Raw genomic sequence first — 122,616 nt, 5'->3', positions numbered from 1 at the left:
AAATTTAATTTTTCATTTCTCCATGTCTGTGAATAGGAAAAAGTGAAGTGACTCCTGCAGGCAGATGTGCATATTGGAGACATCTTTATCATAGGGACAGTTGCCTAAAGAAGGAAGAGAATATTAGAGGCAAATGTTTAGTGGCTGTTTATTGCAGCAGTGACTATAGGCTTAGGGGAGGATGCTTTCCAGTTCGCCTGTGAGCTGGCATTGCTGCCTGCATGTTATTCACAAAGATTTGGGTGAAAACATTTGATGAAAACATCGGTGTGAAGCCACATTGGCTGTTAACCCCAGTTTATAAGACTGCCCTTTTGTATTTCCTGACAGACTCTTCTGTGATGTGTCATGCTTCAGCAGCCATGTCCAGTTGCACAGTGTCATGCCTGTATAATGTGATGTGATGTGATGATTGTGTCATGAAAGGATTTGCCAGAGTGTAATATGTCAGCTCTGAACTGGGAGTGGGGGGAACTGTTTGGGATACTGTAGTCTGCACATTGAAAAACAAAGACATTTTCCATTTATTGATTTGCTGCTTTTAGAAAATATTGGGATGGATGGTTTAATTTGTAAGTAATTTTCAGAAATGATACCTGTGACTTGTAGACTTTTGTAAGATTTTCATTGTCTGTTCTTACAAAATAAGCAATGACATTAAAGTGTCTTACTGAGAAGAAAGTGACTTGGCCCCATCACCCAGTAGATCAGTCCCTCGTGTATTCTGCTATTGATTTTTACAGTCCAGACCTTTATGGAGGTAAAACTGACCTGTGAACTTAGAGATAGATATCCCATAGACTGTCACTTAAAAGACAGAAAACACGACAGAGGGCAACAGCAGAGAGAGTAAGAGATGGGCAGTGAGCAATTTAGATTCTTCACATTTAGGACCTGTGTTGCTCCAGCTCATAAGTACACCTGAATAAAAAAAAAAAAAAAAGGTTTTGAAAGCATGCTTGTATTTCACTTCAGAATGAAAACCAAGATTCTTCAAGCATGGAGACAGGTTAGCTAGAAAATTACTAGTTGTGTGCCTTCCTGCAGCAAAACGGAGAATTTTTCATCCAAAAGGCTAAAATCTATAGCCACAAAATGTGGGGTTCTGTGGGACTAGTGGAAGAAGTGAGGCAATTTTGGAGATGTTCTTTGACCACTCTGAAAAATGTTATTTTATTAGCTATGGTTGGCTTATGTTCAGAAGTTCACTTTCTTGAAGGTGTTTTTACTTCTTGTGTTTTAAATGTACATTGCCTATCTTGGCAATTTGGATTTGTCTTTATTAGATGGTGGAGCTATTACAATTCAGTTTATTTTCAGCTTAACCTTCTATTTCTGCTCCAATAGGTTATAAATGGATAAAAAAATATGTATATGTAAAAATAAATTTTTATATATTCTTTTTCTGTAGGAATAGTATAGATTTGAAAGCTATGAAGCCTGATGTCACAGAAGGCCCATGTCCTAAGTGTGATCCGGGTGGTGTGAAGATGGACTTTGCAGTAAGAAATACATGCCTGTAAAAATCATAGAATCATAGAATGGTTTGGGTTGGAAGGGACCTTAAAGACCATCTAGTTCCAACCCCCCTGCCATGGGCAGGGACACCTTCCACTAGCCCAGGTTGCTCAAAGCCCCGTCCAACCTGGCCTTGAACACTGCCAGGGAGGGGGCAGCCACAGCTTCTCTGGGCAACCTGTGCCAGTGTCTCACCACCCTCACAGGAAAGAATTTCTTCCTTAGATCTAATCTGAATCTACCCTCTTTCAGTTTAAAACGGTTACCCCTCATCCTATTCCTACAATCCCTGATAGAGTCCCTCCCCACCTTTCCTGTAGCTCCCTTTAAGTACTGGGAGGCCGCTCTAAGGTCTCCCCGGAGCCTTCTCTTCTCCAGGCTGAACACCCCAACTCTCTCAGCCTGTCCTCACAGGGGAGGTGCTCCAGCCCCCTGATCATCTTCGTGGCCTCTTCTGGACCCACTCGAGCAAGTCCATGTCCTTCTTCTGTTGGGGGCCCCAGAGCTGGACACAGCACTGCAGGGGAGGTCTGATGAGAGAGGAGTAGAGGGGAGAATCCTGAGTGCTTTGCTCTGGGTTCTTCTGCATGAGCCTTGTTCCAGGATGTTGCCTTTGTAATCCTGGAGATGTAAGATTGCACAGATTGCATGAGCACACGTATACTACTGACGTGGTTGCGGGAACTTCTATTTCACACATTGGAAGGGCCAGCATGCAATTTACAATGCATTCAGCAACAACAGAAAAACCAGCAACTTATCTCTGTTTTAAGTCATTCAAAAGATAATGCCTGTGGTATATGAAACAGGGAGGCATCTGTCTTTCCTTTTTGCAACAGGTCTTTCCTTCAAAAAACTGTAGTTAGGTTATGATTAAGGTTCAAATATACAAGGATATTTTTAATATTAGTCGGTGAAGTAATCAAGAATTGACCTCACTGATGTCAATGGTAAAACTCCCACTGACTGTGCTGTAGTCAGGTTTTCATTCAATAAAAAGATAATAAAGAATCTGATTCATAATGAAGGGAGGAAAAGATGAATCAACCCAAGCTGTGTGGGTAGAGTTTTTCCTGTGTTATTAACTGTGCAGTGCCATCAAAACAACAAGGTCTGTTGTCCTTATCTGCTGTAGTGTTTATGGTTATTCTTTACTTATATACGACTAAACACAATTAGCCCTCATGTTATTCCTGCCAAAGCCTGTATTCCTGTCAATAGAAACTCTTGAGTGCTGAGTTTTTCTGAAAATCTCTTGATAATATTTTAACACAAGAAGTATTTTGAAATTATCTGGATTACAGATTTTTTTATGACATAAAGTTTGATTAGGTATTGTTTCTAGATGAATTTTTTGAAAAGAAATGTGCTTTTTAGTATGTATACTATATACATTAAAAATCTTTCTTTTTCTCCTGTGACAGCAAAGTGTAATGGTCAAAACTATTGTGAGAGCAAATAATATGACCATTTATACCTATAATTTCATTTGACATACTTTGGTGAATGAGCATACTAGAATGTCATAGCCCAGAAAGAATTTAGTGCAGTGTCCCTAATTATTATGTATTTGGGTTAATATTTGGAAAAAGTCTGATATAAACTATTCAATTAATTTTGTGTGTTTATTTCTGATGAATTAGATTATACATAGTGCTTTTCATATTTACCGTCAGTAACAGAAATTGTCAAACAACATGTTAAGTCACTTCTGTTTGGCCAGCCCTAAGTGGCTGTTATTTTCAGTACTAGACTTTTTTTTTTAATTAACATTTTAATTTGCATGTAATTTTCAGTCAAAACAGAGTCACTCAGATTTTTCTCTGTGTGGGTTATGCTTTTTTATTCGGTGCTTCTCATGGTCATTTGGGTTATCTTTATATAATAAATACGCATTGATGCGTTGTCTTAATTGAGCAGGGTACCAATATCCTGTTATTTCCCTACCTTTAAAGCTACCCAAACCCAGTCCTTGTACAATGTTATCTATATTAGCTGAGTTCTAAAGTTTGTTCTTTTGTTTTCTAATAGAATATCCTTTAAAGTGTAAGATTTGTTTGTACAGTCCTTAATGACTGTAACTGCACACACCTGAAGGCTGGGATTATGCAGACTGTTCAGGTACCATTATCCCATGACAGCCTTTTCTTTTGCCTGAGAAAATGTATCCAAGGTATTTCTAGCAAATTCCTTAAATGAAACTGGAGTATGTAAGGTTTGCATATTGAATGAAAAAAAAAATGCTTAAGATTTTTACTTCTCACTCTAACCAGCTGAAAAGATACACAGGTCTCTGTGTCCTGCAGTTCTTTGACTGCCCAGAGAAATAAACCTTTCAGTGAGTAGTTAACTTGGGGCACGGCACTTGGTCAAGGTGAGTATACTGCCTTGGTTGCCATGGCCAAAGTCTGCCCCTGTTCTAAGGTGGCAAGAACAGGGTGAACTTCATGTGCTCTTTTAATACTGTTTCCCATGAGGTCAATTGCCATTTCTTACTGGCAGTCTCTTTGGCTGCGGTCTGTGGAAACAGAATCTGGAAGATTAGGGAAGAATTAATGAACTAGCAGTTGCAAACACAAATTTGGAGTGATTAGAGCCCAAGATGGCTATGAGTTAGCATATTTCTTAAAAAGGTGCTAGTAAGACCCGTAACTGTAGTTTAGATACAGTGGTCCAAATTTGGTTTTACATGACTAGAAATAAAAGAAGGATTTAGTCACTTCTTTTGGTACCATCTTGTTGAATCTCTGACTTAATTTCCAAATTATTTCACATAAACTGATTATGCAGCTGCTGCTGGTTTCCATATTTCAGCAACTCTGAACATGGGGCCCTCAGGAGAGCATAAAAATAGATTTGGGGCTGTCTTGGCACCACCGGCTTTAGCTCTGCCTGACACTCGTCATAGCTAATTTGGCTGCAGAGCTCTTGGTTGGTGCTGTACAATCTGAAATTGATCCAGATCTTTGCTCTGTGTCTGTTCTTCCCTGTGAAGAACTTGAGGACGAATATTCAGTAATGACCACTGGAATGAAAATTGCCCGTAAGGAAGAGAGCAGACTTTATTCCGTAAATACAAATATTTCTGAAAGTTATAGTGTGGTAATACTAAAATTGCAAATGCTTGCATATCGAGATTTATGTATCACTAATGTTTTTTGCATTAACTTTTTGTCCTCTGAATTCTGGACGTTACAGAGCTTTGCACAAATTCTAACAAGCCCTTCTGTGCTGGAATGCATCAAGTAAATTGCCCGCAAATACAGCTAGACTTGTGCCGAGCTAAATGTGGGCACTGCAGTGAGTAATTGTTTCCAACTGGGATTACTGCACTTTCAGTAAATCTATAGACATGGGATGAAATATTTAAAATTTCTTGGCAGTTAAATATTTACTAGTGTGCCTCACTTTTGAGAAATAGGAAACCTCTGTGATTCATACCTCTCTATCATTGCAGTCAATGGGCACTGCTTTGTCATTAAGTTCAGTGAATGTGGGATTGAGAACAAATGAATGAATCAGAATACAAAAATTCTTTGCAATAGAGGAGACAAGAAGAATTGAATTTGTGATTGCTACACCTGTGGCCATGGAAATGGATCAATGCTATGTTCATTAATGAAACAATGGTATTAAATGTTATCTCTTTGGATCACTTTTTTTTTTTCAAGCTAGTACAATGCCATTTTTATGAACATAACTTCCACTATTTTTTTGTAATTAGAGCAGAAAAGCACTGCATAAGTCATATAAAAAAATAACAATTATTGTAATTACTTTCACTTATGAAAGTTGACAAGTTACTGTAGCAGAATAATATTTTAAAATGCATAGGTTTTCCTAAGTTGTGTGAAAATTATACGAGCTGTGATATTTTTAGTACTCCACAACATGAATGCATAAAAACATTTTTGTTCATTTGTTCTAAGATGATCTGTGAATAATGATAGATTCATAAAAGCTGATTACATTGAACTCCCAAAGCAACTGGTTGGCTGAGTTAGTAACTGAAAAATCAACACAATCTGTCTATAAATGATTCTGACAAAGTGAATACAAATTTAAGTATAAATAAATACTTATTCTTCTATTCAAATAGGTTTTAAAACTGGTTTAATCTTCAGAGCGCCTCCCCAGACATGAACAAACCAAAGAATATGCTGTCATGGGAAAAAGTGCTATAATGAAGGATATTTGAACACTGATAGCTGTAAATGCATATGCCAATCTGGCTATCATGGGAATTTCTGTGGTATGTGTACGGCATTACCCTGAACTCTCAAATCTCTACAAGATCAAAGTACTTTTCTGTTAGCTACTTTTAATTTAGAATTTGTGACCCTGCTGGTTCTGTCTACCAGCTCAACTGCTTTCTGTTTAAGGGAATTCATAAACGGGTAATGTATAAATATAGAGAAACACATGCATAAATTGTTTTTTATTATTCTTCCCCCCCACCAGCCCCTTTGGAACATCTGTTTACTTTTGAGATTTCCCAGACTAAAGAACTCTGTACAAAAATAATATATTTAGGAAATCACATAATTCTGATTTTAGGTAGGTACCATTTTGTAACATTCCCGTTCACCTGCCTACTATTTCAGATACTGGTGGATATTATCTTAAGTTGTTCTATTGCAATTTTTTTTTCAATTTCCTTATTTCTGTTAAAATAATATTTTCATTAATTTAGTTGGCTTCTCTATCTGGCACCTTCATTTCCCACTCAATTAAAGGAATAACTGGAATGTTTTGACAGCCATGTAAATATTCTGGGAAGGGATGACATCTCGGGGCAGTAGTGCATGCAACCGTGCTGCTGTTGCCCTTAAGGATAAATAAACAAATGTCAGCTCAGGGGAGTACCATTGATCTCATGTGAGAGGTTGATGCATATGAAAGAGGATCTCAGATGACTTCTACCTTCAGAAAAAGGAAAGTGCAAGGGCAGGAATTTTCTCACATTTTCCTTGACTTTGTCTTTCAATTTTTGACAAATATTTTACTGCCTCTGTTTGTCATTCTATTTACATATGATGTTGTATTATAACAATGTGTACAGTTACATAGTCCAGGTCTTAAACTGTGTGAAGAATTTCTCAAAAATCTCATGAAAGCTTTGTGAAAACTAGTACCTATGCTCTCTTAAAACGGTTTTGGTCCTCTAAATCTACTCTACTTAGTAGTATCCTCATACTCTTTTTTTTTTTTTTTTTTAAATTTTTTCCTCTCCAGACACACTTATAGACTATGTGTGTATGAATCCACAGAGCTGCTGTCTTGTTCATTCAGCTCCTTTCTTATGGTGTGGTTCTTACACAATTGTTGCAGTGATTTTTCCCTTCACATTCTTCAGCTCATTTACCACACGCTCTTCTTTTATTTACATGCTTTGGTCAGAATGTTCAACTGGCATCCATAGCTCCGCTGCACAGACTGAGTCATAGTTAAAGGATATATTGGATTACGGAGTTTTCTTTGTGCAAAAGAAAATCTGACTTTTCATGGGTTTAAGATCCATTGAAGGTTGAAGCAGATTTGATTCTTCTGCAAATCTCTACCATTAATTTTGTTCCATGGTTTTTGCTTATCCTCTTTTTTTTTTTTTGTTTTCTTCATCTCTTTCAGTAATGTGGTCTGAATTAGCATGCTCATTTGTCAAAATGTTATTTGGTTTTATATTAATCAGATAGAGTTAACTTGCATGCTTCAGACAGCTTTTACTTCTTAGAGATTTTTGTACACTGTTCAATACTAGAAAATAGCTCAAGCAGCAAGGAACAGAGATGAAGTCATTACACCTTCACGGCAGCTATAATTTCCTATCTGCAGCTACTAGCCCACCATCCCTGATGACATGCTTCCAGTTTTTGTTTGGGACACTGAGTGTTTATACAATAAATACCTATTATTGCCCTTGCTGCTAACAGTTGGTAGAATCACTGAGGTGCCAGAGCAACAGTGTTTGTTTATTGAGTGTGACACAGCAAAGAGAGCAGAGCTTTTCGTATGGTGGAAACATACCTCATGACTTAGTAGCGATGTACTTGACATGTCCCATATCCCTTTCATGGTAAGGATTGGCACACAGTCTGCATAATGATCTGACATTCACATGTGAGCACGTTGGTATTTCTGTTTCCTGGTGCTTTAAACTTGCTTTGACTTTTAGTGAAATTAGCTGAAAAGGTTATTGTCCTGATGAACCAATACATTGTCATCCTTATGTCCTTGTTAATACAATACGGTGAGTCTGGCTGTATTATCCCTGTGAAAAATAAGGAGAATTTTGTAAGCGAGCTCATGCGTTCCTTTACATCCTTTCTCATTCTTCCTGTGGAACAGCCTCACTGATCCATAGTTCCAAATTTTTGCTGTGTTTTCTGTCTATGCATGTGAAGAAGAGCTTTGCAATCATTTGGGAAATAACCTGTAATTTCTTTTTTATGGACCCAAAGTCACTGTGCTATGAATATGTATTGAGAACTTAGAGAAAAAATGTGGAACGATTGTTAGTAGTAATGATTTTAGCTGATTCCAAGGACACTCTCAGACCGTAAAATCATTAGGACTTTTAAAACTGTGTGGAGTATTGCAGTGAATAAGAAGTGCGATGCTTTGTGCAGAACGGGTTTAACAGAAATTTATACTCAAAAAACATGCCACTGGAACTTTAAAAATATAACTGTAGTAGACAAATAAGGAAAATGAAGCCATAAATCAGTGTTAGCGACAACCCCTGGGACAAGTGGAACACAAGTTACATTCTCTAGGACCAAATAAAGCCTCTAAGGAGGTGTCTGGGCCAAATTTTAATGAAAAAGAGTAATGCATTAGTAACACAATAAGTAGTAGAAAAAAAATTTAAAAATATTTAATTGTCAATGAAACATGACAAGCCTGGTTATCCCTACCCTTTGTTGTGCTTTTCCTGCTGAACTGGTCATTGTATGCAAGTAAAATGACAGTCTATGATAAGTATACTGGATAGTATAGACTATAACTATATTTTGTTTACAGTGGAATTGCTGCAGTGCTCAAAGTCCAGTTCAGAACTGTACTGCGGGTATTGCAGTGATTTTTACCCCAGTGCTTGCAGGTGGCACTGGCAGAGCGCCAGCTCTGACTTGCTGCACCATTCCTCAAACGTCAGCTTGCTGAATGTCATGCTCTGGCTCATTTATATCAGTCTTAAGTCTTTGCACAAGTTTTCCAGTCATAAGACATGTGGATGGAAGATGTCTCTAAAAATTATTAGTGTTCCCAGCCAATGGGCAATGTTACACCAGAGAGCATTTTCTAGGCTGGCAGTGGGAACACTACAGGGTAGCGTGACAGGGGAGCTGCTCTGCAGCCTCTCCATCTGCGTTGCCGTTGTGTCCAGCCCTTCTCCACACAGTACAAAAGCCAATCACTGAACTCATTCGAAGGTGTCTTGTTCAGTCCTAATTATATGTTTTGCTTTTCCATGTATGCTCATTTTTAGATATGCCTGTTTGCATGCAACACGTTATTTAATTTCTATTCTTTTTCTTTCTTTTTTTTTAAAAAAACATAATTGGAGGCTGGAAGCACATTGCTGAGCAACCTCATGTGGCTATTTTCATCTGCTCTGATAACAGTATGCATACTGAGCAAAGAAAATATTTGTTCTCTCCCTAGGAGATAGTTTTAATGCACATTCATTGTGTTCATCCTGTGACTTACGGGAGCTTTCATCTTTCTAATACCAATCTGTTTGATCTCCTACTTAAATTCTGAAATAAGTCTGTAGTAATTCATGCAGCTAGTGTATGTTTGGCTAAGAATGTATTGATAGTTTGTTTCATTTTCTTCTGTAGGAAAGAAGTAATATAGACAATGCCAGGCCTTACTGAGCCCATCATTTTTGTGAATTTCTGGATGTGAAGGCGAATCTGGAAACATGTTCATACACCTGAAATGTGATTCAGCCTTAGCATTGTTCTTCTATCATTTACAGCAGAAGAGACTCACTTCTGAGTTACTTTAGCCCTCATCTACCCAAGATTTTGTATATGAAGTAGAACAGTAAATCCTTTAATGACTCCAGCTACCAGAGAGAGTAAGCCCCTAACATAACCAAAGCATAAAAGGATTTATGATAAACTAAATTAAATCATCCAAACTCGGCTCATCAATAGACATGAAGGAATGGGCAGAAGAGAGAAATCAATTTAGCATCTTAGTAGATCAGGGGCCTCACTATCGTCTTGCAGTGATTTTCTAGTACGTAGATAATAAAAACTAGCATCACCACAGTTTAAATCAATCCAAATACGGTTATTAAATGATAAAGTCACTGGGGAGGTAGGAGGTGTGGTGTAGTGTTGAAATAGCCTTTTACTGTGCAGTGACAAGTGAAATAAATTTGTGGGAACTCATTGTTTGCGCTTTTTCTCTTTCAGGTGTCCAGAATGACTTGCTGTCCAGTGGAGCTTAACGATTTTGATAAGGAACCTGGATAAAATTCCTCATATTATTTCTGTAAGAATTAGAAATGAAGACAATTCTAATCCTCTCCCATAATTATGCTACATGTTTCAAAACTTTGATTTCAATAACACTGTTAAATGAAAATGAGACCTAATTTACTTAATGGAGCAGGTTATGCAGACCTTCAGCTTTGCTAAGAGAGCTAAGTTAAAAGTATAAAAAAAAATTAAGATGCAATTAATGCTGCCTTGATAGTAGTTACAAAGACAACTAAACCCTTTCAAGAGAGAATGATTATATTTTATTTTTCAAGCAATTACCCTAATGTAATTGCTACTCATAATCTGGCCTGCTTGATACAAATTCAGGATTTCATTGAACATTCAGAGTGTCACAGAGGAATATCACAGCTTTGCACTCTCTTTGGAAGAATGCCTATACATGGGTGATCTTATTATAGTATTTCTCCATCAAACAATTTGGATTCACTTTCCTGTAATACCAAGTTGCTTATATTTATTCCCCTCGCATTTCATAAAATGAATGTGAATTACAACGGGGTTTTTTCAGCTCTTCATAGAATACATGAATAACAAATTCCTAAAGAAGAGTAAGGAAAATAGTTCACTGTGAAGTTTAGTAATGATCTATAATGGATCAAGATGGGAATAGCATTAAAGTTGGTGCAGCAAAGTACCCTTGAGAATTTTCTTCCCTTTTGGGGAGAGTGTAGTTGTCACTAAATGTAAACCTTATTAAATCCAGCCAGATAGTGTTATATGGTGGTGCAATATGAACCCTTGTAAAAATAAAGCTAGCAATAAACTATGTGAGGTTGAGACAAATAATGCATGTTATCACACCTAATGTTTTCTAACCAACTTTAATGCCAGGTTTCAAAAAAGAAAAGTGATAATTTAAATATATGGGATTGCAGGCTTGCTTATCTACACAACTCTGTACTACCTTTGCATTGAAACCAATTTATGCTGAAAAAATGATAAATGCATAGAAAGAACTTGTGGAACAGGTAAAATTATAGTCTTAGTTTAAAGAAATCTCAACCAAATTAATCCAAAGAGAGAGATGCTTATAAAAGAAGCATAAGCTTTTATGAGTTACAAAAATTAGATATAGAGGGAACTGATGTGGAAAATATAAGAAAATTATATGTAGTCTGACTAAACCAGAGATTACTTGCATGGGCAGGATAAGGTTCCAAGTTATTTTAACATTTTTACTACTAATATTGATGAAATCTATCACCTCTTTGTGAACATTGCTGTATCATTTCATGATGTCTTCCTCTTTTTACTGCATATTTTTTAAAATAACTTGTAATATCCTTTGATTACACTCAGTAGAACTTTATCAGAACTTTATTTTGGTGGTGTTGCATGACTTTTTTTGTGATCCAATTCTGTCAAAAGCATTAAAATGAATGAACGTGCCTATAGGTCCAGCATATATAATGTACAACTTCTACTAATGAAATTTCCTAGAGCCATCTCCGTATCACATGTTCTGAAATGGGATATGAAGGCTTGACACTTAGCTGGCAACACTAGTTTAGCTTGGTGCAATTCTTTTAAAGTGATTTTGAAATGATCTGCAAATCATTCTGAAGTAGAACACCTAGAATGGGTTCTGCTTGTTATGTTTTCAAGGTAGTTTGTGTGGATGTTGAATATTATCATGAATTCCCCTATGCCAGTAGATGCTGGAACATATGTATATGTAATTTCATGTATAATTTTCTAGTTTTTACATATATTTCTATGAACATAAAAGTGTGTGACTGAAAATCAGGACTCAGAATTTTAAGTTAGTCTTACATGAACACCAAAGTATAAGAATAATTCTAAATTGAGTGGGTTTTATCTTAACAACAAGTTAGTGGCACGGATAGAATCTGCTAAAAAAGAATGTGCATCTGTTGCTTTGCTTTCAGTCCTATATGGTCTACTGTTTCAGTGAGATGCAAGGATATTATTTAATGGAAATGAGAGATGCACTTTACTCATAATTATCATAAAAAGGGTTAATGCGGAATGTAGAGGTGACTAGATACATTATTTTATTACAATAATAGACTCACTGAAGAAAAACTCTTTTATGACACATTCCATTATTGCTGTTACAGACCCGTAATTTGAAGACTACTGCTCAAAAACCCAGACGAAATGATTTTACAATCATGGGCCCATTAAAGGTTTAAGAATTGTCTGGTTAGATTAGGAAGAATTTAGTTGTGGAAAGTGTTGTGTGATTTATTATGCTACTTAAAAAGCGCACAGACACATGTAGTTGTAAAGCAGGCTGCAGAACAGCCAGGTCACCTCCGTGCTGCATGCGGGGCCTTCTCACCTACGGGTAAACTTCATTTGTATTGATCCGCTTATTATTTCTGCATCTTTAGCACAGTAGAAGTATTTATTTTAACATGCAGTTCTCTCATCCCAAGTAGACAGGACGTGATACTATTGATCCTCAGGCCAATCGTCCATTAGGCATCCATTAAGATCCAGAGTGATAGACAAATGTGAATTACAATTATTATAATTCCATCAAAGGGCTGCTAAGATAAGGCACCAGCCTGTAGCTCAGCAAGGATAAGGATCACCTGAACCCCTGAGATATTACTGTAGCCACACTTTATATTGTTGAAATAAAAAGGCCTAAAGCAATATCTCAGTGTGCTGAGAGATGTCCTTTAGTGAACCGTGGTGTTTCCAGGCATTAAAGCCCTTAGCCCTCTGTTTCACCACTCTGCCAGTTTTTCACTATCAAATAAGAATCAGCAAAAGGGAACCTGAGTCTGTTCTTCAACTTTAATGTGCTTTCTAGCTCCAATGCGATCTGCTTCCCGTAGACACTCCAGAAAGCGTCTGTCATCACTGTTGCCCTGAAATAGTATCAGCCTGGCCTGGTATTTTCTCATCCTCTTCTGCCTTTTCTTTCTTATCTGGTGTTTCCTTTCCCATGTTATAATTTGGTCTTTTTCTCTATTTCCCTGGCCAAATCTGACTCTCAAACTTTCTGCTGAGTGAATTAATTTTAAACAAGATATGGTGCCATGAGCGTAGCTCTGTGGAATGGTTTTATTTTAGACACATCTGAAAGTATTTATTTAACTGAGCAGTGTGTTTAAAATTGCACTCTTGAGCTTATGGGCAAACGAGGATCATAGTTCTAATTAATATTTTTAAACTGCATGGCACCCCAGGCAAATTAAGTATGTGTTGTGGCTTAACCCCCACCAGCAACTAAGCACCACACAGCCACTTGCTCACTCCCTCCCGGTGGGATGGGGGAGAGAATCAGGAAGGTGAAAGTGAGAAAACTCAGACAGTTTAATAGGTAAAGCAAAAGCTGCATGTGCAACCAAAGCAAAACAAGGAATTCATTCAGCGCTTCCCATCAGTGGGCAGGTGCTCAGCCATCCCCAGGACAGCTGGGCTCCGTCGCATGTAACAGTGACTTGGGAAGACAAATGCCATCCCTCCGAACGTCCCCCCCTTCCTCCTCCTTCCCCCAGCTGTATGTGCTGAGCAGGACGCCCTGTGGGCTGGGACGTCCCTTGGTCAGTTGGGGTCGGCTGTCCTGGCTGTGTCCCCTCCCAACTTCTTGTGCACCCCCAGCCACTCACTGGTGGGGTGGTGAGAGGAGCAGAAAAGGCCTCAAGTCTCTGTAAGCGCTGCACCTCTGCATTATCAACACTGTTTTCACCACAAATCCAAACCAGCCTGTACTAGCCACTGTGAAGAAAATCAACTCTATTCCAGCCAAAACCAGCACAGTATGCTTTTCTCTCATATTTTAACCATACAAACAAATGTTTAGAATTGTGCAGCTGTTTTCCTTGATGGAGCACGCATAATTAACAAATACCTGAAATATCTGTCCAAATGCGTACCTGGGTGTGCATCAAATGGGCCTTTGGTATGAGAGCCCTGATGATGTATGTACACAACTGGGCAAGTTACCTGTCATGGGCTTGGGAAACCCAGCTCCCCCCACAGCCACTTGTGTCCCTCCCCACATCCACTTTTGTAATTACACAAGCTTATTAACATTCTTGAATGTGCTTATTTTTAACCTGGTTTTGGGCGGTACCTGATCTAAACCTGACTCTTAGATGACAATCAGAAGTTTGACACAGCACAAAGCTTTCAATATATCATAGCAACTGTCATTTATACTGTTGCATCTCTTTAGTGAGAATCTTACTCATGGTGTACATGCTGCTAAAAGGTGATGTTCACTGTTAGCAGATGCCTCAGCTTTACCTCAGCATCCCAGTTCCTTTTACTGCTGTCTCTTTTCTTATTTTCCCCTTTTGATACAATCACTCCACCAGGTCTAGTCAGAGTGAAGAGCTGAGCCTGGGCCCATCGACAACAGAATAACTGAGTCCCTGGTTTTGTAACTGAATTGAACCTACCGCAGCTCGCCCTGGAGGGTGTGAGAGTTCGGGGGTGTGTGTCATTAGCACAGTTAGACCTTGATGTTGGATGGAAACCCCTGAAGTATGAATTTTACGTGGGAATTGCATCCCTTTCAAGGGAAACTGGGTACAATAACGTATGTTATTGATTGTTTCGTGATGTTGATTTTACCGATCGATATTTAATTTAGCTATCAGAGAGTTTCTGTTGTAAATACGCACAGACTGCACGTCTGGTATCTCTCGTGTGATACAGCCGCAGAATACAAAGATGCAATTTTTTTAAAGCATGTAGGTAAATTTTTATAGTGAAATGCAGCAAGACTTCCTTTTGCCCTAGAGGATTAAACTGTGCCCTGTAGCACAGCACTCATTTCTGTAGTTTAAGAAAAGGTGCTGTCATGGAGTTTTGTACTGTTGTTGGTGTCTGTAGCTGAATTAAACGGCTGCTCAGTGGGCTGCAGCGCTTGTGTCAGAGCAGTGTGGCAGCGCCATCGGGGCTTCGCTGCTTGGAAGAGAGAAGCTGTGCCTCCAACAGAGGAGCTGGTACAATGAGAAGTTCAGGAAACACGTGAGGTAGAACATGAGATAGAGAGGGTATCTTTCATCGTTCACCATTTTGCTATTCTACTCGTGAAGTTCCCAGTTAACTTTGTCGTCTCGCCGCTTGTTGTAAACACGTGAGACTGTTCGTTTTCAGTGGAACAGGATGGTTTTCCGTCGCTTGTATTGATCCAAATTGTGTTGACTTGCTGCGGATCCGTAACCCTGCTGGTATCGCCAGATTCCTTCAGGTTCACACCCCGCAGGGCCTGGAGGGATCCGGGTCCCATCCCTTGGGCCGCGTGACCCGCAGCCTGCTTTGAGGGCAGCGGAGAGCTCCGGGGACCAGCCGAGCTGCAAGGAGGCTCCTCTCCCTGTGCACGTTACCTCTGACGGCCCCTTCTGAACCTTCAAGGCGTTCGCTGTGGCGGGCCGCGGAGGAGGCAGCCCCGGCCGCCGCTTCCCGGAGCCCCCGCTGCCGCCCACGGCCCCGCGGCGCAGCTTCGGCGCCAGCCCTGCCCGCAGAGGACGCAGCGGCTCGGCCGGGCCCGGGCGGCTCCCCCGGCCCGGCGGCGGCCGGGGGGCAGCTCCGCCCGCCCCCGCGCCGCTTCCCCCGGCAGGGGGGGCCGGCGGGCCGCGGCGGCGCTGGGCGCGGCCTCCCGCCATGGGGCCGCGGGCTGCCCGCAGCCCGCCCGGCGGTGGGGCAGCCCCCTGCGGGGCGCTGCGCCGCCGGCCCCGAGCCCGGCGTCGCTGCCGGGGCGCGCCATGGCGGAGGGGGCCGGGGCGAGGCGGGAGCGGGGCGCCCGGTGCCTGACAGGAAGCCCGGCGCTGCGGCGGGCGGGCTCGGCCCTCGCCTGCCCTTCCGCCCCGGGCCGCGCTCCGCCTGCGCCGCCCGCCGGCTCGCGGCGGCCCCTCAGGTGTGCGCGGAGCGGCGGGGCGCGGAGCGGCGCGGAGCGGGGCGGCGCTCCCCTCGCCCTCCGGCCTGGCCGCCGCAGCTGCACGGCGGGCCTGTCACGTGGGGCGGCGGAGCGGCGGCGGAGCGGCGGCGGCGCTGCGGTCTGTCCTCCTCCACCTGCCCCGGGGCGGGCAGCGCGGGCCGGCCATGGGGCTGCGGCGGCGGCGGCAGGCGCCCGCGCCACTCCCGGCCCCCCGGCCTGCGGGGGCACCGCAGGCTGGCCGCGCCGCCGGCTCCCGCGGCTCGGCGTAGAGGCCAGGCGGGCGCGGAGCTGCCGTGGTTCCCCCCCGCGCTGAAGGGCAGGCGGCGGCGACCCGCCATGGAGAAGGCGGCGGCGGAGCTCCGGCAGGGCGCGCTGGCGCCGCTCACCGCCATCTGCCTGGGTGAGTGCCGGCCCCGCCGCTGCCGCGCGGCCGGGCATGTCCGGGCACGGCGGGGCGGGGGGCGGCGCGGGCACCTGCGGCGGGGCTGCTGGGCCCCCTCGTCCGCTGCGGGAAGTTACCGGGGCGGGGGAGCGGGACAGGACGACGACGCACCAAACCGGGCCGGCGGATAGGCCCCCCCTCCTCCCCGCCCGTGCCGTCTCCGCTTTCTAACAGGGCGGGGGGCGGCGCGGCCGCGGGTCCCTCAGGGCGCCCTCCCGGGTCGCCGTGCCCGGCCGCTCCCCGGCGGCGGCGGGGCTGAGCGGAGTTCTGCCCGCTCCCTGCGGAAACCAGCGTTTTGTCCTTCGCCTTGAAGCCGCTACGGTAACCCCGCATAGCGTTTAGGGAAAAAAAAAAAAAAAAAAGTTTAGACATGACCGGTGCCTTCTCCAGACTTTTAACTCTTGTGCGGCGCGGTGCGGGCAGCGGCTCCCGGGGCGGTTACGAAACTGCCCGCGGTGCCGCCTTGCCTGCCCGGCGCTCGGTCGCGTTTCTCGCCTGCCTGTCACTTCTCTGAGTGGCAGGGTGGAAAAACATTCCCCCCCCCCACCCCCCCACCCTGCCGTTTCTCTGCCATATTCTGCTCTCCTCCCTCCCTTCTGCTTGAAGCAATTGCTCTCCGCTCTGCTTCGCAGCAGGTGTTAAGTTATGGCAACGTGATGAAGCGTATTACTGGTTTCCAGTCTGTCAGCCCTTTCTGTCAGGGAAGATGTTTTTTGTCAGGGAGAAGCGTTGACGCCTGTGACTAGAATGAGCGAGCGAAAGGCCCTGTGTATTTAACAGGGGCACGTAGAAATTGGGAGTTATTAAAGCTGACTGCTCCGTTCCTGCGTGCTGCCGAAAGATTCTGGTGGAGCAGCGTCGTCAGAAGCACTGTGTGCAGCTGAGCGGTGCCGGGGCTGCTCTGAACTCTCCTGACAGTTGTTTGGTAAACTGCTACAGCTCCTCCAAGTAGCATGTACTGAAACCGCAGCTATTTGCTAATAAAGTGGATCAGAGTTCATTTTTAATAATCCCAAATCACAGTGTTCATTACATAAATGATCAGAAATGGGTATCTGGCCAGACTGCTCGTTCTATTTTTGTAAAAGTGTTTTTTTAACATCAGTGCTGCCTAGAAAAATGTAGGAAGTTGAAGTTTAAAAGCTGCTCTGGTTACTTCAAATGTATCTATTTTAATTAACGGAAGTGCAATGTAAAAAGCTATCTAAACTACAAACCAGTTTGAACATCCGTTCTAGCTAGTACAACTTTTTTTTGCGGAGACTTAAAGGGATGTCAGAGATGTGCACAGCATGAGGATAATGTCTGCTGCGCTGTTTATTTAAAGTTAGAGAAGGATACAAGTTTCCACCGCATCTCTGAATTTCTTGGGTATTTTTTTTGTGGCTCAGTCAGACCTTCGTTAAAGCTTTTAACAGAAATAGCATGGTGGTTATTAAAATGACTAATAAGATAATAGAAGATTAAGTAAACTCCAGAGTTTTAAGAGAGAACTCCTCTTGTATTTAGCTGTGGGTAATGCCAGGCTGAAAGTTTAGTAGATTTCTGCTTTCTATGACTTCTAGAATTTCACTGTCTGGCTCTTCTTATCAGTGGGAATGTCTTATTCCTATTCCTTGAACAACTGACAGTAGTGGAAGTTGGGAAACACAGGAGGTGGGAAGCTTGTAAGGTATTCTGCTTCAGTGAACCCATAAGAATATAATGCTGCTGCTTTAACTATTTTTCGATTTTACTTCCTGCTTGTCTGTCCTTTTGATCTCATTTTTGTTTCTTGCTTCTTGCCATTCTTTTCTTTTACTTTTTGTTTTTCTGTAGGCTATAGGAGGTGTTCGGTGTCTGTATCAATTCACTGCCACTGACCATTGCTGTATGTGACCTCATCTGTAAACTGCTGCTCCAAAGAATTGAACTGGGTTTGTTGCAACTGCTTTTTCACGAGGCCATTTTGTTTCTCATTCTTGAGAAATTCTGGAGGCCATAGAAAGTTATCAAATAGGAAGTAATCAAAACAGCGAGGCTGATGTCTCTCCTTCTGGCTGTGGGAAAAGCCTGGTAGCTGTCATTTGGTTCAGAGGTACCAAGATGTAAATTTCCCTTTTGATCCAAATAACTACTTTCCCAGCTGAAAACCTCACCCTCAGATTTATTTAGCAATCCAAATGAATGGCACGGTAAAGTTTCCTACATGGAGTTCAAGCCAACTGAACTGCTTCTGTTTTTTCTGGCTTTCCCATAACTCTGCCCTACAGTTAAGAAAAAGAGCGTCTAGAAAACTTTCTAATATATCTCTAGTCTCTCACCTATTTTTATTTTGACAAGATTTTGGTTTGATAAGAGACAAGGAGACCATCAGGGAATGGCTGTTCTTTCTTTAGGTCCTCTGACACTTTTGAGAGCTGAGTGCTTCAGAAAATGCTGGTTTACAGTGCTCTTGTGTCTTGGTTTGACAGTCTTGAGTGAGACTGAGAGTGAGGAGAACAGATACTGGAAATCGTAAGCTTACTCAGTCACTGGGGAAAGTACCTGATGTGAAACTTAGACTTTATTTTAAAGAACTGTTCTTGACTGCTGACTTAGTGTGAAAGAGTTTGAAAATGAGAGCAAAGGACTTGCAACAGCAGCCAATAGATGTTTTGCATTTGCAGAGGTAAAAGAGCATTTTTGGGGGTTGTCTTTCTTAGGTATCTGCCAGGGCTGATGTGCAAAGCTCCCTATAACTGTCCTTCTGGTAGCAAACTAGGGCTGTCTCCTTAACAGTCCTCAGAAGAAAGTAAAGTGTCTCAGAGTCAGCTAATTCCACTCTGTCACGCCCCTTGTCCTCATGCTACTTATTTCCATTTAAAGGGCACAGGGGCCCCTCATCAGCCATGCGAGGGAACCCCTGCTTGGGAGCTCGTCTTCTGTTATGGCCATCGTGAAGATTTGGGTAGGAAATGGGAAGAAAGATTGTAGAATTGTAGTACAGACCCGAACATTTCCATACAGCCCACTTTCAAACACTCCCTTCAGTTGTGGTGATAATAGTTATGCAGAGTATATTCATGTACTTTCTTTGGAGCAAAACAAAATATTTTAATTTTAATGAAATTACATTTGTGACTTAATCACTGGTTAATTTCTTCTCAGTCTTTATGACTATATTACTATGGTTACAGGAATAGTGGTGCTTTAATACAGTGTGAGAAAATGTTGTGTCGCCGTTATTTCTGTGATCCAGGGTTTGTCACAAACGGACGTGCTGCTCTGTCACAGAGCGAGAGTTAACGGAGCTGAGCTGTTTCCTGGTACAGGATGGTAGTGTTGCTCCTAGGTGTGCTTACTGACCTATTGGAGCAAGCTGGTGCCATGAAACAGGGGAAATAATTACATGTCATGTGTTGTTATCGTATAACAAATGTTACATTAATTATGTAATAAAATCAGTGCTGTTAAGGTCCTTTGAACATCGTGTTAATGCTGATTAACACAAATCTGCAGCTCAGGCCTGCTTCTTCTCAAGCCACAGCGTACGTATGCTGACATTTAGATGCACTTCTTCCCTTGTGCGTTACTAAAAGCTCAATCCTGCAGCCCCTCGGAAGGAGCTAGAAGTCCCTGCCCTTGCGGTAGTACCCTGAAGTCCTCTGTGACGGGTGACACCAGGAGCAGTCGTTCTCTCTGGTTTGTGGGGCCTGGCCTCAGCCTGAGGTCTGTAGCAGTCTGTGCGCCTGCCGAAATGGCTGTCTGCATTTAGCTCTTGGGGCTCTGGCTTCAGGAGGGAGAAAGTCCAAGTTGTGGACATCCAGGCCTAAGTCAGGAAAGGACTGCTTCAGGCACCTGGCCTGCTGCAGTTCGGTGATAGTTCAGATCCACCACTGACTGAAAACTGACTGGGCTCAAACTGGCAAGCTAAGGGATCATTTTTAGCTTTTCTATTTCCACCCCTTCAGTTCTAGGTATATTTTTCCTCTTGTGCTGATTTAAGTTATACCAGAAGGTGGTCAGGGCAAGGGTCATTGTTTTGTGATGTGTTTGGACGGTGTCTAAGACAATGGTGGCCCGCACTTGTACATGCTACTCTGAGACATAAATAGTGTTAATTGTCAGCAGCTTCCCAAGTGACTGTTGGGAACAGGGACAGTTTCTCTTCCTCTCTTCTCCTATTGTTCATTTTTTAATGATGTTTTTTACAAATGCTTGCCAACAGATTGACTATAAAAAGATTTAAGACTTAACACATGCAAAATAAAGCCAAAGTGAATGCTTGAGCTGGGATGTTGTAAATTAAGTTTTGGTAACCTTTTAAACCTTTCTAATTCATTTAAATATTTGTCATTTTATTAATAGGCTGTCTTTGTAGATTATAGAATACTGCTAAAATGAGAGCAGTTAGTGAAATATGCTGTAATTCTTAGAGAAGTGCCTTAAAGAATATATGGGGAGTCTGATATGATACTACATGTTAATGCTGACCTCTGGAGCAACGATGACAGGAGAAATTTTTTTTGGCAATAACTACTCTTACCAGATCACTCTAATGGTATATACTGTGAGAGGAGACTTCTGAGAAAGTGAAGAGTATTTGAAGACTAATTTGTAAGTCAGGTGTGTGTTGCAAGCACCGCCTCATCCTGTTTTGATTTTACCAGTGGACCTTTTTGAAAACTTCATTGCCTTTAATTAGTCAAGGTAATCATGTTAGCTTTAGCGGTTTATTTTCAAGGTGACATTTACCTGAGAGGAGCAAACTTTGCTTTATTCAGAGGGGACATATTTAAAGATAATAATCTTATTAGTTGCATTTAAGCAGGTAAAGTAACTAGCTGTGATGATGAATGTTTTAGTATAATTGTTGTTCTGTCTTCCCCAAATAAAAAAAAATGCTGCAGAAGGCAACTTAGAATAGATTGGCAGTTGTTTCTTTTGGTAGCATATTTGATAGATGCTAAACTGACATTGTGTTGAATTTTTTTATAGCTACAGTGAAGGATAGTAGTTGACTTGCCTGTGTAGATAAGCAAAGTTCTTGTTGGAAGTCTGCGGTGTATTTATATTAACACCCCAGCGAACACCTAGAAATGGTTAACAACTGGCTGACACCCCGTGCCACTGGAACCTGTATCAACATTATTTTTCTGTCTTTACACAGTGAATCTCTTCCTGACTGGGAAAATAGAAAGTGCTGTTACCTCATTAGGTAAGACATACTTTTCTTATTTGCATTTACTGTTCTTTTGAGTCGTTGCTGTCTTCCCCATGCCAAGAGATCTTTTAACAAAACAATATGACCTTTGTTTGAGAGAGAGTAACAATGACATTTTAGGAAGTTTAGGACTTCTAAGTCTTCCTGGGGTTATAGACTCCATCAGTGTCACTGTGCTAGGAAAAAACTGTAAGTTTGAGGCTAAGGTCATAGTATGTGCTGATATATTGAGGGGAAAACTCAGTGTTTAGGAAATGTGCCTGGGAATATCAAGCCAGGGACAGTGGCCTATACCCTGGGGAGCTAAAACAAGAATGTTAAAAATGCCTCGTGAATGTCAAAGTGTAAAGTCAACCAGAATTGCAACACTTGGTGTAATTTCCTTCTCTATAGCAGTACTGTGACTTACTGACGTTATGGGAACATTGCAGTCAGGGTCCTCTTTAGTGATAAGAGCCGTCTTGTGCCTGTCAATCCACAGTCATGTTGGCAGGCATACTTTATGCCCAAAGAGGTTGCAACCTAAATTAAAACAGAAAAACCAAATAAGGGAAACAGGAGGAAACAGAATGGGAAAACACAAAAATAATTCTAAGGCAGTGGGTTGATAAATGTGGGAGCTTGAGCGTTCAAGTCAACATGGGGGTTTGAGAGAAGGTTTAAATCAGTAAAAGGTAGTAATTTTATGATTAGATAACTTCCTTAAATTTAGCTTAGGGGAAGTGTGGATGAACCATATAGGACGTGTGTTGCTTGCAACACAGTATTTATGGTTTTTCATTAGAAGAAAGTCCAGAATGTCGTCTATGTCCTAGTCTGTTCTGCCTGTGTGGTTCTTTAGCTTTTCACGGGGTTTGCCATCCGTTTGCTGTATGGTATATGAGTTTACAAAGTGTAACTTGAGTAATTATGCTGGCCTAGACTGGTGATACTGCCTCGGTCTGAAGTATATAATGCTTCATCCAGTTGGCTCAGCTGCTTTCTAATGCTGTTCTTTTGCTAGAAAGAGAGAGTTGTAACATTTGGCTTTTATTCTTTCAAGTATTCTGAAAACCTCAGAGTACTGTAGCCTTCATGTTTTCTTGTCTTGATATAGTTTTGAGTTACTTTGTCTCCTGACAGCATGACTGGAGCTGGGGAGAAAAATGATCATAAAAGGTCATTGCAATAGTGTGATCCACGTGTAGCTTCTCTTACCTGTGCGTTGGAGGGTAACAGGTTAGGATAGTGCAGTTGTAAGGCAGATGATGTTCCTTAGGAGCCCTGATAAAAGTTGGGAGGAATGCTTGCTGTCCTAAAACACATCCTGACAAAGCAGCTTATTACAGTGTTGATCTCCATGATAAGGTGCAGTGTGGTTTCTTTTCAGAAAGCTAGTAATAGCAGAAATAATGAGTTCTGGAGAATGCAGGTCGAGTCACCATCTTGGCTGTATTGTACAACAACTTTAAGCCAGAAAAGCTGCTGCTGCTGACAGGGAGCAGACCTCCCCCTGAGCCCCCTTTTCCCAGGCTTGCCTTGAGCCAGTTCAGCCTGTTGATCCAGCGGAGTGCGAGCTCAGCTTTTGTCATATCAGTGAGTTGAACCCTTGGGCTGTGCCTTTGCTGGTTCTGATATCAGGGGCAGAAGCAGCCTGCTGGAGACTGGATAAAATGAAAAGGAGTCTTAAGTCCTTTTCTCTCCACAGGCATAAAGGATCTGCATTAAGCAATGTGTGCAAGCCCTCCTTCAGGGAGCATTTGGAGAACTTGGGGGGAGTTTCCTGCTGACGCTGAGATAGCTACTGAGGAAGGGTATATTGCCAAGCATTTGGTTTTCAGAGAAGGTTCCTTGTGGCAGGTGCAAACCATCCTTTATCCTGGAGCAGATGGTTGGGATGTGTCCCTTGGGGCTGGGGCAGACCCTGGGGCATTGCAGAAGAGTGTGAAACTGCAGGATTTATTTTCTACTGGGATTGTCTGAAAATTTATTCCTGCACAGTTTAGTGCCCCCAGCGCTGTCCTCTGGTGGAGCTTGACGTCTGTTCTGTTCTAGTTGCTTTTGCAAAAATAGGAGTAATATTATTCATGTAAAGTTTTGAAGTTTCCAAAACTTCTTGCAAGTATTTGTGGCATATTTAACTGGTAGGGGGAATCTTCTGCTGTTTATGGTAGAAGAAATCCATTTGATTATTACAGAAAGAGCCTCATTAAGATTTATGCCTGCTTGACAGAAACTTTCTGAACTCAAACCTCTTCTGGCATTTGTTTAAAGTTTTTTTTAATCTATGAAAGATTCATTATTGTCTGTCTTAAGAATTTATCCTTTTTAAAAGCACCATCTCAGTAAGATTTTTGGTGGGTTGGTTTGCCAATCCAGGGATTGGTATTCTGTAATATTTCTTCAGTAATTCTAAATGTGTAAAATGTAAGCCCTTTGGGACTTTTAGTAAATTGGGTTTTCACTTTTCTTCTGGGTTTGTGCAGAAAGGCTGCAGAAAAAGTTACAGGAGAATTGTTGAAAAAATGTTGTCACTGCTCTTCTTGTGTGTTGTTGTTGATGATGAGGCCTTCAGAATCCAGGACTGTACCTTTCTATTTAGAGACTTCCCTTTCCTTTAGATGTTTTGGCAATTTGAAAAGGCTTTTGTTTATTTTCCTTAAGGAATCACACTGTCTTGCTGAAGCCCAACTTAATAACACAATACTTATACATGTATGTGATTCTGCAAACTTCATGGCCAGGAGCTGAGGAGGGAAGTGGTGCCCCTTTATTGTCACCAAAACCCCAACAGTATGAAATTGTGCCCTTGGGTGGTTTTTGTTTTGTTGCCAGCACTGAAGGCTTTGTTTAGTAGAGACTTTTATTTCAAAATTTATATAGGTGAAAGAACAACTGCTAAAAGCAACGCTCAGATACTTCACCTTGTCTACTACACAGCAGTCAGTGCACAAAGAGTAAAGAGGCAGGTGACTGGTTAGGAGGGAGATCTAGTGATATATTGCAAATACCATAGTAATGAGCGTTGGTGGGAACTGAAAGGCATCAGAAGCATAAGGCAATTAAGTGAGGTTTGGATAAACACAATAGTACTTTTGGGGGGTGGATGGGTGTGTCTCCCCAGTTTGCTCCAATAGGTTTAGGGGACTGTGGACATATCCTTAAAATAGTGTAATTGTGTTTTGGCAATATGAACTCAGATTAGTGGTCCATTGAAATCAGGAGCCTTTGTAAGAGCAAAGCAGTTGTCCTTTTAATTTTGAGTAGGGCAAGTCTGAACTGCTTGTATGTCTGAGGAGTAAAGCCATGGGAAAATATTGAGCAACAATGACCATTGCCAGGTGAACTGCCCAAAATGGTATATAGTGTCAGTGCGGCCCTTACCTTCCTTATGTCCTTAGATTTTCACAGCTACAATTCTGTTAAAACAGGAAATCTTTTTCTTTTGTCCATTCTTCCTTCTGTGACCCACGTTTGTAGCAGATGTGCAGTGTTAATAAGAAAAAGTATTTTTTATTGAGAACCTGAACTGTCATGTTACATCAGATCAACTGCTTACAAATTAGGAAACTATACATCATTGCAAAAGAAAAAATGCTAGCAATGTTACTTCAAAGAAGCTGGCATGCTTCAAATAACAATTGCTCAGAATCTTTGTAAATACTTTCTAAAACTGAGAAACAAGTACTTGGGAGAGTAAAAGCTCTGCTTAACTGCACTGATGAATGTGCGGGTGGAAGTGCTCATGCGGAGTCATCAGCGTGTCAATGGGACTTCCTCAGAATGGAAAGTAAAATAAGCTTTGTGTGATTATGATTCTGTTCTCTGTTCTAATGCATATAATATGAATAAGGGATATTAATCCAGAACAGTGCTTGGTACAAGGGGAACAGAAATATTTGCAGAGCTGTTGCTTGGAAGCCTCTGGATAGTTCTGTCGGGTGTATTTGCTCTTTCTGCTTTGTGCATTCTATTTCCTTCCCATTGAGAAGTTTTAGTAATCTGACAGTTAAGAAATGCAGTCTTTCCGGCTCCTTTTATGTGGTTGCTAGCTCTAGCTAGGTCCTCTTATGCTGCTATGATACGTTGATGCAGTGACAAGCGTGTGGAGGAGCACATTTAAAGACCTAAACAAACTGAGAACTAGAGTTGAAAAGTCCTGTGGATCTTACATTTGCTTTTATAATTCTGTAATTGCATCTGCATCTCAGTATTTTGCCAGCATCTAGCGTGGAGCGTCTCTAGTTTCAAAAATGTGATAACAAAAATGTTCTTGTTTTTGGTAACTGCTTTACTGCAAAATATTTATTTGGAAAATAGACGTTTTAATGTATTTATGTATTCTGTATGGTTTTGTGGCCTTTGAAACTAGTAGGAGTTATATGCACATGTTTCAGTGGAATGCCCTGCTTGGAGAGTAAAAATGATGGCTTTTTACATGTTTTTGCCCCAGGTAAGTTACCTCAAGCTTTTTATATTCCTGTGGCTCTGACTTCAAAAGTGCTTACTGTGAACAAACAGAATAGCACCAGGCACAGATTTGCTGGTGGGGGGATGCTGGAGCCTGGCCCCAGCCCCAGCCAGGAGCTCGGCAGGCAGCCGTGCCACCTGACTTGATTGCAGTCAGGCACATCTTCACCCCATCCCTCCAGTGCAGCTAAATCTGATCCAGACTGTGAATTGAAAATGATGCATTTATGTGGCTGAATTTCAAGCAGTAGTATAAATCTGAGATTTATAAAATGGTATATTTGGACATGTATGCATATGAGGAAACTTGAGGTATAGGCGACCTTTTTTTTCCTTGCCACCTTTTTAAGCTACAAGAAAGTAAGCTTCTGTCAAAAATTGGAATATTTAGCTGCAGTCCACGAGTCATGCTCTAGATAGTCATTTGTTTTAAAAATAGTTTTAAAAATATTTTTGGAGAATGTTCAGAATAGCTATTGCGTTACACAGAATTTCCCCTCTTATAGTCTGCTGAGAGTACATTTTCCCATCAGAACAGCTTTCCCACTTGTCCTTGGAACATTTCACTTTCATTTTTGAATTGCTTAATTACAAATTATAAGTATTTGATGTAGCCTTAATTGGCCTGCTCTTTTTCATAGGAAGATCTGAAAGTGCTTTGAAAATATTGAGCTTTATTTAGCCCTGTTTGCTCCTTTCCCTGTCTGGAAAATTTCTCCTATCTATGGGAGTTCGGAAGGAATTTAGAGTATTTAGTAATGTTCAATAAAATATTTGAGTCCAGTTTACTTTTTTTTTCTTTTTTGTTGTTTTTTTTTTTTTTTTTAACCATTACAAACTCTTCAGGTCTGTCATATGGTTAGGAGAATAAACAACATGTCCAGGAACATGTTACAACAAAATGAGCTTCTAGGTATTTTACATTGAATATGGATCTTCTTCAGTCACTGGGTGAAATACCCTGGCTTTGGGAAACTGGTAAGAAGGAATTCTGTATTACGTCCTCTTGGCAGATCCATGCAGTAATATTGATTGTAGCCTTTGGTAGATTCATACAAGGTTATTGATTGGTCCTGCATTGAAATGCAGGTTATGCTTACCTACACTTAGAGTGGGTGTCTTAATTAATAACCAAGGCAGGGAAGAAAGCAGTAAAAGGATAAAATTGTTGACTCTCGTCTGTCTGCAATCCCCAGGAATTGATGAAAGCTCTTGTAGATAATGTGAATTGTTGATTAGGCAAAGCATTAACAATAATATTTTTTTCCCCCCTTATTAACAGCTCCTTGCAGTGGAAAACTGGAACAGCACACAGAGAGACGGGGAGTCATCTATAGTCCATCTTGGCCATTGAACTATCCTCCAGCTGTAAACTGCAGCTGGTTCATTAAAGGAGATAGTGGAGACATGATAACAATTAGGTATGGTTTGATATTCCATGGAGATAAAGGATTGCTTTACTGAAATGAAACAAAATGCGAGTTCTTATCTGATATACCAGTATGAGGCTGTCAGAGCTACTGAATGGTTGAAGGAAGCTGAAGTTGATTACACTGAAGCATGATTGCAGGTTGGGCACGTCTCTCATTTTAGAAGTGTTCCACTGTGTCTTGTTTCTGTAGGCTAGTTCTGACATCCATTATTACATATGCAAGTCACTTGTAGTCTCTTAATATCTTTATCTTCACAATACCTGAGAGAGATTTCATCCACCTTTGATAGATGAGGAGGTGGGAAACAGTGATATATTTACTCACATTAAATAGTCCCCCTTCCCTTCATTGCTTATAAATAGGAATAGGTGAAGGCTATAAAACCTGGAACAGCCTCAGTGGGATACATAAAATTCTTAGAGCAAAAATGGCTTTTTCTGTAATGTCTTGAAATGGTGCTGTGTTTAATTAACAGTTGAAGATAATCATGGCTTATTGCTACTTGTTAACCGAAAGACACATGCTTTTTGGCTTAATATTTATTTCTAACAGAATTAAATAATAGAATTTGTGGCACAATTTCCACTCATTCTATAAAAATACTATTCAGAAAAGGCTAGAATGTATTAGGAATGGCTTGTCAAGAATGTTTAGGCTATAATATCAGCATACTGTGAATGTGTTTAATTTCTCTGGGCTAATCATAGTATCCTTCTCAAACCAAGAAATTCTTATTTAAAAAAAAGAAAAAAAAAGCAAACCTGGGAAAGGGTTTTTTGTTTGGTTTTTAGTACTGTTGTATTTGACACCATCTGCTCATTCTTTGCTCAGCTGCTTAAAAGGACTGCAAACCTCTTCAACTGCAGATGCTCAGCAATTAAAAACAAATCTGCCACAGATGGAATAATAGGAGGGCTCCACCATCCATAGGTCAAAATACAAACTACTCATCAAAAGTAAGGAAGTAGATACCTGCCAGCATTTGAGATCCATAAATAGAAACACGCTTTTAAACCCCATTAAATTGTATTGGACTTGGGGAATTTGTTTCAAAGCAGAGATTGTTGGAAACTCTGAGGAAGCATACAAATGAGACACGGGACTTGGCTCTGGAGAATAGTGCTGCAATTTATGCTATGAAAACATCTCGGAGCTCCCGGTTAGAATTAGGGTTCTCTTCTGCAAGTATGACTGTAACAGAGGCTAAAGAAATGAAGGAAAGATGAGTGAACTGGTAATAATGTGTGTATACAGTTTAGATGTGTGCACAGCAATATGATTTGAAAGATTTCTTCTCAATGGGTTTGTTTTCTGTCACTGCCATATCCTGCCCTCCTATGCACATGCAAACAATGGGAGCTATGTGTTTACATCCTAGGGAGTAGTGTTGTGGTGTTACATTTCTGACTATAAATGTACTTGGAATGACTCACTCCAGTGTATAAAATGCAAAATGTTACAGCATCAGAAGGTTTCTTTAGAAGATTGTAGCCCTTGTAATGCCAAGGACGTAAAAGAAGCAGCTGACTTGCCTAGGCTAGCATGATACAGGCAAATTGGGAAAGAGGGTTGAAATACAAATGTTTTTTCCTCTTAACAGTTGGGTATGCTTCTTGTCCTAGCAGCATGCTGATAAGGGTATAAAAGAGTAGCTTTTTAAAATTTTCCTAGGAAAATCAAACATCTGGATTTTAAAAGGTTTAAAAAAACCCCCACCTCTTTTGTGTTATGTTACACTGAATATATTTCCTTTGATCTTGAATTCTCATTGACAGTAAGACAGCAATGTTATATAAGTATCATATTTGAGATACAGCAGGAGTCATCAAGGGATAAAATTGCAATTGAAAGTAGTTTTGATTTCTAAACCATTTGCAGCCAGTGGTCATTTTTTATAAACCTATATTCAGCAGCTTTCAATAGAACAGTGCCCAGATCTACACATGGATATAAGATGCTGCCTCCTGTGGGCATGTCCTTTAGAAGCTTTGTCTTAATATCTACCTTTCACGTGTGTGTATTGATTTTCTTCATATCCTCACATTTCTGTGATTATTGTTTTGCTTTATGGTTTACTGTTTAGAAATCCTTGGGGGAGACTTCACAAGAACAGGACATACATGTTCTTTGTGCTTATACCTCTCTGTTAATTGTGCATGTTTCAATACTTTCTTCCAAGTTTGTGTGCCTGAAGCAATGGTGCTGTTGAGACCTGGGAACAAGTGTGTAGATACTGTTTTCCAGGACTGTGTTGTGTCACTTTAGATTCAGGTAATCAGTCTGTTAGTTATTGTTTTGGAAACTACTTGATTTTTCCTCCCATTTTCTCTATTTTTATACCTATTTTCACAGAGGAATACATAAAAATCCTGTAAGATCAGATAAAGATGTCATATGGAGTGTCTTTGTACCATTCTTTACAGGCTTTATATGTGTATGTTTCCTTATATATGAGAAAAAGATCAAAATTGGTTTTGTTTAGCAGTTGCTGTTACCTGATGGTTGTAATTAACCTGATGTAGGCAGAGTATAAATTGCTTTTCATTATAAGAATTTATGGGACTGAGAGTAAAATGTTCTCTATGTTCAGAATTCAACGTAAGAGTATTGAAAACTGATCTACTTAGTGATGCACTCAGTAAGTCTCTTATTAATTGAGGTGGGGAGGGAGTGGATCACCTTCATTGGCTTTCACTTCAGTGATTCACGTCACCGGTGTTGAAAAAATATGTTTTCAGGTACCACCTGAGTTTCAATTTGAGTAAAACAGAGGCCTGTTCATGTAAAGGCTTCGTGGTCTGTAATTGTATGAAGAATTAAATGGACTGCTTCATAGTCCATTTACCAAACTCGCAGTGTTTCAGAACTTGACATTAATTGGAGAAAACTCATAATAGCCATTTATTTCACTCAGTTGCATGTGCTCAGCTTTTGAAAACACAGCCCCTGTGTCTCTTGCCTAAGGTTACACAGTGAGCTGGTGCTTGGGAGCTGGGAGTAGAATAGAGCTTTCCTGACTTCCAGGTCCTTGTGCTTCAGCGGTTAAGCAGAAGTTTTTAATGAGCCAATTAAGTCATCAGTTGTTCACAGTCTGCACTTGCTGTGAGAGGTTGGCAAATAAAAGTAACTTTTCTTGCTTAATTGGCTGGTCTGTTTTATTTTGGGACTGTGCTCTACTGATCTACCCATAATATTTATTCTCCATTTTTTTAATGAGTTTAGAGGGCCAAATTGGACTTTTATTTATTTTATTTATTTACTAATTACTTTCATTCAGATTTTACATCTGCTGGGCCTCTAACAGTTTACCCTTTTTTTTTGTTTGTTTTCCTCATCATCCCATGTTTGTCCTTTTCCAGTTATTAAGAATGCTTCTTTTTTTTTTTTTTGCTTTAATCTGTAGTTGCTCGTGCTTAAATTACTAAAAGGGTTGTAGGGAATTCCCTACATTATTTATAGAAGTACTTTTTTTTCCTAGCTGCTACTGCTTCTTTCAGTGCAGATGGCAAAAAGCTTAGCTCTGCTTAGCATTGGTTTTGCAGGTAGCACATTATTTTCATATTTTCAGAGTAAATGAGTATTTATGATAAGCTGGTTTAATGAAGTTCTTTCCAGCAACATAAGAATACTTGACAGTTAATAGGAAAATATCATTGTAGGCTACTGTTGTTTTACTTGAGTAATTTTACAGGCAAGATCTGATACATAGCTGATTCTGTGATTTTCTGTAAGCTCTGGGAATCCTGCTCAGTGTTGGAGGTAACCTTGTTTCAGTATCATACCACTGAAAGAAAAATCAGATGATTTTACCTATTTATGCAGAATCCTGTAAAAAAAGATCTAGTGCTGCATTTGTCAGTTCCTGTTGAGTTGTTCTGATCCTCAGAGTTTGAGTGCTTCCAGTGTTTAATAGACTGTTCTTGTACTTTTGTATAAAATTAGGGGATTTGTATAAAGTTAGGGGATTGAGCAACTGACATCATCTACCTGGACTTGTGCAAAGCATTTGACACTGTCCCACACGACATCCTTGTCTCTAGATTGGAGAGACAGGACTTTGATGGATGGAGCACTCAGTGGATAAGGAATTGGCTGGATGGTCGCACTCAAAGAGCTGTGGTCAATGGCTCGATGTCCAAGTGGAGAGCAGTGACAAGTGCCGCTCCTCAGGGGTCGGTGCTGGGACCTGTTTAACATCTTTGTAACAACGTGGACAGTGGGATCGAGTGCACCCTCAGCAAGTTCATGGACAACACCAAGCTGTGTGGTGCGGTCGACACACTGGAGGGAAGGGATGTGCCATCCAGAGGGACCTGGACAGGCCTGAGAGGTGGGTCTGTGCAAACCTCATGGGGTTCAACAAGGCCAAGTGCAAGGTCCTGCACATGGGTCGGGGCAATCCCAAGCACAAATCCAGGCTGGGTGAGGAGTGGATTGAGAGCAGCCCTAAGGAGAAGGACATGGGGGTATGAGTGGATGGAAAACTGACTGAGCCAGCAACATGCACTCGCAGCCCAGAAAGCCAACCCTGTCCTGGGCTGCATCAAGAGAAATGTGGCCAAGCAGGTCGAGGGAGGGGATTCTCCCCCTCTACTCCGCTCTCATCAGACCCCCCCTGCAGTGCTGTGTCCAGCTCTGGGGCCCCCAACAGAAGAAGGACATGGACCTGCTTGAGCAGGTCCAGAGGAGGCCACAAAGATGATGAGGGGGCTGCAGCACCTCCCCTGTGAGGACAGGCTGAGAGAGTTGGGGGTGTTCAGCCTGGAGAAGAGAAGGCTCCGGGGAGACCTTAGAGCGGCCTTCCAGTACTTCGAGGGGGCTACAGGAAAGGTGGGGAGGGACTCTTGGTCAGGGTATGTAGGGATAGGATGAGGGGTAACGGTTTTAAACTGAAAGAGGGTAGATTTAGATTAGATCTAAGGAAGAAATTTTTTACTGTGAGTGTGGTGGGGCACTGGAACAGGTTACCCAGAAAAGCTGTGGCTGCCCCCTCCCTGGCAGTGTTGAAGGCCAGGTTGGACGGGGCTTTGAGCAACCTGGTCTAGTGGAAGGTGTCCCTGCCCAGGGCAGGGGGATTGGAACTAGATGGTCTTTAAGGTCCTTCCCAAACCAAACCGTTCTATGATTATTTAAAGGAATTACCTGTGGAAGAGTCATTCCAAAAGCTAGATAACTGGAGTTAGTGCTTCTGAAAAGCATCTTTCAGAAGAAACAAACCCTGCAAAATTTGGTCCAGTAATTTTGATCTTTTACACCAGTCTCTCTTCCTGTATTGTGTTGGAGATCACAGGTAACTGTGGGAACAGCCTAAGGGACAAAGCATTTTAAAGGATGTTCTGTGTGTTAGTGATGGGTTCTGTACTTTGTTAATATTGCAGTTCTTAAGTGCTTGAAATACCAGTGATTGGCTCCTGCAGTATTGTGCCTGAATGTTCCTCCTCTCCCTGCCCTCTGAACTAGGGCTGTCTGCTCTGGTTGTGAAGAGGAAGAAAAGCCTGGAGGAAGGCAGTGTTCTTCCCTTTGTCATTGAGCACTGAGATGCCAGAGCGGAGGAGTGTTGCTTATAAGTGAAGCTTGTGGGTGAAGGAGGGTGTTTGCATCCCAAGGAGCAGCTGCAGTGCGGTGGGGAAGGCTGTAGTTGAGGGATGCAAGGGCTGGAGTTTAGTGCCACGGTGCACTGCTGCTTGCATGGTAGGATGGACCTCTGTGTCTGTATCCCACTCTTTCAGACATGTGCTTTGCTGGAGAGGGTTAGTGACTGAACCAACCCTTCTTTTGCTTTTCCTCCCAAACCCTGTGCTTCCCTCCCCAAGTACTCACTGATGCTCCATGAGATACGGGTGACGTTATCTGTTACCACTGTCTGATTCAGTACAACTTGATTTTGTTTCTTCTTTTAATCACAGAAAATGACGTGGGTTTTGGATACAAAGGGCCTTAGACCTCCCTCAAGAACTGTAACTACAGACTTCATTCAGAACTTTTCCAAAGACTGTAAGATGTTTGTACAGTTCTACAAGCAGTAGGAGCGCAAGACTTTGTCCATTTTTTCCACTGCATACTCTCAATCATTCAACCACTGGGCTAACCCTTTTCACAGAAAAATTTGCATTCCAGTTTGAGAAAGTTCAGTGGAATAAGTAAATGTCCCTGCGCTCTATTTTGTGGGTAGCAGGATTAAATTATTCTTCAGAAGACTGTAACAACAGCAGCGCTAGATCTAATTACAGATGATGAAAGAAGTGAAGTAGCAGAGGTTGAACACACTATTCAGGACTCTTAGGTAAAATACATTAGTGGGCTATTGAATGTCAGATTAGTATGGCAGAAACTTCTTACACAAAGCCTTGTTGTTCCAAATGCGTTATAAAGTGAAAACTAATTTTACAGATTTATACGTGTGCACATATGTATGCATGTTGTTTTGCATTTCTTTACAAAGGAGTGTTTTTTGTGCTGAAGTTGGTTGATGGCTTCTTCAAATATATCATGCTTTTGGTCTTGAGTAAAAGTCAATTTAAATGGGGCAAAATTTGTTTTCATTGGAGATGATATAACTTGAAAGGATGCTGGAGTGTAGTGACAATGCCTTAACCAAAGCAAATTTGTCTGTTAATTAGTTTACATGAGATAAAACATAATTGCTTTGACTGCTTTGGCCCTTAGAAGAAGAAATTTTATAACTGCTATGGTGTCTGTATAATACTTTACATCAGAACTAGAACATCTGTATTTCAGAGAAATTGTATTTATTCAGTGGTGTTTGAAACTCCTAGGCACCTGTGATTAAGATACTGTTTTTGAAGAAGAGTTCATTCTTATGTATATTCTGTATTGCCCTTTTTTGGATACCAAGGCATTTGTTTCGGTAGCTTGTGCATCCCTGAGAGGCATGGTGTTTTCAGGGAGGCTGTTAAAGATGATACTTCCTTGCAAGTCTGTTCTGCCTCATTACCCTTGTACTCAGTTTTGTGACTAAAGCTTGTGTTTCTTAGTGGAGAAGTATGGGATTCTGCTCTGCATCAATTTCAGATCCACAACTGACACTCAGGAAAATCAGTTATCCTCTGTGTGCCTGTGCTTCCACTTTGGAAGATGGGACTGAAGTTTCTTCCTTTTCCACACCATTTATAATAAACCAAAAAAGCCCTTTATTAGCAATGTACAATAATATATTCTCAAGGTGCAAGTAGAAGATATTGTTAATTATAAACAAATGCAGGTTTTCCAGAGGTATCGCTATCATCTGCAGAGGAGTTTTTAAACAAGGCATGTATATGTAGCTGACTTTTCTGTACTCTTCCTTTGTGTGAATCTTAAGTGTTAAACCCCCCCCCCCCCCCCCTACCCCCGAAAGAAATGCATTTTAATGCAAGGTGCAGACAGCTTATTATGTAGGCAAATTCTCCCCTGGGTGTGTGCAGCCTGTGTTGTGTAACAACACTGATGGGTGAATTATTTACCTGATAGACAAAAGTAGCTCTTTTCAGCAGAGTGGGGAAAGTGAGTGGCTGTGGGACTAGGCTTGAGTGCTGGGAACTTGGTAGGATAGGAGAACAAGTTGTTTAGCTCTTTAAGGTTGGTCCTGGTATATCTAAAATAACTATAAGAGATCAAAAGATTTAGTAAATGATCTTGTTTGTATTGCACAAGGAGAAGTTTTTCTAGTCATCCCCTGCCCCCTCCCTTCCCAGTTCTGAGTTTCCATTTCTTGATTCAGTGACTGTTCCGTTTTCTTAAAAATTTTTGTTGTTGGGCAGATAGATATTTCTAATACTTATCCTAGTCTTTATGACAAGAAAACCTTGCAAACAATCCTCCAAGTAGATGATAGAAACCCTTGTTGATGTCTGGTGCCAAAATGAGTTACAGAGAGCAAAACCAATGTGGTAGCTTAGTAATGCTGTCTCACGTATCTTGCAACAGACTAGACGTGGGTGCCCATAGTTTCACTGATGCTTTGTATAATTCCCCTTCATGCTGTAGTGCTCATTCGTACACTTTCGTGGTCATTAAAAAGTTATTTGCAGAGCACCGGGGACAGAGATACTCTTTAGTTTACCATTGCATGGCTGAATACTTAAACCTTTTCATTCTGAGTGCACAGTTGTCTAAAACTTCCTTGCAAAATATGCTGGTTTCAGAAGCTTGATGAGATCGCTTGTAGCAAAGAATTAGGTGCTGTGGGAATATTTCTTCCCAGCTGGAAGACACATAGAACATGGTGAGAGAAAAGTTAGAAAAGAGGAAGGACATATTTCTGGTTGGATTGTCCTTGCCTGCACATATGTTGTTGGACATCTCTTGATTTCCATTTTAACCTAACACTTCCAGTGCTCTCTTACTGCTCATTATCTTGATGATAATTTTTTTCTGGTGAGTTATGAAACCTATATATTTGGCAGAACCTACAGGTGTCTGTGTGTAGGGTGGATCTGCTTAAATCAGTTGGCTAGTTTATGTAGTTGCTGTTCTTTCCCTTTCACCTTTAAACGGCAAGATCTGGCAGGCGTTGACAGTCTTTTGTAAATACACAGTGATATCAGAAAATTAACTTTCCATTTATCTTTTTCAAAGAATTCATCTTTTATGTTTGTGAAAAATCCTTTGTGGAAGGAGGACTGTATTTTGTTGCAGCTTTTCAGCCTTTCTGAAACTTTTGTCTAGGTATTTGCATGCACAAACTTCTACCAAGTTAATTTTGTGTAGCTGAGTTATATGAAAGAGGACCAAAATTAATTTCTAAGTGTCGTGAACAATGTGCCCTTTCCTAATGACTGTGCTTCTCTGTGCAATGCTATTGTCATTGCAGATTACTGAATGCAAATGTAATCTGTTTCATCAGACTGAACAAATACACTATATGGTTCCTGAGTTACAGGTTATCTGGTTGTGTTCAGTGTTCTGCAAACAATTGGGGCACCTCTTTGCACTAGGTAAGATACTACTGAATAATCACTGAGCCTGGGTCAGCGGAAGGGCTGGAGGTTTGACTGTAAAAGGTTACAGGCTTGTTTGTGTTTGCATTCCCGGAAACAGAATATTTTAGTTAGACTTTAGGTTCCATTTCCACCCCTTGCAGTCCTCTTCTCCTCTTGCCCTCTCTCTGCATATCCATATCTTGAAGAGTTGTTTTTTGTCTCTTGCATTTATCCCTTTAGGGTTCTTTTTACTGCTCCCTATTGTTTTTTTTCCAAGACAGTAGTCTCCCCTCTCATCCCGTAGTTTAATAGCTTTTAAGGTTGAAAAAGACTGTTAAAATTAATCTACCTTCTGTATAATATATTCTGGAATTTTGCTTTTACTCATATCTGTATTTTAAGATGCAGTTTTGTTTAAGGACTCTGAGTAAAAGAATCATCATCCTTTCAGCTTTTGGAGCTACTTGGCATGCTGTTTATGCCTGTGAGATGCATGCTTTTCTGAATTGGGGGAATTTGAGTGCTTTGTTTATATGTACTCAATATACTGTAGGTGTATCGTTATCTTTGAATGTGATCTCTCTATGTCAGCACTACTTGGTGCAGAATGTCAACTGTTACAGTCTGTTTTTTCTTTGTTTGGCTTTGTTTTAGATCTATGTCCTCTTTGTAACGTGTGTTTTCTTTTGTTACTAACAGTTTTAAGAACTTCGATTTGGAAGACTCTCAGAAGTGTGCAGTAGACTGGTTGATGATTGGCCCCTCTTCTAAGAGGGAGGAGTACAAAGTGTGTGGATCTTCCATACCTCCGTCTTTCATCTCTGCAAGGGACCATGTTTGGATATATTTTCACTCAGATGCATCAAGCTCAGGACAGGCTCAGGGATTTCGCCTTTCTTATATTAGAGGTAAAACCTTACAGTTTTGTTGCCTTCACTTACGCTCTCTCTGGCAAAACTTTAAGACAGTAGTATTTTTTGTTGACAGGAGTCTTGGGCCAGTCTTGATGACTGTAAGGTGTTAGGATGGTAACACTGACACTATTTCCACTTGGCTTCTTAACAGTGTTCCTGAAGTGTACTGGCCTGACTGATTTTCTTGTGACATGCAGGGTAATAGACATTAAAAAGTGACATCAGATGGTTCCAGAAGTTCTGATACTGACGTTTTTCCTCCTTGCCCTCTTTCACAGGAAAGATAGGTCAGGCTGTATGCCAGTCAGATGAATTCCGTTGTGCAAATGGAAAGTGTATTCCCAGTACTTGGAAGTGTAATTCCATGGATGAGTGTGGTGATAACTCAGATGAGAGAAACTGCACTGTCCCTCCAACAGAGCCTCCGTCCAGCATCTGTCCCTCAGGAATGTTTCAGTGCAGTGCAGCCCACTCCACCAAGTGCTTGATGAACGAGCTGAGATGTAATTCAGTTAAGGATTGCAGTGATGGTTCAGATGAAGATAATTGTCCTGATCTTTCCTGTGGCAAAAGGCTGGGTAACTTTTATGGATCTTTTGCTTCCCCAGACTTATTCCGTGCTGATCACAGCAGATCAGACCTTCGTTGCACATGGTACGTGGACACACAAGATAATCGACATGTTCTGTTGCAGCTTGATTTGCAGTTAGGCTACAATGACTACGTAAAGGTGTATGATGGCATTGAAGAGAGAGGTGATAAATTAATGCAAACATTTTCATACCACAACAATAGGCATTCAGTGAGCGTGGAGTCATCAAAGGGCCAGCTCACTGTCTCCTATCATGCCCGCTCTAAGAGCACTGGCCATGGGTTCAATGCAACCTATCAGGTGAAAGGCTATTGCCTTCCTTGGGAACACCCTTGTGGAAGCGATGAGGAGTGTTTCACAGATAAGCAGCATTGTGATGGGTGGTGGCACTGTCCAAATGGTAAGGACGAGGAGAACTGTCCTGCTTGCCAGAAGAACGAATACCCATGTGAAGGAAACAGTGGGCTTTGTTACTCAATACTTGACCGCTGTAATAACCAAAAGAACTGCCCAGATGGCTCGGATGAAAAAAACTGCTTTACTTGCCAGCCAGGAAACTTCCATTGTGGTACAAATCTGTGCATCTTTGAGACTTGGCGCTGCGACGGCCAAGAAGACTGCCAGGATGGAAGTGATGAACATAACTGCCTGGTGATCGTTCCCAGGAAGGTCATCACAGCTGCACTGATCGGGAGTCTCGTGTGTGGCTTGCTGCTGGTGATAGCACTGGGTTGTGCATTTAAATTATATTCTCTGAGGACCAGGGAATACAGGTAAGCATCTTGCTTTTATGATGCTCTAATAGATGTGGTGGTTTTCTTCTTTTTGTTTAATGGAGAAAAAAAGTCCATTGTTAACCAGAGAATTTGCAAAATACTGTGAAATCAGTCCAAGGAATTTGATGACAATTAAATAGCAGTCAGTGCATTAGGTTTAGAGAAGAGTGTTTAAGATTTTGGAAACAGTGAGGGGAATGTCAGCTCTTCTGTGATATATGGGAAATATACATTTATTGTTCAGCCCGGCAGAACCTGTATCTAACTTAAATCAAAACTGTTTCAGCAGTTTCCTCTCCCACCTCCTCCTCCTGCAACAAACCCCTTGCACTACCAAAAACGGAATGCTGAACTGTTATCTTGAAGTCTTTGCTGAATCTGAACTGAATAACTCTCCCCCACCCTCCCCAAATACTGTCCTTCTCAGTTCTGCTAAAAGTGATGTCCTGCAGTGGTGGGGCCTGTTCTGAGCAGGAGTTTTTTACCTCCACTGTTCCCATCGGTGTGAGCTCTGCCCCTTTACCCTGGTCCTATATGCCTTGCTGTAGGGATAGTGTGTGTGTGTTTCTGTGTTTGGGCAAGTGTGGCTCTGCCCTTTGGGAGAGAGTCATAAGGGACTTTCTGAAGCCTGTCTCTTGTCATGTGCACCAGCTCTGTGCCGTGCTGCTGACACTGTTTGTGTTTTCAGCACAGTGTGCTTTACATTCTCTCCTGATCAAATCTGCATGATTAAGGAGCTGGAAACCAGCTGCCATGCTATGTTGGGAACTTCGGTGCCTTGCTTCTGGCAGGACAGCCAAAGATCTCTGCAGCTGCAAGCTGCCCCTGTTGTGTGATTGTTTCCAGTTCTTAATGTTGTATTTTCCAAAAATAACCTTGCTGACAAGTTACTGCTGTTACTGGCGTAAGCTGGCCTATTGAAAAAATTCAGTTGCTGCAGAGTCCAACCTGGGACTACACCAAAGAGTTTGCTGATTTGATTCACTGATGCATACCCTGTACTCTTATTCCTTTTGTTTATTTTAGCATCGTGAGCCTAGCTGAAGGTTTGTGGTTTTGTTGCTAGCGTGAAGCCCTCTGCAGTGCTTTTATACATTAATGTGAGGGAGGCAGGACAAACTGACTGTTATTTCTCTTGCATGTTTTCCCTCTGGTTCTATTTCCAGAGCATTTGAGACCCAGATGACGCGACTGGAGGCAGAGTTTGTGCGGCGGGAAGCTCCACCTTCCTATGGGCAGCTGATTGCACAAGGACTTATCCCCCCAGTTGAAGACTTCCCTGTGTACAATGCTTCACAAGTATGGAGACACGAGTGCCAAGGAACCTATCAGCAGCCAAACTACTATAAATTAGATAGAATGAATCTGGAACTGTATTCTTTTGGTAGCTGTGCTAATTATATGGCAGTCATATCAAAATGTGTATGTTTTACTTGGAGCTGAAGAACCACAGTTATGCATCTTTGTGCTGTGGGTAGTTTTGAACACATTAAATGTATTTGCTAGGGAACAGCAGCGAGACAAGCACATGCTGTTTTGCTGTACATCAAGATAGAATGGACAGGGACGGAGAGAAAGGTCAGAAAGTAAATAGGAAAAAGGCTTTTCAAGCTGAAACTGTAGTAAGGTGTCTCACAGTATTTTTTGGAAATTCTGTGATTATTTTTCATTTACAAATACATTACACTGGGAAGCCATTAAAGCGTCCTTCTATTTCATTGCTTAGTTCCCAAAAATCTCCTGTACTCTGTCAAAAGTATCCAACTGCGATACAGTTCCTAGTGTGATAAAGCACTTGCAGTTTGTTACTTGCGTGGAGAAGTAGTTTGCCTTGGCCTTTTTTCTCTACTGTTGTCATCAGCTTTTGAGGATTCTCTGCTATTGCTGATGATAGAGGACTTGATGGTCTGCAGTTTGGTCCTTCGGTGGTGATGTGATCGTGTGAGTGGAGCATCTTCCTCGGCAGACAAGTAGAGCTTAAATTTGGAAACACTCTAAGGGCGAGTCTTTTGGTACAGGCAGAGCTGTCTTTGGTATTCTTAAATAGCTCATTAGGAAATACGTGTTTAACAAGGAAGTGCAGGGATCAAGTCTGAGAATTCTGGTAAGGTGGGGATACTAGTGGAAAGAACAGGGTTTAGGAGAAGTCTTTTGAGTATGTGTGAACTCATGGTTTGTTACGTCTGTGTTACAGGCTTCTGTGCTGCAGAACATTCGAACAGCCATGAGGAGGCAGATGAGACGACACTCGTCAAGACGGAGCTCATCTCGGCGGCGCTTGGGCAGGCTCTGGAACAGACTCTTCCACAGACCTCGGGTGAGAGGACAGATCCCGCTCCTGACACCCGCCCGCACTTCACAGACTACCCTGGGTGATGGAATCATTAACCGTGCTGATGGGACTGTTCGGAGTCCTCCACCTTCTCCCGAAGGACCTGGTTTAGAGGCAAATGCCCATGGCCAAGCCAGGGGCATACAAGAAGCTGGATGCAGCAGTTTGCAGCCAGAGACTGAAATCACAGAGCCATCGCCTTCAAATGTCTTACCGAATACTTGCACAGCAGCACACGCAGAGCCTGAGGCTGGACACGCTGATAAATCTTCAGGTGCTGAGACCTCTGGCAGTGAGCTTAAGCAGTCCAGTAAAGTGGATTCAGGAAAAGCTTTCAGAGATCCTTTATCTGAAAGTGTTACAGAAACAATCCATGGAGGGTCAGCATCCAGAAGGACTGTCCCTGAGGACAGTAGTTTAAGTAGAAGTCATCCGCTGAGTGAAGAGCCATGTAGGTTACCCTTAAAAAAGTGGGAGTCTGCTTATCCAGACAGCCCTGTGCATGTTCATATCCAAGTGGATGGACAAAACCGATGTTGCCCTAACTCATACCGGGAGGAGCCTTTGGGTATTCATGCGGCTTGTTGCCATTCTGTGGAAGTGCCAATGTTAGAGTCCTCTACTCCCCTCTCTGAAATCAATACCAGTGATGATGAATCTTTACTGGTTTGCTAATAAAAAGTTTTGGTTTGGCCCTGTAAATTTTGTAACTTCATTGTTTATATGACAGTGCACTTTGATGATAGGTGGTATGTTTGTGCTCTCAGCTTTGTCTCTTAAAACCAGTGTCCTTTAATCCCGCAGGGAGTACAGTACAAGACTAAATGGGACAAGTTTTTGTCTTTGTTGCTATTCCTGAAACTCCACTGGGGTAGAAGTAGGCCAGTATGCGATGTCAGGGGCTAGGAGAGCAAGAATGTGTCACTGCAGTTTGGAGACATCTCCATCCTCTGGTATTTCTTCTGTGCAGTTATTCACTCTGCATTCAGGGAATTAATGTTTCTTTGCTTTTCAAGTGGTCTTACTGAAACTAGAGAGAGCTCTGTTGGAACCTGGGGCAGTCACCAGTCATTGTAACTATGAGTACTAAACTAGAAATAACGTTGTCTTTTTAAGAAATAACGTTGTCTTTTTAGACATCATAATTTAATCAAAGTTTAATAATTTTAGTTACAAATACTTAGAAGGAAATAAAATCCTTTGTAGCTTTGTCTTTGTAGAAATTGCTCACTTCCTTTGCTTCCTTTATAAATGTTTTGATGGCCATATGTAACTTGAAGCATTCACTAAAACCAAAGTTTCTGTATAGAATACCCAGAATGATACCAGGTGTCTTACCTGCTACAGCTTTGTAGTAAGAGATTAGCAGTGTTCAGTATAAGCAGAGTGGATTGAACCCCAGTTGCAGCAATATTTTTTTTGTGTAGTCATATGTTACATTCTCTTCATAGTGATGTTGTGAAGGTTGAAGAATTGTTTGCTTTCTCCCTACCCTGTTTTTCCCCTTCCTCCATCTGTTTTCAGGGATTTCTTTTATGATTATACCTCTTCGGGTGTGCCCTGAAGAATACTGAGGCTTCACAGCTCTCATTGGCTGCAGTAGGAAGCACTGAGCACTTGGTAACTGTCAGGATCAGACTTCTGTTTTATTCTGAAATAAAATCTGCTTCACAAGTGTGCTTGTAAATCTGCTGCCTAGGTGCAGATGTATAAATCAGGTTTTTTTTATTTTTAGAGAATGCTATTTTGTTTGCTTTTTTCTTTTAAGAACTGAAATAGGTCAGTGCCATTTTCAAAGCTGACACTCTGTGGATTGTACAACACTTAAATGTAAACTGGTGCCTTTTCGGTGTAATTAAAAGCAAGCAAGTTATTTACCTGGAAAAAGGGTAACATTGCTTAACCAGGAGTGACTCAGTGCAGAATGACAGAATGTTACTGTATGATAGCATGGCCCTGTTGCGGTGGTTGGGGTGTTGGCCGGGCTCTCCCTTGCTCTAACAAGAGCTTTGCTTAAATTTGCCTGTGACGCAGTGACAAACTAAAATGCTTTATATAGGAGTTAACAAGGAAGTTGGTGCTGTTGCTCTGTAAATACCCGAGTGCTCTGAAGCCTGTTTATTGCTGTAGGAATTCAAGTTGCCCAGAGTTATTGACTGAACTTGTAAAATTGAGGTGGACTTTGGCATCTGTGGACCTGGGCTCTGCTGTCCACAGGACCCTCCTGGCTGTAATGGTAAACGGGCTTTTGCAGTGAACAGTTAAGTTTACATCAAAGTGTCAAAGATGTTTTTCCTTTAAATGGGCTATATTTTCCCTTGGATCTTTTACTAGGACTCCCTTTCGGAGTGCCTTAAAAAGAACAAGGAATAGGACTTTGGCTTTACTGAAGTGTAGCATGGAAGAATTAAATTGAAGTAATATTTTTTTTTTTTCCTCTTCAGTTGCAAATTGGTTTCATGCTGTACATTCCAGAGACAGAAGACTCAAACTCCTTAAGGGCATTAATAGAAGGAAGGGCTTGTGGCAAAATGCGTAACAAGTGAGAGTCATGGTTACACAAAATAAATATTGCTTACTCGTTTTTTCCAAGTGCTTTTGTGATCAGAATGCATTTCATCAAAGGAAATGTATTTTCAAAAGAGATCTTGCTTTCATAGCATTTGTAAACATTTTAGGTACATTCCACCTTTGCAAGGCCATGTACTGTAGTCATTACACTGCCAGGGTTGTTTGCATCTAAGGCTACAGGTTTTAGTGGGGTTTTTTTGTCTAAAGGTAATTTTAAATACATCGAATTGTATGTGTAAAGTAGTTAATTATAATTGGGAGGAAGATTATATTTCAAGGTTAATATTGTGCAGGTATGAAGGACCTTAGAAATAAATGTGTACTTAATTCTGTTACAGAAATGTATTTCTATAATAAAATAATGTTGATCATACTATGCCTTAAACTATGGCTGCTGTAAGGCTCTTAAAGTCGAAATACATACTTCAGAATACTGCTGTATTTTGGGAACAACCCTGAACAGCTAACACTGTATTTTATTTTCAGATGTGTAACTTCACATAATTTCTTACATGTATCATACGTATTTTGTGTACTGATCCATTTGGTAATTCAGTGCAAATTTCATTCAGAAGGTTTTATTTTTAGAAACTTAAAAAAATCCAGGTTAATAAAAATTTGATGCTTGAAATGTACAGAAATTTTCACAGCCCTCACTGCTGGAATTTATAGCCTTGCATCAATGAGAGATACAAGCCTTGGTGCTCTTTGTAAGCCCCTAACTTTTGTATTCTGCAAGACAGTATTCTCTCCTGGTTCCCCTAGCTCATTCCTTGGAGGGAGGAGTCACAAATTTATTGTTAATTTTGCAGAAGAAATCTTTATGTCTGCGCTGTGAGCACAAACAAGTGTGTTGCAGTGTCCTGGAATGTCAATACCTGAAGAAAACACAAAGTCTGCCTTAGTGTATGTCTGCCTTTCCTTCAGCTCTTGTAAGCATTAAGCAGTGAATCAACCATCCTCAAAGACACTGTTCTGTTTCATCTAAGCTGCCTCCTTGTATTCAGAACTTCTTAAAATTAAAAAAAAAAAGGTGAAAAACTGCTACTATGCCAGACGTGAACAGGAAGATCTCATTGTTAGATTTCTTTGCTTAGTGGAAAATACCACTTTATACAACCTAAAGTTAATCAGCTAGTAAACTTGTTAAAAGTTTTCTTATTTTAATAAAGCTTTTCTGCACTCTTTAAAGATTTTTGTAGACAGAAGAGAAACTTTAAGATAGCTTTTTTTGGTTTTGTTTTAGTTTTAAAGATGCAGAACTCTCCTGTCCAAGCAGCCAAAAAACATCTCCCTAAAAAAATCTGAGTAGAGAAAACCTACACTGGTTTAAGAAGAATGGAAGCTCATAGGCAGCATTAAGGGAAGAGTGACCCCCTTATGTTTTCTCTTACTGTTATTAAAACATGGTGAATATTTGTTTGAAATTCTGGCACCTTCCAGCTTGTGTATGAATCTGTAACATCCCTTAAATGTACTTGTTTTCTTTTTCTGTTCTCTGCATTTTTATTTTTTTTTAATTTACGTGTTGTATATATTCATTTAGATATAACATTTTACTGTAACGTATGTACAGGTATATGGTTCAGGTATGGCATCATGGTTGCCAGTGTTTGCTGGTTCCTGGACAATGATACTAAGTAAGTAAGATGCTGGGCATCATCGTACTTTGCTCTTGCTTTGGATCTCTTAATTTTTAATAAAATTTCACATGCCCAGAGACTGTGGGTTTCTGACTGTCACTCTAACACCAAAGATCGAGGGTGCCTAAATTGTACTCCCACAGGCTTTGCTTGACTCTGACTCTGCATATGCCAACCTGTGGCTCAGTGTGTTGACATGAATATGAACGATGGGGTTTTTTGGTTCGGTTTTCTGTTTGGGTGGTTTTGGTTGCTTTTTTTTTATTACATGCTTTTTCTGGTAGCTGAAGCTGTGGAAATGCATCATTTTTTTAGATAGTACCTGTGAAATCTTACCACTAGCAATTGTATACAACTGCCTTTAAAATGCATGTATGTATATGCTCCAAATAACAAGAAGGAGCCCTGAAGTGTATGGCTCTTTAGGTGGTTAAAAAAAAATAATTTCCTGAAGTACAGCCTCTCATTCCTATCTCTGAGGGCAATGCTTGCTTTGGTGATGCTTCCCCGTCCCGTTCTGTGCTTTGGAGGGTACTGCTGGCTCTATCCTGCTGTTTTTCAGTAGAAGGTGGGGCCTGAATTATTTTGTGTTGACAGAGATTTACTCCACTTGCTTGGAAATCTTTGTGTGTATCGAAGAGAACTGGACAGACTTTGGTCATCCAGCTTTATCCATAGCTACGAAGGATGAGAGGGCACAGCTTGATGCAGAGGGATGATACCTCCTAACCTAGTAGAAAGAGTGTTTGCTTTGCTTCATCATGAAGTGCTGATTCAGCTGTGATGATAATGGCACAGGCAGTGATACTACAAACCATACCTTGGTGTAAGTGAGGCCGAATATAGCCCATAAAATGGAAATGGAGCAATAAATGATACCTGTGCACTTGCAGCAGAGTTTGTAGACAGCCTCTCCAGTGTAATAGATATGACAAACCAAGGAGCTAACTTGAAAAGCTTTGAGGGAATGATGTATTTTTTAATCAGACCTTTCTCTGAGAGGGAGAACTGCTTTTACTTATTTAGGATTTTTGGTCTTTGCAGGAAACTGATTTTTAATCTCGCAGGCAGGTGTTAGGATTTAAAGTCCAGTACAAATGGCTATGTACCTGTGACCTCTACTCCTAGGTAGCAAACCTCATCTCTTGTCACTCCGTTACCCTAGCAAACTGTTCAAGAAGCCATCCTCCCCTTCTCAGATTCTGGCTCTTGTGTTCTTGGCTAGAGGGATTAAATGGTGACCCAGGCTGATGTGAGTGGTAGAGGTTTATGTTTTATTCCCTTTTCATTCTTTGTTTCATGCCTTATGATGCTGTCTAGGTCTTCCTCCCTTCTATTGCTATCTCTTACCGTAGGACTTTTAAAACAAATTTATTTTTGGCCTCTCAGCATCTCTAGACCAGTTTCTAATCCTTTTCCTTGGATTTTCCTTTTTCGTATGTCCAAGCGCAGAAGCTTCTTGCTGAAGTTAGAGCACCAGTGAAAAGTGTCAAGGAACAAGGAGGGGAGGTTTAAACAAAGAAAGAGGCGTTTCTTATATTTTCCACTGGGGACAGAGGTGGTGATCCAGGCGGGTGCATCCTTCCAAGACAGGACACACCTGTCTGAGCTCTAAAGCTTTAGAAAATGATGAATTCCAGCAAGGTTTACCCTCGGTTTTGTTTTTTACATTTTAATTTATGACATGCACTTCAATATGTCTCTTAAAACTCCCCAACAGCTGAATAATTGCTAATTTCTTGTCATTCAGTGCTTGGTATGAAGGGGCTGGAAAGCAAATGGGTTTTGGTTTTGAGGTTTCAAGAATTCACAAGTAAGAGAGTGAAAAATGAGAAATACCTTGATGAAGGCCTCTGAAAACTAAGCGTGGGACAGCATGTTTGCTGGGGGTTGTTTGTTTGTTTGTTTTCCCCCCAAAGATGAGTCATTTTATTTAGCTTCAGCTCTTCGGCGTGGAGAGGCGTGTTTGCTTTCACAGCATTAGCTTGTTCACAGGAAGGAAACGGGAGTGGGCTTTGTCCTGGGCTTCCCAACCCACCACAGTTCCTCACCAGGCGATGGTGGTGCTCTTCTGGAGCCACCAGCTCTAGTCCCATGGTCAAAGTTGTGTTTTCAGAAATGATTGAGCATGGCTAATGAAATCTTGTCTGCGTATTTTTAGATAAATTTTTTTGTAAAGATGCTTCCAACTCAAATGTATTGTTAAATACACAGTGACTCATCAATCCTTTCTGAGTTGGATGAAAGCTCAGACCTAACACAGGTCTCTTACCTTGACCCTGCTGAGATCAAACTCTTCTGGTTTATGTACTAATGTGAACTGAAAACAACCAATTCCTTTATTAAGTTGGTGAAAACACTTGAGAGTGGCCCAACCAGCTGCAGCAACTCTGTCTTGTTCTCCCTGTGCTTCCCATGGGTGCCCGCCCAGCTCCTACTTCCTATTGAACATCGTCTTATTTGGGAGAGGGACTATCTTCCCACTCCCTGTTTTGCACAGCATGTAGCACAGTGACATAGTGATCTGTTGCTGCTTTTCTTGATAGTGTGATAATGCAGATAAGAATAATCCAATACATCTTTTATTGACTTTGCAGGCTGTAAAACTGACCTACAGGTGATACTCTTGTTAATACTTGTATTATCTTGTTTTCCCTCTGAAATTCGCTGAATGCCAGTGCTAAAAGAGTAAACAGCACAGAGGACTTTTTTGCATTGCGGCCTCTAATGCTTTATGCTACATAAATATAATATATAGTCTTATATAGTATTGCATTGCTTTTAAAGCTTTGTTCAAACTCTTTTCTTTTGGAAACAACTTGCTTTTCTGTATCAAGTATCACAGTGCTTGTCGTGTCAGCTGTCTCAGGGATTTTCTTTTTTTCAGTGGGCTTTAAAATACTAGCAATTATGTCTCCTTTGGGCCTGTTGCTTCATCTTTTGGAAAAATCACCCTTAGACAGGGTTGAGCATGTTGCTAAATTTCATTTAGCATATGAATTTCTTTCTAGTTCTGTCCCTTGATTTCTATGGTTAGAAATTGTACACATTAGGATATAACTTTTGCAAAGTCCTTTAAAAATATGTGATGTTGGGAGCGCAGATAAAGCTGTTCCTAAAAATGAAATGAGACATTGTGGAACACCTTTTGGGGACTGGTATGTTATTTGAAGATGAGCTCTACTAAACCATCCTGTTCTAAATTCAGCCTTCTGATTTAAGGCCAAATGCTGATTGTTTTAAAGCATGGCAGTATAATCAGGAAAAATTTGAGCCAAACCCAGTTAACACCTATGAGGCAATTGGTCCTTTAATTTTGCTTTTGATTTCCTTAAACAATAGCCAAGGAAAGCCTTGGTAACAGTTACAGCACATTATTATTATTATTATTATTATTATTATTATTATTATTATTATTATTATTGCTACTACTACCTTTCTAATTACCATACAGACTTGTTTTATCAAGAGCTGCAAAGTTTCTGTGCTGGCTGATTTCCATACCTTAATTATTTAAACAAACAAAAATAAAACCACACCAAAACTTAGCAGTTCTGAAAGCAATCATTATTGCTGGTGCTAGAATACATTTAGTTTGCCCACTAGATAATAATGTTATTGAAAAAAATTAATCTGTTGGAAATTATACCACAGAAAGCGGATTTTGAACTATGGAAAATGAGATTTAGCGATGAGAGCCTCTGACACGGATTAAGTACTTGAGTACTGCTTAGCCAGAATAAATAGGGGAGGTGTACTGTGAATTAAAAAAAAAAAAAGCAAGCTGAATATATATGATTTTCATTAGCAAACTTTATATATTCATAACATTATTTAAAATGTGGAATCTCTTTACAAGTGTGCATATGTACACACAAAACCACACCTTTCTCTAAATATATAATCTTATGATTAACAGCTTTATACAAAGAGAATAGTGTAAGTTGTGTTTCTTTCTAGTGTCTACCATCTGATCTGAAAGTCTGGAGAGAGATGGATAGATATTTAAAAATAAAAATACTTCTGAATAATGCATTGTGTTGGAAAGATATGTGCCTTGAGCTCGCTCCATATTTTGAGTCTATTCTTAAATTTTGTATAGAGTGTGGTACTTGATACACTAAGAGATTAATGAATCTTAATTTTTATACCAGGGCCTGTAACACATAGAAAGATACTTTTAAAATTAAATTCACGTGGCTGTTACCAAGGCTACTGAACGTGATAGTTTTTGTTTTCAAAAGTTGCAAAAGAATAGTAGTGATTCAAAATATTGCTCAGAGCTGTTTTTGTATTTTGCATTTTCAAAAGATTCTTTGGTGTGAAAGTGGCCATATTGCTACAGCAACAAACCTCTATATATTAATTAAATACATGAACTAGATATTTTTTTCTAATGTTTGCCACAAATAAAATATGCAAAACACCTTCTAAAGAGCATCTGATGTGAGAACGATTTAGGCTTGTAACTTGGCTGAACATAGTGGAAATGACGAATTTGTCTTTGAAGCAATGTGACATCACCTGATGCTTCAGTAAAAAGGAGGAACGTTGGGCTTTGTTGCCATGTCTCCCTCGAGTTCCCACTGCTGAGCCCACTGCAAACCCCTCCACATCCTCATCCTCCCCTGTCGGCACCCAGATCATGCTGAGCTTCGTGCAGCAGTTCCCGGGTGGTGCAATGAGCTCCAGAATCCCATCAGGGATACAGGAATCCAGCTCTGCCTTTGCAAAAATGCTTCAAAATTGAGATACTTGAGATTTTTATCGCTACTTCTGTACACTTCTTTTTTTTTGTGTCACCAAATGGTACCTGAACAGTCAGCAGACTGTTGGTTTTGTACCTTTTGCTCTGAGGTCCGCCCAGGCTGGTTAGTGTTCAGCAGGATGACCCTGTCCCTGGCGGGGCTGGCCGCGCTGGTGCTTGGCTGCTCAGGCGGACGCGCTGTGCTCTTGCAGGTACGTGGAGGGATGATCTTTTGGATTGTAACTGACACCTCGTGTTACGTGGGGATTCACCCCACCCAGGGACATCAATAGGAATTTTCTTGCTGAAATAGGTGTCCCAAGGTCTCCTTGTTTTCTCTTAATTTCTCCCCATTGATTTTGCATCAGGAACTGCCCTACTTTTGAAATGCCTAAATTTGTACATCTCTGATGGACCCTCATGGCTGCTAAAATCAGTATTCCAGAGCTGTATCTGTGCTGCTTTCCCCTGCTGAGCAATTATTATGCTGCCAGAAAAAAAAACAACCAGCACCTTATTTTATATTTTATTTTCTTTTTTTTCGCTCTCTCTTTTTTTTTTTTTTTTTTTTTTTTAGGGAAAAACTAGAAGCTACAGATGCCATAAAGGGTGTAGCTCATTTTATGGGCTTCACTGTTGGAGCTCTAAAAACATTTTTTTTTTCCAGAAAAACTTTTTTGCAAAAATCAACATGTAAACAAGAAGCCACTTCAGCCTCGCAGGCCACGTTGTTATTTCCTCGCGGTGGTCTCGCTCGCCAGTCGTCGAGAGCGGGCCGAGGGTGCCTGCTCCTCCTCGGCAACTCCCCCCTGAGGGTAGACCACAAAACACAGCTTCTGACCCCAGCACGTCATGGACTCTGTGAAGACCAAACGTGCGGGTGGTTAATGGGGATGCTCGAGCTCTTCTAAACAAAAGCGCGATGCTGGGGCGATGCAACGTGTAAACAAACGTGCATCTTCACAGCCGGGGCTGCCCGAGCCTGCTGCACAGCCCCCTCCAGCCCTTTTCATTTCCAGCTCAGCAATAAAATAGTATTTGCGAAGCAGAGGCAGGCCGAGATGGGGCAGCTTTAGGAGTGCCCACCCATAGCCCTTCCCCGGCCTCGGGCAGAGCTGCCCGGCACTGTGCAGGGCAGGCTGGCAGGGCTGGGCTGGGGTAGCTGCCAGCCCTCCTGGCACTGCGTCGGCCCTGTGGCAGCAGTGGGGACCGCTGGTCTTGAGGAGCTGCTGGCAGTGGGGCTCCGCCGCAGCCATGGAAACCCTCCAGTCAGAGCAAAGGGCGTCAGTGTGCTCATCTGAAAGTCCTCGCCTCAGAACAAACCAATTAAAAGCCAAACACAACCAAAACATGAAAGACTTATGTGCAATTTTAATTTTATGTGAGTGATAATGTAAAGCTTTCTTATCTTTTGAGTACGAAATAATTCATCATGCTGTGTGGGGCTTGTGCAGCAGGATGTGCTGGTGGCACAGTGGGAGGGAAGCAGGGCAAGGGGGAGGCAAAGCTCTTGGCCATTTTTTCCTCCTTTTGTGACAGCTCATTTAGCCTTCATGTGCTTAAAGTTGCACTCCTGTGTATCTGCCCTGGGACAGGCTGCTGTGGGCAAGCTGAGTGGATGGGGAGTTGCATAGGGGCACGAACGTTGGCAAACGTGCCCAGGAATGCCTAAAGGCAAGCACTCTCTGGCCACTTTGTACCCAGGGGCTGCCTGTGACCAAGAGTGGTGGTCAGGCTCACACGGGCAGTTCCCTGGTTGCTTTAGTGCCGATGTATCAGAGATTAGACAGATCCCATCAGACCCAAGCACAGCCAGCAGCCCTAGGAGTGCAGTGAGGCACCGCGGCGTTGGCTTACCTATTAGCCTATTTACACACTTTGGTTTATTTCTCCAGTAGATTCCAAGGAAAAACACTGGCACTCCAGTTAAAATGATAATGAGTCCAACTCCACAGACGACTGGCTCGGAGTATAAGCTGAAGATCAGCAGAAATGCCCAAAACGCCAGGTAAGTGATGGGGACGAGGAGGTTCACCTACCAGGAGAGAGCAGAGCAGAGCACAACTGTGCAGAGCAACAGCAGCAGCTGACTGGTGCCAGGGGGCTGCAGGCAGTTCTGCAGCTTCAGGACTCCCACCGTGGGTAATGCCCCCCTTCCTTCTGCCACTGTTGTCCTCTCTGCCCATCCCGGTAAAGTCACAAGGGGTGTCTGCCTGTGTATCCCATTTTTACACTAACGGCACTTTGGGATGTGATTTGGGACCTTGAAACATTAGCACTACGTCAAAAAATAAACCATTCTTCAAAATGGGAAAATGGAGGGCTTGGTGTGCCCATCCCATCCTTTGCATCACTATTGTAACCAAGAGATTTAGCTTTAACATTGTCACCTTGATAGGTCTGAAGATTTTGGGTTTCTTCCAGCGTAACACAATCAGACCTATAATTGTCACTCCGTAGCAGAGGTAGTTAATAAATGACACGTAGTTGATTAGTGTGTATGTGTCTCCAACAAGCATGATGATAAGAGTGGCCAAACACTGCAAAGAGAGAAGCATAGCTTTACTTGAGTCATTACTAGAAAAGGTAGCTTAAAACCGACAAAACCAAGCAAAAAACCCATTAAAGCAGTTAAACATTTGTTTATGGCCCCCACTGGGCACCTGCTGCCTCCTGTGGTTCGCTGCGTTAGCCCTGAGCTGGGCCGCTGGGGCTGAATGGGGATTTAGGGTTATTTGGGGCATGCTGAAGCCAGAGACCAGCAGGTCTGTTTATAAATACCCCAGGGTGCTGGCAGAGGTGGCTCTGCTGCCTGTGGCCAGGCAGGCAGGGCTGGGAGGAATGGCAGAGCCCTCCATTGCCCCACTCCACCCATTTCTGCTGTGTGTTTTAAAAGCTATTGAACCCTGTGGTGAGGACTTGAAAGGATTTCTTGCAGACTAACACGTTGTGGCCAGTGCACTACATTGTTGCAGGTGCCCTGTATATTATAAAGAATAAGAGCTTTGCCCTTTGCCCCCACCGGCCCACAGCTCATGCTGCAGATGACCGGCATCATTAATCTTTTGAGCATTACTTGTGTTTGGAAACTGGCAGATAGATGGTGGAAATTTCCACGTCTACGCTTGCTTGTTTGTACTGTATTTATGCATAACTCTGTAAAGCCAGGAGAGCTGGCTTGGGGGCCAGGGGTTGTTTCTCAGGTTCTACACCCCTGCATGTGGGTACCCCAGGAGCTGAGCCCCTGCCTGCACCATGTACCAGTCTTGTGAACGTTGTCTGCTGGTGGCCAGAGGCTGAGGGAAATGAAGTATCCAAATCTCTCCAGTGAGTGCTCAGCATTTTGGTCTGTGTTACTCCATGCTCTCTTTTTGCTTATGTCCCTTTTTCTTAATTAGCTCTTTCAATAGCAAAGTCCTTTTGGGAGGGAGGGCTTCTGCACCACCGGCACCAGGAATTAAGCACCACCACAATCAAATAACCCTCTGATCCCTTCGTTCCCCTGTTCAAAGCCTCACAGGCTTGTCAGGGGGATTTCAACACCTTGAGCAGTCTCACCACAAAATGGATTTAAAATAAGATAGTGTTTTATATCAGTGTTCCCTGCTTTCCTCTGACAGACACACAGTGTCGTACACACATACGACCCTCTCCTGCCACTAACGGGTTTTTCAGTGACGCTGCTTGGAGCAATGAGATTTCGTGCGTAGGTGACACTGATGTGTCAGATCTGCTCGCAGCGTGGGCGTGATCCCTGAGTGGTACGAAGCTGCAGAGGGGTGTGCTGCTCCCCCCGATCGCCTGGCCACAGTTGCATGGCAGAAGGGAGAGCCAGCCACTCCCCAGGGTCTTGCAAAAAAACCCCAGTCTGTTTATTTTACAGTTAGCTTGGCCCCTTGATTTTTGAAAGGATTAGTAAAAATACAGGTCTTGGAGGTGATGTTAAAAAGGCCTTTCTCCATGTACAAAGAAACCTTTCTCCATGCAAAGTGCTAGGTGTGATTCACTAGAAGAGAAAAAGCAACCTGATGTATTAATTAGGTTTGCCTGAAGTCTGACCCAGTTTGCTATTGTAGCTGCCTACACTGTATTATTTTTATATTTCTATTTGTTAAGAAATTAATATTTCCTAGCAGCATTTGATATACCCCAAGCTGCATTAAAACACCTTCAAATTATGAATTGATATGCAGTGCTGGTTCTGTGATTTGCACTGATTCAAGGGGAATGGTTTGAGCAGAGCGGGGGGCTGGCATACACCTGATGGGTAGGTCGGACAGCTTGGCTCAGGCAGCCCACTTGTGTTGGGGCTGTTTCACACAAAACAGCCTCTGAAACTCAGCGTGTTATTTCAGCTGATGTATTTTTACAGACAAAGGAGTTCTGCTTCATGGGCACCAGCAGAGCGCAGCTGCCTGGTGGGAGCCCATGGTGGGGCCAGCGCTCTCTGGCTGCCTGGGGCAGGGCAGGCTGTGGGCAATTTACACCGAAACCCTGCATGGACAACACACGAGATATTTGTGATGGAGTACTAAGCCCTGGTAATGCCATAAAGCCTCAGCTAGACACATATTTTGTCATAAAAGTGGAATGTGCAGGAGGCTTATTTGGTGAAATTTGGTCTGGGTGTATTGTGCCAGAATTGCTGTTAGAGCCAGGAGATGCATAAATGTGCACCTTCCTAGCGCATCTGGGGTCAAACCCTCGCTGTTTTGATATCAGTGGCAAATCTGCAGTTGGCAGCAGTTGATGCAGCTGGGATTTCAAGCAAATGCCCTTTAGGGAATTCCCTTGCTTGGGCCATGCAGCCGGGGAGGCAGCATCATGATTCATTTTCCTCTTTAATGTCTTCTGTGCTACAGTAAAACCCATTACATATTCTAGCTTCACTATTGGTAAAAGTGTATGAAGCTCTTTGTTTCAAATAGTAACTTCTGTAAGTCATTACTATCGTGGAAATTTATGTATATAAGAAGTGAGAGAAATCTTCTTGCAGGAGCACACCAGAAACATGACCAGCCCCAAACCTTCCCAACACTTGGCCCGTTGGTTTCTGATCTTTGCAGGTGACCTCTTGTCTGCTTGACATACCATTCAACAGATGTGTTATTCAGGGCTGCTGTAATCATTGTCCCTACTTAATTTTTTGGCCCACAAAAAAGCAATACTGGTCCTCAGAGCACTGCCCAATCATCCCTCATAAGACGTCTTGCTCGTTGAGAGTGAGTAACTTCAGGAGCACTTTGTCCTCTCCATGAGACCTACCATGTCTCTGGCTTTGGTGGCAGGATCTAAACCAGCCCTGCCCGAGTGTGATTAGCAGTGACCATGGGGATTTCCATATGTTTGTGGATAGCAGGCAAAATTGGTCAAAAGAGTCATCTTTTCTTAAATGAAGCATCTCTGTTTCAAAAGCCAGTCTCTATCTCTGCTGCGGGTAGTACAAGTGGTAATTGGCTTTAATTGCAGCTCACGTTACATATGAGGGAAACCCTCCAGGTGTCAAGGGTAGTTGGCAGTAGGAGGGATTATTTCTGAGGCTGAAATATTTCTGACTCCTCTCTGAGTCTGTCAGAGCTGCTCAGCCAGCACCCTCCAGCAGCACTCCAGGCCGACTCGCTTCTCCTCCTCTGGGGTGAAATGGCCTCTCAAGGATTTTTCCAGCTATCCTCTCCATGATACAGTATTTCTAAAAGCAGATTACAGGGTGACAGGGCAGGGTTGGTCAAACTTACGCAGACAAGCAGGGCAGGGATGGGTGTGCAGTGCTTGACGTGGATCATGGCAAGCAAACTTGGCAAGTGGCCTTCTCGGGCACCGGAGAAACATAACCTGGAAATAAGAATAGTAATGCTAAATCCACTGGGTGTACAACAGCCTCTTCAATATCTAGCTGTTTAATGTCTCTAATCTCAACTGCCCGCATTGGTCTTGCTGTGGAAGGGAGCTGCGCCCTGCGGCTGCTGGGCTGTGACTAGGGAGATGACTAGAGACTGCCTGCATAACCTGGCATAAGTTATTTAAACAAGGCCCTTCAGTACACAAGGCCTTTAATGGCTAATGTCATCTGTGAAATGACCTGCTCAGAGGTGCTGAATTACCTCTGAGAAGGAGGACCACAATCCGTCCAGTCCCTGTCTGCTGGCCAGCGTTGCCTCCTGGCCCAGGGTGGGATGAATACTGGAAGGTTGTGTGGTGATCAGCCATACACAGCCAAGGCATAAAAACCCTCATAGATAATTCCAGTGTCAAAAGGATTTTGGATAAGGTTTAACATGCCTTAAGATTTCACTTTTAAGTGCATAACCTATTACATATGCACTCAGATTTGTTGCATCTCATTATACTCAGGAAAGTGCTGAGATAAATAAATTTCCCAAGGTACTTAAGACTTGAGTCATTTCCTCAAAAAAAAAAATTATAACTTTTTAATTAAGTTCAGAGAGGTCAATTAATATAAATAGACTTTATAGACTACAATATAATAGACTTTACAGATTCTGTCCTCACTATCAGCAGTGTGCATGCAAAGCATCTTGCCTGAAAGGAGGTTTTCCAGCATGGGAATGAAAATGTCTGTAACTGGGAACAGCACCAGGCCCTAAAACTCCTTGTTGAGCAAAGCACAATTTAGCTTGTAGCTACTGGAACTTTACTGATGTAAAATGACTTTGGTTCCATGCTAAAGCCGTTTGGCTCTTACTGTGAGTTATTCCACATCTGCAGACACTTTCAGTAGCTCATAAGGATTATTTTGCAAGAGATTCCACGATTCAATATTACGTTTGCTGATTCAAAACAGAGTAATTCATAACTGAATGTATCCAATATGCCCAATGACGACCTCATGCTCTACAACAGCCAAAATGTCTAGCTAGCATTTCTTTAGCAAATGAAGTTAAAACAGCCCCTCCCCAAATGAGATAATGTTCATAAAATTGTACTCCATCTAACCTTGATGAGGTAAAAAGGTATCCATTTATTCCTCCAAATGTAGATAGGGCCACTGAGACTGGCATAACCCAGGAAAAATAGCCCAGTAACTTTTCACCAAATGTCTAAAGCAACAGAAGGCAGAGAAACTGAAATAAACTGCAAAGCACAGAACCAAAATCAAAGTGTATTTTAGACATCCAGGGAATGGTTTACTTACTACCGCCACAGCGTTGGAGGACAAGAGCTCTTGGGGTGACATGGCAGTGAAATATGCAATGTTGGTGAACGTATACACAAATGTCACCAATGGGATGGATATGAATATGGCACGAGGTAGGTTCCTAATAAAAGAATTAGGAGGGTAGATAAGAAATTACAGTCATGCACAGCAAGACCACAACAACCGTGTACGGCCTGGCGGAGGTCACCCAGCTGGGTGGGTTCATTGGCTGTTTCTCTGGAGGGAAGCCACGTCAGCTCTTTGACCCACTGCAGGTCGGAGAAGGCTAACAGTGCTATGAAATGCCATGTCTGCAGGGGAGATCCCCAGGGCAAAAGTATCATGTGCTCCCTTTGGGCTGTTGTTTGGGACTGAGGCAGTGTGTTGCTGAAAAATGAAATAGTCATTTCTCAAAAGCCTGGTGGTGGAATAAAATGCTTGTTTTGCTTTACTTTCATCTGCTCTGAAGGAACGGGATACTGTTGTCCAGGTGACTGCCTTGGCCCATCCCATACCATAAACCTGGTCTGGTCGTCTGGTCATACAACACTGTGGCAACTTAGAGTAGTACAGATGTACTTGACCCCTGATCCTTAGAGGTGGACACCTGAACCATTCTGTATACAACACAATAATGCATTTTTCTTTGTGTGTCAGATTTGGAAAAAGTTTTTAAAAAACGTATTTAACCTTTGCGATTTTGAACAGATTTAGTAAAAATGGGAAGTGTTTTTCATTATCCAAGTATTTTTTTATAGTTTAGTTTCCCCTCAGAGGCTGTAAAAATAATAGGGAAAAAGGCCATTCACTCCTTTTTCTCTTTATTTCTCAACTAAGGCCATATTTGCCTTATTTAAGTCATAACTTTTCATTATTCAGCTTTGAAATTGTGGCAGTCCATTAAAATGTTGATGTTTTATTGAGGGAACATATTACCACACTTTATTCCTGCCAAGATCACTGGACATGCACTTTGCTACTCACTAGTGTGAATGTGTGTGCAGAGCCGCTTGTAAGGCTGCAGCTTTAATTCATTCCCATCTAGGCTGTGTAATAGCTTAAATTTCTCCTTGTTTAATTGCTATGTGCATTGGATGCCCAGAAATAACTATTGCTCCGAGAGCTGCTCTTGGCATTTGTCATTCCACTTCATCAACTCAGAAATGTTGAAACATTTGAGCTTTGCTTTACTAAACTAAAATTCACTTTCCCTCCAGCTTTCCCAGCCTGCTTGTGATAAATAATTTCCAAGCCCCTTCCCATAGCCAGGACCAGCAGCAACCTGATGTCAGTTGCCCCAGCAGGCAGGTGCTCGCAGCCACAGTGGGGCAGGGAGCGCTGCCTTCACCGCACAACGGCTTTCTAAACTTCTCTTTCAGGTGTCTGTGGAAGATCCCCTTTGGGTGGAAAGGCAAAGTGACTTCCAGCATAATTCAACATTTTTCTAATAGAAGTGATTCTCCCTATAGATAATTGTGTGGTATTTCATCAATGGTTAATTTTCTGCTATAGAAGCACTGTATGATTGAATAGTGCCATAAAGATACTGCTTTATCTATAGGCTGGTTTGCCAGCCTTGTTAATGCCTTGTGCAATATATTTTTAATTTCAGCGTTTCTTTAACTTGCCTGCTATCCATTCTAAACAAAAAACCTCTCTCTCCTTTAGAAAGACCAGTCCCATAGACATGGAAGGACATCGCTGCAGCTTATTAAACGGATAATATTACCAGACGGCTCCAATGTTTCAGCACTTCAGGAAAATGTGGATGACGTGGAAATGGATACTTGCCTGCGGGGATCAACCAGTTCTTCTGTTACATAGTTCAAGAAGTTCCAGCCACTGAACGCAAATGACCCTTGAAGAAAAGCTAATGCTAAATGCCCCACGGATGGAGTCATCCAAAAATTGAATGCTTTGCTTGGTGTCAGCTCTTCGTAGTTTCCTGCACAGAGAGCGCAAGCAAGAGGTTAAGCCACCTCTACCTACCAGAGACACCAGAAAATAGGTAAACTTTTGCTTTTTATTCCTTATTCCTTATTGGATTTGGGACTTCAAGCTCTTCATGTCACCATGGGCTGGCATTGCACTTGCAGTGCTTTCTGTGGGGCGACGTCCTGGGGAGGCAGCTCAGGCTGTAGGCACCGGCAGCCCTCACTGCCATCTGTGCCGCAGCACTGGTGTCACCGCTGCCACTCAGGGGACCTTTTGCCAACCTGCACTGTCTGAGAGATGGCCCTTGTCGGGGTAAATTCCTACCTGTGCTTTATGCAGTTTTCTTTTACAAGAGTTTGGTGGTGTTTAGTACAAATACTGAAAAATAAATTGTCTATGGGAATGGAAGATTTGTCAAGATTGTGGGACTATTACCACTGAGAAAAAAAGTTTTCTGCTCTCTGTAAATTTCATATTTCATCTTCCTTTATATGACTCATCATATACAGGATAAAAACATTGTGAGTCTTTTGTGTTTTCTGTTTTCCATTAAGTTGGTGAATCAGTGAGACTTATTTTTAATCTTATAAGTGACTTTTTGTGGGAAACTGGACTAGTGCCCAGGGCAAGCCATTGCTTATTCATTTTACACCCAGAGCACTTCAAATTTAAGGAACATACAACAGATTAAAAAATTGCAGTAACTATTTCAAAACATCCTCAGCTGCTCTCCTTTATTCTATCAAAACCGACAAGGCGGGCCTGAAAGGGACTTGTTTAAGGGGAGATAGCTGATTTCTCTGTTATGCCTTCCTTTCCACAGCTGTGTGAATATACAGCCCCACAGCTCGGCTAAACCCAGCACTACTTCGGGCTGGTTTGTAAGGAGGAAACAGTGCAGTAAGTGGGAAAAATCAAATCTATCAACAGTACCATACCCGAGTTAGAGCTGTCTCACAGAGTACCTTTAAAGATCTGTATGAAGCCCACAATAATGATAAGGGCCAGGGCTAAGAGTTTTCCTGCTGTAAATATATCCTGAATGCGTGTTGCCCATCGAACGCTGGAGCTGTTCACCCAGGTCAGGAGGACTGGAGAGCGAAAGACTGAATTCAGTGAAATGAAATTATGTTTATTTAAGAACACACAGTCAAAGCATTGGAAAACACAGACTGACGTACATTTCTGTGGGGAGCTCTAGTGTGGCTGGGAGCGAGGGTGAGGAGGAGCGTTGACTCCCGGCTGCAGGGACATCCCTGGCAGCCAGCAGCCTTCCCCCCTCAGGCACTGCTGGTCAGGGCTCCCCTTAACTCTAGTAACTGTGCCTGAGTAGTGCTCAATGTGCAGGGATCGCTGCCTCCTCACAGAAATGGTGAATGTCTTCAGGCCCTGTAGCTCTGGTTTGCTTTTGCCGGCTCTGTAAGTAATTAATGCAGAGCTGTTGGCATGCTGCGCTTCCTACACGCTTGCATTTGTGAATGTAAAAGAAGACTAGGAGGGGCTCAAATGGTGGTGGGTAACCTGTGTCAGTGGGTAACCCGTGCTGGTGAGTAATCTGTGCTGGTGGATCACCTGTGCCAGGTGCCCATGGCTCTGCAAGGAGCACAGCACTGCCCCATCCCACAAACTCACTTGCTGCCACTCTCCCCGGGACTCGCAGGGATTTGGGCATCAATGTGCCCTGCTCCCGCCCACTGTGCTTGCTGTGGGCAAGTGGGAAGGGACTGAATATCCTGCACCTGTCACAGGGCCTGTCCTGGGACCTCTCTGCTTGCCTTTTGGGTTGTGGCCATGACCCTAGCCTGGCTGGAGCGACCCCTTGAGTGGTCCCATGTAAAACCGAGGCAAGCTTTGTGTGTGCGCGAGAAGCAAATACTCACGTAAACACACCATGGAGAGGATCCTGGAGGCATTATAGGGGGGGATACAGTTAGGGAAGACGGGCTGCAGGACATAGTTTGAGAATGTCAGCGCAATGACAGCCAGACTGGTCGGGTACATGATAAGCACCGCACTCCACAGCAGCAGAAACCTGAAAAGACAAGAAAAAGCACAAGAAAGCAGCGCTGGGAATGTGCTGGAGGAGGTAACGCATGCACACTGTGCAGTGCTTCAGGATGGCTCCCGAGGCATCAGGACTGAGCACCTTCATGCCGGTCACACCTAATAGTTACCTACTTGTGCCTCTCCTCATACCTTTTCCGACGTTCCTGGTGCAATCTGGATTTTAAATTAAACATTTTTAAGCAAAGCACAGTTTAGGGACATACAGAAGAGTGAGGATTATGCCCAGTGGGCATGCTTTGATTTAGCTCTGTATGTCAAAGTGAAAGCATCTCTGCAGCAGACAGCAGTCCCTACACTGAAGGGTTTCAGCAGAGCTCCCAGCTGTGGGCCAGCTGCACACTTGGGGCTGCTACCTGCTCCCTGCTGGTTATTGGGGGGTTTCTTGTCACCATTTGGGTTGGCTCCATGACCTGGGCAAGGGCAGTTTAGTGCTGCAGTAGCCTGCAATCACTCAGCTGGGGTTCACCCGGGCTGGTTGTCTGCCTCAGCTGCAGCTGAAGTACCCTTGCAAATATGAAGTGTGAGATATTTTGGTTTCTCACTCTGGGAAAAGGAAAAAAAAAACTTATCTTATAGAAGCAGCAGTGGATCTGGTTAGTATTTTAAAATATTTGAAGTATTATTATTTCTGTAGTAAGACGTAGTCATTGCATGCAAGTGAAATCCTTCTTGCCATGTATATACACACACAGATATATACACATTAATTCATTCATATACATGCACAAATGTAATATGCAGGGATGCCCAGCACAAAGGAGGATTGGAAATGATGTTTTCAAATAAGACACTATAATTTCTAGATTAAATGGGTTGCTCTTTTAAAGGCTGCTCCCTCCCAGCATGCTGCCTGCTGCCAGCCCTTCAATCTGGCACAGCTGGGGGAGTCCCTCCTGCTGCCATTTACCCGGAGGGAGGGAAGGAAGGAGTGTGTGCTGTTTGCTCCTTGGGCTGAGGTGGTGAGTGTCTTTCAGTCACATCCTTTACCTTGCCTTGTTGTTTCTGAGAAGTATGGGGCGATCTGATGCTTCCTTTTTCTTATTAACTACCAGAGAGTTTATTTGGTAAACTGGTATGATGTAAGAGCTGGTTACTGTCCCAAATAGCACTATTGTTTTTAAAACTCAGGTGTTTTTTCCTTTCTCGGTTTTGTTGTGTGAGTTTTTTAAATTTTTTTTTTTTTTAATTTCTAATGTCTTTCATCATGGTTCAGAGCAGTTTTGTCCAGTAACTGCTTTGTGCTATTTGGTGCTGTGGGTGGTGTACCCAGTTTGGGGTAGCTCTGCAGACCCTGCTTGCTGGGTGGGTTAACACAGCTGGTCCCTACTGAAGAATAAAAAGACTGCAGTAATAATTTGCTGATAGGTTTAGGATGCTGGCAGTGCTGAGCAAGGTCAAGTTCAGCCCTCCTTGCCCCTGCATGAGCCCCAGCTCTGTGTGCCTGACAGCACTGTCTGGGCTCAGGTAGAACCACACCCGTGGGGCCATGGGGTTTGGTGGGCAGAGACCACCAGCTCTTCCCTATCAATCACGTTTATATTAGCCCACAGAATTTATGTAGGCCAAGAACTGTTTGCAGCTACAACCATTCAGTAGGGAGAATGACTCTGAAAACAGTATTTCAAACAAAATTGGCCCTTGATTCTATGTTGTAATACAGAGTGCGTTACAGTTGATAGTGGGTAGAATACGGTTTAATGGGAATGTGAATAATTCAATAGATTTTTGACAGTCAATTTGTTTCATGCTGAATTGAAATACACACAGGACTGATAACAGAAATGAAAGTAAATGCAGAATTTTAGCAGAGGGTGGCAAAGTTGTACTGTCAAAAGGGAAGCTCAAACGAATGATGGCATTAAAATAAGAAGGAAGCTTGCCTAAGATGTAGGCCCACTTTTATCTTGTTCTTCCCAGCAAGTTTTAACCAAAGCCTGGTTCTGAGAAAGATATCCACACTCGTCACTCAGATCATGTTAATATCCTGAACATCCAGCTGTTGGGGCTGGGGCGGCACTGCTGAGCACTTGCTTTGCTCTGACAGTGCTGTCAGAGGCTGCCAGGGGCAGGTTCAGGAGGCCCAGCCAGCTGGGGATGGCTGTTCTCCAGTTAAATTTCTTGTGGGGGGGTGGTGTTTGCTTTGGCTGGCAGGCAGGAGTTAAGCCCAATATGATTACCCAACACTCTGAATCTTCTAGGAAGTTTTTGCTTTTAAAGCACCGCCTTTTTATCATCTGTTGTGTAGGAAGACTTAAGAGTACAATTTTCTTAGCAAAGAACAACTGTTCCAGATCAGCTGTAATTACTTTAAGTGACACAGGGCTGAAATTTCCTGCAGACATAACTGAGTTTCAGATGTCCTTGCTAGCACACTGCACACAATTTGACAAATTGAGGTGCAAGCCAAAGGGCTGGAGGTGCACTTTCTGCCCTGGGCAGTCATGTGGAGGAAACATAACCAGCGCTGGGAGCCCAAAGTCCAGCTGGAAGCAGGAAGATGTCATTGTGGTACACCTGGAGATACTTTGCCAGCCTCTCCAAATGAAAAGTGGGGGAATTACTGCCCTGAGGGATGAGTTGTGGCACTGGGGGTGTCAGGAGCTGATATCTGATATCTATCTGATAGATTTTCACGGTTACTCATTAATTTACAGCACTACAAGAACTTCTCTCTTTGCTGACTAAGAAGTGATCAGACCTTTAGAAACAGGCTCAAGACAGCTGAATGTAGAGAAAAAGGAAGATATAGCTTGTCTTGTGATTTTTTTTTTCTTTTTTTTCCCCCCCCCCGAGCATTGGCGTTTGCATGTGCTGATGGTGAAAGGGCTGGTAAAATAACCTCCCTGCCTGTATTCTGAGCAAACCATGGTTGTGTGTAACGAGTGTCCATAGCTACTAGCTGGATGGCCTCTGATGTGTTTTTGTTGTTGAATCTGATCCAAAGTCCATTGAAGTTAACAGCTATCTTCCCATCAATGTGCATTAGGTAATGTCTCTAATTAGATTCCTCTCCCCTCTCCCCCCCCTCCATTTTAGAAACATGGAATAAGTGACAACTTGTGGTGGGACATGTTGCTTTTGGGAAGGTGTGTGGCATTCGTGTGAAAGTGCCAGTCATCCCTGGATCAAAACTGATATTTTTTGCAGATATCTTTGCATACTAGTTTCCTCACCTGTGGAAAGAAATGAACAGCATGGTTTGATCTGGGTCTCTAATAGTCTAGTGGACTTGGTGAAATTGGTTCTCAAACATTTATTTGGGATGTGCCTGTACTCCAAGAGGATCTCATGTTAGATATAAAATATCATGGAGTCAAAGCAGCCTGTGAAACTAGAAAATTAGAGTGTACCCTACTTGTGTGTCATTAACAAAAGAAAACAGCAGTAGATGCTGTAGTACAGATCACCTTATCTGTAAGCTGAACCTGGTTTAAGAAAGTTGGAGCTAGTTTGAATATTATTAATATTATCCTACATTGCTGGAAGAATTATTGCCTTTGGAAACTTTAGATTTTTGCAGCAACAACAAAGAAGCATAGAAGTATATTTGAAGCATGTTTTACTTGCAGTTTGGAGTGACACTTATCAAAGCTTTGGTGAAGAGCTCTCTGCTGATTTCAGTACTATTGATTTTTAGTAAGGATGTATGTCCGGTCATCAGCTGCTGGTAAAGCACCTGTGTTAGTTGCAACATTATTGCTAAGTACTCAGAAGAAGCTGTATTTATCAGAAACACACTAGTGGGTTTTTCACGAAGCTGAATTTATTCATTGTCTTCTGCAAGAATACATATTAAGCCTATTATTTACTATTTTTGGTAATGTTCTTTTTATGACTTGTACAGACATGCAAGCCCATATAGGATGAGCTGTGCTCAGGTGGCTCCAGCAGCACGGGATGCAACACATTCCCTGCAGTTAGTGCGCTCATACACAAATGTTATTTAAAACTAAGATCATTTCTAGATGAAGATGAAAGTGGGAAGTCTGCTCTGTGGTACCAAACCAGAGCCCAGCGCAACAGAAGCCCTCCCTCGCCTCTTGTTTCTCCCCTGGCTGGAGCTGCCAGGAAGTGTCCCTTCTGCAGGGTCATCTCCAGCTGAGTTTTACCATCACCGCTGCTTTCAGCAGCATCTCATGCACTGTCCTTTAGCTGTACTCAGACTTGGAGCAGGGCTGCTGGTCTGCAGCCAGAGATTCTGCCCACTCAGGAGATGGCCCTGTCTTGCCTCTCTCTCTCTTATTCCATTCACCTTCTTACATCACACCTAGCAGTGTTACAATTTTTTTTTTTTAATTGATGCAACCAACTATCAATACTGCCAGGCACAGCAGCTGGGGCATGTAGTACTCCAGTGGCTGTTAACGATCAAATAGTACTTCTTTGTTCCTTATACCTGTGCAGGAAAACATAATAAACAGGGAAGATTTGGGGGGGCAGAGACAAGACAACAGAAGTGAAGAAGAAGAAATGTTTTGGTCTGGGTGGGTATGGCACGTGCTCCTATAATAAACATCTTCATGTGAATAGACGAAACCATCCAGATTTACCACTGGGAAAATCCTTTGGCAGATGCAGTAAAGCTCTGTGTGCTGAATATGATGTTCCTTGCTGCAGAATGATTAAATCAGAAGAGAAAATTGAACTTTTGGAGAAGCAGTGTTTTTTCCCTCAGGGGAGGCTCCCGAAGGGCTCCTTTCAGCTCAGAGCACTATGTGCAAGTGCCAGGGTGAATGGGCACTCCCAAAGTGGAAAACTGAAGGTGCTTGTGAGTATCCCCAAAGCTGGAGGCTTTAGGTGGTGGCTCAGCAAAGTGCAGCAGGGTGCAATTCCAGCTCAGCTTTACTGGAAAATATGACTGAACCCCCACCCCTTTTTACACCAAAACCTACCTGGAGGCTTCTTGCCTAAGGCAACCCTTTGTCACACTTACGAAACTGTTTATTTTTTTGGGAGAAAAGGTAAAGTCTCTTTGCAAAGCAAGAACGGAAGCACTGCTTCCCTTCATGCGACAAGGTTGTGCTTTTTGATACTGCTTGTGCATCACAAGCCTGGACACTGAGCGAGCTGCTGCCACAGCAGAGAGCTCCCTGCTTTGGGAACTGAGAGCATTGCTCTGTCCCCAGGTAAATGCTGGGTAGTGACCAATCAACGGGTGCGTGGTGCTTTCTGGTACCATGCAAATTCTCTGAACATGGCACATAGTGAGCTGAGGAACAAGTAAAGCCAGGTTTAGTTGTACCTGATTTCTAATTACTTTCTTTCTCTCACCTACAAAGCATAGTTATTTCAGTTTTGTGAAACTCTGGTGGTTTCTGGCTTCCCTCACAGTGATATTCCAGGGATAGCACTTGTGACCACTTGTGCAGTTTTACGCTCTTTCATTTTCACGGTCCTTGCTTGCAGACCCCATTCCTGGGAACAGGTGATGGAGGAAGCTGCTGACTGCCTGCTCTAGTGTCCCAGGGGAGCAGGGGCTTTGCCATGCAGCTCCTGCCCCCCATGAGAGAACAGACCTCAGTGAAGATGAGTTGAGATTTTGGTTAACCAAGCCGACGTTGTGTTACCTCAATCTGTGCTGCGGTGTCAGTGTAGCTTTCTATGCAAAGTGGGACAGTGTTCAGAGGAGCAATTCCTCTGACTGAAGAAACATGGACTTTCATGAGAATGGCTTAAGTCTGACAAGCATCAGAAAACTACCTTGTCACCTAGCATGTTTTCAGATGCTGGCTGTGCCCAGTGCCTGGGCAGTACTCAGCTGAGGCAGGCATGAGCAGGGGGACAGCCCATGGGACGGGGTGACAGCCTGCCCTCTTTACACCTCTGCTGATTTACTCTAGCTCAGCAGCCAGCTCAACTGTTACGAGATTGTTTTCCATCTCAAATGAGAAAGAATATGTTTTTCTTTTTTTCCTTCTTCTTTCTCTAGTTTGCAGTTATGGTGCTTATTTTTCCAAATAAAACACCAACACGTGGCTTGGCCTCTTTACTCACAAATGAGCAAGTTGCCCAGAAAGTTTCAGTGCTTCTTTAGTGAGCTGTGAGTACAGGCTGATGGTTTACTTTTTCTTGTTGAATACACAAAAAAAATATACAGTCAAATATAAATGATGACCTCTTCTCACTTGTCCCTTCCTCCCTTAGCCACGCTACTCTGTTAGTGGTATTTTCAAAGAGAAATAATTCCCTGAGTTTCCCCTCTCTTTGTATTTACAATACTTGTTATTTTGTACCATTGCAGTAAGTTAAGCAGCGCTGCAAGCAGCTTTGGTTTATGGCCAGTAGCTCCAGCCTGGCTTCCCTGGTGCATGAAGCTCCTCAATACGAGGTACTGATCGCTCATGGCTGGCACACAGGAATGTCAGTTGGACACAGCATCGTTCTTTCCTGTCACAGACTTATATTGAGTGAGAGAGGGAAGGGAAAGCGACCGTCGCCTTCCCTTGGAAGGCAGCACTGGGAGCTCTGTGTAGCGGTGATTTGGTATTTCTAATGAGAACAGAAAGAATGATTTTGCAAAAGCATTTTATTGACAAAAGTTCCCTGTCAGATGTCTTTTCCACACAAAATACTTAATATAAACATGTTTTCAAATTACTTTATAGATATAGGGTACTTACCCAGCTAACCCACCAAAAATCTCTGTGACGTAGGAATAATCCCCTCCCGATTTGGGGATAGTGACTCCCAGTTCAGCGTAACATAGTGAGCCAAGGGCAGCCACCCCGCCGCCAAGCACCCAAATAATGAGAGCGAGTCCCACCGAGCCGGTGTGCTCCAAAACTCCTTTTGGCGAAATAAAGATCCCAGAACCAATGATATTACCTGGAAAGGACAAAAGGTTTTCAGTGAGGTAAAAGAAAGCGAGAAATGCATTTTTCTTATTTAAAAAAAAGACAAACAAACCCACAGCCCCCATCCAACCAAACAAGATACCCCATGCCCCTTCCAGATTTTGTATGATTGTATTTCATCCAATTACGCTCTGGGGAAAGCATTGCCATTTATCAGCAATCAAGGATGGTAAGCATGTGCTCAGCTCTGCTGAGGCCTGGTAAGACTTGCGTGAGCATCTGTGTCTGCAAATAGCGGTTTTGTGGCACAAACTCACACAGTTTGCACAACTGTCTGCTGTTACCTGCCATGCCCAAGTATTTTATCGAAAAGAGTTGGAAGTGTTTGTAATGAAGATTTTCGTTTCCTCCTGAGATGAATCTGAACAAATTAAGGCTCATCTTCAGGGCAGCTGATAGGTCAAAAAAAATTATGTAGTATTATCTATAATGTAGGGGCCAAGAGGTGCTCTTGTCACCAGGACAGATTTAAGATTGTGCTTGAAAAAGTAATCTGAAAGTCTGAAATACTAGAAATCTATTAACATTTTATATTTGCAATAACTGTGCTGCTTAGTCATCACCCATAGATTTTTAAAGGGATATTGTGAGGTAACGGAAATATTGGACAATGTGAATTTTGTCCTATTAATTTTGTTTGATTAGTGTGTGAGCTGAGGCAGTGCTGGGTGTAGAAAGGGAATGCTGGGTATCACAGATGCTCTTTGTTCATGTGGGACCAGGGTATGGTTGTCCTCCCAGGCCAACGGGAACCAATCTGCAAGGTGTGCTTTGCAGCTGCTCAGGGTCTCAAAGGAGAGGTTTTTTGTCAGGCTTGGGATTTTTTGAGCATTATCTAAATAGCACTTTTCCCAAAAGGATGAGAAGACCCTCCTGTTGTAGGACTCTGCTGAGGGCTTTCTTCTTCTATGAGTTGGTATTAAAATCTTCACTTACAAAGTTGACTTTATAAACATTTCTTATCAGTGCAGTTACAAAAATAAAATATTGGTTACTGGTCATTAATGAGGTATTGTCATTTAAACCAGCTTCTCCACAGCATTTGAACCTGTGTGTCATCAGATCTAAGCTTTCTTCCCCCTCTCTGCTTTATAAATGCTTTTTAGCTTGCCATGTATAGTAAGCTCCCTAAATGCATCCAGTTATGCCAAATTTTGCTGCATTTGGCTTCAATTCTGTCCTCGCATTTCTTAAAACAGCTTCTGGAAGTGTGGCTCATCCTGCCGGTCTGTCCTGGTTGTGCTCATGTGTAGCTGTGTGTTTGCAGTATGTGTGTTGAAGCAGATACTCTATCTGTGGTTTGAAATGAAATTAAATTACAAAATAGACCACTCCAGCAACTGATAAGCAGGTGGTCACTTCCCAGCAAGAGTGGAAGGGCCAGAGGCTGTGGGGACAGCCCTGAGGGTGCCAAATCCCTGCCGGATTTCCCAGATGGTTTGGGGATTCTTGGAGCAATGGGCTGCTTGTGGCATGAGGGTCTTGCCACGGGTGAAGCCATTCCCTGAGTATTAAAGTGTTGGTATAGCACTGCAATGGCAAACCAGAGACTCTGGCTAAATACAATAATATGTAATGCAATAAAGACACATTTTTTGGGATGGGGTGGTGGGACGTGTGCTGGGCCTTTCCTGTTTGCTGGCATGTCAGCTTGTGAAACGGCACTGCTGGATATGAGGGCTGTCAGTTGTAAAACCTGGCTTTTCAATATTACAACTGAGCCACATTGCAAAGTGCAGAGTCTGTGGTGTGGCAGCTTCAAGTAAGATTATCCAAGCACAGCAGTAAGGAAATATTGGTACAGATTAAAAAAACTGATGCAGGCCCCCCCCCCCGTTGTAAAATCGGTTTTAAAAGGCATGACATTGAAAAAACATTTTTTTCAACTTTTCATTTTAATTTCAAAGCTTTGTGGCTGGCCATGCTCCCCTGTGTAGGAGTCCTTCCACAGGCACAGGCAGGCTGGAGTGATTTTCTTTTTAGATGAAAGTTGAGAGCCACAACTACCATTTTAGGAAATACACTGAATAGCACCAAAATTTTGATAATGCCTTTAAAGCAATGTTAGTAAATCTTGTATTGTCCCTGAAAGCCTCATAAAAAGAAAAAAGATTTGCTAGTGTATTGTTAAAGGGCTCAGTGAGTGACTTCTGTAGCTATCTGGTCTGGCTCTGCAACCAGTGCTTAAGCAGCTCTTCAGTGCTCTCCCACATAGGACACTTTCTGGAGCATGAGCCACAGGATGCCTCTGTACCAGTGACACAGGGGACCCTCCTGCTATGTCTTGACACTATCCTCCGCAGATGGGTGCAGTGCTGTGTGAAGGCTGGGGCTGTCTCAATGGGTCCCACTTAAAAAGTGGCAAAATGCTATGAGGGGCGGGTTTGTATTCAGGAAGGAGTTGTATGTGCAAGGAAACCGATTACAGGTCGACTTGGAGGCTATTTTAAATGCTCCTTTTGGCATGGGGGACAGCCACGCAAATTCCCTCCCTCCAAAGAGAAGCCCTGGGTGCAGGGATGCCCCTTCACCGCATGGCTCACATATGGAGAAACGGGAGGGTGTAAGACGGGTGGGAGCAGGGAGATTTATGAGGGAAAGGGAACAGCCAGCCCTGTCCACCCATGCTCTTCTCTCCTTCCCTTCTGGAGCCTGTGGCCAGGTTGGACTCAGCGGCTCCCAGTCCAGAGACTGTAAAATAGAATGTAAGGGATGTGGGTTTACTCTGGAGAGGAGCTGAACAAGAGAAGATAAGTCTGCAAATATACAGACAATATGTGTAAGGAATACATTTTTTGTGTTCATGGGCTACTTTTTTTAATGTTTGTGATGCACAGATAAGGTTAAGCCAGAAATAAATGGCTTAAATGGTGATGGAGGAGGTCAAGGGTACAGCTCAGGAAAATCTTGATAGTGTTGAGATCTTTAGCCATGGAGGAAGTCCCTGGGAAAGACCAAGATGTCTCCCACCTGTGACTGCCGAGTGCAGCTGGGACGGACAGCCACCAGAACCAAAGGCACTTTCTATGCATTAAAAAAAAAATAATCAGATGAGGCATGTAGATGTTATCAAAACTGGATCACACTAGAATAACAGTAAAATAGCTATCCCTTAGCTGAACTAGCACAGGGAGCCCTAAGCCCTGCTACAGCATTAATCACAGCAGCTTGCGCTGAAGGAATGGGTTTTGATGTGGACGAGTCGCACAGTATTATTCATAGCACTAATAGATTTGTTCTGGGTCTTCCCTACTGGGAAGCTACACGGCTGGAGTGGAGTGGTGAAATCTTTCAAGAAGATAGATGAGGAGTTAATGTATGGCTAAAGCATACATAATATCTGATAAAATTTATGGGGCTTTTTGGTCATAGCTTCTCCTGCTCACTCAAGCATTGCAACATATTTAAAACAAACAAGCTTTTCTGGAAGACTGCTTGTGCCCTGCTCAGGAACTGTAACAAATCTTGAATTTAAGCTGAAAAAGAAATACCTGCCTTAGGAGTTTAAAAATGGTCTTTATAAAGTCTCTGGCACTCCTGTGTGCTGCAGTTCTAACAGTTATGCATATGGAGGAAGGCCTTAAGTTATAAAGGACCTTAAAAATGATCTGCTACCTGCCAGAATAGATACCTGTGTGTCTCTATTTTTCACAGATCAATGTACCTGAAAATACTGCAATTTTCAGAGGAGATGGTATTTTGGGGAGCATGCTGAACTTCAGACATACTGCTTTTCACAATAGATCTGTAGGTTTTAATTGCCTCTTTGGGATGGGACAGTATTCCTTTCTAGCAACCCCAGTACTGAACAAACAGGAATTGCCCAAAGACAGAATAACCAGTAGAAGAGTCCCCTGGCTCCTCTCACACCATCTCCTCCTGCTCAGTGCTCTCTTTCACCTTAGCTCAGGTTTGCTGCTATTTTTGGCAGCAAACAGCAGATGCAAATACCCATCCTTCAGCAAGCTCTCAGTGAGAGCTTCCACCCCCACGCTTTGTGTCACCTTTTCATTGTGTCAATATGTGGAGAAAGGATAAAATCCAAACACAGCATGGCATCCCTCAAACTGATAACGGATGAGAAATCCGGAAAATCTCCAAGCTGGTGTGCAATGTTACAGTGCAGTGTCTCTGCAGACCTGCGCTGCATGGGGCTGATAGGGTGATCTCGGAGTGCTGCTGTGGTTTTCACGCTGGCGAGGGGGTGAGAGCTGACAGCGTGCCTGGCTTTCTGTACCTGCTCAGCTGCTTTTGTGTGATGGGCAGACCTGCTGGCAGGCTGGGAAGGGTGGGGAAATGGGGAGATAAGCAGCAGCAGTGCTGTGGGAAGCAGTGTGATCAGGCCATGCTGTGATGGACTCCAGGAAAAGAGACAAGTCCCAGTGAGGTGTAATCGCAGAGGTAAAGTGGCAGCAGTCTGGCATGGCAGTGATAAAGTGCAGTCTAAATGCATAGACAGATAGTCTATGGTGTGTTTTTTAAATGCCTGTGCTTGGCATTGTCAAAGCCCTGAATCTCTCTGTGCTTCAGGTTTCCGCCTCATCCCTGGCTGCCCAGGTGATGGGCAGCGAGGGGCAACTGCAGTGGGGCTGTTACTCAAATCCGAATTGCTGCAGGGAGGAGATGTCTGTGGCACAGCATGGCTTAGAGTGATGCCCTCCTGTTATGGCAAGACTGCCAAAGCAGTCCTCCCCGTGTGCAAGTCTGTATTGAGCTGGAAATAGCCAGTACTTTTTTTTTATTTAAGGATAATGCTTTCTGGGTGCACCTACCTGAAGGAACAGGACAAGAAGGAACAGGCAACCTTCTGGACGGTCCTTTTATACAAACATTCACAGGATTTTTTTTGTTAAATTAAGTAGCTGTCATATATTAAAAAATCTAATGTCCTTCATGAATGAATATGTGATAAGGCAAAATTCTCTTCCAAACTCATTATGGATTTCCTATTATTTTGCTCTTGCAACATGCGCAAAAGCCATATCAGCAGAAGTGGAAGTGCTACGCCCCTTCCAATAACAAAATGTTCTTATGGAAACCTGCCATGAATGTGGTAAATGTGCCTGGGAAGTACCTTTGCTTCACTTGGCGTAGGATGTGTTTAAAAATAGATATAGTAGAGATGCTGAAAAGCTCCAAGAAAATGAGATGTCAGAAACTGCCTGATGAGAAGCAGAGTTTTCAGAAGGTCTCATGTTCCTTAGCAGAAGTTCTTAGGCCAGAAGGCTTAGCAGTAAGGCAGATACTTTGCCTACAAATAGGTATTTCAAAGCAAGCCTCAGTCAGCAGGAACTGGAAGGAATTCGGTAAGCAACTCTGGGGCAAGAAAGAAATTGGCTGTGCAGTTCAGGGAGACTGTCATTATTGTGCTCACCATGTCGGGGATAATTTGTTTCAGCTTTACTAGTGCTGGTGCTCCTGATACTCACTGCACTTATTTTTTTCTTCTAAGATGTGAAGAAATGGAAAAAATGAATTACTTCTTGTCAAACAGCCACTTTCTCTGCTCCTTCATGGTCTCTACTAGAATTTCTTGCTACAAAAGTATCTCTTTGAACCAAAAGGAAACTAATGTTTGAATTTCATATGTTCATGCCACAGACATATCTTACAAATAAAATACAGAATAGGCTGTCTCAAGTCTCAAACTGTGTGTGTGTATATATCCTTGTTGGTAATAATACAGCCTTAACCCTGCCTGGGAGGTATGAGCCAGTTACTGGAAGTTGTATCCCAACAAATCAGTACTGAGTAATCACAGTAAACAGCACCTCATCTAAAAATGCTAAATGAGCTTCCCCTGTGGGAGATGTTCTCATCCCCTAATCAAGGCTAAGGAAGTACTGATGCATTCACACAGCACAATTGCTTGGGCAAGGTAGATCCATACTCATGTTGTGGTGCCGTGCGCTCCAAGCCCACTGCAGATGCTGAATGCGTTGCGCTAGCCACAGAAGCGGAGGATGGAAAGCGATGGAGCCATGTGAAATGGGGCACGTGAACTGTGCCAAGGCGTGGAGAGCAGGATGATGAGCCTGAGTTTGTCTGCCAGCCCAAGCCTGCTTCCTTGGCATGTGAAAATGTTTCTGCTAATAATAATAGTTAAAGCTACTCACTTGCTCAGGCCTCTCATATTTCTAACCTTAAACAAGTATCAGTTTTCTGCAGGACAGAAGCTGTCTTCAACCCAGTACTGTATTGTGTAGCACTGATGAGCCTTGAACAGACATCCTTCAAAAATACTGACCTCTGGAACAAAATCCTTTCTGCTCTAGTCAGTCGAGAGTTTGTAAAAGAGATATTTGAAAGCCTTGAACTTGACAAATTCTGGGAATTTAGTTATTTATTTGCTTATTCACAATAACAATGGTCTGTGATGGAGGTGAGGAGAAAGACAGAGTTCACAGCTACGTCTACTTGATGTTAAAGAAAAGCATTTTTGCTCTTAACTTAGGGAAACTGGCCCATAAAATTGCTCAGGAGCTGCTCGTTGCTGTGAAAAGATGACCCCGGCAGGACTGCCAGTCAGTGAGACCTGCTGATCTGCTCCCACACTGCTAGTTGCACACATTTGCTGAGATCCTGGGATGCTCTCAGCCACGCAGTGCTGCTGGATGTATTACTTGACTAGAGAGGTGAAAAGACATAGCCATTTCTTCCCTTTTTTTTCTTTTCTCAATGCCCCCCTGCATTTTTCTAGGATGTGGAAATCACTATCAATACTGTCCAAAAAAAAAAAAAAAAAAAAAAATAATCATGACACTGGATAAGACCTTAGAAGTGATATATTTCAGGCTATTTTACTTGCCTTCTGTGTTTTGTAATTATTTTTTTTTTAAGGCTTCATGGTTCAGATTTTGACAATTTTCTAAAACAACTCATGAGGGTTAGGAACATAATTTTTAAACAGAAGTTGAGGTTCTCATGGAATAATATCACTTCAAGAGTTATTGTGAAGGGGGAAAAAAAGGCAACAGACACTTAGATATGACAAAACATCGTGCTGTATATGGGAAAGAGTGCATATTGCATCAGCTGACTATGGTGAGACTATAGGATGCAGATAATAAACGAAAAAAGGTTCTCTGTTATAGGAATTTATGCTTTTTACATTTTTTTAATACTGAACAAATCTTCTCCCAGCTGCACTTCGTACGCCATGCTGTAACCTGCTGCTGGGGAGTTTCATCCAAGACTGGAGCTCAGCCTGTCCTCTGTGAGCCACACTCACAGCCCGAACAGCCGGGGCAGCTGGAGACCAGGCAGACTCAAAACAGCTATTATAACATGGCAGTGAACTGGGTGTGAAGCAAGTTCAGACTCTCCCATCAGCCATGCTCTCTGTCTCCACTGACTTAGTGGCAGTGGGTCCCACACCAACATTTTGCTGAACAGAATGCCAAACCCCCCACCCTTTCCAGTTTCCAGTCCTTTATCTAATTACATTTGGGTCCTTTTGTGTTTGTAATTTTGACACCAAGACCTGGCCCTGGGACGGGTGTCCCAGACCAGTTGCTCACACATGCAACATACGGTTTTGCTCGTAGGTCAGCGCCTCGTGTAGAGCTAAACCATTCAGGAATCATGTACTGACCTGAAAATTAGGGCATGGGGCTTTACTGAAAAATCCAGTGTTTTCAGGTCACCTCTGGCTTTTGAACTATGAGAGTGCGTTTGGGGTCAGGTTTTGATGTTTTTCAATATAACCATGGGAGTTGAAACTCATCTTTTAAACAAAAGCTGAATTCTTATTAAAACACTTCAAGAACTGCACTTTGAAGGAAAACACTGAATATCACTGTGCTTGTGAGAAAATAAAGGGACCTGGTAATACTCTGCGTATTCACTTAGCATGCAAAGTCCTTAGGGCATCTTTTATTTAGCTGCAGCACACAATCCATGCGGACTGTAAAAATAATGGATCTTGCAGCCTGCTGAAAGTATTTGACAGTTCTTTAGGAATGGCCTTACTGATTGTATTTAGGGAACAAATTTCTGATAAAACTATGCAATTTCCTGTGTGGTTAGGAAAGAAAAATATCACTCATGCCTTTCTACTGGTTGTGCATTTCTTTAAAGATCTGTTGTACATCTGAAATTCTGAATGGGTCTGTAATATGGACTAGAAATTTGTCTAAGCAGGTCTTTCCCCTACAAAGTGAAATATTGACAACAAAGAAATTCTGTGCTTTTTTTGCTGCTCTCATGTAAATCACTTTGACTAGTTGTTCAGTGAAGGATTACACCAGTCAACATTCCTGAAAAACTGTGTATGGTTTATGAGCATAAATCCTGCCAGACTCCTGCTTTCATCGAGTGCTGTTTATTGTCCTCAGGAGATGGCACTCCAAAGCTCAACGCGGGTCACGCAGCACTGGGTGGCCGCAGGTAATGATGCGGGGAGATGCGATGTTCAAAGGCAGCCTGTGGCAGGTAGCGCTGGCAGAGGGAAAGCCTGCATCACCTGGGTGTCCTGCTTCCTTCAGCACCATTAGGGAGGTGCATCCCATGTTTATTTGATCAGAGTAGGAATTAGTAAAACAGTAGTCAAACACAGTAGTCAGCATCATCAAGGAGTATATCCCCAACAGTATATTGGGTGTTTCATTGCTACAGTTGTAACAGATGGTCTGAATATGTGTCTGGGTATCTCGGCTATGAAGGGCAACTTCAGCATCATTTCTTGATGTCAATGTGGGGAACATAAGCCATTGCTTCTCACTTTTTTATGAAGCTGTAAGAAATGATATTTTAATTTGTTTTTTAAATGAAATGTTTGAGACCAGCCTGGTTTCAGTTACAGTTTTCTTTTGATATATTGGTATATTGTATCCTCAACAGCAGACACAGACAGTTTTCACTGATAGCTGTGAACAGAAGAATAATCAAATGGCTACCCATCCTCTCAGGACTCCCACATCTAAGTAGACATTGTTCAGGCCAACAGGATGACAGTCTGTGTCACTGCTTAAAATAGCTTTCTTATAAACAAATGCTGAAACTTTGCATCTTGACTTGGAGTTAATAAATAAATATATCGTATTTGAGTATGAAATATTGTAAAGATTCGAGGTCACTGTTTGACTAAACTTTTTATATTATTGTTAAAAGGAATCATGTTTTACAAATTGTTTAAATCCAAATTAAATATGAGGTGGATTATGTCAATAATAGTGATGATGTAACTCACTGTGGATATTTATTTATATATTTACTAGGCAGAAAACTGCTAAATTAAGCAGCCTCCAGTCCAGCTGTCTAATTGGTTCTCAGGAGTTAAGCACTCCTAATTGAGGACATTAGTGACCAGTTGTGATTGTCACTGCCTGTTTGTGAACTCAGGGCATGACACGCCTACAAAACCAGCCAAGAAGTAACATGCGTAGCTTGTAATTTTGGTGCTAACCAGAAATCTTGTGGCAGCACAGGCAGTCCCAATGGCTCTATTTATTTACAGTAAATAAACCTGTCACTCTCTGCCCTGGCTGACCTCGGGCTCTGCCCTGGCCCACGTGCCAGCAGGTCCGGCAGCGTGATGGCTGCTGTGCACCAAAGTTGTGCCATGGCACTTAACGGGATGGAGGGGCACAAAGTGCTGCTCAGCCTTTGCTCTGCTCCTCTCTAGCCTATTAACAGAAGTGTAGCATTTAATACAAGAGATTATAAGTGCCTCCCTCCAAATAATATACAAAGTGTAAATGAAGTTCTGAATCAACAAAGCACTCAGGCCTGAAAAATTACTAGGCTATAGGGACTGTGCTGAATTAAAATCAGCAAACACTCCAACTGTGTTTTCTTAACCTCTAGTCAAGCATGAATTTAGGCTAAGTAGCAGTGTTTTAGATATTTCATGTAGTGGTCTTGAATTTCTTTGCTTTTAAATAGCATTCAGAAAACTCTTAATGAAGAATGGATGAAGAATAAAAGAATCTATAGAGCTTGGCATTAAAATAATAGCCATTTAACTTCATAAGTGAGTAAAAAAGGTAACTACTGTAGCAGTGGAAAATGAATTATGGTTCCTCTGCTAATACACTTGCAAAAGAAAAACTGAAAAATGCCTATAAAAGTAACAGTGACAATTTAATGTCTACAGGGATTGGTATTTAACAAAATTAAATGATCTTAAAATCTGACTTCAGTTCAAATATTTATGTTAAAATTCCTAGCAAGTAAGAACATGACCAGTCATTATAAACTGCAATTCCAGCATTCCAAGTGGATTTTACTGGGTTAAGAATTTATAATCTGATTATGCTACACTCAACTTTAAAGATTTTAAAAATCAGGCTACTTAAAATACTGACAAAAGCGTTTTCTTTAACTTGTCATAGATTTATAAAGAAGATATTTGCCTTTTGAGCACTAAAATACAGGTGTAGTTCATAAAGACTTGAGGAACCAAGTTTTTCTAACAGTGAAGGCGTGAGTAGAACAGAATACTGAGTATAGAAAAGTAAATATGTCAGGCATACTTCAATAATAACAACTGATGCGGCCTTACAGAGGGCTAGATAATCTGTTTTAGTACTAGGGTTAGATTTTGCTATTGCATAAGGCACTACCGAGATTTGTCAATCATTTTAATATTTCTATATTAAAAATGTAATACCTATATATAAAAATGAGCTGCAGCATCCTCCAAAGGATGTTTGCAGTTTCTCATATTGCCTTTTACTGACTAGAATATTTAATAAGCCAGGCTCATTTTCCTGCAAAACTGTTTCACTTGAGAAAAACAAAACTCCTTTAGTGAATATAGAGCCCCAGAGAAACACGGTCGGTTTTCCCTTCCCTTCTCCCCGGCAAGCGGGGTGTAGGGGTGCGGGGGGCAGCCCCGCCCCTCCCGGCCGCCCCCTCCGCCCTGGCCTCCCCACCCGCCACGCCCCGGCTGGTCCTCGCTGGACCGAGCTCACAAATGGCAGCAAAAAGGTGAAATTAAGCAGTGCCATCCGTTGGGAAACCAGGGATTGATTGAAAGCGACTCTTATTGGGCTAACTTGGGGAGCTGCAGCGAGGACGGGATATCATTCTTAACCCGAATTTTGGGGAATATTATTGTGACTGTCACATTTCTGGCTTGCAGTTTTCCTCAGTGTTACTGTAATCATCCTGTTTTTAAGACGATTGCATGTATCCTTCCCTTGAGAGAAAAGAACCTCTCTTTTCTTGTCTTTGGTATTTCAAGAAAACGTTAAGAGTGATCTAATTGCAAAGAGCACTGATGAGCAGAACTAGCAAATGGATATTACTTGTACGTGCAGGCTGCATGGTGGTGATTTTGTGGTGTTAGGCAGCTGTGTTGCAATCAGATGAAAAACTCACAATCTAGAGAAGAGCAATCAAAGCAAATTGCAAATTGCTAACCTCAGTCTTCCTGGGACCTTTAATATATCCAGGGCCACTTGAAAAGTTCTTTAAAAGTAGTAAACCGCACATCTAGGTCTGGCTTAAGGTGTATAAACTGTGTAGTAACGACTGTTGGTTTGTAATCACTTTCCGCTAGCAGTGGAAAGCAGCCTTAGAGGAAAGCAGTACTTGCAAAAACCTGCAAGGTGTGTTTATGGGACTGCACTACTTTGCTGTTTAGCTGAAGCCTGCTGCTTGTCTTATGAGGCTGACCATGCTCAGACTGTAGCCCAGCCTCTGCCAACATACCCAGCAGCTTAAAACCAGAAAATGTGGTGGTTTAAAACTTCTACCTTTCTGAAAGGGGATGTTCTTTTACCTCCTCTTTGTAAACTTAGTGATAATTTATCACTTGCTTTTCTTCTACAGAAGGCAGCTAACCAAGAGAAGCTTCATCAAGAAAGCTTTTAAGCCTCTGTTTTGGTAACGTGATCATCACGAGATGATCTGCCACTTGAATAGCATTCAAAGGAAGTTACATTGGCAGGTGCTGACTGTACTTGTAGGAAGTGCACATCTGTACTGTAGAGACCTCACTGCAACAGATATGACGTGGGATATTATCAATGTAGTACTTAAGAGTTAAAATGAAAACGCTTGCTTAACCAAAAACAGCACTGGAAACTGATCCGATGCTACGGCTTGCAGGCATCATTCAAGATGTCTCCTGAGTATGCACATGGGCATACACTGGGTATGACAGATTAATTTACAAATCTGTGTTCAAAATTGCAGGGCCCAGTTGAGCACCTGGAAGGAGGGTGGTCCCTGTGCTGGAGACCAAACATTTAGATGATGTGGAGGACAGACCTACAGTAAGGTAGATAAATGGTGAGTAATAAATGGTGAGTAAATAATAAATAGATAAATGGTCACTTTATTATCTACAGTAAGGTAGATAAATGGTGAGGAGATGCTGGGCATCAGGCCTCTTTGGAGCATGTGAAATAATAAAGGAGAAGTCGGATGTCTGCTAGTGCATGGTTTTATTCTGTTTTATTTGAGTAATGCTGCTGCAATGTGTTTATATCAAAGGAGAAGTTAAAGCCTGTATGATAGCATTTTTGTTGTTGCTCTAAACTGAAAACTCCTCTTTTATTCTGCTAATCCTTTCACCGGCTGCAGGCTCTTTTCAGGCACACAGTCCACTGCTTTATTTCCTGCTCCTCTGTTCTGACTCTTGTACTTGGTCTGATTTCTCTACTTCCTTAACTTCTGACTTGTTCTCCTCTTCTCTTGCCAGTGTTGGGATATGTGGGCTGCATTTCATTACCACAGAGACCAAACCTCAGCCTCCCGTACCCTTCTCTATATGCTACAATGAATACCACAGATAAGGCAAAAATATTGGGAAAGGCCTTCTCCTAGGGACTAGGAGGCATTTTCCTTGGGATTTTCTCAAAGGAGTAACACTAAGTGAGCTCTAGCACACTGCCACACTGAAAGCAGCATATGTAGTGGTAGTAAGGCTGTGTGTCCAGGTGGGGATTACTACCAGTCACCTTTGCTGAGCTTCATATTGCACCTTCCTTTTCTGCTTTCTTCCCTGGCAGCAGGGACCTTGAGTAGGGTTTATGACAGGGCAGTGCTGCCAGGTGAAGATGAGGGGGTCCTACAGAGAGCTGTGGAGCAGTCCTTTTTGGTGGGTCCCACTGCATCGCCACTGACAGTGGCACAAGGGGCTGTGGGGAACAGGGGCTCAAACTACCCTCTCGACTGTGGGACTTCAGCACATAAAGGAGCTATTGTGACCCTTGAAGCCAAGCTCTCCTGTGGTGTTAGAAAGCTTTGATCCTTCCACTAATTTCCAAAGAGAAATTGAATGCCAAACCTACCTTGGTGCTGTAAGAGGGATGTAGATGAAACCCCTCTAATGTTCCTAAAAACCCTGGGTTGCCCTGGTAAGAAAGTGCAGCACTGCACACTGCTCTCTATAAATAGTGCAGCTTTATGCTGTATTAGCCCTAGTTATCTGTATGACATTTGTTTTCTGTGCTCTCTGGACCTCAGTATCCTGACTTGGAATTTTACCTGCAAACAGCAGAAAAGTGTCGTTAAATCCCCTGATGTAGAAACGGGCAGTTCCTAATGCCTTGCCCTGCATGCATGCTGGAGGAGGTAGGGGTCTTCTCTAGGGCTCTGTGTGACTTATTACTACCATATAAATCCTGAAAAGCAACTGATAGTGGAGCAAGGTCCCCCCCACAGTGGCTTAAGAAGCAAATGCCAGCCCATGCAGCTGATTTAATGTTTGTCCCTTGGCTGAGAAATCCCACAAGTGACAGCTGCGCCTCTGGGATGGCTCTCATGGTGCCCACTGCACCTGCAATGGTTTTCAGTATTTATCAAGGAGAAAAGCAATTACAAAACACTGCTCTAAAGCTCCCCAACCTCGCTTTAATAACAGCCAAAGAGTTCAGCTGTGTTGGGGAATGCTGTGGGTCAGACAAGGACAGTATGACAGATACAGCTTTATGCCAGCCCAGACTCTTCAGTCCTACTCATTCCAGTGGCAGGGACACTTGCACCACCTCTGAAGCATAATTTGTTTCATGGAAAATGCTGTGGGTTTTTTTTCTTTTTTTGTTTTCTCCCCCTACCTCTATTCTTTTTGTGACTGAGCATGGTAAACAGATTACTTGAATAGTCTGGAAAGTTTATCAGCAACTGCTGTCCAGTCAGAAAGCCTCTTGTCCATTCCTGAAAGCTGTCAGTCCTCATGGAAGTATCATCGTTTGTCTAATTAGAAAGATGCAATAAAAGGGCAGTATGCAATTTCAAAAGTCACACAGTACACTAATACAAGCGCACAGAAGGATCTTTTCTGTTAGACGAATAGGCTCTAGCAGAAGAAACCAGCCTGGAAGCTGGCACCATCTCCCTGACCCCCACCCTACTTCCCAGCCTCTGCAGCATCTCCCTGCTTACCTTACACAGCATCATGCTGCAGCTTTTTGCTGGGAAAAATGTTCCTCCTTGAGAATTAAAAACTTTGCATGCATTGGAGCCCTTTCAACCCTCAGCTGTGGCCACCAGAACCCACACATGAGCTGTGTTTGCCCCAGGGCTCCGCAGCAGCAAAGGGACATGAAGGGACTACAGGGCAGCATTACAGGAATGAGCAGGTCTGGAGAAAAGACACAGCTTGAACCGATTTGCTCAACTGTCAATAAGGCAAAACTTAATTCCCATTCTCATCCCTGGTTTTCTCTCAAATTATTGAGCTTTTACACCTCCTGCTCTGACCCACAAAGATGAGCCCTGCAAAAGTGTGCTCAAACTCAGGCCAATTGGTCAATTTTTTGGCTGTGCTTATGTAGCTTCTTCAAACCTGTGACAACATTGTAACCTTGGATCCATTAAGAAAAGCATCTCTAAACTAGACATCACTTGATCCTTAATCTCTGAACGGGTATCATGGGAATTTAAGCATGTTAAACTTTATGGTAAAGCTAAGTCTTCAATATTGTCCTGAACGGTAAAGGAGTTAAATGCTGACAGTGCCTTCCTGAATTGAAATTCCGGGCCATACTTATTTAAAACAAAGCAATATGAAACTATAAGCTCTACTGCCACTGACTGGGATCCTACACAAACCTTACTTTGGATGTAGACGTAAACAAGACATGAGCTCTTTAGCAAAGTTTGCTGCTCTTGCAGGTTTCACAGCTCCTTGATCGGAAATCATTCAGGCTCTCAAGTTTACATTCTGATTGTAAATCTGTGTGTTAGCAAATTCTGGTGTAGTTTGTTTTACCTGTATCAGCATGGTGTCATTACATCTCTACATGGCTCTGTGTCTTTTTTAGCAAGAATACAAAGATATGCTTATGGTTCGCTATGGTCAAAAAACTGAGGTGGAATTTAAAAGCAAAAAAGGATATTTATGCTTTCTGGGGTGTGCACAACTATTGCACAATGATATTTGATTTAAAGCTCACATCTGATTTTAAGTGCACTTTAATAACTATCTCAACCTGAGTTTAAATGAGATTTACAAATATTTACCAGCTTAGTATACACTTCTACAGGCATCACTTACAATGCTGTGTTGCTATTCTCATGGATTTAGAAATTGATGCTGACCTATATCTTGACTTTATTTATTTTAAAATACTTTATCTTTTTAAAGAATACATTTAGATAATTTTACCAACAAGAACTAGAAACGTCTTTATTTCCAAAAGAAATGGCAGGTTTTCTTGAAACTCTTAAATATCTATGATCTGGGAATTTAAGGCAAATGCCAGACATGTTGTAATACAATCTCAAGATTTAGCAATATTACTATATAATTTTCTTTTGTGTATATGAACCCTGTATTAGCAAATACCACAACTACTTCTTGAAATTAAGTATCTTTGGAATTAGCAGACTTCATGTTGTTCACTGATGTCTTGATATATCAGGTTTGTCTAAGCAGTTGACCAGTTGTATAAAAATTTAATCCAAAAAATGTCACTCCTTCCTCTCAGATGGAAAAACTTGTTTATGGAGTATCTTGAGTACACAGAAACATGGAGTTAAATTAGCTAATCCTGCAAAATACAGATTAACGCAGACCTGAACATCCCTGCCATCACAATGTATAGGGCTCTAACGATACACTCTTTATTCCACTCCTGCCACAGATTGGAGATGTTTGATTTGTCTTGGTTTTCTTCTTTCTCAGTTACCTGAAACAATAGACTTCTGCTTCAAGTAGGTTCTTTATAAATGTCACTTTACAGAAGTTTTGTCATTGGTTTGAGGGTTTTTCAGTTCTGGTGCTTTTGAGCAGCTAAATCTCAGCTGAGAAGTCCTCAGACTATCTCAGAAGGCCACAAAGGGAAAGGTAGATTTCAAATGGTGTTTTAAGGGAGGTCTTGTGAGTTGCTGGCTGGAATTGAATTTACTCCTCTTGGCCTCTGTGTGCCATTTTTCCTGTCTCTGAAATTGAGAGGACAATCCCCACCCTCTGCAAGGGGCAGCTGGGCTGCCCGAGAAGCTTCTGTGCCTTGACCACGTTTGGTCAATGACAAGTGTTTTTGTTATTAGATTTGTATTAAAAGGAGCATGTGAGACAGGTGCCTATAACTTTAAATAATGAGAACAGATTACACTTGTCCCCATCACTCTCTACTGCGCTGTACAGCCTGAACACAGTACAGTCCACTCACACTCAACTTCCCTGCGGTACGACTGCCAGCCTCACTGTGTTATGTGGGTAATAACAGACTAATGTGCTTCATACCTAGCTGCTTTAATGTAATTTAGGGCCTGATCCTATGAGGCAGTGAAGTCCTCTGCTCCTGTTGACTTCAGTAGGAAGTGGGACCTGTTAAGAAAAGGATCTTTAATGTTCTGTTGGGAGCCCAAGCGTGCGAAGGGGAGCTATTCCTTCTGTACGCACTTGTAATATGTACAGGATTTGGGTACCTTTTGTAATAGTCCGCTTAAATCTTAATGCGTTGCTAGGGAACTGACCGTGTCCACAACCAACAAACATGTAGACCTTGTGTCCTACTGGTCTCTGGCAGAGTTTACTGTAAGAAATGGCTTTATTGCAACAAGATCTACTAGCAGTAGTTTGTCAGCTTTTTTTAATTACAAATATTTTAATTCTATCATACAAATAGAAATCCCTTCCAAGCTGAAGGCTAGGCATGTGAGGATACCACCCAGAATCAAATACTTCTTTCCCTTATTCTTTAAAATATTGATTCAGCTATTTTTTAATTTACTTGAGTCTAAGTACAGTGTTTGGAAGCTTAACAAGCTTGGAAACTTTCTGCTCTCTTGTACTAACTAATGCTATTACTATTTTCAAGACACTTATAAAAAGAGCCGATTATTTATGTTTCCAAAGTGTATGGCTTTTCAAGTTTTCAGACTGCATTTAAGAGTATCAGAAACAATGAAACTTTTGTCTTTATGGAGTCCTAGATGCTGTTTCTGAAATGGTTTCATCTCCTTTTCATGGACATCAAAATTGTTTGCATTGTTTTAAATTAGTGATAAAACAAGGCTTGAAACCCCAACTACCAAAGATGTAAGTCTGCCATCAAAACACAACAAAATCTGGGCAGAGAAAAAAAGTCACAGGGAAATGAAAATGAAATATAGTCTGAGATGACCTCCCTAAAAAGCAAACACTGTTCTATTAAGCTCTCAGGAGAGCTGCTAAAGAATTTTAAAATAATCCAGAGAAGGAACTCAACCCCTCATTTTCATTCTTCTCAGTCCATTCCTTGCAACTCCCTAAGAAAAACTGATCCCTTGGGTGTTTTGTACAAAAGTATGATTTTTTATGATATAAAAGCACACAGCTTAAAGCTGTAAGTTCTCAAATTCCTTGGCAGTCTTCATCTTCAGGTTTATGGAGAACCACACATTGATCCTTTCCAAGGCATGGGTTGGCAGGCAAGGAACACTCTTCTGGATTCATCAACTTTCCTCATGGGGCCTGAGCAGGAGCGACCTCACAGCACAATATGGGACCATTAAAAACCCATAATATATGACAACTGCTAATAGTTTTTTCTCCTTGCATCATTGTGGTTGCTCAATGTAACAGCAAAAAGATGGAAGACACTTAGGAACTACAAGAGACCAGCCAACTAATGATGCTTTTTCTTGTCAGACCTGTAGCTTATTGTCATGCACATGTATTCAAGTGCACTGACCTTTTTGCAAAACTGATTAAGTTATAGAGAAAGTGTTTCAGCATTCAGAGCTCAACTTCTGTCCTCTCGTGTCTGAATACATCTCTATACTTAGCAACTTGTTCTAGCCTGACTGCTCATCCCTGTGTGATTAGCTGACCCAGAGTTAATGTAGCACAATTAACTCATCTGTGAGTTGTCCAGTGCCACAGGTGAACTAGAGGGTTTATGATGGGCAGCCTTGTGACATTCACTGTCATAGATCATACAATATTGTGGATTTTAGTTCTCTGTGTATTCAATAGAATGAGATTTTTCCTTAACTCGATTTTTCCTGGCTTTTGTGACTCTAAATAAGGTCCTTATATTGTTCAAACATAATTTTCATGGTATATTATATTAAGATGTTTGGCCTGATCTAGATTATGTGGCTTCATGTAACTGATGAAAGAGCTATTGTTTTTCACAGCAGAAAAACTGCCACCCATCCAGATCACTGACCTATTTTTTGGAGTCAAAAGTAACCTTTCTGAAATCTTACTAATTTTTAATGCAATGTTTTACGCTATTGATATTGATGTATTGCCCCGTGTTTGAAGTGTGATTACAACAGTATTTAAGGATCAGATAAAAAATTTCAACTTAATTTTCAGATGCAGAAAGATTTTATTTTTCCATAAGTTTTGGTACTATTCTAAAGAAAGCATTAAATGAATTGGATCAATTCAGCCATGGGGGTTATTCCATTACTCAATGATACAAAAATTCCTCAGGCTTAAATATCACCATATATTCCTCTCCCCCTTTCCTTCTCTGAGATCCAGTAGAATTTGTGTCTATTGTCTGAAAGAGATGATGAACCATATCCAGGATCAAGAATTTAACTGACTCACCCTAACAGTAGATTGGGCCGTTCATTACCCTGAAATCAGAAAAACAGAATCTACAAGTTCCTGAAGATGGGAACAATTTGTAGACAGCGACTCCTCTAATCTTGCTTTTCAGTCCTGATTTGCAGAGGCCAGCGCCAGAACAACATATCAGGAGAATAAACTAATACTGCATAAAGAGATTTTGTGGAGGCTGGCATGTGAAGAAATGTATTTACCATTATATATGGCTTTCCCCTTCAGCAGAACAGGGCTTGCATATTGTCTATGCTTTCTCACTACACAGAGAGGGATACAGGCACATTTAAAAAGGAATTAGGATGCTGAGATGCTCAGTCCGTGCTGGATTGCTGGCTCCCTGCTCTTCGCCATGGAACATCTGCTAAAGAACTCTTTGGGAGATTTCTGGTTTTTTTCAGGACCAGGAGAAAAAACAACACTGTTAAGATGTTTTATATTTGGGGCACTTCGGTACTGACAAATGCCTTCTCATTTTATCATGCTGCAATCAAGATGACAAAAAAGTGTGGCAGCTAGTAGAAACTCCCCCCACAGCCCAACAAAAAAACGGGGTCTTGAAAGGAAAAGTTTGGCACACAAAAAGCTCCAAACACAAAAAAGCTAAACCTCTACCAAACCATTTCTGCTTGTTGTGAGCCTGCCAAAGCAGAACAGACTTTCTCAACAGAAAAGGCTACATTATGCTAGAAGGAAATGAGCTGCAAGGCACAGGAAAAGGGAACGCGAGTAGAGATTTATGGCACTACTAAAAGCAGACACTGTACTGCCAGATCAGGAGTAAGACACTACCAAAGGATGCTACCTTTGTTTTTTCATCTATCAAGGAAGGAGGAGAGTTTCTGCTGCACGCTACCTAAACTACTGATGCCCGCTGCAGAAAGCCCATTGCTTCAGCCTTCTGATCACAGACATTATGTCCCAATCAGAATTTTCTACTTTTTTAGAAGGTAAGAAGGAAAAAAAAAAACCAACTAGCAAAACCCACCCAAACTAAAACCACCCAAACCAAGACCAGGAGTCAATGAATACCTGAAAGTTAATAACCTGGAAACAGAATTGTGTTACAAATGTTGCAAGTTTTCCTCAAGTATCACTGACTTACAAAACAACTTCAATTTGTAGTTTATAAAAGATCTTCATTATGCCCTACTGCTGTTCCTGAAGATCATATGGGAACGGTTTGTTCATGTTGACATTTTTTACTCTGGTGGTGGGGTTTTTTTGCTGCTGTTTTGGCTTTTGCTCTCTGTATTGTACATGAAGGACTTCACGTGCTAAATTCTCCTGGATACAGACTGCAGCAGAAAGGCATATCTGTGAACAAACAAAACCGTTTTCTATGTCCAGAAAGACTCAATTAAGAAAAATATAAAGTTAAGGCTTTTTTCTTTTTCTTTCTTTCTTTTTTTTTTTTTTTTTTCCTGCCAGGAATTTCTAATTAGAGCTCTTTTTTGCCTCCTTCTGTACATTCAGCCTCGGAGGTAAGCTGCTAGCCCAGAGAAGCTGCAGGATCTCCCTGGATTTTTACCAAGCTTAATTTGAACTTTGCCATGGTTTTTACTTGCAAGTGAAACTGCAGCTTGTTTTCAGCTCCCTAAACTCAGGTGAAAGGCTACCCCAAATAATTCTGATGGATAACTGTATGTTGGAGCAGCCTTGAAGAACGTGAGAACACACTATCACCCCTAAAACATATCATGCCACAAATGTAACTTGTATGATGCATTTCAGATGGGCATCCCTAGGTTTCTTTGTTTCAAAATTTAGGTCTGATCTTTCTCAGTAGTATGCACCTCTCTTTCATACTGGGTGTTATGGACACCTATCATCTTTAATGTACCTATGGAACCTGGATATGTAATTTTCAGTAGTTTTGAATCTGAGCCTAAGCCTCTGGACTGTATGGAAAAAACCCTTCACAAGTGACTCTAAAGTGTCTTTGTGGTTTCTCACTAGTAAGGAAGATGTGCCATTTATCTTGAAAAAAAACCTGACCACTGCCTTTATTTAACCATAATTTGCATTTATAAGAGGACAAGATGTTGAATTACATTTCCTTACAGTCCAGAGCTAGATCCTGAACTATTGCCCTGAAATCAGTCATGTATGTGTAAATCCTTGTGTGTTATGTCAGCAAGTGCCATGTGAAACTGAATGCTCAAAATATTAGTTAGTAAGGTGTGTAACAGAGATAAGGAAGGCTCTTTCTTTTTAGAAACACTTTTTTTTTTCAGAGAGAGAAAACCACTGAAGTAATCTGTATTACTCTCACAAGTCAGCGAACAAAAGTGTGTCCTGAAACTTAAGCTATCTATAAAAATGAAATGATCTCACACAGATTCAGAAAGGGAGAAGATTCTTGCTGCAATACCACTGTTTTCTGTGATGCCACGTAGGATCACAGAAATCGGGAGAAATCACCTAGAGATGTGGGTGCTTTTCTTCTTTCTCATACATCTTTCTGCTGCAGTCCTGTAACTTGGGTGCTACTCCACTAAAGTCTGCTGGGCCTGACTAGGAATGATCTAATAATTTGATATGTTACTTGATAAAGAGATAGATCTGATGAGTGCCAGTTGATTCAATGACCAATAACCAGTCTCCTTAAGCAATGGTGGCATATGAAACATGATTGGAGAGGATTCATCAAGCACCTGGCATTTCCTATCCATTTCCACTTAAGTTCTTGTATGTTATGAAAAAGATGAGTATGAAGGCTATTCTCATTTCCATCTGTTCTCCTTCCCTGGTGTTAAGCTAGCAGCTTGACGAATCCTGTACTAGGTTTCTGCCTATAAAGACTGTCTGTGGGATTCAGGGCATGTTAGAACGGCAAGAGACATAGTGGCAAGGACAGAGCAAATTGACATGCAGGAAGCCTAGTAAATACTTTTCTGTTAATGGTAAGGAGGAAAAATCACATCCAGTGCAATTATACCTCTGAACTCGGTGTTATCTCAGAGCACTGCCCTTGGAAGTGATATTTATGCAAATGAAAACTTCCCTGTAGATGCAGTTGTTAGTAAATAAGTACAATTCCAGGCAGATATAATGACAACAAAAGAAACTTATTTGGTCATTCCCTTGGTGGATTATCATGATATGGACAGTAGTTTGCACTACATACCAGGACAACCCTTACATGAGGAAGCATCTCCAAGTAAGGGGGCTTTTCAGCTTGTATGCATTCTGCTAAGACCATCCATAAGGTACCTGACTGACATCAGCTATGGAAGGAAGCGAGTGTGTGCTGTTTTCTGGGTGATGTGGACAGATAAATTCCAGAAAGCTACATCCAGAAATAGCAACAACTGAACGTATTGCTCACTGGCCAGCTGAACAGTTTTGATAGTATCACTGGACTTGAATTGGGAACCAGTTTATAAGTGATCTTATACCAAGCTTGTGTGTGAGTAGAATAAGCACTGCAAGCATTTTTTAAGCAACGCCAAGTCAGCTGATGCAGATAACTTGACCGCCTGTGCTCAGCAAAATAAGGAGATGTATTTAGTTTCAGCTGACATTTTATTATGGATCATTTGTAGGTCTTCTAATGGGTCTTATATAGCCTGACATAAAATCATTCACGTGTATAGAACAGACTTCACCATAATGTGAGTATGACCCTATGGCTACTTTCATGAAGTTTTACAAGCCACATAAACAAATGTTTTAAGAGATGTTTATCTGTTTGTTTTATATAAAGCTACTCAACCTGTATTAAACAAACATCTCCTGTTAAATGTCTTATACATACAATTTGTGTATACAGTTAAATGTATATTTGTAATGTAAGAATTTGTTATTCGAATCAAAAGAACCAGGCTGGTATCAGATGTTAATCAGGCTGCTGTTTCTAAATCTTGTACTTTTTTAAAGAACAGTGGAATGTGGTAGAAACTACACAGGGCCAACTCATGGAGCTTCTGTCATTGAAGGCACTGAGTAAGTTTCTCTGTGCTCATAGAAAAGATACACAAGCATTAATCTTAATTACACAGAGCTCTACAAATGAGATATAAAGCCAGCTATGTAGACAGTGCATAAAATAACTGTTGAATTAAATACAGCATAGATTTCTGTGTCTGCTAAATAAATACTAATTCAGGTTTCAAGCAATTATATAGAATCTGTAAATTATTATCTACTAGATAATAAAGGACATATGTTACTACCTTTTAAGCTGTATCACCTCATCTGAGTATTGGCAAGCTTAATTTGCAGTGTAATTGAGTACATTAGAAGATTATTAATAGCTGAAGCCCGTGAGAGATTTGTTTTCACTGTATGTAACCACATTTGAGAGAGTGTGGTTTGGGTACTCCTACAGCAAGTCTCAGGCACTTTCCAAAATTCTGTGGCAGAGATGAGTTGCCAGAAAGATTTGTTACAAGTACTAAACTCTGTGTTCACTTTTACAGTCATTAAGTATCAGTCTCTTTTTAGTATTAAAACAAAAAGTTTTTGTATTTAGTACCTACATTTACACTAGGATACTCCAAAGAGGTGTCTTCTGCCTAAACATGAAACAACCTTTAGAAACAGCTTTCTTCTCTAATTAGGCTTGTTTGTATGCAAATTAAAATATAAATAATGCAGTAATGAAGGATAGTCTTAGGTGTTGTGAGAAAGCTAGGCTCCTGGGAGAAATCAGGAGACCGTCCTATGGGGCAGATATAGGACAGACATATTATATTCCTAGTTTGATGTACTTTGTTCTGCTATTTTTCTGAATATTTTCTGTGAGATGAAGTGGTATTTCTTACAGCAAAGCCTTCCAAGCCTCCATAAAGAGAGGATGAAAATTTTGAAAGGATGAGTTTTGTGAGTGTATTAAGATAGCATAGTAATTTATTATGTTGACAAGTATCTCAGCTGTAAAAGTAGTAAGAAAATTGTCCTATAATTTAAAACATGGAAAGAAGATTGAAAAGGAACACCTGTTTTGCAGGGAATCAGCACCGGCTATGGGAGCTGCAGGGCAGCTGGCAGATGAGGGCTGGCTCTGCCCTACTGTAACAGTCACTGCTCCCCAAACCAGTACATGCCCGGTGTTCACTGGGCAGGCTGAGCTCTAACAGCCAGAAGCCTGTAATGTTTAAACTGAATGAAGTAATGTACTTGCATCTAGAGGTAGTTTTTATTTCCTCAGATGCAACTGTGAAATTTCATGGAGTCCTAAAGGACTACAAAATATTGAGAGACCTTATTGGAATACTCTCAAATATACCAGATAATGGTGCTCCCACCTCCAAGCCTTCTCTTTCACCTCATTTCATTGTGCTAGGAAGCACTCAGAAAACAATCTAATTTTTTTCCCCCCTCCAATTGCAAATCATATAACGCTTTATTTTAAACAAGCAGAATTAGTGTAGAAGGCAACCACAAGCTTATTAATCACATATTTATAGGCTCATATTTACAGTATTTTCCAAATACTCCCTGATGTTTCCTCTTCCTGTTACTAATTACTAGGAGATTATAATTCTCTATAACTACCCTGCAGCTGATTAGAATTGTAGAGCAGTCAGCTAAAACAGAACATTTGCTCTAATGCTGGCAGATCATAGCATCAAACTTCTATTTTATAATGCAAAAATATCCTCTTAAATTTTCTGTATCTACAGCACTTTTATACACTATTTGAATAAAGATAATCTACAAGAACATTTAAAGAATAGTTGAGAGCATAATCTTCTTCTAGATCCATGCAGAGCAAGGAGCGGTCTTTTTCAAAGGTGATTTCTTTTTTCTTGGTGTTCTCAAGCAATATGACTTTGCCACGGGACACATCAGAGTTTGATGTCTAAATCCTTGAAGAGAAAAGGGTTTCCCTCCCCCGCTCAGAAATGGGAAATTCATTATGATGGCTGACATAAGAGTCCTGGTCTGCCATCAGTTCAAAAGGCTATGACACTGACTGCACCCCTTTTTTCCCCCCACATTCAATCATTGGAAAGAAGTCTTCTCCCTACATTAAATTTTATCATACAGTAAATTTATGAGCTAACTGGTTGCCTAATACCAATTCAGATCAAGTAGTGTAGTTTTTTGCTGAAAGAGAACTCTTAAATAAGATTTCTCTTATTTAACTCCCCTAATGGCTTGCAAGCTGATCTGGTGTAATTTACAGTGTCCTCTGATTAAGAGCTGTCATGTTTTCTATAGTGACATCTACAAAGCTATACTATACTCTTACTGTATATCACTTTGTTACTGATGACTTTGTGATGCATGATGTAATTTCACACACCTGCACACAAACAACTCAAACCCAAAACCAGGATCCTAGAGTTGCTTTTCAAACTTCTTTTATCAAAATATGGGGGAATTTGCAGCAGAATTTTTAGGCTTTATTTGGCAATGCAGATAACCTTCTCTAATACTTAAACCACTTGACAGTACTAGACTTTACCATAAATGTCAATATTTTTCCCTACTCAGATGTCTTTGATTAGATGAGAGGCTGTTTCACAAGATTTATTTTGTACAAGAGTTATATATATGTATTCTGCTTGCAATGTGTTGCAAATGAGTCAGGTTGATGAAAGGTTGACTGGGAAAGGATCTGGGAGAGCAGGGGAGCAGTCTTGAGATACAATTATCTAATACCAGGACTAACAAATGACACAGATGCCATAAATCTTCCCTGTGACCAGCAGCAACTCATGTGATACCTAACCCTGGAAGTGCCTTACAGCACTGTGCCTCGTTGAATACTCACAAGTACCCCACTCTTACGCAAGGTCATTTGTGCTCCACTGAGATCCAGAAGCTAGTTTTTTCCCCTGAAATATGCCAAGGGATTCAATGTCAAGGTAGGTCTGTATACCTGGAACACATCCTCCCACAAACTGCAGTTATAGCTGCCCATTAGATTTTAGTTTTTCACTATGGGAACGGAATGAAATATTTTCCTTTTATATAATAGCCTCACCTGCAATGCAAGAGATCTTGTTCAATGGCATTAAAATGTCTTTTTTTTTTTGCAAGACCCAATCCACCTAAACAGGGCATAAAGGGATACAGGGCTAACAGCATAAAATTGCAGTAGGATAGTATGACAACCTATAGGAAGTATGCAGTGAAGTCCTCTTCCTCAAGCTTGGGGACATCGTTCACGCGGACACAACGGGGTGTCCCGACCAATCCTGCTACCGCACAGCGTATTCCCGCGGCTGCGGCGGCTCCCGTGGTGCCCGCTGCCATCTCGCCGTGCTGCCATGGCCCTTGCCCCAACGGGCGCTGCGAGTCTTTCCAACAGCTCCCGGTGGAGAAGGTAGGGGCTGGGTCTTCCCCCGGCGTGTTGAGGCTCACTGGGTTTGCACGGGCTCCTGTATTCGACTGGGAAACTGCTCCTTCCCCAGGCCTGCCCCCACTTCTCCAGCCCAAACGCCGCAGGGACGGAGCAAGCTGAGGGATGGTGCTGAGCACAGCCTTGCCCCGATTTCTCAGTTTTGTCTCTATTATGGGAGAAGCAGGCTCAGCCCCGCTGGCTGGCAGCTCTGACACACGAACCAGAACGTCTGTCGGGAAAGGCGCTGCCCGGCCGCGGCTCCGCCAGCCCGCAGCCGGTGCGGGAAGCGGGACTGAGCACCGCCCGGGCTGCCAGCCCCGCACACCCACCGCGGGGCCAGGGATAGCTGGTGGCTTTCGGAAAGCCCAAGCTGCCACCTTCATCTCTGAAAAACCCCGAGCTCAAATAAAAGCAGCAACTTTTGGTTTAGCCTTAGAAATAAGAGCCGCAGAAGCCTTAACAACTCGAAAGGCCATTGGGAAAACACTTTAGAAAATCTCACGGGTTTGCGGTCCGCTGAGCGCCTGGGGTAGAGGGGGCTTTTGCTCCTACTTTGTGGGTACCTCGGAAGGACCGTGCCTTACAGGCGACAACGAAACGCCGTCCCGACCGCCGCTCTCTCCCTCCGCCCAGCTCACCGCTGGCCGAGACGCGCTGTCACATGCAACATCGCCCGATAACCTTCCCGGTGCCGGCAGCGGGCGGGGAGCTGGCGCCGCGGTACACCTGCCCGCGGGTGCCGCGCCGGCCGGCCCCCAGCCCCCGCCCCGGCGCGGGGCTCAGCCGAGCGGGACGCGCTGCCGCCGCTGCCCCGCGGGGGGGGGGGGGGGGCACCGGGCGGCGGCGGTAGCGGCGCGGGCCCTTACCGATGATGATGGCACAGGCGCTGACCAGCCCGATCTCCTTCTTCAGCGCCACCCGCTCGGGGCCGCCGGGCGCGCCGCGCTGCTCCCCGCCGGCCATCGCTGCCCGCGCCGCTCTGCCCCGCTGCCGCCGCCGCGCGCATGCGCCGCCCCCGGCCGGGGGCGGGAGGGGGTGTCCGCGCGGGGGGCTGCGGCCGCCGCTCTGAGGCGAGGCAGCCGCGGGGACTGGCGGCGGTGCCCCCGGGGATGTGCGGGACGGGCGCCACAGCCACCCCGGAGCAACCTGCAAGCGGGTCCTCCGGAGGGCGGGGGGGAACAACCGCAGTAACGCCAAAGTCAGCACAGCTCGGTGAGCAACAGGCGTCGAGCGACCGGTTTGGCCATTTGGTCTGTCAGCGGCAGGGTCTGCCCCAGCGCCCGGGCAGCCTGCGTGCCCACAGGTTCTTCTGGATGGCTTTTATGACCAGCCAACCTAACTCCGTGTAGCGCTGTCTCCACATGAATCTTTTCAGTGGTGGTCCACCTACTCTTGGTGCTTTGTTAGTTGTGGTAGTGTTATAATTTAAAGGAAAAACCATTTTACTGCTTGTAATCAGTACTGACAGCGTGTGGCTAAGTTAAAATCAAGGTAATGCCCAAACGCTGACTGCCTGGTTTCTGCTTTTACTTCTCTTTTGTCTTCTCTCCTCCTTCCCACTTTGTTCCAAACCTGTCTGAAGGGAGTTAAACCCCCTCAGCTGGGCGTGCTCTGGCTCCTTTTGGACCTGTTGGTGCTGAGGGGCCTGCAGCTGTGGGCGTCCCCCCACCAGTCCTCCCAGCTGCCTTGCTGGGCAGGCAGCGAGCTGTTGGTCAGCTGCAGCTGGAGTCATCTGTTGGCAAGCTTAAGGAAATAAATATTTCCTTTCTTCACACAGGGGATGGAGCTTAAATGTTGGGGTACTTCATTGCAGCAAGAACATAGGAATACCAAGGTAAATATAAGGAAATAACGTCATGTAGTAATTCACAAATCTTTTGCTCTGTGAGCAAACTGCCTTCATAAGAGTGTCAATGGATGATGTCTCCTCTGCTCTCAGATGAAATCAGTAAAGTTAAATCATAGCTTGGGAACCTGGGGTCTTCCCTCAAGCTGTAACACCCAGGGGTTAATTGACAGAAATCCCTGATTCATTCCTTTTTTGTAAGTCAAGATGGACACCTTCCTGAGAGAGGTTCTGCATTCAGAGAGGATCCTCATGTGGGTGACCTATTCTGAAAGTGCATAGGTTAGAAAATTTTCATAAGAAGATGATACGTTATCTAGGAGGTGTGGGAAGGAGGCAGTATGTGTCAGTGGGGCAACCAACACAGTAATGGAAATTGGATGTGGTGGGGTGGTATCAATGGGAGAAGAAAGGTCTAGTTCTTTACCTCAGTGAAGGAAAGTCAGAAGTTTCTGTGGTGACATCAGTCTGATTTTGTTTGACTTTAGAATGAAAAGTATGACCTGAAAACTGGTGAATCGTTTGAGGAAATCAGTGGACTATTCTTACAAAGCTGATAATCGTAAGTGATTTTACTATATAAAGCTGCTTTATGCTGCTGTTGTTACAGAAAGGCTTATTGATTTTCAGAGGCTGAGACTTGTTTCCTAAATTGATCTATCACTCTGTGGAATTGTTGTTTCTAAATGAACTGCCTCACTAACTACTTCTAAAATGTCCTTTTATTGAATTACTATGTAGTTTTTATAAGGAAACATTTTACAAGAAGAATTACTTTCTGAACTATGTAAACAGTACTACTGTTCCCCTTTAAAAGACAGGGAAATGCAAAGACTAGAAATGAAGTTTCAGATGTTCAAAAGTAACCTAATGTTTTAGGTATTTCTTCTAGGTGGTTTAAATGATTGCTTCAGAGCTATGTTTTCCCCTGATAGCAACTCAAGTAATTTCTGGTGCCTCTGAAATTCTCTACATGCTAGTCTTACATGGACGTTATGATTTGCTCTGTAAAAGTTGTTGATCACAGTCTATTTATTTTGTAAAAGCTAAAAAACCAGATTGAACTTCATCAGAAAAGTACAAAAATCAAGAAATATGGAATGAATGGTGTTGCTAACTGTATTGCTGAGTTCTAAGAGCCCAATGAAGTTTAGGATCAGTTAACCTTTACAGAACAACCACAGAATCTGTTAAATGAATGATCACTTAGAAGGATAACACTGCACTTGGTTTCTTTTGCTGTGGTAGAAATGTTGGTTTGCTCTGAAATATGTGTGTAATCTTTGTGGTATTGTGTGGAAGATAAAAATCCCAGTCAGCCCTCTTATGCTGATTAGCGAGGAACAGTGCATGCTGACTGTGGGATGATGAAAACGATACTAGAATTCAATTAACTCTAATAATCTTCTTCAACTCAACTGTGCAGTAGTTGCAGGATTTTTTTTTTTTTTTTAAACATTCTGGCCAGTTTAGGGGGCTTTGCCAAGGAAAATGCTAAGTATTCATATGAGTGTGCACTCTGCGTGCTGATACAAATACTTTGTTCTGTAATTGTTCCTCCTTACCGAAATCCATGAGGCACAACTGGGTGACTTTACTGATATGTTTTCAAGTATTTTACTGGTAATAAGAAAGGAAAAACCTATCAGAAAAGCACCAGAAAACTCTCCTTAGGAGAGGTAGCCAACAAGCCATTAAAACTGAGAAAAGCAGGGGAATGTTAAGAGCATTGTGTCTTCCTATCCAGTTTCACATTGGGTGCATTTTGAACAAGGCTAAAAGAACAGAACTGGCACAGGAGAACCGTAGGGTGAAATCTCATTTTTGTCCCAAGAAAACCTTTTGCAGCAGAAACATTAATAAATGGGCATATCTGATGGTGGCTCAGCAAGGCCAGGATATTGTGTGTTACACCTTACAGTTTCAGCACCAGGTCCTGGTTTGTGAGTTTCATCCTTGAGGGCAGCGTCCATGCCCTTGCCTTGGTGTTGGGCTGGTCCCAGTCGGAACAGGCAGCCTTTGTGGCTGGGCAGTGTGTGCTCTCGTGGCAGCTGTGCTTCCGTGGGCCATGAGAGAGGCCTCTGATAGGGGAGACCCAACCCCCTGGCTGCCCACCCAAGTAGGGATTTTACAAATGCCCGTTTGAAGGGACCTGTGCCCTTGCCCTGGGAGATGAAGATAAAGATGCACATCTTTTTCTCTAGATGCACAGCATTATTTTGGTAGGTGCTTATTTGTGGTATCTCTGCCACAATGTACTTCCTAGTGCAGGCAATAAGCTTGTAAGCAGTTTAGCCTAGTTACCCCACAGGTAGTGTGGGTGATAGGGTGGGCAAACTGGGTGCAGCTGTGTTGGTGATGGAGGAGGATGGTGATTGTGCAGCAGCAGCTCAGTTTCTCCCTGCCACATGAGACTGAGTACATGGTGTAAGGGATAAGGGTTATGGGTGAGGGCACACAGCCAGGAAATCTATGTTGGTAACTTAATTTAGGATTGTAGTCTGGACCCCTGTAGAGTACTTCATTTTCCTCATTTGTCCTTGGAAAGAAGAGAAATTATTTACCTAGATTCGTATGAAGAACATTGATTTACTGATTCTTTTCCCACTGTGTGCATAATAAATGATTTCCCTTTTTGAAGTTTTAAGTGTTTTACTATTGCTGAAGGAGTAAGCAGGTGGCTGTTTACAACAAGAGCTTTCGATATGCTCACATCCATAGCAAAACACAGGAGTGTAAAACAGCAGTGGGCCAGAAACCTGTTGGAAAAGACAGCAGTGACAAAGGTTGCCCACATTCACTGCCAAAAATGCTCTTTTTTTTTTTTTTTAGGCTGGGTGCCTGCCTGCTTCACTGTGTTTTTTGCATGAGGGTGAAGAGAGGACTTTTCTCTTTGTGGTAGTGTTGGCTGCTTATTTAGGTTGTATATTCTGTCCTATTGTTAATGTAGTTCCAAAATGAGCAAGTCAGAGGGCATGTACATTCTAATTATTAGTTATCTGAGACAGCTCTCAGAGCAAAGACTTCTTTTAAATTGTTTTGGATCTGAACATACTGTATCTACTTGAATGACGAAATGTTAGTAAGCAAAAAAGCCAAAGTTCTTTGTAGGAAGGCAATTGCTGCATAGCAACTGCACAGAGAGGATGCAATGAAGCTTGCGTGTGTTCTCTTTTGTTGCTATTTTTGTCCTCGTTTTCTCCATGTTCTGAAATGTACAAAAATTATTAAAGTTCTTGGAATCAGTTATTTCATTCATTGCTACTTATGCTCTAAAAAAAAGAGAAGTAAACAATGCAGTTTGGGTTTTGTATTTTGGGAAGAAATAATAAAGGTAATTTAATATGTCATTTACTAAGGGATGCTGTGACTGAGTTTTCAAACGAATCTGGTCTTTAATGTATATGAAGTGTATGAAAAGAGAGCAAGGTTAAAGAAATATAAAGCCTCTCCATGATAGCAGATGTTCTTTCCAGTCTCACTCCATTTTTGTATCCATCTAAACAAATTTCTATTGTCTTAAAAGACAACCAACACTACAAACCCAAAACATACTATAGTTGTTAAAACATAATTCAACTTTGAATTTAATGGGGTCACCATAAACAGCTGGGAAATAGTTACTTGGAAGGATAAGTCACCTTGTAGTGTACCATCAAAGCAGTGGGCTGACTGGTTTAGCAAAAGGAAATTTGGGGAGTAACGGGATTGTAAAGTGATTCTTAACTGCTAATAAACTTGAGAGTAAGGTTTGCTGTATTGAATAGTGTCTGTGGAAAGCCTGTTAAACCCATACAAAATATGGGAGGCTCTAGTCTGAACTGTCTTTATGGATGTGCCCTACACCAAGCCCACGTTAGGGGATTTCACCAGCCTCACAGCTGACTTGGGATTGTGAGGTCCCACTGCAACAGAATCGATGTTACTCTGTGCTTCATCACTTTTCTGTAGTAGGACAGACACTTGCAGGGCATTAGGATTAAGAGCAGGAATACAAGCAGGAAGGAGGCCCATTTACTGGGAGGTGACATCAGTGGGAGGGGAACCATATGAAGCCTTTCCACTTTAATGTGAATGAGTCCCAGCAGTCAACCCTAAATGTAGCCAGGTGCAGGTGGATCAGTTACTTGTTAAAAACATCCTATTCTCCATCAACTTGCTCTATCATGTTCAGTCTCTATATGATAAAGGAGGAAAAAATGGTGTTCTTTGTATTTCTAGTAACATGATACTGTACCTCCGTGTTTTCAGAAAGCTGTAGTAGAGGAAGCTGCATTAGTATGTGACTCCTCAGTAGCTAAAGAAGAAAATGGGGAATGCATATTTGAAAAGGGAAGGCAGAATCTTTTCCTCTAGTCCAATAAAGGAGGAAATTGTGCAGAGTGGCCTTTTTTGGGTAGCTACTCTTCTCTGCAGTAATGGCAACAGTAAAAAGGTTCCTCCAAGTGTTTAGCAGTTCTGGAATAGGTTGAAGAGGCTAATTAGCTGGTGCAAACTAGCTAAGCATCTGAACCAGGTAAAAGTAATTCCTATGATTAAATATAATCCTAATAATTTGTTGCTTATGTTTCTGTCATCTGCCTTGATTATTACAAATTTCATTCACAAAAACTGTTATTTATAAACAATGTCCTTTTACGTATGAACCTTGCCAAATGATAATGTGAGAGCTGAGTAACCAGAATGTGTGAGCTGTTATCTGTCAACGGGTATGAAGATCCTTCACACCCTCCTTGCCCTAGCAAAGCACTGCCCTCCAGGACAATTTAAACGTGGTGTGCCAAGGGGTAAATGGAGTTCTGCTTCACTGATCCATAAGGGCTGTACATTGAAATCCAGCAGCCGTCTTTAACCAAAAATGTCCTGTGGCATGCAGTAAGGCAGTGAGAAGTCTGTGTTTATAATAAACCATTGGATTCTCTCTTCCTCTTGTTTCAAGTTTTTGGGAAGACTCCCTTTCATGTCATTAAGGGGCAAGAATGTAACTAAGAGCTGGGGTTAGGAAATACATGATCTTCAGGCTTACAACAGTGGCTTCTGAGTGGGCTGAGCTTCAAGAGAGTGTTCCAGGCTTGCTGAATGGGGATCTGGATGAGATAATTAGAAAAGCAGGCTGAGAAACAGGTCTTCTGCGAAGCTCTCTGATCTGAGTTATTTCTGACAATGAAGTAGATCTTTGGAATTCTGTAATGTATTGCATTCATTGGGCATTGGGAAGAGCCTTATTAGGTAAGGCTGACTGTTTGGGCTGACTGATGCCACTATTTCATGGTCTTCTGTAAGATCTGTGAACTTTAATCCCTTGATTTAGGTAGCTCAGGAGATTCTTCAGGCAGTATCACTGTGTTTTGAGCTCCTGTAGGAGGAATGTGGGTCTTGTACACAGCAGAGGCTCACCTAGTGTTCATAACTCCCTCCACAGCCTCTATAACGGGCAGTATTTTGGCGATGTACAGAAAAGTCAGGGCCAGATACTTCACTGCGCTTACAGGTCCCTTTAAGCACCAGGCTTTTATCCATTTGGATGACCAGAATGTTTGCTGTTTTTTAGGTAAATTATTCATCAGGTATGAACTGTGAACCCTGATATCTGTGTAAAAACTTTATTTCTAAATTTCTACCTATACGAAGTGGGCTATTGTATGTTCAAATTGTACCACCCCTTCAAAGATATTTCATGACAGCTCATAAGTAGATGGGAGTAAGTAGGTTATGTAAAGAGCTATTTGTAAGTTGTTGATGAATGAGGTTTCTAGAGCCAGGGTTATTGAAAGAACCTAGTTTCAGTTAAGCACTGGTTCATTTGGTGTGTTATCAGAGTACACTGAAATGCAGTGGTGAAAGGAACCAGAAAGGATGATCAGTTTCAGAACAAGCATTTCTTTTACGCATTTTTTTAAAGATCTCTGACAACACTGTAGTATTTCAACATTTCACCACTATAACAACTTTTCTTAAATCACCAATCTAAATCTTCTTTGTTGTGACTAACATAATTCTATCTTTTCTTCCTCAGTAGTCACTGGGAAACTGTCTCTTTCTATACTATGCTTTGGTTTATCAGTTTGCTAGACACTTCTTTTAGTCTCCTCTTTTATAGATTGCAAACACCCCTGATTTCTTCGTTTTTTTCCTCAGAGGACATGCTTTCTAAACCCTGTTTTTACTGCTGTCATCAGGACTGGCTTTAGTTTCTGAATATGGTGTCTTAAGTTGAACATAGTGTTAAAGCTAATGCATCACAACTGCTAACTGGCTTGGAATAGTCGCCTCCATTTCTTACAAGCGACGCTTGTCCCAGCTTTGGACTTTTTTTGTGTGTGTGTGTGTGCGACACGGTTGTGCTGCTGACTTAGGCTTTTAGCTTGAGGTTCTCCATAACCTGTTTCACATCCTTTTCAGAAGGAAGAGTGCTACCAGATCCTTTTCCTTCTGCATTGCTACTTACTCTGTCCTTTCCTATTCTGCATCTGGGTGCTAGATCCCTTCTTCTTGCACCACTTGTCCAGCTGAATATCAGCACCCTGACTTTACACCATTTCACCAGTCAGCTGTTGTCATTCTGATTATTCCTCACTTCTGCATCTGTAATTGCTCTCAGCTTGGTGCACCCATCGATTCTTAATCACCATTTGGTCACTCAAAATGAATAATTTTGGTCCCTGGATAGATTCCAGGGATCCCACCTTGAAATTTCTTTCTGGTTTGTCAGTGCATTCTGAATAATTACCTCAAGAGGGATTAAAGCAGTTACACAGGTAACATGAAAATTGTCATTTGGCTCTCATTCGTATTATCTTGCTTATGAACATGACACGTTGGGCAGAGTTTAAAGGAAATTAGTTCATATCTACCGCTTCCCCTTTATCTACTGAAACAAGTTCCCTATCTGAGACGAAAACCACGACTCGAATCATCCTTCATTTCTGTGAACTCTTGTCATCCCCCGAGAAACCCAGTAGATGGCACTCTGGATCTGCAAGTCAGTATATTAAGGTAAAAGTGATCACAACTGCCTCCTGTGCAGATTATTTTAAGTACCTGTTTCTCAAAGTTAGACATCCAATTTTAAGATTAAAATTACCGTAGTAGTAAAAGTCTTGTTGAAGTGGGCTTGGGTTCATGTTATCATTAAAAAAATTCTAAGAATCCTTCAGTGTATATTTGCAAAGCACTATTTTCTACACTATGCCGTCAAGGGAGTGAGCCATCTCTGTGAGAGTGGCTGGAACACCTTCCAGCGCTGGCCATGCAATACACTTGTGTATCGGTGCCCGATGCATGAAGAAGCAAAATAGTAAGGACAGAGGACCAGGGGTCGTTCCGCCCTGTGTTCTTTCAGTCTGAGTATGGCCCAACTGTAATTTAGATGAAGGGATGGAGGTTGTTCTCAGATCAGGCCAACCATGATTCATAGGCCATAAAAAAGGTATAGTCTGTTCTAAAGACGTCAGGTAACATTAGTTCTGCTGATGTCATTAGCTCTGGAATTCTGTTTCTGATTGTGTTTAAGTTTCCTGAAACCATACATACTGCTTCATTTTGGTAGCATCATGTGGCTGCAGTTGGGATCTGCTGGCTATGCTCTTGCTGAGTTCTCTGTAGGCTCCTGCAGTGGTTTGGGGAATGGAGCCTGGACCCTGCTTTCTCTGGGGGCCCAAGGCATGGCTGTGTGGCTGTGGCAGTGAGCTCAGGGCCTGCACTGAGGCAGAGCAGCTCTCTGCTTTTAGCGGGTAAGTCAGCTGCCAGAGGAAATCTCCAGGCTGCCAATCCAAAGATTTACCACTGAGATACAATGGAGCAGGCTGCTGCCTCCTGCCTTTTTGAATACTGTCTTCCTGATAATTGATTGTGGCAAGGCAAAATCAGTGGTGTTTAACCTAACCTGTCTTGGCTTTCCTTCAAAGGGACCAATGCTTAGAATGCCAGTTAGCTCCATTCATCCAGGATTTTGGAGCTCCTTCTCAACTCTTCCTGACCTGTGAGCACTTCTGAGTCTTTCAGGACAAAATAAAACAAGTTAGCTGAGCCACCTGGCAGTGGTTTGAACCGACTTGTTTGACTTTGCCCTAGAACTGACTAGAAGTGCTTACACAGCCAGTTACTGGGTCTCAGCTGGAAGGTGTTAGCTAACAGCTGAGAAACAGAAAGGAACAGCTTTCTAAATGGCCTGTGAACTGTATGCCCTGGGTGAGAGGCTTTATTTTAGCCTATTGGCTTTCCCTGGAAGAGGCAAGGTGTGCTCCTATGGCCTGTTCCAGTGGAGGGGTGCTGTAAGAAGCTGTCATGTCTCAGCTGCCAGCTAGTGTATTTTCCTGCAAAGGTGTGTTCCCTGCCTGTGCAGCACAGATGGGATTGCTGTGCCTGAAGGTGTCCAACTGAGCCACACAATGTTCTTTGCAGGGGTGCTTCAAGTAGCTCAGGGTGGAGACTCTGTTGTAGAACCTTATGTTGTTGTGTACTTTGGAGAATGGGGAAGCCAGTTTGGCACACCAGGTTGTCTAACAGTCTTTGAAATACAAAGCCCTTTTTTCCCTTTTCCTGTTAGGAAGCTGGTATATTTATTGTATCATGGAATAATAAGGAAATGATAGCATTTCTTACCTGTAGAATATTATTGTTTTTGAGAAGAATAACAAAGTTGGAACATGCATTGTGCTCTTCACTTAATGTATTTCTGAATATCTGCACAGAGAACCACAAATAAAATAGCTTATCCTATTATCATTTATATGCAAGATGAAGAGCTGTCTTACAGACAGAAATGTATATTTGGTTTAAGTGCATTGTGCTCAGAGTTCATACACATCCCCTCCAGTACTCACCTATTAAAAGAGTTCACAGAAACTACACTGTAAACCCGCTGGAATAATTTTTATTAAATAATTTTCTCTGGTAAACAGGGAAAACAGAGCTGCAAGGAGGTTAAAATCTGGGCTTGGCTTCCCCACTAATGACAAACTCAGGCCCCAAAATTTGCTGAGACAGAGATGACAGGCTCTCGCAAGTACATTGGGTCATCTACCCACCCCTCCTTTCTGGTTGCTGCAGGGTACAGGTGCACTCAGACAGAAAGGACTGGGTTGCTTTTGAGCTTTGCTCACACACAAGGCAGAGCAAGAGGCAGGTGTGAATAGTGCTGTACACCTGTCCCACTCAAATGCACCAGACCAGCAGCACCAAACCTTTCTTTCCTCTCACTGCTTGAAGAATATGGACTGTAAAAGTACTGCAGCACTATTGGTGGTTTTCTTTCAGTACTGGGTGACCATTTATAACCTGCCAGCCTTGAATGGTTCCCAGTCAAAACAATTTGTGTTTAAAGAAAAGCTACATGGGAGCAGGGATGTTACAGGTAGGTAAGATTGCCTGTGAGCCCATTCACCCACATCTGCTATGTGCCCCAGCCCAGGAAACAGTGACTGATACTCAGACAGTGGCACTTAATGTGATCTTGGACAAATTTCTTACCTCTCTGGACTTGGTCACCTATCTCTAAAAGAGATGTTTCCTTCTCAATTGTAATCTGCCTGGACACTTGTAGTCTTATGTATTGTATTATCCTTTGGTATTATCACTGGTGGGCTTTTTCAAGTGGAGGAGGAACCAGGATGCCTTTTCCTTATGCTAGGCTTTGACACTATCATCACAGGGGTAGGGGCTTTGCTGCGCAGTGCATCATCCTGAGCATTTTTGATGATAGCATCAGATTTTTCTCCTACTTGCCCTTTTCTCTGGAAAGGGGTTAGGCTCCTTGGGTGTTGCCTGACAAAATTCAGGAGGTGGGTGGGTGCAGTGAGATTTTCTGGCTGCACCTCTTTGTAGGGTTACTGAGAGTGCAAAGGGCCCTCAATCCAAACAGGGAACAGCCTGCACAAATGCAAGTAGAAGCAGAAGATACTCCAAGGCAGCATGTTTCTTCTTTCTGGAGAACTTGCCAATAGAAAGGAGATTATGTTGGAAAGCAGCTGGGCTATCCTCTGTGTGGGTGCATTTGGCCAATCATTCTTCATGTGAACACATCAACCTCTTGGAAAGGCGCAGTTTAAGCCAGGTGTTGGTATTCACTTGCTGTCTGCACATCACAATAAGGAAATGCAAGGGGAATTTGTAAGCTAGGGAAAGGCTGTGTCTCTAACAGGAGGACCAGAATCTAGAGCTCAGTCTTTGCTTGTAATCTCAGTGATCTCTCTTCCAGTAGTATTCTGTGTGTTCACACAACAAATGTTGTGGCAGGATGCCTTCATGTCCTGCAGCTCACCCTAACTTCAGTGGCTTCTTCCTGCCTCTCTTCAGTACTTTGCCCAATTTCCTTTCTTGACCCTCTGCATATGTGCTTACATGCTCCCTGACCATCTTCATCCTCCTTTCAAACTTGGAAGATGTGGACAGGCAGACATTCCTATAGCATGACTGCAAACCCTCATTTTCTTGGGAAATCTTGCTCAAAGGAGCAAAGCGTCCAACTGCAGCAAGTTCTAAAGCACTGAGGTGCAGAAGTCCAGCAGTACATGGCATGTAGTGTTGAAAATAGTGGTAATCTAGATATTGTATCACCTGTGGAACTATAGGACAGCAGACTGTTTGGTAAGTGCTCTTAATGAAATGTGCTTAAGTGCTTTGTTGAACTGGAACCACAGTCAGCCTGTGGCACATGGAATATTTTCAGCTGGAAAATCTCAAATTGTTGAGTCAAGTCCTTTAGTGCTTCAGGAACAGCTCAGGGAGCTGCTGACAGCTCAGACAAATTGGTGTTTTTCTACCTGAGTTGTTGGCCATTCAAGCTGAGCTCAAAGCAAATCTTTGGGGCTTTGGGGAAGCCAGTGACAAATCAAAGAATCTTGTTTAACTTGGCTATGGCTGAATGCTGCACTTCCTTATGAGGCTTGGTATACTCCTCCGATTCACAAACAACATCTGCTTCTCTTCACTGACAATTCCAAAGATGACCTCTTGAAGGAAAGGGAGCAAGCATAATTTTCTGAAATGCTGGTGATTCTCAGTGGAGCAATTGCAGGTGTGTACAGAAGGCCAGAGCCAAGTGTGCTGGATGAACACCTGCATGCTGCCATGGCTGAATACATCTGCTTTACCTATTTCTCTTTGCTTACCCAGCACTGATGGCTGATGGCACTGTGTGGATTTCAGGGTGCTCAGCCTCCTTAAGTCTAAAGGGCATGGCTAAATACTCTGCGAAGATTAAAACCCAACATATATCTAGGTCTTCTTTCTGGTACTTAATGTTAAGTACTACCAATGCTTAACAGCATCTAAAGGCTAGCGCTTTCACTTCTGCTGGTCTGTAGTCACAGTATTTTCTATCCTCATATACCCATCTTCTGTCTGTTCCTTGCAGTGTACCCACCGTGCCTCATGCACGTTTTACCTTATGTGGACAAAGCATATGTGGACCTGGTTAGTAGTTTTGTTTGACTAGGGGCTTCCTGTAAATGGCAACCAGAGGGCCTAGCCCACCCCCGTGGCACAAGCTTTTAAAGTCCCATTATTCTCTGAATCACACCTTCGTCTCCACACCCTGAGTCATATATTAAAATAAAACTGTGGGAAATAATAAAACCCAGTTATATGAATGTGTTTTTTATTATAAGAGTTCTTAAATTTTTTTTTATTACTGCTTTGAGGCCAACTCATCATCTTTTGTTATGTTCATTACAAAAGGCTTTGCTCCAATCCCTGTTGACTTGAAGGGAAAGGAACACAGTGCACAGGGAGAAGAGCAGCTCCTTGCTGGCATCCATTCCCTTGTCCTCAGCATGCCTCACAGTCTTTACCACAGCTGCTCTACAAGAGCCCTCTGGGGTAGGTGGTGTTACAGGGGAGGTTGACCAGGCAAGTTTGCAGAAGATGACTTGCAGAACAGGGGGTCAGACTGAGTTCTCTTTAAGTCTCATACTTAGCACTCTAGCTCATGGCCTGTATTGTTCCAGGTACTCCTGATATGAGCTGCTGTCCTTTGTCAAGCAAATATGAAATAGTTTTCAGCTTTGCTGATGTCTTGTCTGATTTATCCTCAGCAGGGTGAGAAGTCTTTCTCAGTCACAAAGAGGTAGAAGATGAGATTGGAGTGGAACGGGGTGGGGGGAGAGCGAGGAGTAAGTAGGAGGTGGAAGGCTTATTTATATTTGCTAATTAGAAAAGTAGATTGTTCCCACTTAAAAAGGCATAACCTGCAAGACCATGTTTTTGTGAAGTATTTAGGCTCTGTAGATTGGGGAATGGGGGGAGCCCTTTTCTTCCTAGGACTCTTTGTAAAGGAAAGTGTTTGTGTCTTGACTGAAGCTTGGGAAGTTCCTTTCATCTTCAGTTTTAGATCATACTTGTTGACCACACCAGTACCAGAACTCCTTGTTCAAAAACCAGCACATCATCCAAGCCATTTTCTCTCACCCTAAAAAGTAGCTGAATGTACAGAAACTGAGTCTTGGACCAATGCTCCACTGGAGCCTGGCATCATACCAAAATAAAATAATTTCTCCATGCACCTCTGGCTACAGTTTCCAACCCCCTTTTTTTTTTTTCCTTTTCATGTGTCTCTGCTTTCTCAGATAGTAGCACAAGCCTTAGCCTGTGCTCTAGGAATAGTCTGATATTCAAGGTCTTCCTCTATTGCAGGGCATGCTACTTTCTGCCATCCTTGTCACGCACTTATCTAGGTCATCTGAATTTCTTTTGGCTTTTAGAAGAGCAGGTGCTTCTGAGACTACAGCCTGAAGCTCTGATGGAGCAGGTGAGTCAGAAGTTGGCTTCCTACTTACTCTATGGCGAGAGGGTGCTAAAGTCTTCATTACAGATTTGCTATAGCTTTTTTCTGAAGCTTCTTCTCAGAGAGGCACTATTCAAAAGGATTTTTTTTATGATGCGGGCTTCTGATCATCTAAAATTCTGCTGCCACTGAACTTACAGTTCATAGGGCACCCAACAACTCTCTGGTGTTGAGGACTTGCGGTGGTGAATGACTTCCCAGTACTCTTTTTATATATCTACTTCTGTCTGTTTCTGGACATGTATTAAATAATTCTCCATCATCAGAAATGCATTAAATGTTCCCTGACTGACCATCCACAAATCATTTAAATAGCATTCTTCTGGTTTATTGAATATCTTCTGTGACATGTATTATTCTCTGCTTAATAAACCATACAGGATCTAAAATTGTGGCAAGTCCACTTGATCTCTGAGGATGGCATGTATTTTAAAATGATTTTTACCTGTAGACTCATTAAATCATGAAACATTTTCTGCTTCATTGCTAGGAAATAAACAGAAATTCCTGTCAGGTAATCAGAAACCCAACAGACCAAGAAACTGGCTCTTGAAAGACACAATAGATCAACAGGATAGCCCCATGTGGACCAAATGCTTGGAAACTGGGCATCGTCTGAAAATAATGTATACAATGGTTGAAACCTCTGGGCACAGCTATGAAATCCCTGCAGTTATTTTATTCCCTGTTCTTCAGTAATTCAGGTGACTTTTGTAAGGCTAATGCCTGGAGAGCTCCCATGGAAACGAGAACTAATGATAGGTAGAAATAGAGCTGGGAGAAGCATATTACAAAGGCTTCACAAAAGCTTCTAATCCATGAGATCTAGCATATACTATTGAGGATATTGAATAATGGATTTGCTCACTGTACAAATATAAAGCTTGTTACAGGCACCTTTCACCAACTGTGGCATTCTGAAACTGTTCATCCAGGCTCTAATGTCCACCCTTTTTGGTACTGAGTTATTGTACTAGTATATATTATCAAACTGAAATACTGGCTGCTTCACTCTTTCTGTTTCTGTGGTTTGTCAGAGCTTCTGCATTTCTGAAAAGGAGTGTATTTTTAAGGGAAGAAAATGATAGCTTTGAACCTGGGTGTTTCCCCACAGGGTAGCTGTTCATGGTCCTTTTGGTTTTGTGAGTAATCGGTCTGGTCCTGGGCACTCAGTATCTAACATTTTGCATACAGTGAGTGGGTGAATGACTTATATCCATGGCATTGGTGCCTGTGGGTAGGTAGAACAACTGGGAAATTCAGTTCTTATAAATCTATAAAAATAGCTAAGAGGTGTAATGTACTGTAAAGCTGCCACATTAGCATGCACTGGGCTGTCTTTTCATTGTTTTGATATGCAGCAACAGTTTTATGGCTCTCTCAGAAGGTGTTATAAAGCTTTGTTTCAACATGGATTCCAAATCCAAATTTTGCTTCATTTTTATGTGGTTTCACAAAACTGAAATTAACTAGAGTGCATTTGCATTTACCCTGCTTGTCACAATTACAAGGCAGGTGCAGAAATAATGGGAGTTGTTTCATTTAATAGCAAAGGTTCTGCAGTGTTTGTCCTATTCAACTGTCTATTTTTTTTTCCTTGTGAGTGAACTGAGAACCAGAGCTTGAGATGTACAACTACTGGCTTCAGATGCTTGGCCTTTCTTTGCGTCTCTTTCCCCATGTCTCCACAGGGTATCTCAGGAGAGCTCATCAAAGTCAACTAGCATGGAGAAGCACACATGCAAAAGTGTGTCAATCCCCAAAGCAAATGGGAGCAAGGTGGCCAGGTGTGTGTTGTAAGGTGACAAACACCAGTGCTGCTTTACTCCTGAGACAGCACCCCAAGAGGCATTTGAGAGTCAGCGATGTCTGTGCTCTGACTCTCCCCGTTTAGTTCACCTTTGTTCCCCTGCAAACAACCTCTTGGACTGCTCCTTCCACCCCCAGGCTGTCTTTTCCTTCCTTCTCCTCCATCCCTTTCAATAGAAGGGACTCTTTTGTTGACTTCATGACTTATAGTCATTATTCTCTTCTTCATGCTTTCCATCCTCTTCCTGGAGAGGAGGAGGACATGGAAAAACCCTGAGGGGACTGAAGCCGTGATGAACTCAGGTTCAGTATGAGGAATTGCACAGCTTTTCCCCTCCTAATGGCCATGGTATGACAACTGTCAGGGCCTTTCTTGTGTTACTTGGCTATCTTGTAAAGCAATGAGCATTTTTTTGCAACAGTTCCTAGGGAAGAGGTAGCTCAGAACCGAACAGAGAAGCCCTGTGGTGTGACAGGTTCTTACTTGGACCTGTTGCTCATCTGCATGATGCCTAGACTAGAGAAAAAAGCAGCCCAAAAAGGGAGCCAAGAGCAGAACAGCATCCACTCTAATAATGACTTATTCTACTGCGTTTGCTGTCTGGAAGGTGAAACAGCTTTGAGTGATAAACTTGCCCCATGGTGTTCCCATGAGAAAGCATCCTGACCTCTCCTCCTGTGTGTTTTTTGGTGGCGTGTGTGTTCTGCTGTGGTCAGAAGAATGAAGTTCTGTTCTGTGGCCCAGAAAGCCTGACCAGCACCCAGTGGCTACGTGGCAGCTTTCTTGGATTTGTGCTGATGTCTTGTGCAGTTTCTCATCTTAGGCTATCTCCATGCTAGCATCTGTCTGCCATCCTCAGCATATCACAAGGTGTCACTTGAAGGAGTGGGATTTTCAGGGTGGGGTCTCAATCCTTCCCTGGAGTTTCAGTTACTTAGTTCACATCAGTGAAGAAGGGTTTGGTTTATTTTACTCTGTATAACTGAGAACTGATGACCAGATATGGCTCATGCTCTTATGAAGGAGAAGTCCCGAGAGGACAGCTATAAGGAATGTTTCCAGAAAGAATTCTTGCTATGTGTTCTGGAAATACCATATACATATCTTTCCTTAGTGGTTTAGGCTTGTGTCTGTCCAGCTGATACTGGCTGATCCTGTCCTGGGGCTCAGACCTTCAAAGCAATGAACATTCAGGTTATCATGAAGAACTCCCTAACATAGAGGTTAAGAGAATATAGGTTCCAGCAGACAGTTGGCTTAACATTATGCATGTATTTCCTGTCTTCATGTACTGTGTTTATTGTCAGACATATTTCTTGTGCGTAAAATAATATGAAGTTTACCTTTCAGGTAGGAAATGCCTTCTGAGGTACAGTTTTTGTATGACAGGTTGTATGCGAACCAAATAAATTCAGTGTCCAAAACAAACTATGCTCAGTGTTTTAGTTCCAAAGATGGCAAATGTTTATGTGCATTTAGCCTGTACTTTAGCTTGTTAGAGAAATAAAACTGAGGAGGTGTGGATCTGCATGTAGCTGGTTGTTAAAGGGAATTGCTCTAATGGTAGTAATGGAGTCCAGGAACTTTACCCGATTTCTGTTCATTCTCTTTCTGGTCACTGGAAATCTGCACAGCTGTCTTTCTCAGCATTAAAATGGGGATCATATTATGCCATTATTTTCTTGTGGGGAATATGACATCTGTGCCAAGGTGATTCTGGAAAGACAGCTGAAAATGAGCAAACCACCTGCAGGTGATGCAAGCTGATATGGTGTCAGTTATGGCTGTTTGGTGCATCTGCACTGTAAGAGCTTGTTACATCAGAAAATATCAAGCAAAATACTTCTGAGATTGAGATTATATTGTCTTCCCTGTCATGCCTTTTAACTCTCTGCTTTACATTGGTACGGTGTATATATAACTGATAATTTTGCTTTTACACTACTAACAGACTGCAACTCCAGCTAAGTATCATCAAGACAGTATTAATGTGGAGAAGAGGGATGAGTTCTGAACAGAGATTTTAAGTGATGGGCATTAGAAATTAGTCTTAAATTCTTTTACAGTATAGGTAGTCCTAATTAATAACTGCATTTCAATCTTAGTGGTAATAACAAATAGATCACCCTGATTATCTGGAGGGATAATACACAAATAGGCATATTTTGCCAGAACTCTGGAACTGTGATGACAGGAACCATAAAAGTCTCTTTGTAGATGGAGTGAATTTGAGTCTATGTGCTGGGATCTGCTCCTTGCAATGCTTCTGTGCATCTTCTCCTGGGATGGCGAGAGAAGGGATGGCCTATTCCTCTCTTCTGGCTGCCTATACCACAAACTGAGGAGAAAATTAGTAGGAGAGGCAGAAGAGACATTGCACACATTCTTTTCCCTCTACTCAGAAGTGAGCTAAGGTCAGTGCTTTTCTCTGTGAGACAGCTTGCATTCTTTTCCTGCACTCTTCCAAGGATGTCTTTAAAACAAACAAACAAACCAACCCCAAACAAAAAAGCAATCCTCCCCCCCCATTTGCCTAAAGCAGGACTATTTCTATTCTCTTTGTATATGAAACAGTGGTTTCATTGTTGATAATGCAGCTGAATAAAGTCTACTTGCTTTCCGTTAGGGTAATAAAGTATTTATTCCTTCCTGGTAACCCAGAACCCTAGTGGGATTTCATCTGCTTTTGCACCACTCTTCACCAGAATCAACCTCTCTCTTGTATTTTCCTTGGAGAGGGGATAATATGGGGAAAGCACATTCAAGTAGTAGTTTCTATCTTTTTTTTTTTTTTTTCTGCAAGCATTGTTTTGAATCTGATTCTCATACAGGAGCACACAGTAGTCAGAAAATTTGCTTTGCTTAAAAGGCAAATGCAGATAAAGTTTGCTTATAGGAGAGACATTTTCACTCTTCTAGTACTGGCCCTAGTACATGATTTGCAGAGGAGAATATAGACCTTCAGTGTCTTAATTTTTTCAAAGCTTTAGTGTTATAAGAGAGTTGAAAACATTTTCAGCTCAGTTTGCTTGAATTTACTTTCACTTTTGAGATTTCTCAGTTATTGTGGATCACATGTACTGGTTTTGTTTCTTCCTTGTCAGCAACACCTCTGAAGGGAAGTTCAGCATGCAAAAAGTTTTAAATGCTAGAAGAAATTCCAATAAAGAATCCGTAGGTGAATGTAAACATGAGTGGAAGAGTTATTGCCAAGAATTTTGAAGTATTAAAAAAAAACCATAGATGTGATTAACTTGAAACTGTTTTGAGACCAATGGATGCCAGTGAAGGGTCTGATTCAGTAAATAGTACTTAATGCTGGGAGATGCTGGCAAACTAAGCATTAAAATCAGTAAGATGTGTTTGGAGGATTGCGCCTCAAATATGATTCTCTGGTTTCATCTTGAGCTGTGTATGAGTAGGTGTATACTGTATGACAGGAAGGTTGCTGTAGTAATTATTCATTAGCTTTAAATAACAGGGTAATTATGAAGTTAAAATTCATATACCCCAACACACCCTTTTTTGCTAGCTTTTCAATTTCTGAAGAATGCCTACAGCCCTCTGCTTTGTGTTGTAAAAGAGGGCACTGCCTCTAGTTGTACATGGTTGTTTCTTTGCTTTTTGCATGCTCCTTGCAAGAACGTGAACTGGGGTGAAAAGGTAACATGAATCAGGGAGGCAGGCCCTTGAAGAGAGTAAAAACTCAGTTTCTCTTATGCCACCAAGGATAATGAAGGTCACTCTGGTGCCCATAAACACAGGGCTGGTTTCTCCATGACAATTCTTCAGTTATATGTTTTTTCAATTTCTGTTCACTTCTATTCCGGGACAAAAAGCAGCTAGCCGAACAGAGATGAAAAGAACAAATGGCAATATTTGGGGAGGACAGGACCCAGTCTGGTAATCTATATCCTAGATATTTAACCATCAGGTGCTTTTGGGTGACATGACATGACCAGTGAACTTGTGTTATACAGGCAAAATAGGCAGAGTTTCAATGCTTCTGGATGAAAGTTCAGATCCAGGAATCAGTTTCTCTCACATGGATTGAACCTAATTCACTATATTCAGAATCTCGGAATGAAGTCCATAAAAATTACTCTGTCTTCTTACCTGTAGTTGGGGACTGTTGCACATGATATGCTGTGGTTATGCTCCACACATTTTGCGTAGCAGCTCTGATTTAGTGCATTTGTGAAGGGCTGTTACAGTGCATGGTGCAGGGTGCTGTACAGCACTGCGACCTGTACACACAGCTGGTGAAAGGTCCTCTGCACCCTTGTGGTCCTGTGCATAACCACAGATTAACACAGCCTCATTTTACACTTCCTGTGCTGCAAACCCCATAACGCCGCATTAGACGCTGGGGCCATCACCTAGTGAAAGGGGTGGACGATTTGGCAAGGGCAATGTGCTCAGCAGTGCTCTCCCAGCTAACTTGTCAAGGACAGGCTGCTGCTGCCAGTTTCTTTTACTGAAGTTTTTTGGTTTTGCTGTCCTTCACCCAGCTGAGTGCTGCAACCATTGGCTAAGAGTTCATACTCTGTTTCTTGCACTATGAGCATCATATTGTGAATGCCCAGTGGAGCATAATACCGCTTACACCTAGGAAGGCATACGCAGTTCAGGTCCTCACACGGGGTATGATGCATATGCCAGATGTCTTACTTTGCAGATAAATTCTCAGTGCACTGGACTATTTGGATGACTGTTGGTCACCAACAGTACCATACTTCTCTGTCTTCAGATGTGCTTTCTTCACGGTCCAATCTGGTAGGTGTGCCCTGGGATCTGTGACCCTACTGAATGAGATCAACAAGAAGACACCGAGTTCGTGATCCCAGGTATATCTTAGACATGAGACTAAGCCTAATGCTTAGTGCCCTTGCAAATGAGACTTTTTTTCACCATCTGATAATATTCATAATTCAGTAGCAGTGGTGAGGAACAAAGTACTAATAATGAATAAGTGCTAATAGATTTTGGGTCAGTCACCTGATGTGTTAGGCAAGCCCCTAAGGTCTTGTGTGGGAATCGCCTGTCATGTTTTTCTGTTCTAGTGGAGAGGATGTGAGCAAAGACTGTAGTCTAAAAAGACCTGTGTGGACCACGTCTGAACTCAAGAGTTGATATAGTTCTAGTGTGGTAACAGGCTGGTGCAATTTCTATAGGAGCTGAAATGCTGAGGAGACTGGAGAGGTGCACAGACTTGTGGTAAGGGAAGAAATAAATTGTCAGAAACTCGAACTTTTGGAAGAAAACTGTCACTATCCTGGGAAGTACGGAGTGCAGATTTGTGAGACCAATCATTTGAAAATAAAAAGGGTTACTAGAGAGCTAATTCTTGGAGCTTAATGGAGGCTTTACAACAGTGAGCTCATTGCTGTGGTGTCTGGGTGCTCTAGCCCTTCACTAGGGGCCCCTTTTATTATTCTGAGGTATCCTGTTATGTTGTAAAATCTGATTTGAAGAAAAAGCTGAAAAAGAAAGAGTGATATGTAAGCTGTTGGATATCTTTATAGGCAGCAAATGGTCTTCATGTTAAAAAAGCCCAAAACATATCCACCCCGCCCACCCCAATCCCCGGCAAAAAGTCCCTTTGCATTGCCACTGAATTAAAAAATTAACAGTAAGAGTCTAGGTCTATAAGGAAAGGGAGATCTATCCAAGCAGCCTGGACAGGGTGACTCTTTTTTCAAATCTTGAGTATTCAGTTAGTGGAGCCCTGTCTTTGCCTGCTTCTGTACCTCCTCTTGCTCTTTATCCTCAAAGCAGCACTGTTATTTTTAAACACCCTGGCAGCTTGGAAAAAAAATCTTATTAGGCTCTTCCAGTAACTATCCCACTCTGTCCACTTGCTCCACTGTGCCCTCCAGCAGAAATGGAGCACACTCGACCATGCAGCGTGACGTGTAGATGTGTGCAGGGCTGAGTAACAACTTGGTGTTTGATATTACAGAAGTATTTGAGACCTTATTGAAAAGAAGTTGGGATCTCTGTAAGAAATACACTAAATAAACAGTGCTTTACACAATAGGAAAATCAAGACTGATACAGAAAAGATAATCTGTGGTAGTGTAGTTGTTTGAGTAAGACCAAATATAGTAGCTAAGCTGTACACAAAATACTATGAGGAAAAACAGAAGGTCAAAACCACATACACCCTTTTATTGCACAATACTGTAAGCTGTATGCATGTGTGAGATATACATAAATATACACATTGCTCTCTTATGTGTATTCCTTGGAACTCACACTGTATCATTGCATAAATAGAATCTATAAGTGCCTATTGTATTGAGCCTTTGGTTATTTTTATTTCATAACACTAACATTGTATTTTTTCAATAGTATTCACCTGAGAACATCTGAGAGCAGGGCAGCTGTTTAAAGGAAGTGCATTTACCTGTATTAGTGGATTACTTAGCCAATGGCCTCTGGTTCCATCACAAATTTTGCATCCTGGCATCACAGAAACACTAAATCATATTGAGAGGCACGTAAACACTTCAAACAAAACTTCTGAGTTCTAGAGACTGAGGCTTTTACATTTGCAAAGTAAATCTTCAAAATTTGGATGCCTAGCTTTGGATGCTGATGACCATGGTGGACAATCACAAATGCAGTCTTCTTCACAGGAAGTATTAGTGCTCAGCATCTCTGAAAGATTGAGAGGTTAGGTATCTCAGGCAGGATACCATGAACTAACACTTCTGTGGATCTTAGCCTCAAATTGATCAAATTTAGCCCTCATTCTTACAGACTGTTGATGTATCAGGCAGGAACAGGACCTTTTCTTGTTGCCTTTCAGTGCTCTGTGTTAACCACAGAGTCATTCTTCTTGTGTTGCTCTAATGAAATGGTTGACATGTCAATCCATTACTTCAGAGGTTAATGGCTACGTGGAAAGTAATATAGCAGGCCCTTGTGGCAAAGCAGAAACTCTATCATGATATTTCCTTTCTGATCCCCTCAGTTTTGACAACTGTTGTGGAAAAGAAAAAAAAAAAAGGCTTTTTTTGTCTTGATTTCTCTAAATGACATTGGCCAGTGAACCTAGGATTTTTCCAATGGAGTCAATCCATTTTGTTCCTTTTCCTTTTCCCTTGTCTCTTAATTTAAAAAAAACCCCAAACAGTGTGTGGAAGTTTGAATTATTTTGTAGATGGAAGTGAATAAAAATTGGATCACAGACTCTGAGAAAACAAGGATTGTAAAAGCAGGACTCTCATAAAATGAGTGTCTGCTTATTAAACAGGATTAGCTCTGTCATACAAGTGTTCAGGTGTAGCAAGCACAAGCAGAAAAAAAGCAATTTTCTCACCTTTAGAGAATGGTATCCCATTCTATTCCTTATGGTGTCCCATACCAGCATAACGTTACAGTTTCAGTTAAAAGCTCTACGCTTAAAAATAAAAAAATAACGCCCCTGCCCAACCCCCCACCGCCCTTCATGTAAAGACTGAACAAAATTGCAAAATATTTTAAACAGGAAAAGCTGCTGCTAGAGTAAAAAAAAGGGGAAGGTTTTATTGCTAAATTAGGAAGTGGAAGTTCATATGAAAGACGTTTTCCTCAGGAAAAGATTGGTAAATGTGAGGCAAGGTGATCTGCTATTGCAATATAGCAGCTCTCAGCTCGCTCTCTCTAACACACAGTTCTTCCAGCATCACGTTTTATCCGTGTACGTCACGTACCTGATACCCAAACAATAATAGCAAAGAATGAGGTTCTACATGATGGTCTGGGTAGTAAGTGAGGATTCTGTAGCATCAATGTATTTGGCATTAGTGATAGCTAAGGATTATCAGCTCTTTTTAGCACTTCGGGTTTTTTTGGTCTCCCCTTTCCTTTCTCAGGGGACCAGGAACAACATACAAGAATTTGTATCACATTTTGCAGTCAAAATGTGTTCTATGCAGATAATAATTCACTATGAATATATCAATGTTCATTCAAAAAGTTTTTCTGAAACAATTTAGGGGTAAACACCAATGGTATACAATCATATAATTTCCCATTCTGCTTCTTTGTCATTTCACAATGTGAAGCATGTTTTCCCAAATCAGAACTTACATATTTATCATAAAGCTTAACAGCTTATTGTTACAGTAGTTTGTCATCTGTTTTTTTGTGCATTAGTTTACTTGTTCATTCCAGAATGCATGCTAAGGTTTTTCTGTTGATGATTCCAGCTACTTGGTTTAATTAATTACAGTTTGCTCAAAAGCCACATGAAATAGCTGGTCTCCAACCCAAAAAAACTTAGGAAGAAAGAGAAAAACAAACATCCTTAGGCTTGTGGGTTATATGGGCAAGATCCGGGAGTTCAGATAGCAAATGCTAAAAGACATTCCTTTGTGGAAAAGGAGGGTCAGTAAGGAATTATTGAATACTTTTCCATTCTTTCTTCTCAGAGGCATGCAACAAAAAGACAAGGTCAGTGGTCACAGATTGTAACAAGGGACATTTCAGCTAGATATGAGGAAATTTTTTTTCACTAGGAGGCTGGTCCAACACTGGAACAGGTTGCCCAAAGAGATTGCTGAGTCTCCAGTCTTGGGGATGTTCAAAAGCTGAGCCATGACCAAACTGCTCTAGTTGGCCCTGTGCTGAGCATGGGAGTTGGACTAGGGGCCTCCAAAGGTCACAGCTATTCTCTGATCTGTATGTGGTTCTGTGTATCTTAGTTCCATAAATGACTTACTATAGGCCAGATTTTTCAATACTGTGACACAAAACTAGAAGATGTGTTTTCTACTCACTAGGATAAGTAATTTCACTATGAAAAAAAAGGGTGAATCCAGCATATGTACTTTTAAATAGTCTCAGTCTGCGAGTGTTATGTATTTAAATTATTTTAAGCATAATGATTTGTCCTGTCTATTGTTATTCCCTTGATCTTGTCTTTTTATGGATAGTTACAATCAGATTTATAATTTTCTGTCCTGTTTTCCTTCATATAGGAAGGACCAACGGTGTTAAACTGTATTTAAACACCATCAGTTTCAGTCATTTGGCCAGTGAGAATTATGCATGGTATAGAACTATGGCATTTGAATTTTCTTTGTGAATTAGTAATAGTTTTCTCCCCACTTCCTGAATATCTACATCTATGTACCAAATTCTTTATGAAAATCAATTGCATTTTGAATGACACTGTTGAAACTGAGGTATCAGCATTCAAAATGGTTGGTTCTTGTAGATGATGTCTTTTCCTTGATGACCTGCAAATAATTGCTGTGATTATTATGTTTGGTAATAATTTTCAAATAATAGAACTGAGACACATTTAACAAGTTTCACTGGTTGAAAAAGGCTTTTTCCTACACTGTAATTATTTAATAAGCTAAGAAAAAAGACAGAAAAAAATCTGCTCTTTTGCAGATGTTATATCTCTTGTAATGTGAGATGTTATTCTAATGCTTTAGAAAGTGTTTATCTTTGGTCTAAGCAGTTATCTGATCGGCACCTTCTTTCTTTTTCTTCCCTCACTATCTTTTCTCTTGTCTGGCTTCTTCAGTTTCCCTCTTTCTTTCCTGAGAACTGAATAATAATTAAAAAAAAAAAAAAAAGTCTCATTAAAATACAGTTAGTTAAATATGTATGTTTTAACAATTATTTCTAATGGAAAACTCTACTTGTGATGGCTGCTGCTATTATATGTATTTTGAAATCATTCTAGATTTAGAAAATGCATCTTGTGTGGACAGACAAAACCTTTCCCTTCCAGAGGTAATTTCTATCCTGACGGTGCTTGATTCAACATGCTTAGACTACGTATGAGATGGAAAACTGGGGAACGGAGAAGCATATGTAGAGCCTGAAGAAAATAGTCAGTTATTAAAACAATTTAGCTTGCCATTAAATCTCACAATTTTTGAATATAAATAGGTTGCTCTTCCCTTCGCCTCATCTGTCATTTTATTATAGCAGAAAACCTGGTGCTGAACAAAATAGGCAGGGTAGCCTAGCAGTTAAAATAGAACTAGAAGCCAGGATCTTGATTTTTGGTCTGACTCCACCAATGACAAGCTGTATCATCCTGTGCAACTTACCAAAGCTCTGAGTCTCAGTTACCACTCTGTAAATGTCATGTAACTACATAGGATGCTGAGAGGTTTAATTAGAATTAATTTTAGTCTTTCAAGTACTTTGTGTTTCTTAGATGAAACGTGCTGTGCAAGTGTGAAGGATAATTATTATGTTGCGTCTGTGTTTTTCTGATACATTATTACTATTCTTTTATTAACCATGTTTTGAAAAAACCCCACGGTACTTACTGGTTTTCAGTTTTGTTTGTATGGTTTAAAGTTAGTCCCTATGAGCACAGTAATTAAACTAATATTGGCATTGAGATGTGGGTTTTTTCATTTGAGAATGTTAATGGCTATTAGTAGATTGTCACAAAATGTATGGCTGTTTTGATACTTCGAGCACCTTGAATCATGCACTTAAGTGTAAGATGGGTCATATTGCTTTTAAATGTAGTGAAGTAGCCAAGCAATAACAGCCTGCAAAGTCTCTGTTGATAGCTTCCTTGTAGCTGGTCAGGCTTGACCCAGACGGCGTTATGGAGCAATCGTTCAGAAAATTGTCCTAGCAATCAGTGCCTGGTGCCTCCTTAACTGTTTGCCAGTCTTGTCAGGAGCTGAGCATACCTTATGCAACAGGCCACTGCCTGTTTCTCCATTTTTTTCAACTGAAACACTGAAGTCGGGGGAAAGCCGAGATACCAGGGGATGACACGTAGCACATGGAAGCACGCTGTCTTGTTGGATAGGAGATAACTGTGTTGTTTCCAGATGGAATTGCTGCTCCATGAGAAATAAAAATAACTGATTGTAGCAGAAACTCCATGTCCCAAGGACATAATAATTCAGAAAGTGTTGAGTTATAAACTGTGCTTGTACTTTAACATGGATTTGAGCATGTGATTGGGCTTTTCTTGTAGCTGAGTGTTCGGGAGCCTTAAATAGAAAGGCAGTATTAACAAATAAGATCAGATCATTTTGGGATAATGAACTTCTTTCAATAAGGTTATTGTTTTATAGGCAGGTCACACTCTTCTTGACCTCACTTGCCATGGACTATAAAGTGCGATCACACAATTACTCTAACACACAGGACTCCTGAGTTAATTGCAATGAGATAAATGTGTCCAAAGACACAGTCTCTTCCAGTCAAGGCCACAGATGTAATGAAGCTGACTTACCTTGCTGTTAGACACACTGTCTGGAAAACTGCTTGAGCTGCTTTGGTGCCCTCCTCTCCTAAAGTAGGTTAGAACATAAAAATAAAAAGGAGATGAATGAGTTTATGCCATTTTTACACTTTATAGGTACAACATGCAGATGATTGTAAGTGTACCACAATGCTACCTAAGCGAAACACAGACCCAGCTCATCCACTGAAGCTGCATTTTTGTCCTGCTCTGGTAAAACCACCCTTGAGCAAAGTCCTTAAGAGTGGCAATCTTACAGGTATAGTTGTCTCTGCTGTCTCTGTCCTAAGTATTAAGTACCATTTGATGATCCCAACAGATGTAGCATAGGTTTGGCCAATGTGGGCTTTGTCAACTTTATGCAATAGACTTCTTTGCTATCATAGACCAGATATTAACTTCAAGATTCTAGACTTACAGAAAAAGTGTTTCTTAAATGCTACTGATTAAGGTCCATTAACATGAGAACTCCAGGCTGATAGCAAAGTAGGCATCTTGTCATTGGCTTACCTGGCAACTTGTATATTGGTAGGATAGGATGCCAAATAAAAGGGTGCACACATTTTGTAAGGCTCGTTACCTAAAAAATATTATTTGATGTACTTTCTTATTGTCAGAAGGAGTGGTGTGATACAGGAATGTTCTCAGATAAGGGAATGGGCACAGATACATTTGATGACCCCAGCAGTTCCTTGTTCCTCCCTTGCTATCTGTGTCAGCTTGTGATGCCTACATTAACACATCGGATTTAAAATCTGAAGTCATGTCACA

The 122,616-nt window shown here is 42.0% G+C and overlaps 2 protein-coding genes across 7 annotated transcripts; one reads left to right on the top strand and one right to left on the bottom strand.

Annotated features, from left to right (window-relative positions):
* The first annotated feature begins 15,649 nt into the window (after positions 1-15,649).
* Positions 15,650-45,235, top strand: LRP3 (LDL receptor related protein 3). 6 transcript variants are annotated; one of them, XM_074839916.1, is made up of 7 exons: positions 15,650-16,300; positions 21,474-21,521; positions 27,259-27,397; positions 37,030-37,238; positions 37,523-38,609; positions 39,779-39,911; positions 40,807-45,235. In XM_074839916.1, exons 1-7 carry the CDS (start codon positions 16,237-16,239, stop codon positions 41,617-41,619), a joined length of 2,493 nt encoding a protein of 830 aa, XP_074696017.1. In that variant the 5' UTR covers positions 15,650-16,236; the 3' UTR covers positions 41,620-45,235. The 6 variants fall into 6 exon arrangements, with proteins under 6 accessions (XP_074696017.1, XP_074696021.1, XP_074696019.1 ...); XM_074839919.1 differs by lacking the exon at positions 15,650-16,300 and adding an exon at positions 18,285-18,516; XM_074839918.1 differs by lacking the exons at positions 15,650-16,300; positions 27,259-27,397 and adding an exon at positions 18,284-18,516.
* Positions 45,236-50,418: 5,183 nt separating this feature from the next.
* SLC7A10 (solute carrier family 7 member 10) lies at positions 50,419-95,184 on the bottom strand. The gene is given in 12 exon segments (XM_074839922.1): positions 50,419-50,764; positions 51,763-51,940; positions 52,296-52,445; positions 55,641-55,737; positions 56,860-56,963; positions 57,059-57,182; positions 58,853-59,006; positions 59,962-60,087; positions 60,877-61,028; positions 67,684-67,888; positions 95,045-95,141; positions 95,143-95,184. Coding segments are annotated over 12 exon segments (1,557 nt in total). The 3' UTR covers positions 50,419-50,636.
* Between the last annotated feature and the right edge of the window lie 27,432 nt (positions 95,185-122,616).

Source organism: Strix aluco, chromosome 14, assembly GCF_031877795.1.
Source record: "Strix aluco isolate bStrAlu1 chromosome 14, bStrAlu1.hap1, whole genome shotgun sequence".
Taxonomy (NCBI): Eukaryota; Metazoa; Chordata; class Aves; order Strigiformes; family Strigidae; genus Strix; species Strix aluco.
Note: the sequence above shows the minus strand (reverse complement) of the source record. Positions and strands in the feature narration are given on the sequence as shown.

What these genes read in the sequence shown, in the direction of transcription:
- LRP3 (XM_074839916.1), top strand. Translation starts at nt 16,237, where the DNA reads ATGGAGAAGGCGGCGGCGGAGCTCCGGCAGGGCGCGCTGGCGCCGCTC. An exon ending in CTGAGGACCAGGGAATACAG is followed by an intron (nt 38,610 to 39,778) that starts GTAAGCATCTTG and finishes TTCTATTTCCAG; the next exon opens with AGCATTTGAGACCCAGATGA. An exon ending in CTGTGTACAATGCTTCACAA is followed by an intron (nt 39,912 to 40,806) that starts GTATGGAGACAC and finishes TCTGTGTTACAG; the next exon opens with GCTTCTGTGCTGCAGAACAT.